This window comes from Aquarana catesbeiana, linkage group LG03 (assembly GCF_042186555.1).
Source record: "Aquarana catesbeiana isolate 2022-GZ linkage group LG03, ASM4218655v1, whole genome shotgun sequence".
Classification (NCBI taxonomy): Eukaryota; Metazoa; Chordata; class Amphibia; order Anura; family Ranidae; genus Aquarana; species Aquarana catesbeiana.
Window position 1 is genome coordinate 102,540,050 of NC_133326.1, and position 144,179 is coordinate 102,684,228.

General features: G+C 43.2%; 1 protein-coding gene across 4 annotated transcripts; it reads right to left on the reverse strand.

The window, feature by feature from the left end:
- Positions 1–7,368: 7,368 nt before the first annotated feature.
- On the reverse strand, positions 7,369–115,488 carry BNIP2 (BCL2 interacting protein 2). 4 transcript variants are annotated; one of them, XM_073618885.1, is made up of 12 exons: positions 115,205–115,488; positions 58,035–58,148; positions 53,928–53,995; positions 46,806–46,871; positions 43,005–43,187; positions 41,315–41,491; positions 35,337–35,439; positions 34,439–34,570; positions 21,870–21,956; positions 21,666–21,764; positions 16,211–16,246; positions 7,369–12,903 (listed from the first exon to the last, which is right to left on the reverse strand). In XM_073618885.1, exons 1-12 carry the CDS (start codon positions 115,258–115,260, stop codon positions 12,852–12,854), a joined length of 1,173 nt encoding a protein of 390 aa, XP_073474986.1. In that variant the 5' UTR covers positions 115,261–115,488; the 3' UTR covers positions 7,369–12,851. The 4 variants fall into 4 exon arrangements, with proteins under 4 accessions (XP_073474986.1, XP_073474987.1, XP_073474988.1 ...); XM_073618886.1 differs by lacking the exon at positions 16,211–16,246 and having other exon boundaries at positions 115,205–115,487; XM_073618887.1 differs by lacking the exon at positions 46,806–46,871 and having other exon boundaries at positions 115,205–115,485.
- Positions 115,489–144,179: the final 28,691 nt, after the last annotated feature.

A 144,179-nucleotide genomic window follows, 5' to 3' on the forward strand; every position in this document is an offset into this window, starting at 1 on the left:
ATTGGGGGTTGTTGGCAATATGCTGCTGGGCATATAAATTGGTCTGGTCGGGCAAAAATAAATGAAAACAATCAATTTCAGAAAAATTTTGGGTATTGGCCTGCTCACCTGGCTGTGCGGTGAAAGGGGGAATTCTTGCTGATCCTGAGTAGGAAGGCAGCCATGTTGGATTGGCAAGACCATTTGGGAGATATGTAGCGGACCTGGCTCTTGGGGGACGTGGCACTCCAGTGCTGGTAGTTGGGGGATTTGAAGTTCCTGTGCTGGCATCTGGGCGTGATGCTGCGGCAGTGCTGGTACTGGGCCTGGGCATTTCTTGTGGCCTTTCACTGGCGGGAGCTCTGGTACTGGGCCTTTGGTTTTGGGGTCTATTGCTGGCAGCAGCGCTCGTACTGGGCCTGGGAATTTGATCCTGGGGTATATTGCTGGTGGCTGCCTGGTTTCCAGAGCGCCGTGCTCTTTTAGGAGGGATCCATTCTTCCTCTGATTCATTTGCTGATCCACTACTATCGATCAGTTCAAATGTTGAATTTGATTCACAATCGGAATTGGCATTTGAATGAGAACTCCCGCTGCTCTCATCAGTCATGGAGAGGATCTGGAACGCCTCCTCACTTGTATAGAATCTTTTGGACATTTTTTCTGATGGGCTGTGCGATGGGTGACAAATAACGGGCACTGATGGGCGATAGTCACTGATGGGAGACAGGTGATGGTCACTGGTGGGTGACAGTCACTGATGGTGACTGGTGCACTTTATGGGACTGATAGGTGACAGATGAAGGTCACTGGTGATGGTCATTGATGGGTGACAGGTGCACCGCTGATGGCAGTCTGACGATTACAGGTGCACTTTGTGGGCACCGATGGGTGACAGGTGCACTTTGTGGGCACTGATGAGTGACAGGTGCACTTTTATAAGCACTGATGTGGTGACTGATGTGACAGCTGTAATGGGGGGGGGGGCGATGTGACAGGTTTACTTTGTGTTGGTGCAGTAAACTACTATACGCACATAGATCGGTAACTCACTGCTCCTGGCTCTTCTCTCCTCACACTGGAAACAGTGTGGGAGAGAAGAGCCGGTAACAGCTAGTAATCGGTCTGTGTTTCCATTTAGTGATCAGCTGTGAATGGATCACAGCCGATCACGTGGTAAACAGCCACCAGCCATTGGCTGTTTACCCTTGTCAGTGACGAGCAGTGTTCCTGGGAACACGCCGCAACCGACATGACTCCCGATCCCAATCGTGTGCATGCGCGGTCTAAAGCGGGTAATACCCATTTGTTATCGGCCGTGACGTAATCGCGGCTGATCACATGGTGAACAGCCATGCTCAATGGCTGTTCACCCGTCGGTGACGCGCGGTGTCTCAGGAACACGCCGCCGACAGTGCAGGGCTGCGCGCCTGCCCTGTGTGAATCAACCGCCGTCATAAGAGCCGCACCGCTCCGCCATCATATGACGGTGGGCGGGTGGCAACAGGTTAAAGTAGATGTAAACCAAAAAAGAAAAAAAAAAAATAATGAAGACTTCTACCTGGTACAGTAGAAGATGCCCAGTCTTGTTAATCCAGCTCTGAGCAATCCTCTTGCCTTTTTTTGCTAGACTAAATCCGACATACAGAGAAATGAGTGTCGCCACATCCTCCACTGCTGTGATTGACATACAATTTCTTTCTCTCATGCAACAGCATAAGAGCAGAGGGAGTGTGTCTGATTCCAGCTTCATATCGCTCCCAGGATTGGCTGCTCCACACCTCAGCATGATTGGGCATGCTGAAGTCATGTGGTGCCTTTCCTGATCTTTGACTGGATGGTACTCAGGGTGGGGGGGGGGGGGGGTGATCCATGAGATGAACAGTGGCAGAGGAATCCTAGTACGGAGTAGATGACATTCGCACATGGATGGGGCCCGTGAGCGCATTCTGCCTCTGACACTGATCTGCGCACACTTTTCTTTACCGAGGTGCAAGGTTTCTGCCTCGCTATGCTGCCTGGCTAGGGGGGAGTGTAGAGGTGGGTGGGGAGTGATGTGACGTCACCACTCTTACAGTTGAAAGGAGAGAGATTTTAAAAGGTAATGACAAATGCATGAGTTTTATACATATGGACACCTTAGCATTGTGCCTTCAGTTGATACAGGGGGATTGTGGGTTTACATCCACTTTAACCACTTCAATACTGGGCACTTATACACCTTCCTGCCCAGGCCAATTTTCAGCTTTCAGAGCTGTCGCCCTTTTAAAGACAATTGCGCGGTCATGCTACACTGTACCCAAACTAAATTTTTATCATTGTTCCCACAAATAGAGCTTTCTTTTGGTGGTATTTGATCACCTCTGGGATTTTTATTTTCTGCTAAATAAAAAAAAAAAAAAAAGAAAAGACAAAATTTTGAAAAAAAAATTTTTTTTTTGTTTCATTTACAAAACTTTGTAAATAAGTACGTTTTCTCCTTCACTGATTGGGCTGCACTGACGGGCACTGATGAGGTGGCATTGATAGGCACTGATGATGGGCACTAATATGCAGCACTGATAGGAGGCACGGATGGGCACTGATATGTATGGTACTAATGGATGCCAATCAGTGCCAAACAATGCTCATTGTGGGTACTGGTGGGCATCCCTGGTGGTCCAGTGTGGGCATCCTGGGGGGGGGGGCTGCGCTGATAATCGATCAGCACAGACCCCCCTTGTCAGAGAAGCAGCCGATCGGCTCTCCTCTACTCGAGTCTGACAGACATGAATGAGGAAAAGCCGATCACCGGCTCTTCCTCTTTACATCGTGATCAGCTGTGATTTGACACTGGAATCTTCCAGTGTGGTGGGGGTAATAGAGCTAAAAGAGCTCTGACATCACTCATCAAGGGGTGCCAGACTATGCCCACCCTTTTCACCCAGCTCTTCCATTCATAAAATTAGCGAATTACACCGCCACAGGATGGTACTGTGGGTGTATAAGCAGGGTGCCACAGCGTACTGTACATTATATACAGACCAGTCTGTACCCTGCTGATACTGTGCTGCATTGTATACAGACCAGTCTGTACCCTGCTGACACCATACTGTACATTATATACAGACTAGTCTGTATCCTGCTGATACTGTAACTGCACATTATATACAGACTAGTCTGTACCCTACCGATACTGTGCTGCATTGTATACAGACCAGTCTGTACCCTGCTGACACCATACTGTACATTATATACAGACTAGTCTGTATCCTGCTGATACTGTACTGCACATTATAAACAGACCAGTCTGTACCCTGCTGACACCATAACATACATTATGTACAGACCAGTGTGTGTGTGTATATATATATATATATATATATATATATATATATAAACAGTATGGTGTTGGGGTACAGACTGGTCTGTATATAATGTACAGTGCTAGTGTATAAGACCAGTCTGTACCCTGCTGACACTGTACTATACCCGAGTACCTGTCTCCAGCCCAGAGTACCCAAGTACCTGTCTCCAGCCCATTAGACTACCCATGCACCTATCTGCAGCCCGTCAGAGTACCCGAGTACATCTTTGCAGCCCATGCCTCATAGAATATACATTGGGGTATTTGCTTTCCAAAATGGGGTGATTTTGTGGGTGTTTCCATTGTCCTGGTGCTCCATGGCCTTCAAAAGTGTGATAGGTTGTCAGGAAATTATGTGTGTAATTTATGTCCCTAGAAAACCTGAAGGTGCTCCCTGCATGTTGGGCCTCTCGATGTGGCTAGGCTGTGTAAAAGTCTCACACGTGGTTTCGCCATACTCAGAAGTAGCAGAACGTGTTTTGAGGTGTGCTAAAATACCTTTTAATTTTCTTTCTACATTTTCCAAAAACTTAACATGTTTAAAAGCTTTCCAAAATAGGGTAATTTTGTGGGTAATTCCACTGCCCTGGTGCTCCAGGGCCTTCAAAAATGTCATAGGTAGTCAGGAAATTAGATGGGTAATTTATGCCGCTAGAATGCCTGACAGTGCTACTTGCATGTTCGACCTTTCTATGTGGCCAAATATTAAGTGAAAGAGGCAGCGCTAGCAACAAATGGACCAAGTAAATATTATCGCTGCTGTAAAAAGTGCTAAACTTGAGAATTGAAAATAATAACAATTACAGCGCTGATAAGCGTGACTTAAAAATAAAGTGCTGCGTACTGACAATGAATGCAAAAAATTATTGGTCATATATATAGTGTATCCTTTGATGACGCCCTGGGGGAGGGGCGAAATGCGTCAACGTCACATCCGACCTTTACACAACCAAGTGACGTTTTCCTTCGTGGCTCCGTGGAACGCACGCTATCAGCGGCGATCGTGGAAGCTATCTGACATGCCTGATTGCAATCAAGGATAGTGTGAGTAGCGGCTTGCAGCGCAAGTGATTCTTTAAACTCCGCAATACTTCACTATATGCCTTTTTTCTTTGTTTTTGGGTGTTCAACCGTAAGTCCATGGCTCTATTGATTTGAAACATCAGCCATTCCATCCACTTATCCATGTCAGAGGTATCTCTTGCTAAACCATATTGAGACAGACATTACAGGTTGAAAAGCTGCTGTGTCATTGCAAGGCTGTCTGTCCAAGATTCCTGTGACCAGTCCAGCTGTTAATTATTTTGGGACTGTTTGTTAGCAGTAATATCTCCACCCCGTGAGCAGATGTTATCTCAACTCCAATAGTCTAATTGTTATTAGGAAGCATTTATTTTATTGTTTTGTCAGTTTATTTTATTATTAGTTTTTCACCTTTCTAGTAATTGCATAGCACCTACGGTCTTTATATTTATTTTTATGCAACTTGCGTCTTATGTTTATGTCATTTTTGATAATCAGCAGTTTTTGTATTTCTATGTGGCCAGGCTGTGAAAAATTCTCAGGTGTGGGATCGCCCTACTCAGGAGGAGTAGCAGAATGTATTTTGGGGTGTAACTGCTAGTATGTATATGCTGTGTGTGAGAAATAACTGACACTTTTGTGTTAAAAAAAAAAAAATAATAATAATAATTTCTTTATTTTCCCCAAGAATCATGGGGAAAAAAAACTACAGCTTCAAAAAAAAAAAAAACTCACCATGCCTCTTACTAAATACCTTGGTCTACTTTCCAAAAAAAGGGGACATTTGGGGAATATTTGTACTGTCCTGACATTTCAGGGCCTCAAGAAATTAGATAGGCCATCAGTACAACAGGTGTGATCAATTTTTAATGACTGGCACCATAGCTTGCAGACTCTAATGGCCTGTGTAACGATATCACGTACTGGACATGAAAAGCTGTAGCTAGTGCCCATGTTTGAGAACATTAGGGTAGACATGACAGCTTGGCTAACCGTTTAACATTACAGTAAAAATCTGAACTCCCTCCCTCCTCCCTGGTGTTCAGGAATTCATAGAAAGCAGAACCGGGCTAGGTCTATAAAAACAGCTAATGTCAGCTTGGCAGGACTCCAGGCCCATCGTAAAACTGTCACTCTCTCAATTCAAGAACCAGCAGATACCGGTCGTAAATACCTGAGTGCACATAAAGCTTAAACAGTGGAATAAGTATGACATTTCAGCAGGTTTCATAACTTCCAAAGTAATAGCACAGACATAATATGGACATATTTAGTTTCCTCAGATAATTTGTAACATTTCAAATGCAGACGACCCTAGGTCAGATCATATGAGAATTATTCCTCCTAGGTAAACTAGACATTGGAGACATGGCATATTTATATCTGTTTTGAAGGAAATCTCACGCTGAACAATAATACGGATAGTTGCAGTCTGTAAGCAGTAGAGATGCAGAGATAGAAATATGTATCACACAGTGAACATGGTTCATGAGCGTAGACACCTCCCAGCAACCAACCCCTAAACAAGATGACAAGACGATTAGTCACTGGTTGCTGTGATGGACTACGCACTAGTGTCCGGTTGGGTCATAGAGGAGGATGGTTTAGTAAGCCAGTCCACCACCCCTCCCCTGCAGGCTGTGGCTGGATAGCATGGACAACATCACTAAACCAAACGCACCCTGGCTGAGGACAGACCACGTCCACCTTTGCCTGTGGACACAGACATTGCTGGCCCCCTCATAGTGGCATGGGAAAGTCTACCTCTACTCGTTGGCCTCCCAGACATGATGAGGAGGGCTTATTACCAAAAATTTATAGAAATTGGGAAATGTGTGATTGGATGCACTTGAGTGAAAAGTGATGATTGGTGCACTCTTAATTGAGGACTGCAGCTGACAAAAATGTAAACACTATATATCAATAAATGGAAAAAAAAAAAAAAAAAAGGGAGTATACAGTACTAAATGTTATGTAATGCTGTATTACACCCTGCACTATACATACAGGCGATGTTCAGGTCTAATTTTTGCTCAACCTGAACTGCTCGCCCAACTCTAAATCCTAGCTGTCCAAAGGTATTTTAGAGAATTATAGATTGGCTCCTTAGAGTGTATAGCTGCAAAAATAGGCTCAGTCAGAACCTAAGGATTGGTTCCATTTGACTTGGAGGGTAGAGCCAGAAGCTGTATGTGTAGGCTGCCATGGAGAATCTTCAGGGAAATTATGTTAGGTAGTTAATGAAATAAAATCTATTCAAATTTCAGATTGGATATTGAAAATATAATTATTTTTAATCAGGCTTCTTTTAGCCAGGTACAGCCTACAGTACACTATTGGTCCTTCTTAGTAAGGCATAGTAAGGTAATGCAGACACTTATGTAAAGACTAGCAATTAATGGTAACCAGATCTCACCTAAAGGATCACTAAACCCACATCATAAGACACAGGCTAAAGGGCCATGACACAGCCTGCGACTGGCAGAAATCCACCAACACCATGTTGCCAAAAAATAATGAAGATTTGATTTCAAATATATATTTGTATGACAATTTAAAACTGTTTATTGAAACTCTTACTCTATATTCCAAAGGCTATTTTGAACATGTGACCAGCAGCAGAGTACTAGTAGCTCCTCCTGTTTGTTTCCCTGCAGACAGGTTGGGAACGAGCTGGGTCATGTACTGTATATCGATTAAGAAAAAGGTGTTTAGATTCTTTTTTTAATTAAATTACAGTGACATCATACACATATTTAAATAGAAGGGACAATGTAAATTAAACAGTGTGTATTTAGTATCACTTTAAACTTAAACCACTAAATATCTACCACTTAGCTGCTATAGGTTGCTAAACTTTGCTTTTTTCCTTAAAGCCATAACTCTCTATAATCAATACTGTACATTCTAGCCAACACATTATGTATAAGCAACTAAAAAAGTTCCTTGCAAAAAATCATATTGATTATACTGCCCTCTAACAAATCAGATACTGAAAAATAAGCTAAGTTAAAACAATATCTGGATTTGATGTTTATTAAATAAAAATGAACCAGTCTTTTTGCACAGTTATACATATTTTACCTGCCCAGTACAAATGGATATTAGATGAGCTATTTCACAATTTACATATATATATGTGAGAACAGCAATACACCCGCCAACACCCTTACTCCAGCTATATCAAGTGTTCTTTACAGTCTATAAAAAGGTCCGAGCACTTGCCCGCTAAGGGGACAGGAGCACAATATAAAATATACTTCACAAAAATCCATAAAAATATATATTAGCTCTGTCCTTTTCTTTTTATGAATATAAATATGTAATTTAAGAACATGCATTCTCCAGATAAAAGTTGCAAGCGTGTTTGCTATATACATAAACGATGGGTTTTGTACATAAAATACATAAAACAATTCTAATAAAATATTAAAAAAGGTAGGTAATATGGTAAACAACTAAAAGACAGCATCAGTTTCCTTTGCTTCCAGCAGGCCTGTAACATTCACAAAGCTACTAACAAGTGTTACATTTTAATGAAACTATTTACTGTTACAATACTTTTGGGATCCAGGTTTCAAAGGGACTATTCCCTTATAGCCAGTCATTTCCCTGAAGAATATCAAGATATGCCAGAGGTGGCTAGCTTTGTCACAACAAAGTAAAAAAAAACACATCATAATTGGAGCAGTGAAGCTGCAGTAAAATGGTCAAGTCCAGTGGGCTCATATGATTGTTTATTATATCGCTTAGAGGGGGACCATTGGCAAGTTTTCCCTGCAAAACATGTAGGTCGATTTACTAAATACTGTGCACTTGCGCCAGAGCTTAGTAAATAAGGTAAAGCTTCATTTTGCAAATAACAAAATCACATGCAAGGGAAAAAAAAAAAGCATTTTTGCTTGCACTTGATTGGATTATACCAATCAGCAGAGCTTCCTCTTATTTACAGAGATCTAAAGCAAATGCACTTGTTGTGCACAGTATATTTGCCTTTAGTAAAATCAACCCTGTTGTCTGTTCCTAGCCACCTACAGAGGTAGACGTACTAAAGGCAAACCTACTGTGCACTGCAAGTACAATTGCTCTAGATCTGAGGGGAAGATCTGCTGATTTCTATCACCCAATCATTTGCAAGCAAAAATTTTTTTTTTTTACATTTTATTTTCCTTGGATGTGATTGGGTATTCTTTGCAAATTAAACTTTATCTAATTTACGAAGCTCTGGAGCAAGTGCCCTTGTAGTGCAGTTTCCTTTAGTAAAGCAACCACACTCTCTCCCATGAGGGTCAATCCTCCTGCTATAGCAAAGGTGTTCTCACTACTTCTGTTGCATTTTACACCATATAAAATACATTCAGGCAGGGGGAATGCATCTCCCTCAAAACTACAGCAGCAGCAGAGTAATCCCAAGAACTCTATGCACTGAGATCTCAACTCTATCAAATACTATAACTATAAGATCTGGATGGTTTAACCATTTAATGTAGGGATGCATCAACATTAAGCAGTTTACATCCTAGATTTGTTAAAAGCAGTACTTTACGCTCTTTTCATATCGTGCATGTATCACTTTAGATCAATGGTCTACGCAAATCCTATGCCTGTACACTTTCTGTTAAAGCCTGGATGCAACTTATGATGACCATGCAGCATCCAAGATGGGTCTGTTTACAAAAAAAAAAGTGAGCAAAACCACTCCAGTTTACAGATATCAATTTTTATGGCGATAGGTGTGCTGTCGTTCAATATTAAGTAAATACAACCACTTTGGGGTTGAGACAGACATCCATAGAAAAAAAAAAATACTGAACATGGTCTAGAATTAGAATGGAGGCACCACTTAGTACTTGTTTGTTTACACCTTTACATGCACTCCAGGTGCTCCAAATTTAGGGTTCTATAAAGAACAAATTTCAATTCTTTCTGGTAGTGTTCGGCTAGGAACACAATGGAGCAGTTGGGCCAGAGCTTAACACAACGAGGGAAGTGTCAAAACTTTCTTGCTACATCATCCTAGACCAGCCTCTCAACCTTTTCAACGTGGAGGAACCCTTGAAATAACTTTCCGGTCTCAGGGAACCCCTGCTAAAAATTCCTATATCTACAACTCATGATACATTGGTGTGATGGTCAGAGAAAAGAATGCTCCTTACACTTGTGATTAGAGATAGCTAAAAAGATCAATGGAATCAGTGGGAACTCATCCAAGAGGCAGAAATTGCTCAAGGAGCCCCTAGCAACCTTTGGAGGAACCCTGGTTGTCCTAGTATTTAAAGCATCCACAAAACTGAAAGCTACACAAAGAAATGTGCAGGAGCAGACTGGTGCCATTATTGTAGTTTTAAAGCCAAAACATCCTCCTTTGGAAACTCTAAATATGTAAAATGTATTGCTTAATTTATTCACTAAAACCTTCGATGCACTTATGTTTTAATTCTTTAACGCCATTCTCTTGACCTCAGTGTGGTCGCCATGTCCACTCCATTTCAAACAAAACTAGGAATTGGGGCACATGGGGAGATAAAGACTACATGTAAGAGCACCATTTGGTGCCTGCATTGGAGTAGGTTTATGAATACAGGTTAACTAAGCAGGTCTATGCCATCAATCGTCCTATACAGTGGTTTACACATATCAGTGTAACAGGTACCTTGTAAAGGTGGAATTTGTTGTGCATATTGAATTCCATCTCTGGAACAAAACGAGATTAAAAATTCCATCTTGCATTTTAATGACATTTTTATAAAACCATTAAACATTCTTTTCTTCCAAAGTACTAAAAGTCAGTTACAACATCAAATGCCTAAAATCAACAGCCAATAACAGGCAGGACATCACTTGCCATCAAAGGCATTTCTCTCAAATGTGTAGAACATATCCAAAGCCCATATAATGTTCACATTATATCTAAGCACTGCTTTAAAATTTCTGATACAACATATTTCTTCAATTTGGAAATGTTATTGAAAGTAAAGTTCTTTATACTCAAAGTGCAAATATAGACATACATGTGGATCTCATCCATATGTAGTCAATGAGATGCAGAGAACACATGGGTTTATTTAATATGAGTGCAGTAGCCAATCAGAATTAATCTTTTTTGCTGAAACGCTTTCCATGAACTAAAATTTGTATTGTTGCTATGTGCTGCAGCACATAATTATTGCTTTTTGCACTACATCATCTCATAAGCCCTAAATTGTAAACTTCTATAAAAAGGTGTGTGGGTACACTCTCACAATTTGTTGGTAGTGTACTTTATGCGAGGGCGCAGGGCTGGAAATACATTATACCACTTTCTTGTACAATTTTCTTAGATTTACCAAAACCATATAATATGATGCAAACCTAAATACGTTCAATTCGTATGCAATCAGGCAGGCCCTTGCACTACATAGTTGAAAGTAAATCTAAAGCAATTGAAATTGAATAAGACAATTGTATAATGTATGGGCATCTTAACGGCCAGTGTCAACAGGCTTTTGTTGATTTCTCCCCCCCCCCCCCCGTTTCCCCCCCCAATACAAGTCTATAAGAATGCAAAAGTAGCTTGAAGGTAGTCAAATGCAGGCCAGAAGTCAGTCCACTGCAGGTCACCTGTAAATAATTCTGATTCAACTCAGAAGCATCTCAAACTGATGTCAAAAGTTGCATTTGCCCACAAAAAGCCAGTGGAAACAGACCTATTTCACACTACCGTGTTGAAATTTTGCAAACTCCTGTTGCTGGGATGACAAGTGTGTGCAAAGAGCTGCTGCCGAGCCCATACAATGCAATGACAGCTCATGGTGGCCACAGCCATCTGTGACCTGTAGTTAAGAACAGGTAGATGATCATGGTTGGACACAGTCTGTCTGCTTTCAGCCATAATCATCTGTGTCTAACCACAGGCAATTGTTGGCTGTGTAAATAGTCCACATATAGCAGCTCTTTGCCCACACCTGTCATTGCAGCTTGAGGAAATGTGTGTGCTAATTGCACAGAGTGAATGAGGCCCAATAATTATTAAAATATACTCTGAATGTGCATAATTAAAAATGCAAAGTGAACCGATTATCAGGGAACATTTAGGTCTCATAACACTATACATAACCTGGACTGTGCATATAGATGGCAGACATTAAGGACACAGATTTGGTTTTTAAATGATGACTTGGGGGTTACATTTTAGAAAACATCACTAGGTATAAAGCGATTTCACGTCATAAACCTATGCATGATAACTGAATGGTTTTAAAAGGGCAATGTCACACATGCAATAGCTACAAACTGTTCTCATTTGGAATTCTGTTGAGAAAACGTGAAGTAGAGCTGACAGCAAAGTCAAAAGGCTTCTTAGCTGCTGTTATCCAATGTAGCTGATGATGAATATGTAACATCTGTGATTTATAGCTGCATGTACCACAGCCTGCTACAATTTGCTACATAAAATTATGAGAAATAAGTGGCTGCTACAAATTTCCTGTATAAAAGTGGCAGTGTGTCATAGCCCTTACTTAAAGGAATTTGCCTTAAGAAATCTACTGTGCTACCATTTAAAGAATTGACATAATGACTAATACAAATAGTTGAATGTGGAAAACAATAACAGCTGACAGCATTTTGTATGCTTCAGTCTAGCTATATGATATATGAAAAATAATCAGTCTTATAAAAATGCAGATGAGCCCCCTTAAAAAGAAACAATACATATTCAAGAGCTTCCACGTCTCCTTTATAATAGATTTGTGATATGCAGTAAGGATGTGGGCTAGGTTTACTAAAGTGCAAAAAGCCCACCAAAGGACAACCCATTAACTGCTCAAATACTGCTGTGACTAATAATTTACATCTTTTTGAAAACGGACACTGTCACATTCTATTCTAAAACCCCTATACACTATGTGACCCACACTGCAATATTACCTGTGATAGATCTTAGTATTTTCTACTACAACGATACTCAAAGCACTTATCACCTTCTCTAAACCAAAAGAACATACTGATAAATCACCTTACTGTTTCTAGGTGTTAGACACTAAGCAAATAAAATAATATGGCAAAAAGTGCATACAGGAGCTCAAGCAAGTCAATCCACCATACCCTTGTGTTGCCATATATGCAATGATTCAAAATCAATGACCAGTTTTGCAAACACTGTGCAGCATTTCGGCAGATGGAGCCCTAACTCCAAATTATAAGCAAGCAAGGTGGGTACTTCTGCCACTATCTTCTCATACATTGCTTGGAACCCAAAATCAGTTACACAAATGTTTAATATGTAGGGCACCAGCAACATTTTGTAAAAGTATATATTGCAACGTGTTGGATGCCCGTGTTGTCTTGTAACAGTCTGTTTCCATGGGGAGGTTTCAGTTCTTGAGGATAGATCCCACAGTCACTGCTGAAAAGGCACCTTTTGAAACACGAAAACTATACAACTAGATACTGCAAATAGAAGAAACAGACAATCTTCGACTACTTGTTGGACGGTCTTTAGTTTATTCAGACATCTACAGGATTATTGCTCAGTGACTTGGTCTTCACTCTTCTTGTTAAGATCCTTGTCAATCCTAGTAGAAGAATAAATACAGGAAAATTACACTTGGTGAATTTAAAATCTCATGTGACTATAAAATTCTTCCTTTTTTGCTTTCAGTGTCATCGGTGTTACACATATGGTGATCAATAACTATTTATCGGATAGTCATAAAAAAAATAGAAGGATCTCTGGTGATTCATCAAGTCTTAAAGCATTAAAACAAATTATTATGCGTGCCAAAAATGAGCATGCTTGAGGTTACCTTTTGATATTTTGTAGACTGCAATTACCAAATCACACAAGGTTAGACCAGTTTCTCTCATCAAGGACAAATTGCAAACAATATTTAGGACATGCATTATTCACACAATATAATAACATATCAATACCAAGTAACATTTCCAGATCTGAAAAGGTTGAACAGTAGCAAACTAACTTTGGAAAATGCAAAGGGTTCCACAAATATTTTCCACTTGGCCTCAATAGAAGCGCTTCACCTTAGCCTCAGAACCAAGGCTACAGAAACGTTCACAGTATTACAAATGGGCACTAAAGTGCTGCATATGTTATTTTCATTATGAAAATTAATGCACATCAGTATCTTATAAAGTCAGAAAGAGGTTCTTTGTCAAGTATTGTTCATGCGTTACTTGGGTCAACTTAAATCACATTTTTCTCAGTTTACTATGTAGGTTAAAAAAAATAAAAAAATAAAAAGAGCAATGTGATCCACTGTGAAAATAGGGAGCTATAAAGACCATGATAAACAGTATAGATTATGATGTCAATTTCATGACCATTAGAAGCCTGTTCAGATTTAGCTGCAATGGCACTTCATAGGATATTGAGCAATATGCCAAGACAGACATTTTTTAATGCATCAAGCTCCTGAGGGAGCAACACTAGTATAACAACAAGGAGCAACACTGTATAACACTAGATATCATCATACAAAAAAGGTAGGCAGGTGTGTTTCCTGGTTATATGTAAAGAGTACCAGTATCTTGCAATTAATGAGACTAGAGCTGTTCATTAAAAAAGCTAAACTATAATTAGTCTAGTCTAAATTTGGGGCCAAGCAACTATTCAACACCAGCAGGTACAGCTGTATCCTCAAAACAAGGCTCCAGCATGCCCCAAGTGCAATCCCAATTTCCTAAACAAATGGCACCTGTTGTGTAATTGGAACATAAGTGTGCAATTCACATATGCTATACACAAGAAGTTCATAGCCCATATTACAAGGCGCAGTGCCACTGCAAGCAATTAAATGGGTAGTGCACAGACTTGTGGGTGGTAGTATGGGCATGTCAAATCTTCGATTTTGAGAAAGTGAGATTTCATGTAAGCAATACATGGTGGTACTAAAGCATACTGAAGTTACATTTAATGGTGCAGTTTGTGTCTACTACATCATTAGGTATTATCACTTTATTAAACTTAACACAGGGTCACTTCCCAGAGGGTGTGACACGTATAGGGTGGTGGAGCCGAAGCCTGTGATCTCAAGCCGTGATCACCAGTGTCAGTTGAATGATTGAGTGAGCTGAATGATTTTACATGCTTGTTATCCTGCTACTTCTTGTGAGTGTTTTTAATCCAGTATATCTTCAATAAAATGTGGGAATACAAATAGCACTATGGTTTTTGTTTTTTATTTTGTGATGTGTTATGCTGAGGACTGAAGAGGTGGCATTTATACCCGTGCATTGGAAGATAAGGAGATCTTGCTACATTCCCCAGAGGAGGGATCTGTCTGACTCTCTGCTGGGATCAGAAAGTTGAGGTGAGCACTTCACCTTATAGTGGTGGGTCACCAGGAGCATCGTGATGATAGAAAAATTGTCACAGTAGTTCTTCACATTATAATTGGATATCAGGATTTCTTATATTTGTTATTCAAGGTGTTTTGTGCACACAATTGTGAGATATCAGAGACAAGTGGACATTTGAGAATTTATTTATTTTATTGCTATGTGGTACACTCCATTGCAAAATTGATTTGCATTTCACATGTGCGTTGATTTTCATTTCTATGCACTCAGTCTTTAGTTCAATTTACACTTTATTGCACTGTGAGTGTGTATATATATATATATATATATATATATATATATATATATATATATATATATATATAAAATATATAAAAACATACAGTGGTTGGAAGTGAACACACCTATAAAGTGCTAGTGGCCATTCAACCTGGGTAATAGGGTTTAATTATTAGCATTGTGTAAGGGAGGTTGCGCTGATTAGTTTCACTATATAAAATTGTCACTTTCAAGATAGCTTACCTTAAATTTGACTACCTATATGACATGATTATTTTATGTTGATTCTGAATGAGACCTGCAACTTCTAAGCAGCCTTTCTGCTGCTTTTAAGTATATTTCTGTCCAGCTTAATAACATTTGTAAAATACTGAAGGCTAACACACACACACACACACACACACACACACACGATTTCAGTATAAGTATACACACTTAATAGGATCCAATAGCTTCACATGCTACATATGCAGCAATGTCAATGTACAGCCTTGAAAATAAAAAGATTAAAATAAATCCATAAAGCAATATAACTAATGGAGTGTAAATTAAAAAAAAGTAATCGTCTTAAAAGCGACGGCAATGTGTAAGTGGGATAGTATGGGATATCTGAATTGATTTAGCCTTTCAATTAAGTGGTGCATTGTTGATGCCAAATTTTGGTTAATGAAATGTAGCTCATGCAAGCTGTGTGATTGTGGATATAGCATTTTAATTACAGGCAAAAGAAAACTGCAAGTTGGATATAAGTTAGATCACTGACAATCGGCTGCATGAAAGCTAATGCGATTGTGCGAAACTGGGAGCAGAAACATTCTCCATTGTGAGGTATTGGTTAGCTTGAACCCTTGTGCACAGCAAATACAAACATTACACTATACAAGCAATTTTTAAATGTATTTCCACTCACTAAAATATATAACATAACAAGAAAGGAAGAGTCATGCAGTATTAATTGTAAAACTGATTAAACACATGCTGAACATTCTCTTAGAACAAGGTGGAATGCATGTGCGCTGTATTAATATTCTGTCCAATGGTGCATTAAAAGATGCCATTCCAGGTGCACGAGTAATTTACAGCAAACTAAAAGGAAACTTGTTTTCATAGGCCGATAAATATATTTAAAGCAATAATGGTAACAGTGGAAGGCTATGTCTATGGTGCATGTTTAATATTTACTTATGCAATATGGTATTCTGTAAGCCAACCAATAGGGGAAGGGTTAGTTAGTGCAGAAGATGGACTTGTCTTTGTGCAGCCTATTAAAAGGTGTACAGATACCTTTTGTTTTTCTTTTTACATTTTCCTTCGTCATACCTTAGTAGGAAAGAGTTGGAATTCAGTAAATAGAAAATTAATAAACTGTTTAAGATAGAAAAGTTATACTAGTATCATAATTCACACATGTGTATATCAAGAACCACAACAGAGATATCTACATATATATATATACAGCAATACTTTGCTTTAAAGAACTTAAATTCCCCCCATCAAGGTATTAAATCAACATGCTTTTTTCATAATTTAAAGTGATTGTAAACCCTTACATATATGCCAGTGAATTGACTGGCCTCAGGTGATGTACAGAGAGGAAACACATCCCATATAAAAATTGTACCTGTTTATCTACAGCTGTCTTTCCACTACATCCATTTAAAGGGCAGCTCTAAAAAGCAGGGGATGGAGAGGGGAAGTTACATCAGTGAGGAGAGCTCTGAGAGTTGATTGGATTGGAGGGGAGGGAGACCTCCCCCACCCCTTCACACAAAACAGAGCTGAGACTGTCAGTCTGCTGGAGGTCCCTTCCCTGTCACCTTCTTGCTCTTGGTGTCAGGAAAACTCGTAAGAAGTGATTTATACTTCTAGCAGAGAAATGAGGCAGTGCTCAGTACACACTGTATAATGATATGCTTTGTTCAGATTTCATGTCTGAGGTTTACAACCACTTTAACCCCTTCCCGCCAAGCGTACGCAGATGTGCGGCCTCGGCTTTCGGGGGCTATACCGGGATGATGACCACAGCTGCAGGCATCATCCCGGTACTGTTTTTTTTTTTTTTTTTTTTTTTTTTTTTTTTAGAGCCGGCGATCGGCTTTCCAGGGATAACAACCGATGCGGCTAAAAGCCGCTCGGCTGTAATACCGGAGGAGCGGGAGGGGGGGGGGGACGTCCCCCCCTCCCGCCGCCCTCAACGGGCCTCCCGATCCACTGGGAGACCCGATCGACAAATCCGCCACCTCCGGCGGCTAGGGACAGACTGGCCCGAAGCCGGAAACGGCTTTGTGCCAGTCTCCTGATTGTAAACACAGAAGCGACGTCATGACGTCACTTCCCATTTACTCGGCCGCCAATGGCACTTGTTTTAAAAAAAATATACAGTAAACGGCAATCTGAATACTTTGAAGTGCAAAGGAGGGATCGGAGGTCTTTCAGACCCCCAATCTCTCCATAAAGAGTACCTGTCACCACCTATTACTGTCACAAGGGATGTTTACATTCCTTGTGACAGCAATAAGTGATCAATTTTTTTTTTTTTTTAAACACAATATAAAAATAAAATAAATAAGAACATTTTTTTTTTTTTTTTAAAGCGCCCCCCTCCCGCAGCAAAGAAAAAGCATACGGAAGTCGCGCCCACATATGTAAACGGTGTTCAAATCTACACATGTGAGGTATTGCCACGATCGTCAGAGTGGGAGCAATAATTCTAGCACTAGACCTCCTCTGTACCGCTAACCTGGTAACTGTAAAAAAAATTTAAAGCGTCACCTATGGAGATTTTTAGGTACTGTAGTTTGTCGCCATTCCATGAGTGCGTGCAATTATAAAAAAATTGGGCTAACTTTACGGTTTTGTTTTTTTAAAATTCATGAAAGTGTCTCTTTTCCCAAAAAGTTGCATTTAAAACACCGCTGCACAAATACCGTGTGACATAAAATATTGCAACAATCGCCATTTTATTCTCTAGATTCTTTGCTAAAAAAAATATATATAATGTTTGGGGGCTCTAAGTAATTTTCTAGCAAAAAATAGGGATTTTAACTTGTAAACACCAAATGTCAAAAATAGGCTTAGTCATGAAAGGGTTAAGTTAATTTTAATGGGCTGCTGTACTTGCAGGAAAAATGGGGGACAAAAAAGCCCCTGACCATTTTTTTTTTTAAAACCTCAGCTGCAGAGGACTGCATGATGTTATGGCACCATGCAATTTTGTGCCCCCAAAAACATGATGCGTTTCCTGATGCATGGGGTTACCATTAGGAATTTATGGCACCCACACACACATCTGCTAAAAAGTAGTGCACTTTGCCTGCGGGTTGGGTAATGCTTGTGGTTAGCACATGTTCCATGTGTGAACTTAGGCTACTTCCCAGAACTAGATGGACAGAAATACAAATCATTTGTCAGATAAAGCAACTAACTTCCATGTATTTGATCTATGTTTTAGAAGTTTGCCTGGAGTCAGCTTTTAAAGGCAAGCATGTTGAAGATTCATGTTTAAATGATCACCTTTATATGAACTGCAGTGTTAAATCTCCCAAAATAAGTGTGTGATGTCATCAGTGGCAGAAGTTACACATGGCCATTTCTATATTGTAGTAAACCCTTGTAACCACTGGAAAGTAGACAACCCCTGCAAAAAAATGTAGCTAAACCCATCCTTTTTTTTTTCTTTCAAGTGACACAAAAGAACCAGAGAACACAGTGAACAACTAGGTCCATTTCTTCCCTGCTCTCATTGTCTGAGCCAAGCTAGTGTAGAGAGCAGGGAAGCTGAATGTACAAAATACAAAAGCTTTAACCACTTCCTGACTGGCTCACGTACATATACTGCGGCAGGCTGGCAGCCCTGCATGAACCGCCATACAGGTAGGTTGGTTCCATTAAGAGCCTTAGCAGGCTTGCGCCCGCTGCAAGGCAGGGGACCCAATGCACGTGGCCGGCAGTCAAAATGCCCGCCGACCACCCACGATCCCTGGCACGGGAGCAAGAATGGGGATGTGTGTGTGTAAACACACAAATTCCAGTTCTGTCAGGGGAGGAGAGACATATCGTCTGCTCCTAAAGATCAGGAACAGAGATCTGTCTCCTTCAGTGAATAGTGAGTCTCATCCCCCCACAGTTAGAAACATCTAGCAGGGAACATATTTAACCCCTTGATCGCCCCTTAGTGTTAACCTCTTCCCTGCCAGTGAAATTTACACAGTAATCAGTGCATTTTTATAGCACTGATCGCTGTATAAATGTCAATGGTCAAAAAGTGTCAAAAGTGTCCAATTTGTCAGCCGCAATGACACAGTCCCGATAAAAATTGCTGAACGCTGACTGCTAGTAAAAAATAAATAAAAATACCATAGATCTATTCCTTATTTTGTAGACGCTATAACTTTTGTGCAAACCCATCAATATAAGCTTATTGCATTTATTTTTACCAAAAGTATGTAGAGGAATACATATTGGCGTAAACTGAGAAAAAATTTTTACTTTTTGGGGGGATATTTATTATAGCAAAAAGTAAAAAAAGTGGTTTTTTTTCCAAAATTGTCGTTCTTTGTTTATAGCGCAAAAAATAAAAACTGCAGAGGTGATCAAATACCACCAAAACTAACCTTTATTTGTGGGGGGAAAAAAAAAAGGACGTAAATTTTGTTTGGGTACAACATCGCACGACCGCACAATTGTCAGTTAAAGCGATGCGGTGCCGGATCGCAAAAAATGGCTTGGTCAGTAAGGGGGCAAATCCTTCTGAGGCTGAAGTGGGTAAATATGGACCAGTAACAACTCAAAAGGAAAAAAAAAAAAAATAGGATTTTTATACTTGCTAAGAAATCTATTTGCATGAAATCCATTGAGGACGGGGAATGTGGTAATTCTTGGATATATGGGTTATACTGCTGAATGTTTGGACACAAACAATAACCCTTTCAACCAGCCCCTACCCTCAACTGTCATGCATCGGGTTTGTTAGCTAGCAGCACATAAGGTCAATAACATAGAGATGAGGGAAATGTCCTTCCAAAAGACACAAAAAAAAAACAAAAAAACAATCCAACCAAGGGGTGTGTAACAGCCACTGAGAAACCCAACGGTGTGACAAGGCTCACATTTTAAAAGTGGTTTTTAGTTTAATGCCTGTGCCATTTGGACAATACTTCTCCTTTTCCAATTTTCTTCATTTCTCTATTTTGGCCAGCAAGGCTTCTTTAATAATTTCTTCCTACTTTACATCTTTCTCGTCACATGACATGCCTTGTTAAAACACCATTCCATGACCGTGTTTTAACATGTGCTGTTGCGTTTCTGATTGCATATGAATCAGATCTTCGGCTGGCGTGTGCAGCCGCCGCCATTCCTGGTAAGGAAAACCCCGGTAGTGAAGCCTGTCAGCTTCACAGCCGCTTCCCTACTGCACATGTGGGGGGGAAGCCGAACCTCTGAGAGACTGCGCCGCCTCCAGAAGTGGGAAATGGTGGGAAACCAGCTACCTGTTCTGCGCCCGCCCCCCCAAAAGTTGCCAAATTTTAGGGAGGGGGGATGGAGACAGATAAGCGAAAGTTCCACTTTTAAATGGAAAGGCGCTTTCAATAAACCTTTTGCAATTTTGTATTTATTCCTTATTTCTGAAAGAGAACCTTTACCTGATACAACAGCAGGTTGCTCATCTAGTCCTCAAGGTGCCCCAACAGGTCATGTTTTCAAGATTTCCCTCAGATGAAACGGCTGTGGTAATTACTAAGGCAGTGAAACTGATCAAATCACCTGTGCAAAATAATGGAAGGCCTGAAAACATGACCCTGTTGGGGCGCCTTGAGGTCTGGAGTTAGGAAACACTGCTCTAGATCAGTGGTGGTCAAACTGGTAAATACAAACGGCCTTAAGTGCCCTGACATGTCCTATACTCCACAGGGCTTGCTCAGCCCTGCCTCCATTGCCTGAGAGCCTTGTATTTTTTTTCAATAAATATCCTGAATTTGCTGATTGGACACGGTGGATATTGTGACCTCACTGCTCCGCAACTCCACCCCACCCAATCGGAGAAAGTATTTTATTTATACTTGGAGAAGTGTTGGGCTACATAAGAAAATAAACCTACAACCTTACCCATATGGCTGCAGCATTGGTGTGATGCTGCAGCTCTCCCCCGCCAGCTCACATGACCCTGATCAGTTCCCAGTCTTCACTGAGCAGAGAATGGTGACAGTCAGTCACCACTCTCTACTCTGTCCCTTCAGCGCTCACTGGAACCCCAGGCTGTGCAGGGGGTGGAAGCAGCTGGCTCAGGCTCTCAGCGGCATTCTAAGGGACTGAGTAAGCTGCCAGTCAGGTATGATCTGGGTTCAAGGTCAGGACCCTTTCAGAACCTGGGACCAGCTCTATGACGCCAGCTGATAGCAGCTGCCATCTGAATCAGGGCCACTGTAGTGTTGAAATAAGTACATTCCTGTGACCCAGAAGAGAAATATGGTCAAAACAGCTTTGGTCATACTTCTCTTTTAATGCTTTTTTTTTTTTATCTAACTCTCCTGAAGATAGCAGTATAACCCATATGTTCAAGAATTATTACATTACTGTATGCCTCAATGGGTGAAGAAGAAAAGGTACGGGTAAAGGATGTTATATATGTGTTACGTTGGGTGTGATCTCTGGAAGGATTAAAAGACCTAAGGGCTGAAAAGAGAAGAAAAACAAAAAAAAAAAAAACTAAGTACAGTAAATTATAAAGATTGTCACATACTGTTTTATGCACTCTGGTATGCCGACATACTCCATAGGAATAAGTTCTGCCAATTCTGCCAGGCTAAAAACATACTTAATTTTCTGGCTGAATTTTGAGCTAGATGGAAAAAAAAAAAAAAAAAAAAAGACAAAAAAAAAAAATTAACCATAATAATATACATAGACACAAACACAAAGTATATTAGCATAAAATCAATCTTACCTAATGAAAGGTCTAGTAATAGCTAAGAGAGTTCTGATGAACCAGGAAGGATGAACTATTATGAGAGACTTCAAATTTTTCCTCAACCTAAAAAACACAAAAACGTTATTGCCCTTCTATGTGTTCTTTTTGTTCAGATAATGAAAGATAGTCAAAGACCATGACATTAATGTAAATAACAAATAACCATTCTCTACAAATATCTCTTAATCATTCTCCAAGCTACTCCTGACCCTCCTATACTAGAAGAACAGCAGTCATAGTGCCATATGGTGGATTATACATTTTACAGCAGCATAATTTGCAGAGGCTTTCAAAAGGCCAGGTAAACTTTGTTGATTTTGACATCAAATTACTCTTGACTAAAATAGCGTTAATTTAGCCAACAAAATTAACACTGCAGGTAAAGTAAACAACATTACAAGGAGGTACAAAATAATTACAGGCCTACTACCAGCTTTAAATGCTGCCTCGCTTAAAGTGATTCTAAAGGCAGAGGGTTTTTAATCTTAAAACGTGGTTGTTAACCCACCAATGCATCTTTACATTTTTCTCTGTTTTTTAATGCAACAGCCCCCTGTAACTGTTTCATAAAAATAATGCTGTATATACAGCATTGACCCCCTGCTTAATCATGATATTAAAAAGAAAACAGTAAGTTGCGCAGCAGGAGCGTTAATTTAGCTGACAATTGCACGGTCGTGCGACGTTGTACACTAACAAAATTGGTGTCCTTTTTTTCACACAAATAGAGCTTTCTCCTGGTGGTATTTGATTACCTCCACGGTTTTTATTTTTTGCGCTATAAACAAAAAAAGACCGACAATAAAAAAAAAGAAAAAAAAGAAAAAAAAAAAAAAAAACCACAACGCAATAAGCATATATTGATTGGTTTGCGCAAAAAAGTTAAAGCGTCTACAAAATAGGGGAAAGATTTAGGGACCGTTTTTTATTTATTTATTTTTTTTTTACTAGTAATGGCGGCGATCTGCGATTTCTGACCCCAAGTGACACTTTTTGGTGACCAGTGCTTTAAAGTGGTTGTAAACTCTCCCCGACAAATTTGTCCCATGTAAATCAGCATAAAAATCCCTAATGAACACTGCTTGTAGATATCTCCTTACTTGCTTAGTATTGTTGTAATCCTTTTTGTTCTTTAGAATGACTTCACTGAGCATGCCCAGATCTCCCCTGATTTACGGCACACTCTGTGTACTTGTCTGTCTATTATCAGATCTTCCTACGGCACAACAATGATATCCCAGGAGACTGCATAATCACTCAGAGCTTCCTACTACACCCCATGTGACATCACATGGAGTGTAAACTTGGGCATCGGACAGCATTACTGCAGCCTTATCAGCTGAAGCTAAGACTGACACAGGCAAACACTAGATAATCGGCACAAGTAAATACTATGAAATAACACAAGTCAGCTATGAGCAGTGAAGCAGGGTTCCCACAGAAACATTGGATTGAGAAGGAGGCTTGGTTAACAGTACAGAAAGTGCTCAATGTAAGGGCGGAAATGCACTCTACTGTGGACTCAGAAAACAATACTTAAGATGGCGCTGCCTTACCCCTGGAAACAAGTTTTTTAAAGTTGCTTTAAAACAGTAAATATGCGATTTGGGCTGGATTACAGTGCTATAGTTTGATAATTACTTATTATAATGGACTAAATGAAAAGAAGCATCAGAGTGGGAGAGTTTACTTCCTCTTTAAAAATGCACTGATCACTGTATAAATGGCACTGGCAGGGAAGGGGTTAACACTAGTGATGATCAAAGGGTTAAGTGCTCCCTAGGGAGGTGCTCTCTAACCATCAGGGGGACGGATTGACAGTAGAGAGATCACTAGTAACAGCTGATCTCTCTCTCCTCCCGTCAGAAAGGGGATCTGCCTTGTTTACAAAGGCAGATCCCAGTTCTGCCTCTTTCCCACGATCGCGGGTGGCTGGAGTACAAGCCCCAAGAACAAGACTTTAATATCACTTTAACCTCTGCCAGACAGCGTGGGAGGTTTAAATTCTATAAAAAGTCATGTTTCCTGGTTAATTACTGGGTGTTCATTATACAAGTAACCCATGAGGTCAGTTTACTAAAGGCAAATAGACTGTGCACTTTGCAAGTGCAGTTGCACAAATTTTCCCTAGAGCTTAGTGAAAGTAGTGAAGCTCTGCTGATTTCCATCATCCTATCAAGTGCAAGAAAAAATGTCTTTTTTATTTTCCTTGCACCGATTAGGTATTCTTTATAAAGTGAAGCTTCACCACATTCACCAAGCTCTGGGGAAACCTAGTGCACAGTCTAATATATAAGGCTGCAATCACACATGAGTGTATTGTTTTCAGGCGGAATGTCACAAGATTTTGTACAGGTCAAAAAGGTCACCAATGTAAAAAGCAGAAAAACGCCTGTAAGCTGCCTAAAAAGAAGCTCATGTACTTATTTGAGCTTCAGATGACAGAACAGATGTGAACAAGTGCCATCGAAATTAATGGGATTTTGCTTGTTGGGGTGTTTTGGAACTTTTGAGATGAGCGTTTTACGAGCTGAAAACACTCAGGTGTGAATGCAGCCTTAAGGTAATGCTCCCGTGCTATCACTTTAAAAAGATGCATAAAAAACAATGCTGACTGCTGCTGGTGCCAGTTTGCTAATCTGTGGCTAATGGAGTGTGAGATCTGGTGTAGTGAAGGTGCTGCGCTGTCAGATGTCAATGCAGTAAGGTGGTGTGGTACAACATAAATAATAAAAAAAAAAAAAATGTATAGGTGCTTCTGAAATACGTAATGTCAAATATCACAAAAACACAAATTGTAAGTTGCCGCAATAGATAGTGCCAGGTATATCAATACGTGCTTATGCGTACAGTGGCAACAATTATAATTGCCAATGTCACACAAATACAGTGACTAGTGTTTAACCACTTCAGCCCCGGAAGATTTGGCTGCTCAATGACCAGAGCATTTTTTTGCAATACAGCACTGCGTCGCTTTAACTGACAATTGCGCGGTTGTGCGACGCTGTACCCAAACAAAATTGACGTCCTTTTTTCCCCCCCACAAATAGAGCTTTCTTTTGGTGGTATTTGCTCATCTCTACGTTTATTTTTTGCGCTATAAACAAAAAAAAAAAAAAAAAAAAAAAAAAAAGCGACAATTAAAAACAAAACAACAAAAAAAAAAAAAAAAAAAAAATTTTGTACTTTTTGCTATAATAAATTAGTTTTTTTAAAGAAAAATAGCAATTTTTTTTTCTCAGTTTAGGCCATGTATTCTTCTACATAATTTTGGCAATAAAAAAAAAAAAAAACGCAATAAAGCAAATATTGATTGGTTTGTGCAAAAGTTATAGCGGCTACAAAAATAGGGGATAGATCTATGGCATTTTAATATTTTTTTTTTTACTAGTAATGGTGGCGATCTGTGATTTTTATCATGACTGCGACATTATGGCGGACACATCGGACACTTGACACATTTTTGGGACGATTGACAATTATACAGCGATCAGTGCTATAAAAATGCACTGATTACTGTATAAATGTCGCTGGCAGGGAAGGGGTTAACACTAGGGGGGCACAAGGGGTTAACTGTGTTCCCTGACTGTGTGTTCTAACTGAAGGGGGAGGGGACTGACAAGAGGGGATGACAGATCGTGGTTCCTAGCTATTAGGAACTCACGATCTGTCTCTTCTCACTGAACAGAACAGGGATTTGTGCGTTTAAAGGAGCCAACGTATAGCTACGACGGCACGCGGGAACGTGCCGACCTGCCGCTGTATAATGACGGCGGCTGGTCGGCAAGCGATTAACCACTTCAATACTGGGCACTTACACCACCTTCCTGCCCAGACCAATTTTTAGCGATCTCACACTTTGAATGCCAATTACTCAGTCATGCAACACTGTACCCAACCAAAATTTTTATGATTTTTTTTCCACAAAAAAAGAGCTTTTCGTTTGGTGATATTTTATCACCACTGGGTTATTTTTTGCGATAAGTAAAAAAAAAAAAAAATTTTTTTTTTTTTACATAACGTGTCAATTCATACAATATTTCTAGCACATTGCATATGTAGAGCAAAAATGATACCTCAAAATATATTCTGCTACTCATCCCGAGCATGGAGATACACATATGGGAGACTTTTACAACGCCTGGCCACAGAGGCCCAACATGTAGGGAACACCATCAGGCTTTCTAGGAGCGTAAATTACACTAATTTAGTCTCATTTCCTGATGACCCATCACACCCTTGAAGGGCCTGGAGCACCAGGACAGTGGAATTACCCACAAAATGACCCAATTTTGGAAAGCAAAACACCCCAACGTACATTCTGAGGCATGGGCTGGCGACAGGTACTCTTTATGGGGGGGGGGGGGGGGGCAAACAGGCACTGTACTGTACGTTTTCACCAGGTCTCCTCACACACGAAGAATAGAACGTGGAAACTGCACTACAGCCATTTGTCATCATTTGTGACTGGCTGTGATTGGATACAGCCAATCATGTATTAAATAGCCAATTTCATTGGCTCTTTACCCTGATCGGAGCGAGGCCGTGTTCGAGGAACGCGGCTCATCCCCGATCTCCCAGATCAAGCACAGCTCATGTGACCGGATGTGATTGGACACAGCCAGTCACATGGTAAAGAGCCATTTTGATTGGCTCTTTACCCCAATCGGGGATGGGCTGTGTCCCGTGGGACATGCCTCATCACGCCCCCTGGGGCGCACAGGATTGGCGAGACCAGGCGGAAGTCACAGGACGTCCACCCGGAGGGACGGAGTGTTCCCGCCAACGTCATTTTTCAATGGCCTGGTATGGAACTGGTTAAAAAAAAAAGAACAAAACAAAACCAATTGAAAAAACTGGAGTTAGACTTACTGGTAACTCCTTTTCCAGTGGTCTTCCAGGACAGCCCTTGAGAGATGGAGTCCCTCCCATTGACCCAGGAAACACATTGCCAAAACAGTTCAAAAGGCGGTCCCTCAGGTCTCTGGCCAGTCATTTACCAAGAACCGAAGGATGGAACTGCAAAAGCATAACCATAACAGGTAATAATGTTAGTACATTAACACAATCAAAAAAGGGTGGGATCGTGCTGTCCTGGAAGACCACTGGAAAAGGAGTTACCAGTAAGTCTAACTCCAGTTTTCCCCAGTTGTCTTCCAGGACAGCCCTTGGGAGGATCCCCACGTACTCACCAGATTAGGGGGGGACCACGGCTTGGAGAACTTTTCTCCCAAAAGCCTGATCCTAACTGGACATTAAGACTAGTCGATAATGCCTTGTAAAGGTGGAAAAGCTTGACCACGTGGCTGCTTTACATATTTGCTCTGGGGTGGCACCAGCTCTTTCTGCCCAGGATGCTGATAATGCCCTGGTGGAGTGGACTTTAATACCCCCAGGAGGATTTTTGTTTACTGTCTTATAACCCTCTGCTATAGCTAGCCTAATCCACCTGGCTATGGTGACTTTAGAAGCTTTTTGCCCCTTGCGTTGTCCGGAAAAAAGAACAAAAAGTGAATCCGAGATTCTAAATGGATTGGTTATCCTAAGATACTCTAGGATACACCTCTTCACATCTAATAAATGAAAACGCTTTTCTTTCTCGTTTGAGGCCTTCTGACAGAAAGAAGGAAGGACAATATCTTGTGACCTATGGAAATTACATGCTACCTTTGGTAAGAACCCAGGGTCTGTTTTTAGGATGACTCTGTCTTCTAGAATATGGAGGAAAGGCTCTCTGACAGAGAGAGCTTGGATTTCACTAACTCTGCGTGCTGAAGTGATTGCCACAAGTAGTACTGTCTTGAAAGTGACCAGTCTTAGAGAGGCCTCCGAGATAGGTTCGAAAGGTGACCCCAAAAATGCCTTTAGAACGACTGATAGATCCCAGGATGGGGCTATGTTAACCCTAATTGGTTTGCATCTGGAGATCGCTTTACAGAACCTAGCAATGAAAGGATCTTGTTGCAACCTTTTCTCTAAGTATACACTTAAGGCCGCTATCTGGACCTTAATAGTACTAGAAGTTAGCCCTTTGTCTACCCCCTCCTGGAGAAACTGTAAGATATTTGCTGTATCCATGTTTACCTCACCTTGGCTGTTCAACCAGCTGTTAAATTTCCTCCAGACCTTCCTGTAAATGGCCTGAGTGACAGGTTTTCTACTCTGTAGCAGAATCTGAATCACTCCATCAGTCAGGCCCTTGCTCCTCAATATATCCTCCTCAGTAACCACGCTGAGAAGTTCAGCATGGATACTTGTGGATGAAAGAGGTCCCTGAGACAGAAGGTCTGGTCTGCAGGGAAGCCTCAGAGGAGGCTGGTCTGTCAACCATAGCAACATTGTGAACCATGGTCTCTTGGGCCAAAACGGTGCCACTAAGATTAAACACGTTTCCTCCACTAGAAACTTCACTAAAACCCTCGGAATGAGGTGAAGCAGAGGAAACGCATACGCTAAGCTGAAGGTCCATGGGGTCTGTAAGGCGTCTACTGCCCAGGGTTGATCTCCTGGGTATAGCGAGCAAAAATTTGGAACTTTTGAATTCTCCTTGTTTGCAAACAGGTCCACTACTGGTTTTCCCCAGTAAGCTGCTATGTAGTTGAACACTTCCGGGTGTAGAGACCATTCTTGATTCAACACTTGTTGTCAACTCAAGAAATCTGCAGTGTTGTTCAGCTCCCCTTTCAGGTGTATTGCAGAGATGGATGCTAGATTGGATTCTGCCCATTGAAATATGCGACTGGCCACCAACATTAGTCGAGGACTTCTGGTGCCTCCTTGCTTGTTTATATAAGCTACAGCTGTCATATTGTCTGAGCGGACCTGTAGATGATGACCTTGCATTGTATTCTGAAAGAATAGCAGTGCCCTGAGGACAGCTGTTAGCTCCTTCCAATTGGACGAGAGAATCTTCTACTCTGACATCCACCTGCCCTGTGCCCAGTCTGAGTTGATGTGGGCCCCCCAGCCCCAGCTGCTTGCGTCCGTAGTTAGTATGGATGTGACAGGAGAAATCCAGAGAACCCCTTTGTTTAAATTCTCTGTCTCCTTCCACCACCAGAGGGAACACTTTATTCTGGTGGGTATTGAAATCTCTTCTTCCAGATCCCTGTCTTTTAATTGTTCCAACAGAAACCTCTGAAGGTCTCTTTGTGGAACCTGGCCCATTGTACAGCTGGAATGGCTGCTGTCATAAGTCCTAAGACCGACATCACCTCCCTCACTGTACATTTGGTGCTGCTTTGAAGAAAAACATTCTCTGCCGCAGATTCAATATCTTTTCTTCCGACAGGACTATTCTCTGCTCTACTGACAGGATCTTGTACCCTAAGTACAAAATTTTCTGTGTTGGGGTAGTCTTGGACTTTTCCAGACTGATTATCCACCCCAACCGACTCAGGCTGAGCTGTGTCAACTCTAGGTCCCGACGAAGTTGTTTCCCCGAATGGGTCGTGAGGAGTAAGTCGTCTAGATATGGAATTATTGAGACTGACTGTAGTCTTAATGGAACTAAGGCCTCCCCGAGAACCTTGGTAAAGATTCTCGGGGAGGACGACAGTCCGAAGGGAAGTGCTCTGCACTGGAAATGATAAATTTTTGGTGTCTATCTGGATCGCCATCCGAAGAAATTTCTGGCATTCCTTCCTTATTGGGATATGCAGATAGGCGTCCCGTAAATCCAGGGTAGCCATGAACACTCTTTTTGGAGAAGATTCCTTATCAAGTAAATGGACTCCATCCGGAATTTTTTGTATCGGATGGAGCGGTTTCAGAGGTTCATGATTAGTTTGTGGGAGAAAATGCACTAACCTTCCTCCCACCGGAATCCTGATGTCACTGGGGTTTAGGGTTTGAATTGGGGCGATTAAAAAGTATGCCCCCTTTCCCTTTTTGTCCTGTCAAGTGCTTTTTGGGTTTGAACTCCTTCTCTGACTTAGAGGGTTCCTTTGAGGGACGAAAAAATTTTCTTTGAAAATTTTTCTTTTAATGGGAAAGGTTTTCTTTTATCCGCCGTTCTTTCCAAGGCGGTATCTAGTTCAGGCCCGAAGAATAAGTCTCCTGTAAAGGGGACACTGCACAGGTGTGTTTTAGACGCCATGTCTCCCCCCAAGTTTTCATCCATACTGACCTCCTGGCTGCGACAGAAAGCGATGCAGTTTTAGCCGTAAATTTTATGGCATCAGTGGAAGCGTCAGAGATGAAACTTGTCGCCTTAAAAAGCATAGGGAAGGTTTTTAAGAGCTCCCCCCTAGGCGTGCCTGCCTTTAGGTGTTCTTCTAGTTGGGATAACCAGAACTCCACATTCCTGGCAACACAAGAAGTGGCAAGAGCTGATTTTAAGCCTGCCATAGAAGCATCCCAGGCCCTCTTTAAGACTAGGTCTGTTTTCCTGTCCATTGGGTCCTTTAAATGACCCATATCCTCAAAAGCAAGGTCAGACTGTTTTGAGACTTTGGACAGAGGGGCGTCTAGTTTAGGATTTTTATTCCAGACCGCCTCTGGGCTCTCTTCAAAGGGGAATCCCCTTTTAAGGGAATTTGGAAAGAAGACTTTATCTGGCTCGGCCCACTCCTTGCGGACAAGGTCAGAAAGCACTTTATGTATAGGGAATACCTTAGCTTTCTTTTTCCCCAGAGCCTCATACATTTTATCATGTCTGGTCAATTGAGTTTCTTCCTCGTCAATTTCCAGCGTATCATAAATAGCACTCAACAGCTCATCTACTTCCTCAAGAGATAGCTTGTATTTTGCTGCTTTGTTAGCTACAACCTGATCCTACTCCTGATCTGAGTCTGCGTCAGAGGATTCAGGGCTAACCAACACGGGGCTATGCTCCTTGACTGCACAGGGCTCCCCAGAACTGGGTGTTGTAAGGCATGGTGAGGAGGGAATCGCAGCTGCTTTACTGGTGGAAGCAGACGTGCTTACATCTGCGATTAACTCGCGGAGAGATTTAAAGGTTGATGCCATCTCATCCTTAAAGGAGCCAAGGAATTTCGCCAAGGGAGAGTCTGCCTCTGTTTTAAGTAAGCCTGCAATACACTGCTTGCATAAGGCTTTGTTAGAGCCTGAGGACAACTTATTTCCACAATTAGGTCACTTTTTGCGGCCTGACTTGTCTTCCCTTGGGGCTTCCTTAGCCTGAAATAAAGAATAAACGATCTTTAGCATCAAAATCCTCTAACTTTCACTAGAAAACACCCGTGCTGCCACCACTGCTGCATAAACCCGGGACTGTGAGATAACCACCACCATGGGGTACTACCAATCCCAGCCTTACAACAAAAGCCCAGAAATAAGGGCTTGCCCAGCAGCCTACCTGTGTTTGGCTGGTGCCTGCATCCATCGGAGTGTCCTGGGGATTAGCCTCCATGGTCCCCCTCTCGAGCTCCGGATCCCGCCGCTAGTCCGGTATGGCTGGACGGTGGTCGGGATTTGTAGTCCCAGTGTGGGCTTTTCCCTTCCTCTTTGTGCCTCCAGAGACCCGGAACCGGAAGTCTCGGCACACAGCGATGACGCGGTTCCGCCGGAAATGACGCTCGGTGTCTGACCCCCACCGCCCTTACAGCACGGAGCCGAGATGGAAGAAACCATCTACACCGCTCCTGGGGGGGGGGGGGGGGGGGGGGGGGAAACATGCATCAACCTGCCACTGGCCACCTCGGCACTGGAAAGAGGGGGGTAACGGGTTTGCTCCTGCCAGCCGGACGGTACTCGAGCCCAGAAAAATGAGGTAGGACTAATCTGGAGACCGCTGGATAGGACCCGGTCCCCCTGTGCGGCTCCGCTCCCCTCAGGCAGCCCCTGAGAGATAGAGTCCTTCTGACCTGGTTCCTGGCAACATGTTCCTCCGAAGGAGGAAACACAAATGACTGGCCAGGGACCTGAGGGACCGCCTTTTGAACTGTTTTAGCAATGTGTTTCCTGGGTCGATGGAAGGGACTCCATCTCTCAAGGGCTGTCCTGGAAGACAACTGGGGAAAATATGTTATAAGTCAAAATGTAGACACTAATGGTCTGATATAATAAAGAGCGGTATAGTGATCAGTTCCACTCCATGTTTATAATAGTGAATAAGGTGACTGGTGCCTGATAACCTCCGTGATGATGGTGTAGAAGGAAGAAATCTCCAATAGTGCGATAACGTTTTTTCCAGATTTTATTTTTAAAAACAGCTGGTATTTTACTCACTTTTAACAGTGACTCTAGCAAACATACTCCACAAGCAGCAAGCTTGTACTCCCGTGTCACTTCTGGTATGCCTGTCGCCTAGTCTGACTACATCATGTTATCGGGGGGCTACAAGCCGGGCCAACCCTAGCAGGACCCCGAGAGGCGGGTGGAAACTCAAAGATCCTCAGAGAGCCATTCATCCAATGCGGCTACCTTACAGCAGTAAGGTGAGAGGCTTGAGCACTGAGGTGTCACAGCAACGGAAAGAAAAAGGCATCAGTCACCTTATTCACTATTCTAAATAGGAAAAGGCGCTGATCACTATACTGCACTTTATTATATCAGACCATTAGTGTCTACATTTGGACCTCTAACATATTTTTTCAATTGGTTTTTTAACCACTTGCCGACCAGCCGCTCTCATCATACGGTGGGAGGTCGGCTCGTTCCCATGAATCGCCGCACCTGTATGTCGACTCCTTTAAAGAGAGACATAGCAGGCGTGCGCTCAATGCCTGCCAGCCACCCACGACCGCTGGCACGAGAGCAGAACGGGGATCTGTGTATGTAAACACACAAATCCCCATTCTGACGGGGGTGGGGGGTGGGGGAGAGACAGATCTGCTGTACCTAGTAAAGGAAAACCTTGGATTGCGAGCATAATTCGTTCCTGAAACATGCTTGTAATCCAAAGCACTTGTATATTAAAGCAAATTTCCCCATAAGAAATAATGCAAACTCAAATGATTTGTTCCACAACCATTTATTCCCAAGTCCTTCAGTTTATAGTCCATATAAAATTATAGCAATGTGACCAGGTTGTGTAACCATAAAATGTCCATCCACAAATGGAAGCCTCCAAGGGGATTAGAAGCAAAATCCAGCAGGAGCTAGAGAGTATAAAAGAAGAGAGGCGCCCCTAAGTGTAGCAAAATGCTGCTAAATGTTGTGCCTTCATTAAATGTAACCATATTGCTACACTTAGAGGCGACTCTCTTCTCTTTTATACTTGGTTGTGACATGACGCTACTTGTATATCAAGTCAAAATTTATTTAAAAATTTAGCTGGTCTTGCAAAACGCTCTCAAACCAAGGTTTTACTGTAATTAGGAACAGCGATCCGTCTCCTCCTCCAGTCAGTTCCATCCACCCACAGTTAGAAACACAGTTAACCCCTTGATCGCCCCTAGTGTTAACCCCTTCCCTGCCAGTGACATTTACACAGTAATCAGTGCATTTTTATAGCACTGATCGCTGTATAAATGTCAATGTAGAGCTGCACGATTAAACGTTAAGAATCGTTATCGCAATTTTTTTTTCTGGTGACCAGTCATCTCTATGACCCTCGGAGGCCCGGGCGCGACATCACGTCCAGGGGCGGATATAAACAATGCCGGGGACTCGGCTGCAAAGGCTGAGACAGTTCGTTTTTCTCTTTGACCTTGGTCTTTCCAGCCTGGAGAGGACCTGTCGCGCACTATTCCTATTACAAGGGATGTTTACATTCCTTGTAATAGGAATAAAAGTTGCAACAATTGCCATTGTATTCTCTAGAGTCTCTGCAAAAAAAAAGTACAGTAATATGTTTGAGTAATTTTCTAGCAAAAAAACAAAAAAAATGATTTTTACATGTAGGAGAGGAGTGCCAGAATAGGGCCCGGTATGGAAGTGGTTAACTACAGATCTAGAAATAACCACTGATGCAGAACAGGTCAGAGATAGAAGGTCAAAATAATCCACTAGAGCTGCACAGGTAGGCGTATACAGTTGGTGCACATCACTGGGACTCTCCCATATGTCTCCTGCTCTTGAAACAAAGTGGAAGACTTCACTACACACAGGGGTCGATTTACTAAAGGCAAATCCACATTGCACTACAAGTACACTTGGAAGTGCAGTCACTGTAGATCTAAAGGGGAAGAACTGACATGAGGGAGAAGCTCTGCTGATTTTATCATCCAATCATTTACAAACAAAAACGCTGTTTACTTTCCTTGCATGTCCCCCTCAGATCTACAGTGACTGCACTTCCAAGTGCACTTGTAGTGCAAAGTGGATTTGCCTTTAGTAAATAAACCCCATTGTGCTGTAGTGCAAGATCAGCAGAATGTGAGGACATAAAAAAAAAAAAAAAAAAAAAAAAAAGGCTTGTTCACTCAATGTGTTTTGCTGCATGCCATATTTTTGGTGTGCTGACCTGTTTTGCCATTTGAGTCAATTGAATTAACAGTTAAGGCATGCCATGCATGTGAACTCATTTTGGTATAAACTTTGTACTTTGCCATTTGCACACATTTTTGACTGAGGTAATTTGTACAAATGAAAAATATTTCTAAGATTTCATAAAGCAGTACATCATATAAGTGGCTTACCTTCTATCAATCTGCTGATAGCATTTTCTAAGCCATCCAAGACTTGGCATTTTTCTTCGTGTTGTGGCTCCATTTAAGTAAACTATCATGTAGTTCTCTGCAACTAGCATTTCCAAAGTGCCAATAACATACCTGAAAAGGTTTCAACAAAAAGTCAGAATTAGTGGAAAACCTGACCACACAGTTTTCTCAATACTTTAAGTTCGTAAGAGGCAAGGAAAAAAAAACAGAACATTTTTATTTAAATTCTGCAATAAAAAAAAATTATAATATATATAAAAAATATATATATATATATATATATATATATATATATATATATATATATATATATATATATATATATATATATATATATATATTTAGTTTTAGACTCAATATCAGTGCAACCTTCATCCTGAAGATCTATCTATTGTGTCCTTCAATGAACGGAAGAGAAAAAAAACATTTACTCCAAGCTCCTGGTTGAGGACATATGGCCATGATTTGAAGTTAGAAGAAAGGAGGTTTAAACTTATATTGCAGAAAAGGATTATTTATTGCTACAGCAGTAACATATGGGACCCCCTCCCTTAGAAGGGGAGATGCTCCTAGCTGAGCATGTCGGCAAGGTCAAAAGACTTTTAGATGTCTTCTTCGGGAAACAAAATATGCATAGCTATGGGAATCGTTGGAGAATAAAAAATCACACACACACACACACACACACACACGTTGAACTGGAGGTCTTTTTTTCAACCTTATAAAATCATGTAACTATTTAAAAGTATTTGTCCTAACTTTTCTCCAGCTATAATGCAGTGAATATACATAGCAGGATGGGTCAGTATAAAATAAGACTCTGTATTTGGGTGCAAGGCCTCCTCTTATTAAAGTTAGATATACACTGGATGCTTACTTAAAAAGATTGTCCATCAGGTATCGGTAGTTAGGCTGATTGCTCTCAGGCATAAAACATACAGCAAACACAATAATGGCATTAAGGCCATCACCATAATAACCTAAAAAGAAAAGAAACGAAAAAAACACAAGCATGTTATTTTCACATCATGTGTACATGAGATATTCACAGCTTAATCCAATTACTTCTAGTGTGATTAAAATATTGACAACAAATCTATGATGATATCACCAACTACAGTACCAGTAAAATAAGTCTACAAATTATTGAAGCTGCATTTTACCTGTGTTCTAGAACAGCAAAATGCATGGAAATTGAGGCAGTGTGAATGAGCTCTATGGGCATTCATGCAGAGAGAGAAGCTGTTCACCCCAAAAGTTCCCAAAGAAACTGTCTCCACAGCTGTCAACTGTCAATCGGACAGCTTGGATAATTTTTGAACAACTTCCAGTTCTTTGCTAAGTAAGCAGAACTAAGTCAGTGTCATGCTCACCACCTACTGACAGTTTACCCAGCATGTACTAATCAGAAGAAAACTTTCAACTGAATCAAGGCAATTTTAGTCTGATCCCTAGAAACATGGTATTAGCAAAATGCCTTGAGTATGGATAAATGTAGGACAAATCAACTGGAGCAGTCTTGTTTACATACCCAGCAATTTAACTTACTACATACAATAGGATTCAGAAAATTTACATATCTAAACTAGGGCTGCGGAAATTAACGATTAATTCTCGATTAATCGTTAATTTTTTTTGATCGACCAAAATTCTTTTGATCGGTACTCGCCTCTCCACCGGTTTCCGGGTCTTCAGGGAGTTAAGTCGGTGATCCAGTGACGTCACAGTCATCGGCATCACCGGACCCCCCGCCCCCCCCCCCCCCCCTCCCCAAGTGCCTAGGTCTGTTAATGAAGGGAAGGGGGGGTAGTCCGGTGACATCGATGTCCGTGACATCACCAGACAGCCTGGACAGTGATGGTAAATATGGATGTGGCTAACTGGGATCATTCAGTGTGCTAAGTGTAGGCAAATTTCTTCTTAAAGTTTAATTAAAAAAAAAAAATACTTATGTCAGTGCTACAGTTTTAATTTAAAACGTATTTGTGTGAACTGTAAGTTAAGTCATGGATTGTGGAAACTAGTGTCGGATGATTGTATATAGTGTACACCACATTTACCACTGACTAATGCAGAGTTGCAATGCAAGGAGATCAGCTAAAAGTAGTTGGATCTGTATGTTCGTTATAATTAATCAAAATTAGTCGATTAATTGATTAAGAAAAAAAAAAAAAATCGATTAATCGAACACAAAAATTTTAATCAGTAACAGCCCTAATCTAAACTATGTACTGTATTAAATATTTTTACAGCTTATTTTACATACAGGGCATATACAATGTAATTTTAGCTTTTATTCTCTGAAAACACTATCTTCAAAGTTTCATAAACGATAAAACTCAGTGTGAATTAGCAACCATTTGGAATTCCCTTGATGAATGGTGGTCAGCCTGGGCTATGTTGACCCTTACTGGAATGTAAATAATTCAGTGTATTTTCAGGTCAAAAGAAAACAAATATAGCTCAGGGCTAGTGAAAAATTCACTAAGTAGAAGACCCCCACCATTCACATATGTTTATCTCAGCATAAAGGGACCCTTCCCTGTAGAACATGTACAGACTGGTAAGGATCCAGTGACACATCTTGTCAAATTAGGTCAGCAGCCCCCATTGTACAATGGCCTGTTTGGACTAGACGGATGAACATTTAGAACTGGCAGTCTGGTAAGGTAGGCCATTTTTTATTCTTTTTCTCTTTTTTTTGTTCAAACAGTGGGTTGTACGAAAAAAAAATGAACAGATTCCCAGATCCACACATTTGATTTGAATGGGGGTCTTATTCCTGTTAAGCTTCCTTTCTTGCAGGCAGAACACAATGATCACTGTTGCCGGCACAACCCAGAAATAAGAAAATATATAGAAAAAAAACACGACAGTCTGGTTCTATACAAATCAATTGATAGATCAACTTGTGTACAACCAGCTAACCTACACATGGCTCAAAATTCAGCTGGTCCCTGCTGAACTGGCCAAATTTCCATCCATATATGGCCAGCTTTAGACACAAAGCATTACTTCTGATGCTTCACAAACTACAGTTAAGAAAAATAAAATAAAATTAGGTGTACACAAGGAGATAAGTGCAAATAGGTGAAATTATGCCACCTGCTAGTGGTCTCCTTTTTATTTTACAATTAAGGCTTCTTTCACATGGAGCAGAGTCTGCTCTGATCAGCAAGAAATTCATGGGCAGATCCCCTGCTAAATTGGAGCTGAATGGAAACACTGACATATGTGCCCATTCAGTTTGGGTCAAAAAAAAAAAAGAAAAGAAAGAAAAAAGGACGCCATCTTTTTTTTCCAGTTCTGGACGGACTTGGATAACGGTGGTGTAAATGGACACAAGCCAGTCTGATCTACCTGAAAAGCAGACAAGCAAACCTGATCAGAAAGCCCATGTGAAAGAGTCTTTACGGTTTCATTGAATGCCGCTATACTTCCGATGTGCCAACACCCCAGCTACAGGTGTGCTCTACAGCAGTAATGCTGCTGTACTGTCTGGGCCAAAATCTAAAGCTTTCTGTGAATGGGCACGGGAGAGGGGGTGCTGCTTTGTAGGAGAATTGCATCTCTTCTCTCAGAGCAAAAGCTATACTATCAGTGATCGGTAAACCAGTAAATTGTAAAAAAAAAAAAAAAAAAAAAAAAAGAAGATTCAGAAGGTGGCATACACCTCCCTTGGAGGAAATGCAGTGGTTTAAAAAAAAAAAAAAAAGTCAGCAGTGAAATACTGTAGCTGCTGACTTAAGAAACAGACATTTACAAGCCAAGGAGTCTAGCACAGTTTTCACCTGGACCACTTTAGATCCCTGACACCGCTATCTTGGCTGTGGGAGTCAGTTGTGACACTCCCAACCATGCAAGTCGGTTCTCACAGCCTCTTGGGACATGTGACATGTCACGGGAGGATGCCAGCAAAGGGGAGAAAACTGCCCTAAATCTCACCCAGGCAAGAAGTGCATAAGTGGAAGCAGGTTCCTGTTAGAAAAAGGCATGTCCTGGAGTTCTTCTTTAGGCAAATATGATTATTTGCAGATGAGCAGAAGTATCTCATCTGCAAATATAATTATTTGCAGATGAGATACTTCTGCTCTTTCTTGATGCATTTACTAACCTAAACCCAAAAATTAAAAAAAAATATGCTACCTTTGAAATCCAAGTTTCCAATTTGGGAGTGCACATTTTTAGTTCCACCATAGATGTTTTAAGCCAGTGCTATTCAAGCATTTCAAATGAAATTAAACCCAACTCCCAAAGCCAATTTACATTTTTTGGCCAGGTTTTTATTCCGCAACTCAGAAGATTTTGCCTCGCTTCCTGTTCCAGTGAAACCTGTACAAAATATCTAGGCTCAGTTATCACTAATACAGGAAGGCAAAAAGATAAGTATACAAACACCATCAGAATTTATAACCCTACCCTGTAGAAAACCTCAGATAAATGTTAAAATAAAGGAAAGAATGTTGCACATAAAGCAGGGGGTAGTACAGCAATATAGTTTGCCGCACACTGGAGTTCTGCTTTACAGCATATCCCAACTCAAAAACAAAAAAACAAAAAAATCTTTATTTTCACTTGGTAATCCTACAAATAACACTTTCTGATCTAGGGTGGCTATGTTCACTCACTGCACTGTATCTATGGGAGCCGTGATTGTCACCCAGGCTGGACTTCTTATGTCTTCCTCTCCTGATCTCAATTACATGATGGTAGAAAGATTATCAGTTTACAGAAGGAAGCTCACAGAAAGTAACAAGGGCAATTTCTGCACTTACTAAAAATGTTTCAGCCTTAGAGAGGAAAGTCCATCTTTTGGACCATTTTGCATGTTACACCCATATTTTGGCATGTGCATGGTTTCTTTGCAAAAGGTAAAATATAGTGTTTACCAATGAACGCTAACATAGCCATTACACTAGGAGTCATAGCTTGCAATATACCACCACCTTTTTTTTGGCTTTAGATACGTTTTAAAACATGAATGCATCTGAGTGTGCTATGCCAGTTTTTTCTATTATTTATAGGTATAACCAACATTCTTAACTAGAGCATCCAATTCCGATTACACAAACTCTGTGGTGGTGGAGCTAGGCTTAAAGTGGATGTAAACCCAATGTCATCCTTTCTAAACTACTGCCATAGGGGTTATCTATAAGGATATACATGCCTCCTGCATGTATCTTTACCTGTCAAATATCTCTCCTCTGTCTGTTATTAGACCCGAAAAACTGCATATTCTGTGGGTGGGTCTGTTGTCTGGAGCTCGGTGGGTGGAGTCATGATGTCAGTAGTCTCCCCGCCCACCTCTACACTCCTTGTCAAAATGCATTTTCTCCTGTTTATTTCTAACACTGAACTTCTGCTGAACTTCTGCTATGATCTCTAACATCCAGTGAAAAGACAGGAAAGTAACCACATGACTTCAGCATGCCAAATCATGCTGAGATGTGGAACAGCCAATCCTCGCAGAGCTGCTGAAGAAAGGAGTGGGGGAGGGAATTAAAAAATAATGCATGTGTCTTAGGCTGTCACTCACAGCAAAGGGGAGTATTTGACAAAGTTTTCCTCAGTTTGTCAAGATTTTTCTCACTGAACAATAAAAGAGGATTGCTCAGAGATGGATTAACTCTGAGGCAAGACTGGGCTCAAATGATAGGAAATCTTATACTCTACAGTATAATAATAATAATTATAAAAAAAAAAAAAAAAAAAAAAAAAAAAAAATCGGGTTTACATCCACTTTAAACTTACGTTTGCCCCTTTTGGCCAATGCACATACAACTGAATGACTTTTATAATTACAAATGTAATCCTTGTTGTCAGTTTAACAGACATAAATAAGGCTCACTGTGAGCAGCTAAAATTAGCTACGGTAAACAGATTTTACATATGGTATCTCCTAAATTGGTTTCCTTACATTCTGCAGTGGTCTTACTTTGAAGCAAGATGGAAGTTATCTTGAGCAAAAACAGGACACAGAAGTGCCCTAAATCAAATGCTAGCCCCCATACTCTAAAGCTAGATATACACACACTATACAATTTTCTGTAGATTTCATTCAGATTTAAGAAAAAAAAAAATATTATAATAGGTCAAACCTTAAGAGTTTCAATTTGTATGCAATCAGGCAGGCCCTTGCACCACATGGTTTTGGTAAATAGAAAGGAAATCAGACAACAAAAGTTGTATAATGTGTATGGGCTCTTAAGCTCTCTAAAAAGGAACGGCTCTTTGCTAGTTTTAAAGTGCACAATTTAATTAGTATACCAAGAGAACATAGGCTCAGCTTTCTAAAAAAAAAAAAAAAAAAAAAAAAAAAAGAAAGGTGACCGGTCACAAAAAAAAAAAAAAAATGTAACACACAAAGCACCCTGTATAACAGAGATATGCAATTAGTGGACCTCCAGTTGTTGAAAACCACAAGTCCCATCATGCCTCTGTCAGTCTTGCTATGCCTCATGGGACTAGTTCTGCAACAGCTGGAGGTCCGCTAATTGCATATCCCTGCTGTATAATAACTGTATTACCTACACATTTTGCAGCTTGGGTTTGTGAGTTTGATTTTTTTTTTTGCAGAGCTACGTTCACCCGCAGCCACTTTAGCATCTCACAGTTCTGGGTGGGGATACTATGTCACTACAGTGTTCCAGGGATTTGAGTTATATAGGAGGTAAGATAGTAAGTATTGACACTCTTCTTTTACAGGGTGCTTTTTTTTGTCAGTTGTTTTATCTGAATTTCTGCCATCCCTTTAAAATTTTTACCCAACATCTGCTTAAGCCTATTTTCAAAGTAGGTGTACACATCCCAAAACATAAAATAGTTTCATTCTTGATGCCAGAGAATTTTTCTTACCTCCATGGCTGATAACTTTTTTGTAAGGTTCTATAGCAGACATGTCCACCCTGTGATCTTGTTCTCCAATCCTGAACATACGCCAGCGTCTGCTCTCCTCCTTCTCCTCTGCAGCAGTGTACTCTGGAATCGATCCTTTTGGAAGTACTTCAGTAGTTTTTGGTTTCGGGAGGTCATCTGTCAAAATGACATGATAAAGCTAAAAAACTTAATTTCTTATTCCACTCCATTAACTACTTTTGTCTTTGTGGGAACAGCATTTTCTTTTGCTCGGAACAGTATATTATATATTTAACACCGATCAGCTATAACATTATGACCACCTACCATAACCCATAAAGCCAAGGACTCCACTAAAACTCTGAAGATGTACTGTGGTACCTGGCAGCAAACCACAGTAGCAGATCTTTCAATACCTTTACGTTGCGAGGTGGGGCCTCCATGGATCGGACTTGCTTTTTAAGCAGATCCCACAGATGCTTGACTGGATTGAGATCTAGAGGCCAAGTCAACATATCACACTCATTGTGTGCCCATTCCTGAAGTCATCAGACCAGGCCACCTTCTTCCACTGCTCCATGGTCCAGTTATGATGCCTACGTGCTCATTGTAGGCGCTTTTGGCTTTGGACACAGGTCAGCATGGGCACCCTGCCTGCTCTTGGCTACACAGCCCTATACACAACAAGCTGTGATGCATTGTATGTTCTGACACCTTTCAATTGGTACAAGGATTAACCTTTTCAGCAATTTGAGCTACAGTAGCTCTATTGGATCGGGCTACAAAGGCCAGCCTTCACTTCCCATATGCTTCAATGAGCTCTGGCAACCCAAAACCCTGTTGTGGGTTTGCCAGTCTTCCATCCTTGAATTACTTTTGGTAGGTCCTGACCTTGCAGACTGAGAACATCCCACAAGAGCTGCTGTTTCAGAGTTGCTCTGACCCGGTTGTCTAGCCATTACAAGTTGGCCCTTGCCATAGTCGCTCAAATCCTTAAAAAAAATGGCTAGCAAAAGAGGTTAGAGACTTCTCAGCAAAGCAGAGAAAATATGTCCATTTAACTGGACTTTTGCATGCTGCGTAGGAAGGGTATACTGGGCCTGGCATACAACTTTTCTGTTTGGAAATGTGTCCAATCCCCCTAAAGTTGGTAGCATAACCTGTTTCTGAATTCCTGTGTCTTAATGGAGAAAGTAATCATGCAGTCTGAGAATACACTTTGGTGCCAGACCCTTTTACTTCTTCTTGCTTCAAAGGTAACCTGTCACCTTGGGGTAAGTGGAACCAGTGTATTCACATTTAAGAACGCCTTTCTTTGCCTCCCTGAATTGGTTGTTACAAAACACCGGCAATGAAGCTGCTATGGCCCTTTTCCATAGAAAAGGGATCATTTAGCTCCAAAAAGGGACCCATTATCTCCAAAAGAGACTTTTTAAAGTAATGGAAAATGTAATGAATCCTTCCCACACTAAGGTTATCCAAATGCAACAGACTTTGGCAACAAGCTATACTGCTAGTATGGAATAGCGTTATTCATACTGAATGTCATACTTTTTAGAACAGCTTATTACCAAAAGGCGACATGCATATTATTGCTAGAAACAATAGAAGCAGTGTTATAAGAAACATACTGTACAAGAGTAATTTATGGTCGTTGCTGCAATACAATCAGCAGGTCATTCATTTTTACCTTCCCATTCAAATTCATTGCTGTTCTCCGATGGAGTATCTAGATCATCTAAATCCAAGTCTCCACTTTCATCCAAATCCTCAGATAAGATGGAGCCATCACTGCGATCCAGTGTTAGACTTAAGTTGGGTGCTATAAGTTTTTTCTTTTTTTTACTGCCATTGATTTCAAGTGGACTGGGAACTGCGAAAGATAACAGAAAATAAATACAGTTGATATCACAAATCGGGCCTTATTTTTACAAAACAGTAAACTGTCTTGGAGACGCAAGCTCAGCACTCTGCACTTCTTCAGCAGCTAGATGTGATTTCCTATTCCACTGAGAGGTTGATTCATTGCCAAGGATGAACAGAGCCGTCATTCAGATTCAGTGCGATGAGCACCAGCAAAAATAATGAAATGTACAGGGAGGCACTCGGATGCATTTTCTAACTGTTGATGTGCATCTCTGTGCTCATTTATGCTGTGTTTGAACAACAATTCCATTTATCCACAGAGATAAACAGCCCATGTGCTCTCAAGAATGTGCAAAGAAGTGAGCTGCAGCTGCAAGATTCAGCTCCTAAACCATCTAAAATATGCCTTTAATCCTTTAAAATACATGAACGGTGACAGTTGTGTTAAAAGTGATGCAAAAGCTTCACACTATTCCATACCACAAAAGGCTTTCAAACCAATGTATAATTATAAAATAATTAATTTTTTGTAAATATGAACTAGCGTACAGATTGTTTGCAAAATGCAATGGTTAAGCTTGTGCATCACTTGCTCATTGTGAAATAACAAAACAGCGAGTGCAAAAAGAGTGAAAGTGTTGAACATGTGTTCAACACACAATAAAGTAAAAGCAAATGCCATAGTAGTGGTAATGTGCGACAAGGAAACGCTCTTGCATAGAAGCGGAATTTTTACTATCAGCCTCATAATGCTTCTTACAGGACCATAAAGAATACATGGTACTCCAAAGGAACAACTGCATAACCATTTGTCCAGAGGAATGTCAAGGGCCTATGTATACAGGAGTCTGTGGGAACTACAAGTCAGGATTTCCCATTAAATCAGTGCTGTTCAAGGATAGCAGCAAATACCACTAGCAAATATTAAATGGAAGAATCTTGGGCTTTGATTTACTAAAGGCTAATGGACGGTGTACTTTGCAAGTGCAGTTGTACTCGTTTTCCCCAAAGCTTAGTGTGGTGAAGCTTTGCATTGTAAAGAATACCCAACCAGGTGTAAGGATTTAAAAAAAAAAAACAAAAAAAACAAAAATAACACCCCAAAAAACACAATTTTTGCTTGCAGATGATAGGATTATGGAAATCAACAGAGCTTCACCACATTCACTAAGCTCTGGCGAAAAGGAGTACAACTGTACTTGCAAAGTGATTAGTCTATTTGCAAATATATATATAAATCAAGCCCTTAAGAGTCTACAGTGCACACAGGCAATTCTAATTGAATCTAATGAAAGTCAACAATTCAGTGTATTCACTGAATGCTGCTGAGACTTTAATTCAAGTGGTAGCATAGCATGTTTGAGAGGTTCTAAAATCATCAGAATTCTGATGGGGCTTGGTGAGCCCTAAAGAGAACCTATGTTGATCGGACTTAGTCTACAATGGCATGGGACTCTGGAAAGCGATGGACTCTTAACTGAATCAGGGTAAAACCTGTGGCGCACTACTGTGGCGTGCCTGCTTTATACTTTTTTCAGTTGCACATAGGATGCACCACTTCCAACAGAAACTGCATCATAACATAAATGATGTGAATTGCCAAGCAAAACAAAAAGGCATAGATGTACAAACCTCCAACTCAAATGTTGAAATGAAAAAAAAAAAAAAAAAAAAAAAAAAAATTATAACAGCCTCACTGTGGATGATGTGATTGCATTATACACTGATCTGTGGTTGGCAGGAAGCAAGGCAGAGTTAAAAACCATGTTGCAACCACTTAATACAGAAGCCATATCCACTCCTGATGATGAATAATGATGTGTCCAACCAAGTCACAAGATATCATATAGTATGTTCAAAGACAAGAGTTTTATTTTTATTTTTTAATCAAAGAATACAACAAATCAAAAGATGATTAATAAGGATCAGGGTAATTCTGTCAATCAAATCCCAAGCAATTCAATTCTAATACATATAATACTTAACTACATAAAATAGGTCTTGTGCACACTAGAGTTACTCCTACATCTGACCTTAAAACTTCATAAAATTCCAGTGAAGAGAGATGTTAAAACAGTACTTCCATAGAATTCCTGTCCACTTAGTTGCTGGGCTTAAATAGGAAGTAAAAAGATGACAAAAGGAGATGTGCCTTCACCAGTATGTGAAAAAAAGTCCTGTAACCCTATTTTTTTTTTTCATACTAGATAAAATAAGCCGCTATACAATATGTAGATTTTAGATCTAACTGACCAACCATTTCAGAGTATTTGTACTACTGTGCCTAGAAAAATCTCACTGGTTGTGACTGGCTAAAATGGCGATTTGTCTAAAGTGTGATTAAGGGGATAACACTCTGGTCTAGGAGCACCAAGATTCAGATTACGGTCTATAAAGGAGGTGATCTGTATTGTAAAGCGCTGCGTAAACTGTTGGCGCTATATAAATCCTGAATAATAATAATAATAATCTGCATAGAATTCAAATGCGTATTGTACTGTCTCCCTTTATATTGTAAAGTGCTGTGCAAACTGTTGGTGCTATACAAATCCTGAAAAATAATAATGTTTGCTCTGGTGTCGTCTGAACACTTTAGTTTCCCTTCCACAAGCAGAGATTTACAGATCAGTTAATCAGCTTCTACTTAAAGCTGAACTCTAGGTGCATTTTTTTATTGGAAAGTTACATTGGTCCAGCATGGACCACTGCTAGAATGCATATTCCGTGCCTATAGGACTGCAGTGAAAGCAGAAAATCAATGTAGTAGTTGGTGCTGCAAAATTGATCACCATGGTATTCGGGGTCCTGTCCTGCCAAGAGGCTTTCTCTGATTGGACAACAGGGAGATCATGACCTCTCAGTCGTGTCCAATCAGGGAACACCTTGTATTATTGAAAAAAAAAAAAAAAACAAAGCATTCTGCGAATAGCGTACTGGATGAAAAACCCCGCTGTACTATGCAGAAGGGTGGGCACTCAGCCCAGGAACCAGAAGACCTCAGCAATCAATGAAGATTCTCAGCTTCCACAGCAGTCCCACAGATATGGAATAGGTTTCCTTACATCGGTTCAACCTAAACTAATGTAATTGTGCAATAAAAACCATAGCTGGAGTGCAGCTTTAAAAAAGAGGGCTGCCATTCCAGATCTTCTGAAAATGCTAGTTGCCTGGCTGTCTATGGCTTTAATAGTTTTCAAATCATTGACCCAGAACATTCATATAACAAAGCATGCGAGTAAAAAGTACCAAAATACAGGGCATACTTGTTACACATAAATAGATCAGAAATCATTGATGCCAAAAGGGTCAACACAAAACACAAGCAAACAACTAGCATTTTCAGAAGTAGACATCAGCAATAGCAAACGCCAAGGTTTGCCATGATAATAGTTTAAGTTAATAAAACCATCACAGATATCTTTCAGTAAGATAGTTATAATGGCACTAATCTCCTGCGTTTTGCTAGGAGGCCAAATTGTACAAAATGTGATCTTATATTCTGTCCTGAAGACAAAAGAATCATAGGGGTGCAGACAAAAGGAGCAACCACAAAAAGGTTAAAATCAGCAGGCATAGACAAGCAGACCAAGTAACATGCAAATATAGCTAGGAGGTAGATACTTGCGTGAGTTACGGGATGCTGAATAAGGAATACAATAAACTGACTGATCCAGCACTGGAAAAGCCCAAGCTAAAGCAGACAGACACAGGGTCCACAAACATGGGTACACAAAACAAGAGACAGTTGAAAAGAATTAGAGGAAAAAATTAGGTATTATAAAAATCCAAACTCAGTAGCTACATTGCACTCACTGTACTTCCTAAACTAGACAGGCCTTGTGAAATGAACAATAGTCATCATTCATCTCTGTGTACCTCCGAATGCAAGATGGGCACTGGTATTCCCATGTATCAATGTCCATGTCAGAACTTACCGATAACACAGCTGAATTAGTTTCATTAATACATACTATATATGAAGGGGTTAATACATACTATACACTGGGGACGGAAAGTATTCAGACCCCCTTACATTTTTCACTCTGTTATATTGCAGCCATTAGCTAAAATCATTTAAGTTCATTTTTTTTCCTCATTAATGTACACACAGCACCCCATATTGACAGAAAAACAGGGAATTGTTGACATTTTTGCAGATTTATTAAAAAAGAAAAACTGAAATATCACATGGTCCTAAGTATTCAGACCCTTTGCTGTGACACTCATATTTAACTCAGGTAATGTCCATTTCTTCTGATCATCCTTGATATGGTTCTACACCTTCATTTGAGTCCAGCTGTGTTTGATTATAGTGATTGGACTTGATTAGGAAAGCCACACACCTGTCTATATAAGACCTTACAGCTCACAGTGCATGTCAGAGCAAATGAGAATCGTGAGGTCAAAGGAACTGCCTGAAGAGCTCAGAGACAGAATTGTAGCAAAGCACAGATCTGGCCAAGGTTACAAAAAAATTTCTGCTGCACTTAAGGTTTTTAAGAGCACAGTGGCCTCCATAATCCTTAAATGGAAGACTTTTGGGACGACCAGAACCCTTCCTAGAGCTGCCCATCCGGCCAAACTGAGCTATCGGGGGAGAAGAGCCTTGGTGAGAGAGGTAAAGAACAACCCAAAGATCACTGTGGCTGAGCTCCAGAGATGCAGTCAGGAGATGGGAGAAAGTTGTAGAAAATCAACCATCACTGCAGCTCTCCACCAGTCAGGGCTTTATGGCAGAGTGGCCCGACGGAAGCCTCTCCTCAGTGCAAGACATATGAAAGCCCGCATGGAGTTTGCTAAAAAGAAACACCTAAAGGACTCCAAGATGGTGAGAAATAAGATTCTCTGGTCTGATGAGAGCAAGATAGAACTTTTTGGTCTTAATTCTAAGCAGTATGTTTGGAGAAAACCAGGCACTGCTCATCACCTGTCCAATAGAGTCCCAACAGTGAAGCATGGTGGTGGCAGCATCATGCTGTGGGGGTGTTTTTCAGCTGCAGGGATAGGACAACTGGTTGCAATCAAGGGAAAGATGAATGCGGCCAAGTACAAGGATATCCTGGACGAAAACCTTCTCCAGAGTACTCAGGACCTCAGACTAAGCCGAAGGTTTACCTTCCAACAAGACAATGACCCTAAGCACACAGCTAAAATAACGAAGTGGCTTCACAACAACTCCGTGACTGTTCTTGAATGGCCCAGCCAGAGCCCTGACTTAAACCAAAGACCTAAAAATGGTTGTCCACCAACGTTTACCATCCAACTTGACAGAACTGGCGAGGATCTGCAAGGAGGAATGGCAGAGGATCCCCAAATCCAGGTGTGAAAAACTCGTTGCATCTTTCCCAAAAAGACTCAGGACTATGTGATATTTCAGTTTTTCTTTTTTAATAAATCTGCAAAAATGTCAACAATTCTGTGTTTTTCTGTCAATATGGGGTGCTGTGTGTACATTAACGAGGAAAAAAATGAACTTAAATGATTTTTGCAAATGGCTCTAATATAACAGAGTGAAAAATTTAAGGGGGTCTGAATACTTTCCCGTCCCCACTGTATATGAAGGAGACAGTCATTAGTGTGGCAAAGCCTCTTTACCTGCTCAGGAAGTTCAAAGCAGTGAGATGTGTCTGCAAGATGCAGCTCACCACTCTTCTGAATGCAACGTTACTGAAACATTCAAGATCAGAACAAATCTTCATACATCTAAAATGATTGCAAAGGCAATATTCCTGAAAAATACCACAATGGAACTATATTGAAATAGTTTTGAAATGTAGAGATTTTTCAGCTTTTGCCAATCTTACATCAATGGCATGCTTAGCCAGTCACCAAATGCCAAGTTGCAACTTAAAGAGGTATTTGGGACAAGTAAAATATGACTGTGACCATGTTGAGGGTGCCTATTCCATGCAGGGTGGCCTTTAGCTTCTTATCTTGGCAAGAGAGTCTTCAGTATTGTGAATTCTTCAACCAGGCATAACTGAAATGAACTGACCAAGCCTAGGTTCACATTTGTGCGAACATAGACCCCCCTCACCGATAACCTGTGTGAGTTCACAGTTCGCACTGTGATCCGATCTGGGGGTGTCATTAATAATGTATTGACACCCGCAGCGGTTCACAGAGGGCAGGGTGAACTGCCTGCGGGAGAGGAGCGATGCGGGAACCAGCGCGATTACAGTGTGAACCTAGGCTGAAAGTGAAATTGTAGCAAAGTCCTGCATCACAGGGTCATATAACTCACTATATATATATATATATATATATATATATATATATATATATATATATATGTCATTGGAACTTTCTGGTCAACAGTCCTTCTCAGCACAGTATAGGTTCCAGTCGTTGATCCTCAAGTCCTATTTAAAAAGAGTAACTACACTTTTGTTGGGGGGGGGGGCTCATTGGCACCAGATGCAGTGGGACTGTACTGAGTGGCTACTCCAGCACAATTTCACTGCATAAACAGGCAAAATGAATCGTTTCCTGTGTGCCTAGTGCACACCATTGTGTTGTGGTGGTGTGTGGGGAGTAAGGGGGAAAAAAAATGAATCACTGCAATCCACCGGCTCACACGGTGACAGCCACTTGATGAAATGTATGCATGACATTTCAATAAAGTTCCTTAATTGAACAGTGCGATGCGCTGATATTGGAGCATCCACTACATGGCAATCCCCTGTTCTTTTTAATATATTTCTCATGGAAACCAATTCTGAATGGAAGGAACTGGAATATTATAATTAGCTGGTGTATGCTCAGTCTAATTAGAACAGCTGCAGAGTCTCAGAGTCTGCATCCCTTTAGAAGTGTTTAACCATTTGGAGTATTTCACCAAAATAAAGTATAACTAAAAACTATCCAAAAACATTAGTTTATGATAGTGTGAAGAGGTATTAAAACCTGGGCCCCATCAGGGGGAATTAACATGGTTTGTTTTGTTCACCGTTATTGCAAGTGAAGGAAAATCCCAACATTGGAGATGTCACTAGAAAAGGAATAAAGGAGAAACCTTCCAATGGGTACACTAGTTTTGGTAACAACCAGAGAATGAAAGGAAATCTCCCCAAATAGGATACAATTGGCCAAAGAAAAAAAAAAAAAAAACTGACAAGTTATGACCCCAAGACTTAGGCCTCTTTCACACGGATGATCCGTATGTCCGTTTTTCATCCATCCGTTTTCGGATGAAAAACGGACATACAGTCATCCCTATGGAGCGTCGGATGTCAGCGGTGACATGTCCGCTGACATCCGACCCGCTCCGATCCGAAAAGTGTAACGGAGGAAAAACCTACTTTTTCCTCCGTTTTCGGATCGGATCGGATGACGACGGACACTACGGACCGTCATCATCCGATCCCCCCATAGGGGAGAGCGGCGCTCTGACAGGTCCGTCGCTGCACAGTGTGCAGCGATGCACCTGTCATCTTCCTGCTCAGCGGGGATCGGCGGAGCTATCCCCGCTGAGCAAGCGGATGTTCACGGGGCGGATCATGACTGATCTGCCCCGTGTGAAAGAGGCCTTACTCAATCCAAAATGAAAAAAAGTTTTGCCTTTAGTGCTACTTTAGGTTTATATAGCAGGAGGTGCCCAAAATGTGACTTCGATCTTAATGCAGACTTCTGAAAAATCAGTGCACCAATCACAAAGAGGAAACATTTCTGGGGGCAATTCTGTACATCAAATTGTGTACAAAACAACTTAAAGTGGTCATTGTGTCTTGAATTTTACAGAAAATTACAGTACATTACACTGCTGATTGAAAGGGAAAGGTAATTTTGTAACAACATTAAATTACAACAGATTCTGTAGCAATTATTTATGCTATATATTTGATTTGCTATAATTTTTTCCTATGAAGGTAGGGAAGTAGAGAAGTAAGAGTATTGCAGCCTGTATAGATCTGGTTATATTAGATTGCACAGCTGCTGAAGTTGTTCCTGATCCCCACTACTGATCTTTAACAAGACCCCTTTCACATTGAGCCTCAGCTGCGTTAATGCCATTGTTGCGGCGCTTCCGAAGAGCTTTCAGGCTCTCTGGAAGCACTGCCCGTTCATTTCAATGCTGCAAGCAGGACTTTTTCCAAAGTCCTGCAAGCGCACCGTCCCAGTGTGAAGAGTCACACCTAAATGAATGGTAGGCCATTTTTAGCGGAAAAAAAAAAAAGCCTCCGTGTGAAAATGGTCTTAGGAAGGCTGGAAGGCAGTCTGTGTCAGACTGGACACCATTCACAGCAAACCAAAATTTGAGAGGGGTCTTCTAGCTCCAAGCATCCTACTTATGCATAATCCCCTCCCCCCGCCCCTTCCCTGGTCAAAATGCCCAACCAGTGGCTGCATCTAATTGGATGCAGACGCTTTTCGACCAACAATCAATTCTCTACCTGGCTCTTTCGATTTTTCCATCAATGGATGTCAGGTAGGAAGGGGGCCAGCAGGACACTCAGTCAGCAAATGTTGGTCACTACATCAGGAACTGGACAAAATTCATACATTGTATTGCCAGCTTTATCCGCTTGCTGACCGCCTCACACAGATATACTGCGGCAGAAGGGCTCGTACAGGCAGATTCACGTACCTGTACGTTCCCCTTTAAGAGGCAGCCAGTGGGCGTGCGCGCTGTGAGTCGGGTCGTGGGTCCCGCGGACTCGATCGCCGCGGGGATACCCGCGATCGCCTCACGGGGAGGATGCTTGTTTACATTAGCATCTCCCCATTCTGCCTAGTGACAGTGTCACTGATCTCTGCTCCTTGTCATCAGAGCAGAGATAAGTGACGTGTCACACACAGCCATGCCCCTCACAGTTAGAAACACGCCCCTAGGACACATTTAACCTCTACACTGCCACCTAGTGGTTAACCCCTTCAATGCCAGTGTCATTTACACAGGAATCCGTGCATTTGTATAGCACTGATTGCTGCATAAATGACAATAGTCCCAGAAATGTGTCAAAAATGTCAGATGTGTCCGCCATAATGTCGCAGTCACAAAAATCGCTGATCGCCGCCATTTAAAAAAAAAAAAAATTATTAATAAAAATGCCATAAAACTATCCCCTATTTTGTAAACGCTATAACTTTTGCGCAAACCGATCAATAATCGCTTATTGTGATTTTTTTTTACCAAAAATATGTAGAAGAATACGTATCGGCCTAAACTGAGGAAAATTTATTATATAATATATATTTTTGGGAGATATTAATTATAGCAAAAAGTAAAAAATAATGCATTTTTCAAAAAATTGTCGCTCTTTTTTTATTTATAACGCAAAAAATAAAAACCGCAGAGGTGATCAAATACCACCAAAAGCTCTATTTGTGGGAAAAAAAAAGGACGTCAATTCTGTTTGGGAGCCTCGTCGCACGACCGTGCAATTGTCAGTTAAAGCGACGCACTGCCGAAAAGCAAAAACTGCTCTGGTCAGGAAGGGAGTAAATTCTTCCGGGGCTGAAGTGGTTATAGATACCGAATCTCTGCTTTACAAGTCATATCTACTGCCCACATACTGTTCATTGAACATGAGCAGCACATTGAGCTTGGCTCTCCCCGCCTATAAACATTTAGGGAAAGCACTTTGGGCCAAGGCCCCTTTCACACAGGAGGCAGTTTTCAGGCATTTTAGCGCTAGAAATAGCACCTGTAAAAGCACCTGAAAACCGCCTCCCATTCATGCAAGTATGACTTTTCACACTGGTGCGGTGCGCTTGCGAGACATTCCGAAAAGTCTTGCAAGCAGCATCTTTGGGGCAGTTTGGGAGCGCTTTATTTAGCGCTCCCAAAACACCCTGCCAATTGGAATGAATGGGAAGCGCTTCCAAAGCACCGCAACACAGGAGTTTTTAACCCCTTCTTTGGGATTAAAAGCGCCCCGCTAGTGGCCGAAAAGCACAGCTAAAACGAGCGGCACTTCAACAGATTAGCAAGTTGCAATCCTGACCCGTCTGGACAGTGCTGATTGGCCCTGTGCTAAACACATTCACCCTCCCAATAAAAAAAAAAAAAAAACACTAGCAATACACACCAATCTGAGCATGTGCAGAATACTCCCAATCTTCTGTACTGTCAGGAGATAGATTGGGAACAAGAAGGGGAGGATTAGAGAAAAACGGATCGAACAGCCTTTAAACAATGTGGAGGGTTAACCCCTTAGGTTCCACAGCAAGTATAACAAGCGTGCTTTACTGCATATACACACTGATTTTACTGTTGTGGGTTGAGTAACACTGACAGGACAGCTTACAATGGTCAGCCTTTATTTATGTAAAACCTTTATCCAAAAAGGAACTAAACTGTTTGCTGCAACTACTTATAAAGTATTAGCTGGAGTTTAGCGTCTAAATGTTACTGCCAATGCTGCTGTCTGCTGTGCCCCTTCATCCAGACTGGAGGCACTCCAATACAGAAGGAGTGTTACTGGCCAGATTACCATATGAAAACAGAGGGGCAAAAGCCTAAAGAAAGAAAAAAAACGGATGCAGTCACATCTAATGACTGGTGAGCTGCAAGATATTACATTTTTGGTTTGTGGTTTAACACCGCTTTTAATTTCAATAACTGAAAATTTACCAGAAATATTAGTCAAATATGAAAACAGATCTAACATACATATGGAAATAAACTTTATATCTTATTTATGACTCTCTTGATCAAGTCAATGGATTGATTTTAAATTTAATGATATTTAAACTATGAGCATACCGATGTTCTGTATAATTTATAAAGGTAAAGCACTCTTACCTGGTCTGCCCTCCCCGTCTGTTCCAGACAAGTAATCCCCTTCTATATGGTCGTCTTCTGGAAGTGGTCTGAATAATATAGGAAAACTTATCATAAAACCATACGCAGCAACCAACAATTTCAGCAGTTCTTACCATTATTTACATGATAACATAGGGAAAAAAAACAGCAAATACCAGTAGGACCCTGTGACTATGGGCTGAATACATACACGTCGCACAACACAACATCTAAAATATGTGCAAAGACCAGTAAGGCCCATTTCACACAAGCATCCCGATCAGGTCTGCCTTTAAGTTTTCAGGTGAACCTGATCGGAAGCTCCATACTAGGTCTTAGGCCCCTTTCACACTGGGGCGGTAGGGGGCGTCAGCGGTAAAACAGCGCTATTTTTAGCGCTGTTTTACCGCGGTATTCGGCTGCTAGTGGTGCGGTTTTAACCCCCCGCTGGCAGCTGAAAAAGGGTTAAAACCACTCGTACATCGCGGCTATAGCCGCGGTATAGCCGCGCTGTCCCACTGATTTCAATGGGCAGGAGCGGTGAATACACCGCTCCAAAGATGCGTCACGCAGGACTTTTTTTTACCGTCCTGCCAGCGCACCGCTTCAGTGTGAAAGCCCTCGGGCTTTCACACTGAACAAACAGCGGAGGCTGTTTAGGGGCGGTTTGCAGGCGGTATTTTTAGCGCAATAACGCCTGCAAACCGGCCCAGTGTGAAAGGGGCCTAAGGCTCCATGCACACTGTGCTAAAAAAAAAAAAAAAAAAAAAGTTTGTTCTCTTGGGAGTAAAAAAACGCTCATGTACAACGTCTAGACGAGTTTCAAAGAGTTTTACGTTTCTTCTGCTAGTGAGCTCCAATCAAAAAACGCAAACCAGATTTTTTTTTTCCTGCCTCTCAAAATATGCCTGTAAACGTCCTAATGTACATGGACACATAGGATAACATTACATTAACCTTTTAAGCCAGTGTGCATGGAGCCTGGTGGGCAGATAAAAAAGGACAAATACATCCAATTTACTTCAGAGTACATCCAGGTCAACCCCCCCCCCCCCCCCCCCCATTACATGCAGCCAGTGAAACCACTGGCGCATGCGCTCTGAACGAACGACCACCCGCGCTGTTCCTTCAGAACTCTGTGCCACGAATGAAGGCTCCAGTGCGCATGCACAGGAGTGACGTCATTGCGGCTCCAGTCACAGAGCCGAAGCCTGCCAACCCAGAAGCAAGACGGGTGAAAACAGGAGCCCCTGCAGCACTGACATTGCAGGACTGGAATAGCTTAGTTTTAAGGTAAGTTTCACACCATGTGCTAGCATGCGATGCATACTAGCACTTAGGGCTGTTGAATATGATTGGCGAATTGATGCATCTCGATGCAGCCGTTCCAGATTCAGCATTGATGCTGAGAACGGCTGCAATAGATTAGCAATTACGTCATCCTGCCGCGCCCTGCCTCTCTTAGGTAAAAGAACCAGCGGTGGCGATTGGTGGCTTGGAGCAGGAGCTGGATAAACAGCCCCCTCCTAGTTGGGCGCTGCCGCTGTGACCAAGGAGCCCTACCTCCCAGCCCTAACATCATCCCCAGCCTCCCGTGTTCAGCGGCACCATCTACCAGCCAGCCCTTAGAGCCAGCCATGGGAGCCCCAAGCGACACCGACTGGATACTGGACACCTGTCCTCCTCACTCAGCAACCATTATTTACTGTTATCAGCAGGTACCTAATAATGACTCGAGTAGTTCTCTCTATGGGGGTGATGTCTCTGATGATGGGGGTACAGTATGTCTGTGATGGGAGACTCTGCCTCTGGATAGAGGAGGCTGCCTGTGATGGGGGGTCTCTGTATTTCTGGGGGGGGTTGGCCCATGGCTGTGATGGAGATGTCTGCCGTTTCCCACCATCCCTCTGCCCCTGACCCCATCCAAAATCTACTGAGTAGCCCAGAACTAGTTTGTGAGAGTTAGTCTATTCCATATTTTCACAGCTCCTATGGCAAAGAAGCCTTAAAGTTTTAAAGAATGCCCATTTGTTCTCGCAGCCCTCTTTTGGGATGGTTATGAGAACCACCCTCGCCAGATAGGATATTGTGCTAAGAGCAAATAAAAAAAAAAAAAAGGAATAAAGAAGTTCTTCTGACTGCTTGAATCTTTGGATAAAAATCATGCAAAGTAATCGTGATGCATCGCGGAATCGAATCATGGACAGGATAATCATAATCGAATCATGAGACCAGTGAAGATGCATACCCCTAATAGCAGATTATGACTTGCAGGAGAGAAAAAAAAAAACAAAACAAAACGTCCAGCGGTATAAAACTACTTTAACCACTTGCTTACAGGGCACTTAAACCCCCCTCCTATCAAGACCAATTTTCAGCTATTAGCGCTGACGCACTTTGAATGACAATTGTGCGATCATACAACACTGTTCCCAAATGAAATTTTTATTGTATTTTCCCCACAAATAGAGCTTTCTTTTGGTGGTATTTGATCACCTCTGCGGTTTTTATTTTTTGTTAAAAAAATTTAAAAATACAGAATTAAAAAAAAAAAAAAATTTTTTTTTTTTTTTTTTTTTTTTTTTTATAGTTTGTTATAAAATTTTAAAAAGGGTAATTTTTCTCCTTCATTGATGTACGCTGATGAGGCGGCACTGATAGGTGGCAGTGATGGGCACTGATGGGTGGCAATAATGGGCACTGATCTGGTACATTGATAGGCAACACTGCTAGGTGGCACTGATTGGCACCACTGGTGGGCATTGATAGGTGGCACTTGTGGGCATTGATACGTGGCACTCATGGGCACTGTCAGGTGGCAATGTCAGGTGGCACTGGCGGCACAATTGAGGCATTATTGCCTTCTCCTCTTCGGGACCGATGTCCCTTGCTAATGAGCCGGTGATCGGCTTTTTTTTCTCCTCGCACTGTCAGCGCGAGGAGAAAAAAAAAAAACGATCACAGAGCTTTTGTTTTGATCATGTGATCAGCTGTCATTGGCTGACAGCTGATCACATGGTAAGGGACCGGGACAGGCCCCTTACTTGGATCGGTGATCACCAGAGTCTCAGTGACTCGGTGATTAGGGCGCGCGCGGGGCGCGTTACAGGGGAGGAATTAAGGTCCGCGCTGTAGCCGTCAATCTGCTATAGCGTGGATATCAAGTGGTTAAAAGGATAAGTTCACCTTTGGGAACATGCTACATGTTTTACCCATTTTTAGGGTGGAACATGTAACATGTTCCCGCTCCTGCAGTGGTTCGGCGATCTGTGCTCTGTGTGACAGCAGTATGGGGAGAAGTCCCATCCTATACCAGCTGTCACTTTTTGAAGACAGTGCGGCCCCGTGTCATTCACAGAGTTCTGTGAATGGAAAACAAGGTCTGGCAGCCTTTGCGGCTGTTGGCTTAGGCCTCATGTACACTGCTGCTGGTAAACGGACGTTCAGAGGCAGTTGGCTGCTTTTTTCAGCTGCCCCTGAACTCATCCAATGTTATCCTATGTGTACATGTACAGAGGTTTGCTTAATGTAGTTTTTAGGCAGTTGCCTTTAGAGGCTTTTCTTTGAAGGCAAAAAAATGAGTTCAGACGTTTGACGTTTTAGATGCTAAACGTGGTACCAGCATTTAGCTGCGTTTCGTTTACAGCCGTTTTTCATTTTTTGCCATTTAAAAAAAACAAAAAAAAAAATTGTTTTTCAAACGCTTCTAACCGCAAACGCGGCACGTAAACGCGCCAAAATGGAAGTTTTAAATGCGGGTTTTTATCTATCAAGTTAAATCATTCAGGAGAGGTTGTAAAAACGTCCCTTATACATTAAGCCTTATAGTTCTCAATGTACTACGATGGCACTCGAGCACGCTGGTAGTTCAGCGATGTCCTGTCAGTGTGAAATGCTGACCTGGCTCATCTGCCCATTCTTGCAATGAAATGAAGATAAAATTAAACAATACATCATTTTTGAACAATGTGAGGAAAAAGAGAAAAACTTATCATCAAGTAACAGTTAAAAACACAAAGTATTTCCACTAAAGATATTACAATAAAAATACCCCTACATATACAAACAATAGATAGAGTTTTTAGTATAAAAATTATATACAATTACCTTGGAAAGTCTTCATCCTGCCATTCTTCCTTAAACTCTACTCCTTCCATCCTCAGCCTTGCTTCTGTTGTACTCACAGACTCCGGTCTTTCGAAGGATCCAGACTTGCCTTTGCTACAAAACAAGACAAAATAAATATAACCCTACATACATACATACAGAGGGGAATATATCTAAACTAGAGCAGCCAGAAGCTTGAGCAACTGTGCATGGCAACCAATCTGCTTCTATCTTTCATTTTCAAAGCTTAACAGAGCAAGCTAAAGATAGAAGCCGATTCGTTGCCATGCACTGTTGGTCCAGACTCTGTCTGCTCCAGTTTGATAAATTCAGTCAGTCATATACAGCCATACAGTTTGCCACAAGCACAGCCTGCCACTGCATATTTACTCAAAAATGAACTACAAATAAGCTCAAAATTAGATCTCAGATAAGCCGTATCCAAATAGATTTGTTACAGTGTATTTACAAAAATTGCATCAAAAAAAGTCAGGAGGCTTTAGTGTCCCCTGCACTTGCAAATGACATGCCAGCATTTGATCTTGGCCCAATAAAACTTGTGCTAGCAGTTTTAGGCTTTGCTTCCACGGGCTTCAGTGTGTATAACAGCACACAAGATTTCACAGTGCAACTGTAAAGATTTTTATGAGCTTCATTTAGGAGGTGCTGTTAGGGGAGGGGTCAATAAAATGCACGTTTGAGCACCACCCAACCCCCCTCCCCCTCTTATGATGCATTCGGGTGTGTTACATGGCGCAGCAGCAATGCTTTGCTCCCACAGCAAAAACTATGCAACATGTAGGGACTGTCGAGCAGCAAGTCCGTGGAACGTGACCCATTTTGGTGAATAGGGAAGCGACACAAAAGCCTCAATTGTGTGCAGTACAGGTGTTTGTGGCATGCACGTTGGCATGCATGGCATCGAAGAGGCGTCACATTGGCACCTCACTGCCTGTCAATCGCGTTTGAAAAGTGGTCTGCACGCAGATTGCTCTCCAGAGAATCTGTATTTTTAAAGGAGAAGTTCACCTTTTGTATCACGTTACCCCTGTATTTAGGGTGGAACATGTCATATGTTCCAGCGACTGCAGACTCTTCCCCCCTCTGTGACAGCGAGGATCTTCTCCAAGCGCCTACTGTCACTTTTTGAAAGCCATGAGAGACGCCAACCGCATCATTCATTCACATTCTGTGAATGGGAAACTACAAGTACTGAAAGCCTTTACGGCTGTTGGCTTGTAGTTCTCAATGAACTGCTATGGTGCTGTTGAGCACTCTGGTAATCACTGTCTCTTCCTGCAAGTATAAGCAGACAGATATACTGACACGTCTGTAGGAGTCCTGATCATGGGTGCAATGCTTTACAGGCTGCAAGTAAAAAAATATAAATAAAATGCACTTTTGTTTTTACCAACATTTTTTTTTTTTTTAAAAAGGTGAACTTCTCCTTTAAAACACTTGTCTAAATCTACCTTAACACAGATCCTAATGGTAGTGCTGACTGTCAGCATGGCTCAGCAGGTTTTGAAAAAGGATTTAAAGTGGACCTTTCCCCCACAACAGTAAAAATATAAGGGGCATGCACCTCCCCATGCAGCCTCCAAAACAAAATGCTAGTCATCAAGGGTCCTTTCAGGCAAGCGGCATCCCTTTCAATCAGCAGGGTATCTCTGAGCAGATCTCATGCTGAATCGGAGCAGAACTTAATATCGTTTGTGACATCCGTATTTGTTCGGTTTTTATCTCCATCTTGTTGGGTTAATCGGCAGGTCAGCGTAAATGGACCGTTTACATTTGTCACGTTCAGGTCTGAACAAACAGAAAGGCTCGATTCACACAGGGGCAACACGACTTCAACGCGACTTTGCAACGCGACTTTAACCCGACTTCAACACGACTTGTGGATCCGACTTTCAATGAACGGGGATCCGACTTGGATCCCCGCCACTGTGTTTGGTATGAATCTTTAGGGGGAACTCCGCGCCAAATTTTAAATAAAAATCCGGCATGGGTTCCCCCCCCCCCAGGGGCATAACAGGCCCTTGGGTCCGGTATGGATCTTGAGGGGAACCTCCCTACGCCGAAAGGACGGCGTGGGGGGTCCCCCCAATCCATACCAGACCCTTATCCGAGCACGCAGCCCGGCCGGACAGGAATGGGGGTGGGGACGAGCGAGCGCCCCCCCCCCCTCCTGAGCCGTACCAGGCCGCATGCCCTCAACATGGGGGGGGTTGGTGCCTTGGGGGAGGGGGGCGCGCTGCGGCCCCCCACCCCAAAGCACCTTGTCCCCATGTTGATGAGGACAAGGGCCTCTTCCCGACAACCCTGGCCGTTGGTTGTCGGGGTCTGCGGGCGGGGGGCTTATCGGAATCTGGGAGCCCCCTTTAATAAGGGGGCCCCCAGATCCCGGCCCCCCACCCTATGTGAATGAGTATGGGGTACATGGTACCCCTACCCATTCACCTAGGGGAAAAAAGCGTCAATAAAACAAACAGTACACTGGTTTTTTAAAATAATTTATTAGGCAGCTCCGGGATCTTCTTCCGACTTCGGGGGTCCTCTTCCGACTTCGGGGGTCTCTCCGCCGTCTCCTCCCGGTGTCCGCATCTTCTGCCGGCTCCTCCGCTATCTTCTGCAGCTCAATTGCTAGCGGTGGTCCGGACTTCTGCCTTCTTCTTTTCTTCCAAAGATGTTGACACGACGCTCTCTCCAGCTGGAATGGTCTCTGAACGCTCCGCAACGGACTTATATAGGCGGTGACCCCGCCCCCTTATGAGGTCACTGTCCCAGGGCATGCTGGGGCTGTGCCGTCATAAGGGGGCGTGGTCATCACCCGGTGACCACGCCTCCTAAAACGTCACAGACCCAGCATGCCCAGGGACTGTGACGGCATAAGGGGGCGGGGTCACGGCCTATATAAGTCCCTTGCAGAGCGCACAGAAACCATTCTGGCTGGGGAGAGCGTCGTGTCAACATCTCTGGAAGAGAAGAGGGAAGAAGATGATCCAGAGGTCCGGACCACCGCTGGCAAAAGAGCGCCAGAAGATAGCGGTGGAGCCGGCAGAAGATGCGGACACCGGGAGAAGACGCCGGAGAGACCCCCGGAGTCGGAAGAAGATCCCGGAGCTGCCTAATAAATTATTTTAAATACCTGTGTACTGTGTTTTTTATTGACGCTTTTTTCCCTAGGTGAATGGGTAGGGGTACCATGTACCCCATACCTATTCACATAGGGTGGGGGGCCGGGATCTGGGGGCCCCCTTATTAAAGGGGGCTCCCAGATTCCGATAAGCCCCCCGCCCGCAGACCCCGACAACCAACGGCCAGGGTTGTCGGGAAGAGGCCCTTGTCCTCATCAACATGGGGACAAGGTGCTTTGGGGTGGGGGGGGCCGCAGCGCGCCCCCCTCCCCCAAGGCACCAAACCCCCCATGTTGAGGGCATGCGGCCTGGTACGGTTCAGGAGGGGGGGGGGCGCTCGCTCGTCCCCACCCCCATTCCTGTCCGGCCGGGCTGCGTGCTCGGATAAGGGTCTGGTATGGATTGGGGGGGACCCCCCACGCCGTTTTTTTCGGCGTAGGGGGTTCTCCTCAAGGTCCATACCAGACCCAAGGGCCTGGTATGCCCCTGGAGGGGGAACCCATGCCGGATTTTTATTTAAAATTTGGCGCGGAGTTCCCCTCAAGATCATTTGAGCACAAGTCGCATGCCGAAGTCGGATCATGCGAGACGGCGATCCGACTTCAATGATAGTCAATAGGCTGAAGTCGGATCAAAGTCGGATCCAAGTAGTACAGGGAGTACGCTCTGAAGTCGGAGCGACTTCAGTAGTGTCTATTAAGACGCTCCCATGCACTGTAATGTGAATCTCTTTCTGGGGCGACTTGGGGCGACTTGAGGGCTTACAAGTCGGATCCCAAGTCGCGGTAGTGTGAACCGAGCCAAAGGATGCACACCTAATCAGTTTTTTCTTTTTGGACCTCGACAGACCACAAGCTAGCTGGATGTAAATAGATACCTGTATGTATTTATGGTCTGCTTTATAAAAATAGTTTTAGGTCACATGTACACAGGGCAGTTGAAAACCTCTTCTGTACGCTGGAAACTGACAGTTAATAACAGATGATGAAAAACGTCTATTTTACTGCTTTTATATACTGAGTTTATGAGAGTTCTGAGCATTTGAGGTTAGAAGTGTTTTTTTTAACCACTTGCCGACCGCCAAACGCAGATATACTCAGATATATATCCTCACTTTGAAGCCGGATATCGCTGTTATGGCAGCAGCTAGCTGCCATAACCCCTGTATCCCTGTGTTTGTCTGGCTACAAGATAAAAGTGGTCTCTGCGGCAGATTCGTCGCAAGATCACTTTTCAATTTAGCAGCTGTACTGTACATGAGGCCTAACTTGTAAACCTTTAAAATCTGAGAGGTTTGATTTAATATTAACAAACAAAACTGTACACTTTGAACTGGGCATATAATAAAAAAATTGTTTCACCAACTTAAAGCGAAGTTCCACCCAAAAGTGGAACTTCCGCTCATCTGATCCCCCCCCCCCCCCCTCCGGTGCCACAATTGGCACCTTTCAGGGGGGAGGGGGGTACAGGTACCTGTCTATTACACGCCCCTTCCTGCACCCCCCCCCCCCCCCCGTCTCCTAGGAAACACAGGTCCCAAGAGATAGCGGGGACCCCTTAGGAAGCACAGCGCGACTCGCGCATGCGCAGTAGGGAACCGGAAAGTGAAGCCACAACACTTCACTTCCTGATTCACTCACAGAGAATGGCAGCGGCAGCAGCCGAGTGCTGAGCGAATGCTCGGCTTCAGCTACCAACATCGCTGGACTTCAGGACAGGTAAGTGTCCATTTATTAAAAGTCAGCAGCTGCAGTATTTGTAGCTGCTGGCTTTTAATATTTTTTTTTTTTTAGGTGGACTCCCTCTTTAATATTTAATAAAAGCTGCATGTCAAAATGCTCAGGTGACTGTGATATATAGGCAGCTGAAGTTGTATGCAATTCTTGGTTTTTTCCTGTCAAGCTGAATTCTATAATCCTGCCCCCTTCTGGTCAGTAAGGCTACTCTTTACATTAAAGTGGTTGTACACCACTTGTACCTACAGGTACTGAAAATATCTCCTAAACCTGCACGGTTTAGGAGATATTTGCCATATACGCTTACACCGACGTCATCGGCACATGTGCACTGAAGAAACAACTCGATCGTGCCGTTTCTTCAGCAGCTGTGCCGCAACCAGCGGCTCCCACGCGCGGGAGTGAAGTCATCGCGGCTCTGGCCAACCACAGCGCCGGAGTGCACAAACCCGGAAATAACTACGGGAGACATGTTGCCGGTCACAGCGGTGTGTGGGGACCGCTGCAACAGCGTCGATCTAAGGTGCGCTTAGCAGCTTCTAGTAGTGTCAAGCGTTTTTTCTGCCCAAACTCTGCTGCTCCTGGATGCACTGGTGGTGGGTTTTTCTTCCTGTCTCTAAACGCTGCTAAAAGCATGTGTGCGCATGTATAAATAGGATAACATGGAGGGGCATTTAGGCCCCTTTCACACTGAGGCGCTCCTAAGCTGCCAGTAAAAGACTGAGCGCTTTTGAAGAGCTTTCCATTTATTTCAATGGAGAGGGGCATTTTTTCACCACCCTGCCAGCGCACTGTGTGAAAGCATTCGTTGATTTTTATTGAAATAGTCTCTCGTGAGCTTTTCAGACGCTTTTTTTAGCGTGAAAGCGCCTCAGTGTGAAAGGGGTCTTAGAGTAGATCTGCACGATTCTGGAGAAAAATTAGAATCAAATTTTTTTGCTTAGAACAAAGATCTAGACAAAAAAAAAAAATGGGCTAACTTTACTGTTTAGTTTTTTTTTTTTTAATTAACTGAAGGGTATTTCCCCCCCCCCCCCCCCCAAAAAAAAAAAAAAAGACAGCTGCGCAAATACAGTGTGAAATATTGCAACCACCCCCATTTGATTCTCTAGATCAGGGGTAGCAACCTTTTGAGCACAGTGTGCTGAAAAACTTTTTCAAAGAAATTGAGCATGCCGATTTTATTACAAAAAAATGTCAACTTCTCACGCTCAATCATGAAAAGGATTTTTTTAAAAAGTAAATGCTTTAAACTACTAAAATAGTGAGGAATTTACATTCCTGCATCCTCACACCTCTGATGAGCCCCAATCACCTGCTCATCTGCCCCACCACTGTACTACCCCCTGCACATCTGCCCCACCAATGCACTTCCTTTCACATCTGCCCCACTGCTGTACCCCGCCTTACTCTTCTGTCACACCGCTGAACCCCCTTCTCATCTGCCCCAACAGTGAACCCCTCCTACTTTTCTTTCCCACCACTGTAACCCTCTGCTTTTCTGCCCCATTCCTATACCCCCCTGATTTGCTGTCCCACCGCTGAACCCCCTTTCTAATCCCTCCCACCACTGTAACCACCCTTCTCATCTGCCCCATTAATGTACCCCTTTTCTCATCTACCCCACCACTGTACCTCCCTGCACATCTGCTCCACTGCCATATACCCATGCTCTTCTGTCTCACTACTGAATCACCTTCTCATCTGTCCTAACACTGTAACCTGCTTTTTCATCTGCCACACCAATGTACCTTCTGCACATCTGTCTCACCTCTGTTCCCCCTGCTCTCCTGCCCTACCACGGTAACCCCCTGCTCATCTGTCTCACCAATACACCTCCTTTCACATCTGCCCCACCCCTAAACCCCCATCTCATCACTGTACCTTCCTGCACATCTGCCACCTCTGAAACCCCCCTGCTCATTTTCCCCACCGCTGTATCCTCCTGCTCATCTGCTCCACCGCTGTACCCTCCTCTAATCTATGATATGCAGAGTGGTGAAAGGAAGCAGAGATGAGACGCATCTACCTGTCCTGGCACACTCATCCTGCTGATCCACCTTTTGCATCCAGCCCACTTGCTTGTATGTGATGTCACATACAAGCATCTGGAATGGATGCGCAATGATGAGCTCAGGTCAGGGGCGTTTTCTGAAAGCAGTGGGCCTGTGTGCAGGATCATAAGTTGGACCCCCCGCAGCTGAGGAAAAGTGTGGCGCAAAGCGCTGCAGCAAAAGTTGGGTGCGATTTTCATTGCGCTGAATACTGGCTGTGGATTAAAGGGACACAGTGCAGGGGTTCAGTAGCAAGTGATGCAAAGGTTCAGGGATAATTTCATCAAAGTTCCCAGAAGCTCAACAGTAATCCCAAACTGTCACCCCTGTGGTTCTCAATCACAGTGAAATCCCTTCTTTCTTTTCTTCCTCCAGATGGTGGACGAGGCTAGCAGGACTGATTGGTTTAGCAGTGGCCAATGACAGTCCTCCTGGAAACAGGGACCGCAGAGTTTTTTTTTTTTTTTTTTGACAGCTCGGCTCTGCACCGTTTACACTGTTTACAGAGTTGATTAGGATCGTGAGGGGGATTGAATCGAGATCGTGTTTTTTTGTTTTTTTTTTTAACGATCATCGTGCAGCTCTAGTTTAGAGGCAGGGAAAAAAAAATATTTCAGATGCCCCTAGGAGCTGCTGTAAAAATGTCCAGTGTGCATGAGGCAAAAAAGTTGACAGGAAAACTCATGCAGCATGAAGAGGTGGGGCTAAATTTAAGGCCCAAAAAAGGTTAAATATCAGTAGTAGTCCAATAATAATCCAAAGTAGCGCAGAAAATAAACACAACAAAAAATAAAAAAATAAGTACTGTAACAAATGTCAGTCCATAAAAGTGTCAAAGTAGTGCTTCACTTCTCAGTGAAGATGACACACCAAATATCCATCACCAAAGTGAATGTGCAGGACTCTCTCCCTTCAGAAGATCATTCACCAAACCCCATTGATACTCATTCTCAGGACTGGCAATAGCGCTTAAATGGTGGTACAAACTCCACCTTGGAAATTCAAATTCTGATTGGAAAAATTTAAGTTGACATTTGTACTAACATCAACTGCCTATGTTATAACCTACTGCTTGTTTGGTGACCCAGTAAACACAATTGTTGTTTTAAATGTGCTGAAGATAAAACGTCTGCTGCTAATAGAAACTAAGCCAGTTCACACACATCAGGACCATTCTGTAAAATATTGGTGGGATGGCCAGAGGCATTTAGCCTCATAAGACACCAGACATTAGTCTTCAATGGTTTTAGTTTTTTCCTGTTGAGAATTATCACTATAATACATCGAGAGAGATAGTCACCAAGCAGTGTTTAGAACTCTAAACCTGTACCTTGATTGTTTTTACTACATTTTGTTTAACTGGAGATATGAATCTTTGTTATGGGGGCGGCCGGGGTAACGTGCCATTGCTATGACAAAATCATAGCGATCACATTATTACATGTAAACGAAACAGTCATGAATGGCCTACATTCATGACTGCTCGCTTACCATTGTGATGCTGTGATTGGCCCATAGCTATTACATGGTATGTGGCACCATGTCCTTAAAATCTGGCCTGTTAGTGGGTCCTGAGGACAGGAGTTGAGAACCACCGCCATAGACGGAGCAAAATTTCCTTCCCACAACCATGGGTTGACATTGTTGACAGGGGAACACAGACTGTCGACAAGGGGAATCCCTCCTACGAAGCCATTGTGTTCTCCAGGTAGGGGGTTAGGGTGGGGTAGCCATCCTCCCCGGGAGAACACAGCGATTGCTAGCAGCTATAAAAGCAGCTGGCAAAAATTGCATGCAAAAACTAGCAGACTGGTTGTTTGTTCAACTTGGGTACAATCAGCCTGCCCACAATGCTTCCAATCTCCGCCGGTTCCTGATGAACCGGTTGAGATTTGAACGGTGTATGACCGGCTTAAAAGAATATAAACCCAACAGCCCAGTTGTATATAAAAAGTCTGTGATTGCAGCAATATACATTTATACAAAATCAATAACAACCTTTCATGAAAGTACAAGCTTTTGGCCAAAATCTGCCCTTTCTTGGGTCTGCAACACTGAACAAGTAACATTTTACAGTGTATATAGCTACACAGGAAGCAGAAACTTTGTATCAGTTTGTAATTACAAAACACATACGTCTAGGAAACCTCTTCTCTGGATAGTTCACCAAAGAACAGAAGGGAAGGCAACAGAGAATGGATATCGAAGAAACCAGAGAATTATTGGATTGAGGTGTCTGTATATGAAGCAGTGAACATCAGTGATCCCGAGGATCACCATTGATCACAGTCCATAAAACGGGTTTATGAAATAGAGATAATCAGGGGAGAACGTGTTTGAACATGTTCTCTCGCCGATGATCTCCACACACTAAGAATCCTCAGTGTGCGGTATATGAAGCTGCGATCTCAGCCAGAATTCACCTACCCGATTCACCAGCTCAGAGGTGGAGAATGGGGGAGTGAAGAGAGAATCCCGGGGGATCTGAGGGGGAAGGAGGAAGATCATCAACTTCCTTCTACCTCGATCAGACCCCCCAAGACAGTAACCATGCCCCCCTGTCTATATATATTTTTATTATGTAGGGGGACTCTTTATTTTATTAGCAATAACCACGCCGTCTGTCCGTGTACTGAGCAGTGATAATTTATCACTGCTTAACCACTTCAGCCCTGCCCGGACCATTTGGCTGGCAAAAGACCAGAGCTTTTTTTTGCGATTCGGCACTGTGACGCTTTAACTGACAATTGCACGGTCGTGCGACGTGGCTCCCAAACAAAATAGAGCTTTCTTTTGGTGGTATTTGATCACCTCAGCGGTTTTTATTTTTTGCACTATAAACATAAAAAATAGCGACAATTTTGAAAAAAAAAAAAAAAAACCCACACACGCTTTACTATAATATCCCCCAAAAATATATATAAAAAAACATTTTTTTTTAACTCAGTTTAGGCCGATACATATTCATCTACAGATATTTGGTAAAGGAAAAAAAAAACAAAAACCGCAATAAGCGTTTATTGGTTTGCGCAAAAGTTATAGCGTCTACAAAATAGGGGATAGTTTTATGGCATTTTTAATTATTTTTTTTTTTTTTTTACTAGTACTGGCGGCGATCAGCGATTTTTATCATGACTGCGACATTATGGAGGACAGATCGGACACTTTTGGTGCTATTTTGGGACCATTCACATTTATACAGCGATCAGTGCGTTTAAAAATGCATTGATTACTGTGTAAATGTGACTGGCAGTGTAGGGGTTAACCACTAGGGGGCATTGTAGGGGTTAAGTGTGTCCTAGGGAGTGATTCTAACTGTGGGGGGCTGTGTGTGACACGACACTGATCACTGCTCCCGATTACAGGGAGCTGTGATCAGTGTCACTAGGAAGAATGGGGAAAAGCTTATTTACATCAGCATTTCCCTGTTCTTCCTCTCCGTTTCAGCTGCGGATCAGTGAGCAGGGGTAGGGGGAGGGAGAGGTGTAGTGAGGAGAAGGAGAAAATCCTTGTTCAGAGCGCAATGCATCTGCGAATCAGATGCGTTCCCATAGGAGATAATAGGCTTGTAGTTCGCACCGCAATGCCCAAAAAACGCACACGTTTTTTGTGCAATGCGCAGTGCGAATGCAACGCACATATGTGAACCGGATACATTCAAATGAATGCATTTTAAAATGTCCTGCGAATTGGATGCGGTGTAAGCCGCATCTAATTCGCAGAGGTGTGAACGGGGGCTGAAGGGCAACGTACAGGTACGTTAATATGCCTGTATGTGCCCTTCTGCCGACGTATATCGGCGCGAGCCGGTCGGCAAGAGGTTAATAATCTGACACCTCGAGTGTTTCAGTAAATTTCTGGTACTGTAATCTCATAAAGTCTCCCCAGATTCCATTATCAGGGGCCATTCACCACTGTTTCAAGGGTTTGTAGATCTCTTCACTCCTCCAAAGGAGAAGCGATCTACAAAACTTCTAAGAATCCCGGAGAATGAAGCAGTGAAATTTTTTCACTGCTTCATAAACGGACATCTGAGTGTTTGAACACTTTCCAACCTTGTGGTTAAAATTTTGAACATTTGTTACCTTAAACAGGGTAGTTGGATAGGATGGATTTGGTTTGAAATACTGTATATTAAATCTCAAGACTTTTACATTTTCTAGGTTGCTTTGGAACAATTTTATTGAGTGGTGTTGAATGATAGATTAAAGTATACAATATTTTTTTTTCCACTGGCATGAACTATACATAGAAGAGGTTTCCTAAATTCATGTGTTTTCTATAACTACAGTGGCTTGCGAAAGTATTCGGCCCCCTTGAACTTTTCAACCTTTTGCCACATTTCAGGCTTCAAACAAAGATATAAAATTTTAATTTTTTGTGAAGAATCACCAACAAGTGGGACACAATTGTGAAGTGGAACGAAATCTATTGGATATTTTAATCTTTTTTAGCAATTAAAAAACTAAAAAGTGGTGCGTGCAAAATTATTCGGCCCCTTTACTTTCAGTGCAGCAAACTCACTCCAGAAGTTCAGCGAGGATCTCTGAATGATCCAATGTTGTCCTAAATGACTGATGGTGATAAATAGAATCCACCTGTGTGTAATCAAGTCTCTGTATAAATGCACCTGCTCTGTGATAGTCTCAGGGTTCTGTTGAAAGAGCAGAGAGCATCATGAAGACCAAGGAACACACCAGGCAGGTCCGTAATACTGTTGTGGAGAAGTTTAAAGTGGAGTTCCACCCATTTTTACAACTCCTCAGCATCCCTCACTAAACTGTGCACTGTAAACGAATTGGATATTTTTACATTTTTTTTCTCAGCACCTACTGTATATCTGCTGTATTCATTTTTCACTTCCTCCTCCCTGGCCGTGGCCCATCGCATCATTTCCTGTTTGCAATGCCTTCTGGGAAGGGGCGACAACTTCCTCTGACACTGCCGTTGCTATGGAAACCTGACCTGAAACCTATTACACTGCTTGTGCTGCACTGAGCATGTGCGAGATCTGCAAGGATGAGATCCAGGAAGAAATACAGTCTGGCTTCAGATTCCCAGACTTAAGATGGCCACGGCCTGCTGTAAGTTTATACAATAACAAATTACTGCTATAAACTAACAAAACAGACCTTAGTTTACAGACTAACTTTACTAGAATACATTAAGCTTGTGTATTATAGGGATATTTTTATTTAAAAAGTATAATTTCGGCCGGAACACCACTTTAAAGCCGGATTTGGATACGAAAAGATTTCCCAAGCTTTAAACATCCCAAGGAGCACTGTGCAAGCAATCATTTTGAAATGGAAGGAGTATCAGACCACTGCAAATCTACCAAGACCTGGCTGTCCCTCTAAACTTTCAGCTCAGACAAGGAGAAGACTGATCAGAGATGCAGCCAAGAGGCCCATGATCACTCTGGATGAACTGCAGAGAACTACAGCTGAGGTGGGAGAGTCTGTCCATAGGACATGAATCAGTCGTACACTGCACAAATCTGGACTTTATGGAAGAGTGGCAAGAAGAAAGCCATTTCTCAAAGATATCCATAAAAAGTCTCGTCTAAAGTTTGCCACAAGCCACCTGGGAGACACACCAAACATGTGGAAGAAGGTGCTCTGGTCCGATGAAACCAAAATCGAACTTTTTGGCCACAATGCAAAACGATATGTTTGGCGTAAAAGCAACACAGCTCATCACACTCAACACACCATCACCACTGTCAAACATGGTGGTGGCAGCATCATGGTTTGGGCCTGATTTTCTTCAGCAGGGACAGGGAAGATGGTTAAAATTGAGGGGAAGATGGATGCAGCCAAATACAGGACCATTCTGAATGAAAACCTGTTGGAGACTGCAAAAGACCTGAAACTGGGACGGAGATTTATCTTCCATCAAGACAATGATCCCAAACATACAGCAAAATCTACAAAGGAATGGTTCACAAATAAACGTATCCAGGTGTTAGGTGTATCCAGGCCAAGTCAAAGTCCAGACCTGAATCCAATTGAGAATCTGTGGAAAGAGCTGAAAACTGCTGTTCATAAACGCTCTCCATCCAACCTCACTGAGCTCGAGTTGCTTTGCAAGGAAGAATGGGCAAGAATTTCAGTCTCTCGATGTGCAAAACTGATAGAGACATACCCCAAGCGACTTGCAGCTGTAATCGCAGCAAAAGGTGGCTCTACAAAGTATTAACGCAAGGGGGCCGAATAATTTTGCACGCCCCACTTTTCATTTTTTTATTAGTTAAAAAAGTTTCAAAAATCCAAAAGATTTCGTTCCACTTCACAATTGTGTCCCACTGGTTGGTGATTCTTCACAAAAAATAAAAATTTTATATCTTTATGTTTGAAGCCTGAAATGTGGCAAAAGTTTGAAAAGTTCAAGGGGGCCAAATACTTTCGCAAGCCACGGTATGTGAATACAAATTGATAACAAGTATCTCATTCCTTTGTTCATATACACTGTAAAAGGTTACTTGCTTCAGAGTTTCTGCCCTGAGAAAGGGAAGATTTTTTTTTACACCGTTCTGCTATAAGAAATGAAAGTGTGTTTAGACTGGAGTTTTTTTTTTTTTTTTTTTTACAAGGTGGTGAACAGACTGATGAATAATGAAAAATATCACAACACACAGATATTTTGACTACCATTGTGACATGTATACCTTGTAATACAATATACAGTATATATGTGGATTATAGTGGGATGGCCCAATTTAAAAAATATTATGTTTTTGAGATTGCAATTGCTAGAAAATGCCAGCCAGTAAAAAAATGCAGATACCGATTTTTTTTTTTTACATTTTTTAAAAATTTAATCAATATATTTTTACATTTTTATAACTTTTTTTTTGGTGGAGAAGTGGGAAGAGGGGTTATTGTTTTGGGCGGAAGGGGGTTATTTGGGAACCTAATCACTGCACTACAAACACCCAGCAGACCTGCCCTCCCCCCTCCAAGAAGTTCTGCAGCAGCAAAGCCTGGATCAGTGCAGGACACACTACTCACCAGGCAGGCAGACCTGCCCCCCCCAGCCGCCCGCAGAGGACCCCGAGGAGGAGAAACACATTGCCGGAGGACACAAAAAATGGAGCCGGTGTTCTATCAATTTGTCCCTGCGCAGAATGGAAGGGCACTCCAGCTGATTTGCCGATCAGCTGGAGTGACGTCACCATAGCACATATCGTAGGAGGGTTTTTTCGACAGGCGAAACCATTTCACAGGCACAATTGAAAGCTATGCAAAGAGCAGAGGAACAATGTAGATGTCAGCCTCGCTGTAAAAGCGAGGCACAATATGACAAATACGGTGTCCCTCCGCTGTTTGCATAGCATTAAATTGTGCCGAGAAAATAGTATCTCCCATCGAAAAAAGTCTCCTACGATGTGCGCATGTGCTATGGGACATCGCTCCATCTGTTCGGCAACTCAGCTGGAGTGCCCTTCCATTCTGCGCATGCGCAGGCACTTTTCGACATAACATCAGCGCGGGAGGGGGCAGAGCCACTGCGGGGAAGGGAAATCCCCACTGACAGCTGAAACATCATTGGTTGTTAAGGATGCAGGGGCCCCACTCCTTACCTAATGACTGCCTGCGTTCTTTTAATACATTTCATCGGTCAGCAGGGGAATTGCGCTGGCAGATGAAAGAGCCAAACCTGAAGGTATCGGATAGGGTTGTCCCGATACCACTTTTTAGGACCGAGTACAAGTACCGATATTTTTTTTCCCAAGTACTCGCTGATACCGATACTTTTTTAAAATGTCACGTGACAGTGTTTTTTTTTTTTGCACTGAAAATGAATGGAGAGAAGACAGCGGCTCCTCTCCATTCATAAAATGAGACATCGTAATCATAGGAGGTTACAATGTTTCAGTTATGTGAATGGACAGAGTCAGCTGATTCTGTCCATTCAGAAACGAGGAGAGAGAGAGAAAATAAACGGAGGGGGACAGCGGAAGAGAGAGGGGGGACAGCGGAAGAGAGAGGGGGGACAGCGGAAGAGAGAGGGGGGACAGCGGAAGAGAGAGGGGGGACAGCGGAAGAGAGAGGGGGGACAGCGGAAGAGAGAGGGGGGACAGCGGAACGAAGGGGGACAGCGGAAGAGAGAGGGGGGACAGCGGAACGAAGGGGGACAGCGGAACGAAGGGGGACAGCGGAACGAAGGGGGACAGCGGAACGAAGGGGGACAGCGGAACGAAGGGGGACAGCGGAACGGGCATGGAAGATGCGGTTAATGTCACTAAGCAGCTGAAAGCCGCGGGGGGAGAAGCTTGTAACTCCCCCACGCGCCGATCACTGCTGACAGTTTAGGTATCGGAGGAAGCATCGGGAGCATTTGCCCGAGCACAAGTACTTGGGCAAATGCTCGGTATCGGTGGCGATACCGATACTAGTATCGGTACAACCCTAGTATCGGATTCAAGTATCGGCGCATTTGCATGAGTACCGATACTCGTGCAAATGCTTAGTATCAGCACCGATACCAGTATCGGTGCAACCCTACTAGTGATGGGCTCGGGCGTGTTAGGAAGAAACCTGCCAGGAAGTCACCACTGCACACCACCGATCATAGGCAGTGAGGCATTTCCCATACAGCAGCTGCACATACACGCGCCGTCTATGATTGGCAGTGTGCAGTGTCGGCTTCCTGGCGGGTTCGATCCGAACATGCACAAGCTCATTCTTACTTACGACTAGAGCTGTACGATTCTGGGAAAAACGAGAATCACAGCTTAGAATAAAGATCATGATTTTCACAGCGTAACATAATAATCTTTCACATTATACAAAAAAATTGGGCCAACTTTACAGTTTAAAGCGGAACTTCAGTCACTTTTTTCATCTTTCCATCTAGTACATTTTCTGCCCTTGTTGTTTTAACTTTGGATAGTAAAACTTTTTTCGGCCAGCAAATACCTTATACAGCCCACTTTGTCTGGAAAAAGCCTAGGCTTATGATATCATGTACAGCTCGCTCTCACTCACGTGAGAGTTTGCCGGGGGGGGGGGGGGAATCAGTCATAAGAGGGCCAATGACAGCTGCAGAGCTAGAGGTGTGACTCTGTGTAAATCCAGGAGGTTAACAGGCAGCAGCTTCAGCTGTTTTAAAAAAAAAAAATCGTATTTCTTCATAAATTTAGGCCAATATGTATTCTGTTACATATTCTTGGTGAAAAAAAAAAAAATCCCAACAAGCGTATATTGATTGGTCTGCGCAAAAGTTAAAGTGTCCACAAACAATGAGATATATACTGACATTTATATTTGTTTTTTTAATAAAGTAATGGCGGCGACGATCAGTGGGACGGTGATATTGTGGTGGACATTCTGACAGACACCTTTGACACTTTGCGGGAACCAGTGACACTAATACAGTGCTAAAAATATGCACGGTCACTGTACGAATGACACTGGCTGGGGAGGCGTTAAACATCTAGGGTGATCACAGGGTTAACTGTGCCTAACCAGTGTTTTTGTGACATTTGTGTGCTGCTTTTTTAAAGTAGAAGTCTGGTCAAAAGCCCTACTTCCACCTCCATTCTAAGCCCTGTGCCAACTACTCTGTAAAGGAAAGCAGTCTATACTTACCTAGTCTAAGGGTGCTCCAGTCTGGGGGCGAGATCAAGTTCCAGTGCCAGCTTCAGTGTAGAGGAGGGACAGCAAATGCCTCATCGTAAGTCTATGGGTGACATTACTGCCCAGGCTCTGCAGCCATTATGGTCACTCTCTCCTCTCCCCTAAAGCCGGCCACTGGGGAGATCACGTGACCGGAGTGGAGCGTCCTTTGATTAGGCAAGTATACACCTCTTGTTTATAGGGTTGTTAGCATAGGGCCTAGAATGGGGGTGGGGGAGGGAGGAGCCTGTTAATGGCGCCGGATGAGGGAGCGCCGTAAGATCCCAGGTCTCCAACCCTGCGAGTCCTCGCCGATGCAAACGCTGCTGTTTTGCAGCCAGCCCAGCAGATCGACATCGACCCCTCCCCCCGATGCTGGACTTACGTGGGAGGTAAAGTAGGAGGCTCTCCTGTGGTGTCGGAGGTGGGGAGTGGAGTGGGTGATTGAAGCTGAGACCCAGAGATTCACTGGCGGATCCCGGCAGCGACGTGAGCGGCCAGTACAGCTTCACCTTCCCCCACCCTCCTCCAGAGTTTTTGGAAAGGACGCTGTGACATCACGTTCGGGTCCAGCCGGGAGGTGTAGGACGAGAGGCGGTGTGAGGGGGTGAAAGTTGGATCGGAGCATCGAGAGCGCTGTGAGGTCCCTCGCTTTCTTTCCTCTCCTGCACCTGTCCCCTGGCCGCACCGCTGAGTGGGATGTCTCCAGCATAGAGTGTGTGCTGACCCAGGGATTTAGCTGGGAGATCACTCAAAAATACAATAGAAGAAAAAAAAAAAAAAAAAAGAGAGAAAACTGCTCTGGAAAAGGAGGACGATCCTAGCCCCCCCCCTCAAGATAAGTGAACTACAGCATTCATTTGATAAAAGTTTATTTTTTTCTAGACGGATATGTACGGGACAATGTGAGAATTAGATGTTGTGAAGGGGGACTCTGGTGTTCCCCCCTTATTGATTGCAGCCCTAGATGCTTATAATTAAAACAGAAACGCATTACCATCCACCCCCAGACAAGTAATAAGTAATAAGCTGTGAATAGCATTTGATTGTACATATATCTGCTAATAAGAAAAGAAATAGAGACCACTGACTTTCGGTACGTGATAAGTTTTAAGATGGTTGCTAATAAGGATATGATCGCCAACAAAGATATGAATGAGTAAACAGCTGCCACTTAAGTAAAGTACTGTATTGAAAGCTGGGACTTTTCTATATCCTACAATATTCTACAACAAAGCAATAAAGGGTACTGTTTTAGGTAAAGAAACTGGTAGGGAAAATTGTCTGAAGTTTAAATCCCTGTTGCGTATTTTTCCTTTTTTTCCCCATTCTCATGAGGGGCAAAAGTGGAAGGGGTGGAAGCATGGTGGCAAAATCCCCACGCCCCAGTACAAGTCCCACTTCTGGCCCAATGCATAGATATGTAACGCAGGGGGGAGAGGAGGAAGGGGCAGCTATGGCTGGGGAAAGGCAGCAAAATATTAAAGGAAGACTAGTGGAAACTAAGACAAAAAGAGTCAGATAAAAACAATCATGGACAACAGTATAACTCCAGATAACAGAACAGAGCAAGAAACTGAAGCGGAGACCCTCCCCAGAACAACAGGCGATCAGAAAACGGTCCAATTACCAACAATGACAGACATTGAAAGGATGTTTGCAGTGCTGGAAAATTCACTAAAATCAGAAATGACAAAACTCCATAAAGATATGGGACACATGCTTGCTAGAGTTGAGGAGGTAGAAAAAAAAGCGGACACACACATACAAGAAGAATAAAAGAGTTAAAAGGAGAAATTACATTTTTAAAACAAGAACAGGAACAGGCGTATAGATTTGAGGACCAGGAAAATAAGGAGAGGAGGAAAAATCTAAGAATCCGTGGATTCCCGGAATCGCCCCAAACAGAAAATCTAATAGAAGTAATTGGGCAAGTTCTCAACCCAACAAGCACTAACGAAACAATAAATCAATTAAAGATCAAAAGGAGCTCACAGAACAAGAAGGCCACGGGTCTCCCGAATGAGACCACGAGAGACATTGTAGTCCATTTCTGTAGCTTGGAAGGAAAGAATCAAGTATGGAAAAGTTTAAAAGGGGAAACCACCAATTGTATACAAGGGAAAAGAAATTCAGATTTTTCAGGATCTATCCCAAGATACTCTGAGAAGGAGGAGGACACTTAAACAGTTATTAAAAACATTGCAAGAAAATGGCCTTCAATATAACTGGGGCTTCCCAGCATGCTTAATTGTTAAGAAAAAAAAAAATGGAAGAACTACAAAACTGAGATTCCCGGAAGAAATCCCAGACTTTCTGTAAGATCTTGGAAATTCCCCTACCAAAAAACTTGGATGAAACAACTAAAAAATTTAGACAGGCAGACTGGGGATGAAGCACATTGGCAGCTAGTTCACAGGAAATAGGTTAAGAGGTAAAGGAAGAGGGGGTGAAGGGCCGGGGGAGGGTTAAAATATAAAAGAAGGAAAGAGGCATGGGGGGGGTGCAGGGAGGGGACCTGGAGGAAAGGGCGCTTTTTACTGATACCATCCTAGCCTGTAGGGAGAGGGTGGTTCAAGGGGCCAAACAGATTTCCACCTCAGGTAAAGGAGTAGGGATAAGAAACCCTTAAATCATATGGTACCTACTCATGACCTTGCGGTCAAACGTGCAAGGGTTCAGGGCGGAGGGGGGGGGGGGGGGGGATGGGAGGGGTGGATAGGGGGAAAGGAATTAGGAAACTGAATGGGAGAGAGGGAGGATTGGGGAGGGTTTAGGACTGTCTTACCAAGAAAATTGTGTTGCCCGACCGATCGTTTGGACGGTGGGGCTTGCCCGTGTGTTGGCCCTTGTAGAGGGGCCTCCCCCCCCCCCTCCCATATCCCTTATTGGGGCACGGGGGGGGGGGGCCCTCCTTTGGGGAGGGCGAAGCGGGTAACCAGAGCCATAGATGTAAGAAATAAATAAAGTCAAAATTCTGACATACAATGTCAAAGGGCTGAACTCACCCCAAAAAAGGCGTGTAATCCTGCGGGAATTGGAACGACTTAAGGCTGATATAATTTTCCTACAGGAGACGCATATAATGCAGGACTCAAAAGTTAAAATATACTCAAAAAAAATCCCAATCAGGTACTATGGAGATTCACCAAGCAGAGGATCAAAAGGTGTCGCAATCGGGTTCGGAAAAAATAGTGGATTTGTTATCGAAAAGATGAAAGCTGACCCAGGACGACGTTTTCTCTCTTTCTCACAGGAACAATACAGGACACAAAATATACATTAGCAAATATTTATTGCCCCAATAAAAACCCTCAAAAAGTTCTAGCAGAGAAACTGACAGATCTATGTGAATTCAAACAGGGCAAATTAATAGTAGCGGGTGACTTCAATTTCATCATGGATCACAATCTAGACTCTACATCTACCGTACCAGACAGAGAAAAAAAAACAACTAAGGAGGATTAAAAAAAAATTACATGAATTGCAATTAGTGGATGTTTGGCGAATAAAGCATCCAGATATAAAAGATTACACATATTTTTCAACAGTACACAAAATCCATACTAGACTGGACTACATAATGTTGGAACATAGACTACTGGAGGAAGTACTCGAGACAGAAATTGAAACATCAGTATTCTCAGACCACTCCCCAGTTTCTATGCAGATAAACCTTCGGGGAGAGTCTATGGGAAGAGGTACATGGCAAATTAATGAAGAAGAATTACTGGAAGACAGAGATGCTGTAAAAATTATAAAAGACGAGATTGAAAAATATTTTCGGGAAAACGACACCCCTGACCTATCAAGAGCAACCCTATGGGAGGCACATAAATCTGTTATTAGGGGAAAATTAATATCTATAGGAACAAGAAAGAAGAAGGAAAAGGGAAGGAATATGCTGAAACTCCAAAACGAAATCCATAATCTGGAACAAAGACATAAAAAGGAAGTTAAAAAGGAAATATCAGTCCCTGATCCTAAAAAGAGAACAACTAAAAGAACTGCTGGAAAAAGAAGACAAAGGAAATTAATAGGGTAGTAAGTGAGAGATTTAGGATGGGTAATAAAGTAGGAAAATATCTCGTGAACATCCTAAGAAAAAAAGAAGAAGACTTTAAACTATATAGAGAAGATAAAAAATTAAAAAAAGGAGAAATAAACAAAACTACGGATATAGCACAAGCTTTTGCACAATATTACAGCTATTTGTACACAATAAAAAAAAGCAAGAAACAAGTCAACAGAAAGAAAGCAGAAGATGATCCAAATCTATTTAGAAAAAGCTAACCTACCAAAAATTAAATCCGACCTTTTAACGGACCTAGAAAAAGGGATAAAAACAAGAAGAGATCAAGACGGCACTAAAAGAAACCTCTACTGGTAAAAGTCCCAGGCCAGACGGATTTACGATTAGATACTATAAAAAATTTCAAGATTAATTGATTCCAAAGTTTTGCGAATATCTAAACAAAATAGGAGAAGAGGAAGACATCAGAAAAGAGCACTTTTGGCACACATTACCATATTACCTAAAGAAGGAAAAGATAAAGTCAACTGCTCAAGCTATAGGCCCATCGCTTTATTGAATACGGATACGAAGCTCTATGCCAAAATATTAGCCACCAGAATAAAAAGTTTGATGCCACTCTGGATAAACACGGACCAGACCGGGTTCGTTCCGGGTAGAAAAGGAAGGGAAAACAGCATAAAAACAATCTTGATGCTGAGAAGAAAAAACATCAACATTTCCCCAGATCTACTCCTGTCAATCGATGCAAAAAAAGCATTTGACGGTAGACTGGGGATTTATGATGACTACGTTACAACAGCTTGGATTGGGGCCTAAAATAATGAAGTGGATAAACAATATAATGGGCATACGGCAAAAGTAAGGGTAAATGGTAAGATGTCGCCAGAGTTCGAAATGTTCAATGGAACGCGGCAAGGATGCCCGCTCTCGCCTCTTCTACATGTATTGTCATTGGAGCCTTTCCTGGCGACCAGGCAAAACAACCCTGGGATAGAGGGGGTGAGAGTAGAGGAAAAATCAAGTTAGACTTACCGGTAACTTGTTTTCCAAGAGTCTTTCAGGACAGCACCTTGAGAGCGTGGCTCCACCCACTTGACAGGAAACACACCTCCACCAAACTTTAAAAGGAGGCTCCTTCCCACTTATCATCAGTAGTAGTAGTAGAGAACCTCCAGCCCAAGCTGGAACACATAATCAGAATATGGTTAGTCACAGCATAGTAATTTAATACAATAAGGGCGGGTTGCTGGGGTCCTGAAAGACTCTTGGAAAACAAGTTACCGGTAAGTCTAACTTGATTTTTCCCTTAACGTCTTTCAGGACAGCACCTTGAGAGGATAATAGAGACTTACCCACTTAGGGAGGGACCACAGCCTGCAAGACCTTTCTGCCAAAAGTTTGTTCACTTGCTGACAGAAGATCCAGCCTGTAATGATGGACAAACGTAAGGTAACTTGACCACGTAGCTGCCTTACAAATCTGATCTGGGGTGGCACCAGCTATTTATGCCCATGTAGTGGCCTCAGCCCTGGTAGAATGTGCTTTAATACCCATTGGGGGAGATAGCCCTGATTGAGAGTAGGCTGCTAGAATAGCTGATTTAAGCCATCTAGCTATAGACCCCTTAGAAGCTTGCTGGCCCTTCTTCTTACCAGAAAAAAGAATAAATAGAGAGTCCGAGGACCGAAAGTTACTTGTTACCTCCAGATGATGTAATAAAGTCCTTCTTACATCCAAATTATGGAATTTGCCTTCTTTTTCCCCCGAAGGGTTAGAGCAAAAGGTTGGCAGGATGATCTCCTGCGACCTATTGTGTGCTGACGCCACTTTTGGCAAAAAACCCGGATCGGTTTTAAGTATAATCCTAACTGTGTAGATAGTTAAAAAGGGTCTCTTAACAGATCGGTTCACCAATTCTCCTTGCTGACGTTATTGCCACTAAGAACAAAGTCTTAAGAGTAAGGTTCCTTAGAGAGATTTCTTGTAGTGGTTCAAAAGGTTCCCTTGTGAGGGCTTGCAGGACCACTGATAGATCCCAATTGGGAAAGTGCTTAGCTGGAGCTGGTCTAGATCTGGTAAGCACCTTGAAAAATCTTATAACCAAGGGCTCAGAAGAGATTGGTCGTTCTAGAAATACTCCCAAAGCAGCTATATGCACTTTAAGGGTGCTGACTGACAAGCCTTTGTCTGCCCCCTTTTGAAGGAATTCCAAAATTGACACTAAATTTCTTACTTTTCTCTTAGTCGAAAGACAAAAAGAATTAAAGACCTTCCAATATTTAGCATAGATTTTTCTGGTCACTATTTTCCTACTAGAAAGTAAGGTAGTTACCAAGGGCTGTGACAGACCCTTGTTTCTTAACAACTGCTCCTCAGAAACCAGGTCGTGAGGCTTAGACTGGCCACTCCCGGATGCTGTATTGGACCCTGTAGGAGCAGGTCTTGCCGGAGAGGCAGCCGCCAAAATGGTTTGACTGCCATCTGTAGAATGGTGGAAAACCATGCCCTCTTTGGCCAAAATGGAGTAATTAGGATTACTGCCACCTTCTCCCTCTGTATCTTTCTTAACACCAACGGGATAAGTTGGAAAGGAGGAAATGCATAACCCAGATGGAAGTTCCAGGGCTGAATTAACGCATTCCGTCACCTGGGCCTTGTCGTTTCTGTGACTAGAGAAAAATACTGGGAGTTGTGTATTTTCCTCTGACGCAAATAGGTCTATTTTTGGTTAACCCCAGGCCCTGGTAATCATTGCAAAGATTTCCGGATTCAGGCTCCATTCTGACTCCTGAATCCGCCTACTGCTTAGATAATCTGCCACTACATTTAAGGTGCCTTTGAGGTGGACTGCTGATAAGGACCGAACATGCTTTTCCGCCCAAACCAGGATCTTTGAAGCTAGCAACTGAAGTGTTTTGCTTCTTGTACCCCCCTGTTTGTTTAGGTAGGCTATGGTAGTGGCGTTGTCTGAGAGGACCCGGACATGGGAACCTTGAAGGATAGGAGAGAAAGCATCTAAAGCTAAGGTGACTGCCTTTAGCTCCCTCCAATTTGAGGACCTCTTTGCTTCTGTCCAAGACCACATTCCTTGCGTGAAGTCTTGGTCTAAGTGAGCTCCCCAACCCCATACACTGGCATCTGTCGTTACCACCTTTTCTATTGGAAATGACCAGGGCAGGCCTTCTGACAGATTCTCCTGTCTTCACCACCACCAAAGTGATCTTTTGACTTTGGTGGGTATCTTTACCTTTGCTTCCAGAGATTCTGACCTGTGATTCCATATTCTCAGGAGAAAGCTCTGGAGAGGCCTGAAATGTAACCTTGCCCATTGAATGGCTGGTATGGTTGCGGTTAGGGTTCCTAGGGATGACATCACTTGTCGGACTGATAATTCCTGGCTTGCCTGTAAGGATGCTACCACCTTCTGGACCTTCACCTTTTTCTCTTCTGGGAGAAAAATCTTTTGTTCCCTTGAACAGATCTGATACCCCAGAAATAGTATTTTCTGGGCTGGATTGAAATTTGACTTCTGCATATTTATGATCCAACCCAGGGTTTCTAGATGACCTCGGGTTTTTCCGAGGTCATCTAGCAGTCTTTCCCTGGAGGGGGAAAAAAAGGAGTAGGTCGTCCAAGTACGGAATTACCGCAATCCCCTGCATGCGAAGAGGTGCAAGCGCTTCTGCCATTATCTTTGTAAATATTCGTGGGGCAGAAGACAGGCCAAAGGGGAGGGCCCTGAATTGCAAGTGCAGAACCTCTTTTCCCAAATTTATCGCCAATCTTAGGAATCTTTGGGACTGCAGGGCTATAGGGATATGCAGATAGGCATCTCGAAGGTCTATTGATGCCATAAAACATTCCCTTGTCAATAGATTTTTGACCGTGAAGATGGAGTCCATACGAAACCTTTTGTATTGGACTGATCTGTTCAGCGGTTTCAGGTTTAGGATTAAACGAAAACTTCCGGATGGTTTCTTTATCAGGAATATACGGGGATAAAATCCCTGATAAAGCTCCCCCTGTGGGACGTAAGTCATAACCCCCTGATCTATCAGATCCTTTAATAGGCTCTTCATTGCTAGGGATTTTGTTACATCTCTTGGAATATTTGTCATCAAGTACCTTTCTGAGGGGAGATCTGAAAACTCTATATTGTAACCCTGGGCTAGCATATTCAGAATGTACTGGTTTTCTGTTATGCTTGCCCAATAGGGGAGAAAGCCTTGTAGTCTTCCCCCTACCTGTAACCGGCTGTCATTGCGTCTTGCTGGTTGACGCAGGAGGATGGAAAAGGACATTTCCTTTGCCTTTTCCCCTCTGCCCTGACCAGTTATTCTTTTTCTCTTGAGGCTTGTTTTGTTCCTGAGCCCTTTGAGGACGAAAAAAACGTTTGACTGGTTGTTTCTTCTTTTTGACAGGAAAAGATTTCTTTTTATCTGCAGTCCTGTCCAGAACTGAATCCAAATCAGGGCCGAACAATAAGTCTCCTAGAAAAGGGACCCCGCATAATTTGTTTTTAGATGCTGCATCCCCCTGCCAAGTCTTTAGATATAAAGCCCGTCTAACAGAATTAGCAAGGGCTGCCGCCTTAGCTGTCATCCTGATAGGCTACGGCTGCTGAGAGGGTAGAAAAAGAGTCAAGGGTTTCTTGCTTAGGGGAATCTGCTATTATATGAGCTTTAAGCTGATTTACCCAATACTCCAAGTTCCTGGAGATGCAAGTAGTTGCCATTGCTGGCTTAAGGTTGCCCATAATGGATTGCCAAGTCCGCTTGAGCTGTTGATCCATTTTTTTATCCATGGGGTCTTTTAAGATCCCCATGTCCTCAAATGCTAGATCAGTGATCTTGACACTTGAGAAAAGGCTGCATCAAGTTTTGGAACCTTATTCCAAAGAGCCGCTGGGTCTTCATCAAAAGGGAACCTTCCCTTATGAGCCCTAGAGAAAAATGGTTTCCTATCAGAGTCAGCCCATTCCTTTCTGATTGTTTCAGAAATCACTGCGTGGACTGGAAAGGTACGGGACTTAGACTCGCTAAGCCCTGCATACATCTGGTCGTGTAAAGACATTTCCTTATGCTCTTCCTCGAGGCCTAGAGTAGCATAAATAGCCCTTAAAAGGCCGTCCACCTGATCCAAAGATAATTTATATTTGGAAGACATATTTTCCAGCTCATCACCATCCTCATTCGATTCATTAGAATGGGATGGGGAAAGCCCTTCCTGGTTCAGAGGACCCATTTCTGCCTCCACTGCCGGGACTAACAGTGAGCCTTGAGAGGACTGTGAGGTAGTGGGCTGACTTGCAGATGGATAGGTGAGTGAGGATCTGAAGGATTGAATGGTAGCATCCAATTCCTTTTTAGCAGATGCGATTAGATCACTGCATGCAGAAGTGGTTTCTTCCCTCACCAAGGAGTCAATACATGCTTGACATAAAGCCTTTTTCCAGCCTTCATTTAACTTAATTTTGCATGAAGGACATTTCTTTCTAATCCCAGGGTCAGAGCTCTTGGCCTGCCATGATAAGGGAAAGAGAGAGAGAGAAAAAAAGACAAACCATCTTTTAGAGTCAGCTTGATTACTCAAGGTTGCTCACCACAGGTGCACAGTGAGAAAAGCTATCAGACTCATGTGCCCTGACAGGCCCCTCCGCCACCAGGGGGGAAAAAATACCCTCAAACTTCACTAACATTTAGAGAGAAGAGGGCTAGAGAGAGACCCCACAGTAAAGCTGAGCAGAAACTACAGTCTGCTCCTTACCTGGGCCTTGCTGGTGCCTGTGCCTGTTCCACTAGCTGCGGTCCCTGAATCCATGCTGAGGCAGCAGCGTGATGCCTGTGGCGAAAACGCCGGTTCCGGACTCCAATAGCACCTGTGCACCAGACCAGAACAGGAAATAAATAGGCACCAGACCTATTCCTCCCTCCTCCCTCCTCCCCCTGCGCTTCCGGCGGAAATGACGCCTGGCGCCTGCTCCCTGGATGCGGCCCCACTTCCGGATACCTCACATCCGGCGGATGCAGTTCTCCGACTGCCCTTCCCAAGATGGCGGCGGTGTCAGGGAAAAAACATGTGCTGGCAGCAAAACAAAAAAGCCTGACATGCCCGACGCCCCCGCCTGGGAGCAGCGATACCTGGAGCAGTTCTGGCTCTCCCCGAGCACTGACGAGGGAGAAGGAGCCCATCCACCCGGCACCTGTAAGCCTGTGGAAAATGGGAGGAATTGGCTCTCCTGAGGTAGGTAAAAAATAGTGGAGTAGGAAGCCTGTTCTCTCAGGACAGAACCTTGAGAGCTCCAAACTCCCACATGTGTTCCTACCGGAGGAAACACATAAACTGATGATAAGTGGGAAGGAGCCTCCTTTTAAAGTTTGGTGGAGGTGTGTTTCCTGTCAAGTGGGTGGAGCCACGCTCTCAAGGTGCTGTCCTGAAAGACGTTAAGGGAAAAAGAACATAAAATTGCGGCTTACGCCAACGATATCCTTGTGTACGTGACTAAGCCTAGAGAAACTCTGTTAAATATCCTGACGGAAGTGGATAAGTACGGGGAACTTTCAAAATTTCAAAATAAACCCCATAAAAACAGAAATATTGAACCTCAGAGTAGGAAAAAAAAAAAAAAAAAAAAAAAAAGATATCCTGGCCCTTCAAAAAGAATTCCCATTTACGTGGGTAAAAGAGGAGCTATCCTATCTTGGGGTTAAACTAACATCATCACTTGAGAAAATCTATCCTGCAAATTACATTCCATTATTAAACGAGATCAGGGCAGAAGTTAAGAAGATAAACATACAATCAATATCTTGGATTGGAAGAGTCAACACGCTTAAAATGGTAATATTACCAAAAATATTGTACAAATTCCACATGTTACCAATAGGGATCCCACAGAGCTTCTTCAAAACTATACAAAAAATATTAACAAAATTTATCTGGCAAAATAAAAAAACAAGACTAAAATTTGCATCAATTTCCAGGAAAAGACAGCACGGGGGTTTAGCAGCACCTGATATTTTTAGGTATTACAAAGCAGTAATCCTAGCACGTATGATTGAGTGGACGAAAGAAAACAAAGACAACAAATGAATAGAGATAGAAAACACTCTAAGCAAAACCACGCTTCACAAAAATATATGGATTTTAAATAAGTATAGAACATTAGATTCTAACTCACATGATTTGACAAAAAATGTATTTAGAATTTGGGATGCACTATATCAGAAGCAAAAATGGGTATACAATTCACTGTTAATCGCCCTTACGGGAACACATTTTTTTTACACCGGGTGAGGATATATTCCGAAGACTTAGAATAAAGAATCCACAAATAAAGCTATCACTAGGAAAGGGAAGATGGAATGTGCACAAGAAGAGATTAAATTTGGCGGCAAATTGCGTGAATGGGAATATTTTCAATTAAACCACTTAGTTACTAGATCACCACACCCGTTTAGAGATGGAGAAGATTTAAACTGGTTGGAAAAGCTCTGTACGACACCAATGCCATTGAAGGGAGGGATCTCGAAAGTTTACGAGATTCTATCGGATCTTGAAGGTCAAAAGAGGCCTTCCTTCATAGAAAAGTGGGAAAAAGAATTAGAAACAAATTTGGAAGAGCAACAAATTGAGAAAATGATTGCAGGAGGATACAACCAAGCTTGGTGTTTACATCCCATTGAGATGAACTATAAATTCCTGGTTAGGTGGTATATGACCCCGGAGAGACTCCATAGAATTAACCAAGAAAAAGCACCATTATGTTGGAGAAATTGTGGAAAAAAAAAGCCACGATGATACACATATGCTGGGATTGCCCGAAAATTAGCGTATTCTGGCAGGAAGTAATTACATGTGTAAAGGAGATTACGGGAGAGAAGATAGAAAACAATAGACTGACTTGTCTGTTCCACGACGCCAAACTTCCCAAAAACCAATATATGAAAAAAGTAACATCAAATTACTAAATGCTGCAAAGGGACTGATCCCAAAAAATTGGTTAAAGAGTGAAAGCCCAGATTTAAGAGAATGGTTCAATCAAGCGGAGCACTATCATAAAATGGAATTACTTTGTTGTAAAGATAAAGGGCAACTAGATAAATGTATCTCCGTCTGGAATGGGTGGGAAAGATATAAAACCTCGGACAGCTATTGGCAGAAGATGTTGGAAGGTATAAGATCTTAAGGAGAAATAACATCTGGGAAAGGAAGGAAAAGGTCAACGGTGTGGGGGGGGGGGGGGGGTAAGAGATTAGAGAGGGAGGGACGTAGGGGAATGGCGTAGATTGGGAAAAAATGTTTACGTTTTTGGTATAAATAACAGAAAGGAATTTTTTTTTTTTTTTTTTTCGTTTTTGTGTTTTTCCCTTCCCTATGTGTTTTTTTTTCTTTTTTCCTAAGTATAATGTTACCACAATGATGTGAACTCAATAAGGGACAGGTTTTGAACATTAAGTTGAAATACCGTAAGTCTCTCAAAAGATAAACACTGAAAGAAAAGAAAAAAAAAGGAGAAGGGGGGTGGGGAGTAGCATAAAAAAGTTTAGTTGGCTTTCGACTGAATATCCACTTTAAGTAACCTGTACCTTCAGTCACAATGACACAGGGGAATGGATAGGAACAAATACTTCTATAGTTTGAAAACTGACACTCTCAAAAGGATCAGCTTCTCTATTGCGAGGAAGAGAAGAATGTGGTGGTTATATTTACACACAAATTTGAGAAAATCTCACTATAGGTTTGTTATGTGTTTCTATTCATACAACATACCTTTAAAAAAAAGAAATAACAATTTCTCAGAGGGTGTCATGGCTTTTTTTTTCTCTAAACAATTTAAAAGCTGGGTACATACTGAGAAAGCCAGAAGAAAAATTCTGTACGAGACACAATTGTTTGATTTTCGTATAGAGTGTTTACAACTTGTGACATCTGATTCAGACATGCCAAACCAAAAATCTCCAAAAGGGACAAGCTCCAAAATGTTTCTCTTACGTGAACAGAGCAAACAATTTTCATCTAATATGTACCGTTTTCACACAAACAAAAAAAATTGATAGATATATATATATATATACACACACACACACACACACCTTCGGTTGAACAAATGTTGCCAAACTGAATGGTCGGTTAGAGTCAAATGCTGCAAAATCAAATGCATTGAATATGTAGATGTCAACATTGGTTCATCTGCAACCAGAAAATTAATGAGTTTATCAAAAGTGTCAGTCTGTCTGACCAAAACTGATTTTGCATTTTTTATAGGTGGGAAAAAAAAAAAAAAAAAAAAAAAAAAAAAAACTTAGTTCCTTGCGTGCGTGGAATGTTTGATGTAATAAAGGGTTAAGTCATACTGTTCTGTAATGTCGCATTCTGCTTTAAGACATCCCCAAAGCACTCTATTTAAAGGATTTATGGATTTTCAATGTCTCCTGCTTAGCTGCATGTAAAGACTCTCTGTCCACTGTATGGTATTCTTTCAATTGTCTAAAGTGTGCCTCCGCTTTTATAACCATCAGACATCTTTCCAGCAAGAACATGTGAGGAGATTGCAGTAATAGGCATACACCTCCACCTGTCATTTAAAGTGGTTCTAAAGGCTGCAGGTTTTTTACTTTCATGCATTCAACACCCCCCCCCCCCCCCCCCAATAATTACCCAAGCCCAATCTGGCAATGTGCACAAGAGCCAAGGCTTTCCTGGGTATCCCCATCATTAGCTGCTGTCAATCACAGCCAGTGAGGAGTGAGCAGGGGGCTGGGCTGAGCCACACTCTTTGTGGCTTATGGACATAGAAAGCGGGGCTCGGGAGTAAGAACGCAAGAGTGCTTGAGGGGTAGATGAGCCCAGAACAGGATCAGGGCTCAAAAAACACTGCACAGAGCAGGTAAGTATAACACGTTTGTTATTTTAAAAAAAGAATTGGCTTTACAAACACTAACTTGACAACAGAATCATGCAACTAATCCAAAGGCCAAGGTGGTTCAGTTAAAAGTAACACATTTGGCTAATTTGGTAACATCACAGCTAAATCATGGAGACACCTAACCTACAGCGATAACAGTCTTCATTACCATTGTGCATCCACAGACTAAGAAAAATCTTCATTGCAACGCAAGGAATATCATGACTTTGGTAAAGGAAATGGTTCATTTGGACCAATCAATGCAGCGGCTGTCAGTGCTGCATAAACTGTATTTAGCCTCAGCTCAGTTACATACAGTATACAGAGCTGGGTTCCAGCGGCTGCGTAAGGGCTTCTCATCCTCTGGTAAAAACAAAATCAGGTTGGGGTGATTGCTGAGGCTTCCTTCTTTACGAGTGGCCGAGATGAAGAGGCGGGTGGATGACATCAAAATCTCCACCTCAGTCAATCAGGAAGCCTTGTGTTCATTCATAAAAAAATGGGAGTCTTCCTGTGAATGGCTGAACAACACTCATTCTACAGTAACAACACACAATCTGACAAACATGTTACTATATGACTGCAAAAGACCAGTTACGTTTGCCTGCAGATAAAAAAAATAAAATAGAAAAAAAAAAAAATCGGATCGAACAGATTTTGCACGCAAAATAAATAAATAATAAAAAAAGTCACATATATTTTGTTCAAATGTTACAATATTTACACGCTGAATACATTTTAAATAGGATCCCAAAGCTGGCCATAGACTAAGTTTTTTGGTGGATGAAGGAATGAGAATGGCGGATGTGAATGCTGCCCGTCTACTGAAAATCTTTCCACAACTTCCTGGACTCCCTGCATGCTTTGTAGCTTCTCCTCTGCTGTTTACGTAAAATTTCTAAGGACTACATATCCCATGGCACCTTTGTGCCTACAAGTAGTGATTCCTATACTGACTCTGCACCTCCGTGGTTCAGTATAAGTAAATGTGTAGGGATTACAAACTTCAAGATGAGATTAACGCAACAATAAGACGTTAAAGATAAAATACCGTATTTATCGGCGTATAACACGTACTTTTTTCCCCTTAAAATGAGGGAAAAATTGCGGGTGCGCGTTATACGCCGATCCCCACTGATTGTGATTAGAGGAGCGAGCGGAGCCGACATACACAAAGCCGAGTGTACTTCGGCTGGACTCGGCTCCTCCCGCAGTCCCGTCCATCTCCTCTGATTGCGAGAGGAGAGAAGCGAGCAGACTTCTGACTGTGAGCAGAGCAGAGTCTAGCCGAAGTACACTCGGCTTTGTGTATGTCGGCGGCGCTCGCTTCTCTCCTCTCGCAATCAGTGGAGATGGGCGGGACTGCGAGAGGAGCCAAGTCTAGCCGAAGTACACTCGCTTTGTGCATCTTAGCGCCGCTCATTCCGCCTCCGGCAGCGCCAATTTTAAATGACATGGGGAAGTCTGCAAAGACACTGGGGAAGGCTGCATTGATGGGCATTTAAATGTAAGTTTTTTTCCTTAAAATTCCCTCCTAAACTTGGGGTGCATGTTATACGCCGATAAATACGGTAGTTAGATCTAGGCCAACAGATCAGCACGTTTTGGGTAGTATGAAATATTAAAATATATATATATATATATATATATATATATATATATATATATATATATATATATACACATACATATATATACACACACACACACACACACACACACATATACATATACATACATACATATTTACACACATACACACAAATACACACATTTTTATGATCACTTACCATCAAATGAAGGTCCAATTTATCCTTAAAAGAACAAGGTGTAATTTATATTGCCAATGTGTACAGTTTGGGATATGTACAGTTTTACTAATCCATGCCAGTGTTGCGAAACCAGATTCAGGAGTTAAGATTTGCTTTCAGACATTAAGCAGTTAAAGCGGAGTTCTGACGATTTTTTTTTTTTTTTAAGTCAGCAGCTACAAATACTGCAGCTGCTGACTTTTAAAATATGGACACTTACCTGTCCAGGGCGCCCGCGATGTCGGCACCCGAAGCCGATCTGTCCCTCGGCTCTCGGGTGCTGCCGCCATCTTCGGTAAGGGAAAGAGGAAGTGAAGCCTTGCAGCTTCACTTCCTGGTTCCCTACTGCGCCTCCCAGAAGACGGAAAGGGGGGGGGGGGGGGGGACACGAAGGACGGGAAGTGGTGGACACATAACAAAGGAAGGTGGGACTTTAAATTGAAGTGGTTGAAATGCTGGGGTGATGGTATATATATGAAGTTTTATTAGTATCAAATTATTACATTTCATTTATTTACATATATGCACAAGATATGGACACAATAATACAGAGGTATAAAACACATAACTGAATAAGATAAATTCAAGACAATCAAGTAGATAGTATGCGATATCAAAACGGCCCAAACACGCCAAACACAGCATGCCCGGCATCTATGTAGATGATCACATGATAGAGATCTAAAATAGCTGGGTTCATATAGGCAACATCATGGACCATAGCAAATGTGTCTATAGCATCATGTAGCTCTACGCGTTTCGTGGGTTCGTTTCCACTCGTCAGGAGCGGATGCGACAGATCCCTGTAAATATAATAATTAAGGAGGTGAAAAATATTAATTTAAAAAGGTTTTACCCAGTACACTCACCAACCCCGGTAGTAAGTGCAGTATGGGGCTTGCTTGTTCATGGTGTTTGGGGGGCTCCTTTCCACATTCGCAGGAGCTGCGATGCACCTCGTGGGTCCTCCCCTTTCTCCCTGCACAGTTGTTTCCTGAGGATCGGGTGGACGCCCCTTCGCGCATCGGCGCCACGGTCCTCACGTCCAGCGTTTGGCGTCGTTATGACGTCATCACGCTGCAGCTGAGAGCACCAACTGCTAAAATAAATCATTTTAACCACTTCAATACAGGGCACTTTCACCCCCTTCCCGCCCAGGCCAATTTTCAGGTTTCAGTGCTGTCGCATTTTGAACAATTGCGCAGTCACGCAACACTGTACTCAAACAAATTTTTTATCTTTTTTCCCCCACAAATAGAGCTTTCTTTTGGTGGTATGGTATTTGATCACCACTATTTTTTGCGTTACAAATAAAAAAACAAGGTTTTTCTTCGTTGGTTATAAAACTTTGTAAATAAGTACGTTTTCGCCTGCACTAATGAGGCACCACTGATGACGTGGCACCTATTGGCAATTAAAAAAAAAAAAAAAAAAAAATCATCTTGTGGCAGAGGAAGACCAGAAAGCAAACCGGCTTTGTCTTGCTCTTCAGAAGAGATCAACACCAAATTCCTAGGCCTTCAGATATATTTTGCCAGTTAAAAGGAGCCTAGAGCAATACTACTCCAGTAAAGGCAATAATCAATAGAGAATGAAATATCAACATTTTGAAAGGCATAATGTTCTTTTGCTTCTTACAATATGTTTAAATACTAGTGAGCCAGTAAAGAAATGATAACTACAACTAAAGAAAACCTTGTACGCATGCATGCTGCTTTGTGTATCACATCACACTAACATTTTATTCATTATCCGGCAGAGGAAGGTAAGATGGAAAAGGTCTGAAAAGCCACACAGCCTCCCAGAAGGAAAACAGAACAGCCAGTGGGGAAAGCACAAAACAATGAACCTCGGCTTCAAACGAACTTATCAGTTGTACAGCTGTAAGACCGGAAACCACTTTAGGAAAACAGTCATGCAGGTTTGGTTTGCTTACAAGGAAGCAGGAAGGCCACTTTGCTATTCAGCTACACTGTGAACTCTACATTTCTACACAAACCTAAAGTGTTAACAGTTTTTTCCTTCTAGAATGCAGCAGACATAAAACGGCTATAATGTGCAAATATTACACAGGCCAAGTTATATTAAAAAACTGCAAGTAAAAACGCACAGTAAATTTTAACCACTTCAATACGGGGCACTTATACACCTTCCTGCCCAGACCAATTTTCAGCTTTCAGCGCTGTCGCAGTTTGAATGACAATTGCGCGGTCATCCAACACTGTACCCAAACTAAATTTTTATAATTTTGTTCCCACAAATAGAGCTTTCTTTTGGTGGTATTTGATCACCTCTGCGGTTTTTATTTTTTGCTAAACAAAAAAAAAAAAAGACAGAAAATTTTGAAAAAAAATAAGTTTTGCTTTTGTTTCTGTTAAAAATTTTTTGTAAATAAGTAAGTTTTCTCTTTCACTGATGGGCACTGATAAGGCGCACAGATGAGGTGGCACCAATGAGCGGGCACTGATGGGATCTGATAGGCACTCATGGGTGGCACTGGTAGGCGATACTGATGGGCACTGATAGGCTGCAAAGATGGGTTCTTATGGGTGGCACTGATGGGCATCCCTGGTGGCACTGACAGTCGTAGGCATTGTGAGTGGGCATTGATTGGCAGCTGCCTGGGCACAGGTAAGTATTTCCCTGGGGTCTAGAGGGCTTCCCTGGTGGTCCTGGGTGGGATCCGAAGGGGGCTGTGCTTATAAACAATCAGCACAGACCCCCCCTGTCAGGAGAGCAACCGATTGGCTCTCCTCTACTCGCGTCTGTCAGACGTGAGTGAGGAAAAGGCGATCACCTGCTCTTCCTATTTACATCGTGATCAGCCATGATTGGACACGGCTGATCACGTGGTAAAGAGTCTCCGTCAGAGACTACCTAGATCGGTGTTGCGGTGTGTCAGACTGACATACTGCAACAAAGATCGCCTCGATGCGCAGGCTCAATATCCTGCGGACATCGAAACCACTTTGCCGCCGTCATTCTGCTATATGGCGGGTGGCAAGTGGTTAAATGCTTCACTGCGTTGCGTTTTTTCATTAAAAAGGCAATGCGTCTTTGAACTTACTAGAACATTTGACTAATCCAGGAGAATTTCCTAATTCCCTCCCTCCTAGTCTAGTCTAGTCACCAACAGACGTTCCTCTGGTGGCACACTCTTCTTCATGTTCGTGTCCATGCGTGTCAGACTGGGCCAAACTTTTTCAAGGAGAAGGTCAAAGGTGGCAATTGACATGCAAGTAAAATTAAAAAATGTATCAGGGAAACTACGCAGCTGTACATACATGTTGGAAAAATATCCTACAGACATGCTCTGCGCAATCAACGGATGAGTCCAGTAGCGACGAACTCTGGTCCTCGCATGCAATTTCCGACATCCTTCCAGCCTCTTCAACAACGTCAGGAGCATTTCCTCACTTATTCTCATTATGGGATCCAAAGTAAAAGCACCGAAATTGAGGTAGATACAAGTACACTGCTGCTACTCACTCTGGTCTCACAGAATGGCTGAAATACCGTATTTATCGGCGTATAACACGCACTTTTTTCCCCTTAAAATCAGGGGAAAGTCGTGGGTGCGTGTTATACGCCGATCCCCGCTATCGCTATGTGAATGTCGGCGATCGCCGCCGACATTTACATAGCGAGTAGTTTCAAATATGGCGCCGCGGACTTCGGAAGGACTCGGCGGTGCTGAACGAGCGCCGCGATACACATAGTCGGGTGTATTCGGCTCTTTCCGGCGCCGCTCACTGTCACGCCCAGTCCCGCCATTGGACCTGTGTTATGTCCATCATAGGGCGGGACTGGGCGGGACTGTGAGCGGCGCCGGAAAGAGCCGAGAACCCTCGGCTATGTGTATCTCGGCGGCGTTCGTTCACTTCCGCCGGCGCCGAGTCTCTCCGAACTCCGCGGCGCCATATTTAAAACTACTTCTATGTGTATGGCGGCGGCAGCGGCAGGAGGCATGGGGACAAGGCTGCACTGGGGACAAGGCTGCACTGGGGGCAAGGCTGCACTGGGGGCAAGGCTGCACTGGGGGCAAGGCTGCACTGGGGGCAAGGCTGCACTGGGGGCAAGGCTGCACTGGGGGCAAGGCTGCACTGGGGGCAAGGCTGCACTGGGGGCAAGGCTGCACTGGGGGCAAGGCTGCACTGGGGACAAGGCTGCACTGGGGGCAAAGCTGCACTGGGGGCAAAGCTGCACTGGGGGCAAAGCTGCACTGGGGGCAAAGCTGCACTGGGGGCAAGGCTGCACTGGGGACAAGGCTGCACTGGGGGCAAAGCTGCACTGGGGGAAAAGCTGCACTGACAAGGCTGCACTGGGGGCAAAGCTGCACTGACAAGGCTGCACTGGGGGCAAAGCTGCACTGACAAGGCTGCACTGGGGGCAAAGCTGCACTGACAAGGCTGCACTGGGGGCAAAGCTGCACTGACAAGGCTGCACTGGGGCAAAGCTGCACTGACAAGGCTGCACTGGGGCAAAGCTGCACTGACAAGGCTGCACTGGGGCAAAGCTGCACTGACAAGGCTGCACTGGGGCAAAGCTGCACTGACAAGGCTGCACTGGGGCAAAGCTGCACTGACAAGGCTGCACTGGGGCAAAGCTGCACTGACAAGGCTGCACTGGGGCAAAGCTGCACTGACAAGGCTGCACTGGGGCAAAGCTGCACTGACAAGGCTGCACTGGGGCAAAGCTGCACTGACAAGGCTGCAATGACACTGAAAAGGCTGCAGATGAACACTGATGAGGCTGCATTGATGGGCATTTTAATGTAAGTTTCTTTTCCTTAAACTTCCCTCCTAAAAGTTTTTTTCCTTAAAATTCTCTCCTAAACTTGGGGTGCGTGTTATACGCCGGCGCGTGTTATACGCCGATAAATACGGTAGTTAAATACTACTGTTTTTTGTGCTTTGGGAGGGTCTTATGATGTTACCTTAAATAAACGCTCCTAAACGTGGCTAAACAGGAGTTTTTTTAAACGTCGGTTTCAAGCTGTCAAAATTGCATCAATGAGTCTTAGATTTGCCCAGAGTTCAGCTTTAGGCTAGGTTCACACTTGTGCGATGTCAGACATCCAATGTGATTCACATCGCAATGCTGTGCAGATCACGTGCGATGTCTGTGCGACGCAAATTCAGCCTTACAAACTGTACATTTGTGCTCATAAGTTTACATACCCTGGCAGAATTTATGATTTCCTGGCCATTTTTCAGAGAATATGAATGATAGCACAAAAACATTTTTCATTCATAGTTAGCGTTTGGCTGAAGCCATTTATTATCAATCAACTGTTTACTCATTTTAAAATCATAATGGCAACAGAAACTACCCAAACGACACTGATCAAAAGTTTACATACCCTGGTGATTTTGGTCTGATAACATGCACACAAGTTGACACAAAGAGGTTTGAATGACTATTAAAAGGTAACCCATCCTCACCTGTGATCTGTTTGCTTGGGGGGTGTGTGTGTGTGCTCGTTACTGAACTCCTAACAGACCCTTGCATCTTTCATCCAGTGCTGCACTGATGATTCTGAGTCACGGGGAAAGCAAAAGAATTGTCAAAGGATTTGCGGGAAAAGGTAGTTGAACTATATAAAACAGGAAAGGGATATAAAAAGATATCCAAGGAATTCAGGATGCCAATCAGCAGTGTTCAAACTCTAATCAAGAATTGGAAAATGAGGGGTTCTGTTGAAATCAAACCGCGGTCAGGTAGACCAACTAAAATTCCAGCCACAACTGCCAGGAACATTGTTCGGGATGCAAAGAAAAACCCACAAATAACCTCAGATGAAATACAGGACTCTCTGAAAACATGTGGTGTGGCTGTTTCAAGATGCACAATAAGGAGGCACTAGAAGAAAGATGGGCTGCATGGTCAAGTCGCCAGAAGAAAGCCATTACTACACAAATGCCACAAAGTATCCCATTTACAATATGCCAAACAGCACAGAGACAAGCCTCAAACCTTCTGGCACAAAGTCATTTGGAGTGATGAGACGAAAATGAGCTTTTTTTGGCCACAACCATAAACGCTACGTTTGGAGAGAAGTCAACAAGGCCTATGATGAAAGGTACGGGGGTGGATTACTGATGTTTTGGGAATGTGCGAGCTACAAGGCACAGGAAATTTGGTCAAAATTGATGGCAAGATGAATGCAGTATGTTATCAAAAGATACTGGAGGAACATTTGCATTCATCAGCCAGGAAGCTGTTCATGGGACGTACTTGGACATTCCAACATGACAACGATCCAAAAACACAAGGGCAAGTCGACCGGTCATTGGCTACAGCAGAATAAAATGAGGGTTCTGGAGTAGCCATCTCAGTCTCCTGACCTCATATATTAGGGATGGAAGCAGTTGACAGTCATACAGAATTCCCTGCAACACAATTGCTGCTGAAACTCTGGGAATTACAGACACATTCCTGCATAGGTTATGTGGGGTCTGGTTTCCGGGCTATGTTTTGTTTCAAACCCGGAGCTGCGATGCGCTCTGCGCGCCCTCCCCTCCCCCTTTGGGGACCGGGCGGCAGCTCACAGCGCATCGGCGTCACGTCTCGCTCCTCCACACGACGCCACTAGTTGGCGTTGCGGTGGAGGTACGCGTCCTCTCCATCTGTCCGACCCAGCCGGATATGGCGACGTCAGTCTGGGGCGGGTCCCCACCACCTAGGCTGTGGTCCCGCCTCACGCATTGTCGGCTCCCACGTGACGTTGGCGGCCACTGCCGACGCAGGCGGCATGCATATTTAGGCACCAGTTTTTCTCCCACGGACGCAGCCTTCACTCCCGCACACGTGCAGACGCCATAGCTTTGGAAAGCTCTTGTCTCAAGCACATTTAGGTAACACTTAGTGGTTCCTTTTTAAAGTACTCTACTTCTTATACTCCTTCTGTCAACAACAATGGCTTATCTCAATGGACTTTTTATCCATTTCAGATACAAATTTATGATGACTTTGATTTGTTTTCATTGGAAGTGATGGTCTGCGTTCTGGGGATGATGCCTGTGTATGCCTGTCCTGCGTTGGGTCCTTGGCCGCCTCAGCTCCGGGGGAGAACAAACCCTTGTAGCCCGGTACCCACCCTACGATACACCTTAGTTAGGTACATAGTGTAAGTATCCAGAAATCGACTTATTGTCCTTTCTGGTTGCTCTTAGCTCATTGGTTGATGTTTTCATATTTTATTTACAGATACCCCACTGCATCTTCCCCTGAAGAAGTGTTAATCACAGAAACGCGTCAAGCAATACGGATGCAGCTACTCTTGTTTTAATAGGATCTCATCCAGATCAATGTTTTTAGGAACCTATATATTTATACGTACCTTTTACATCATGCTGGCATGTACCTCCCAGTTCTGTATATATACTCCCTCTATGAAATCTGTTAATCTTGATTTGTTGCTCAGATGTCATGTTATTCTCTGTTTAAGCACATATTCATGCAGGTTTTGTTAGCGTGTATGTGCATACAACCCTTTATTACCATACTGTGTGATGTATTTTTGGATGCCCATGCAATAAATTGACCTTTTTGATTTCAACTCCATCCTGCCAACTGCCTCATTTAAAGTCCCAATGTCTTCCCTGTTTATTTTCTGAACCCGGGATGGAGGTACTATCCTGTCCTCATTCAAAGTCCCACATTCTCTTTTTTCTCAATATCATTGAGCCACTCTAGGGAGATCTCAAATGTGCAGTTCATGCAAGACAGCCCAAGAATTTACAGGAACTGGAGGCATTTTGCCAAGAGGAATGGGCAGCTTTACCATCTAAGATAAAGAGCCTCATCCACAAATATCACAAAAGACTTCAAGATGTCATTGATGTTAAAGGGGGCAATACACAGTATTAAGAACTGAGGTATGTAAACTTTTGATCAGGGTCATTTGGGTAGTTTCTGTTGCCATTACAATTTTAAAAAGAGTAAACACAGTTAATAAATTGAGTTGATAATAAATGGCTTCAGCCAGACACTAACCAGGAGTGAAAAAGGTTTGTGTTATCATTCGGATTCTCTGAAAAATGGCCAAGAAATCATAAATTCTGCAGGGTATGTAAACTTATGAGCACAACTGTATGGCTGAAATCACACTGCGTTCGCACCAATATGGACCCTTTTTTGGTCCGCACTGGAATCAGAATGTATGGGTGTTCACACCTATGCAATCTGATTCCTGCACCATTTGACAGTTTGCACTGCGATCTGATTCGGGGATGTCATTAACTTAACATTGACACCCCCAGCTATTGGCAGATCTCAGTGTGAACCAGTGTGCGATTCAGATGAGATGCGGGAACCGGCACTGAATCACAGTGTTTCCTGCATCATTTGTGAACCAGGACTTAAATGCTTATCTTTAAGGAAAAAACAAACAAAAAAAAAAAAACACACACACACACAATTCTACTGCTAAGGTATAGAACATGTTGGCGTAAACTCACAACATTCATTTTTGGTGAACTGAGCCTCTTAGAAACTCCTCGAGGGCTGGATAACCACCTCTGCTGCTGGATAGGAGCCTCACTGACAATGGTTTGATATAAAAAAAAGTTAGTTTTAAAAGCATATAGATTACATATTAGATGGATAAAAGTATTTCATCTAATGCTGTGTGCCATTACTGCTTGCCAAATACTGTCTGGCAAAGTCTGAGAGAACTTTGGAGCAGTTTCAACATCGCTTGAATTCATGCTTTCCAATGACACAGATATACAGAATTGCTGTGCAAACACTGCAAAGCACAGAGTTGAACATCAAGGGGCATTTTGACTTTTTAGGAATTGGTACATCTAAATAATGACACTTGTTAACAAAGGCTGACCGTAATTAACCAGATCCTGCCGGAATACGATGCTCTAAATGGACGATTGAGCAAGGCATTTAAAGTGGTTCTAAAGGTTGAAGGTTTTTCATCTTCATGCATTCTAGGCATGAAGTTAAAAAACCTTCAGTATGACGCTCCCCCCACAGCCCCTCCAATACTTACCCGAGCCCAATCGTAATCCAAAAAATGTGCACCAGAGCAGCTACTATCTTGGGTGTCTGCCTCTGTCATTGTCTTCTGGACACACAGAGGCAGATCTGGAGCGAGCACACGAGTGCCCCCATAGGAAGTGGCTTGTTATGGGGGTACTCAGAGAAAAGGATGAGCCAGGGAGGGCCAGCGGGAGACCCTAGAAGAGGAGGAGCAGGGCTGCCCTATGCAAAGCTACTACACACGGAAGGCATATATATATATATATATATATATATATATATATATATATATATATATATATATATATATATATATATATATATATATATATATATATATATATATATATATATATATATATATATATATATATATATATATATATATCTATCTATCTATCTTAGCCTTTAATATCACTTTAAGGGTTGTATATATACCGTATTTATCGGCGTATAACACGCACTTTTTTTCCCCCTTAAAATCAAGGGAAAGTCGCAGGTGCGTGTTATACGCCGATCCCCGCCGATCCCGAACTGTCACATTTTCAAAATCGCGGACCGCGATTTGAAAATGGAAAATGGCGCCGCCGGAGCCGAAGTACACAGAGCCGGTCCTCGGCTCTTTCCGGCGGCTCTCGTTTACTTTCGGCTCCACTCGTAGTCCCGAGCGGAGCTATCCGAACCTACTCGCGATCGCGGGACCGCGCGGACCGCGATTTTGAAGCCCTGGAAGCAGGGACAGGGGATTCCAGGCTGCACTGGGGGAAGGCTGCACTGGGGGAAGGCTGCACTGACGGGTATTTAAATGTAAGTTTTTTTCCCTTCAACTTCCCTCCTAAAAGTTTTTTTTCCTTAAAATTCCCTCCTAAATTGGGGTGCGTGTTATACGCCGGTGCGTGTTATACGCCGATAAATACGGTATATAGAACAATGAAAGCTTCCAAAACAGAGTGTGCTTTTAACCACTAGGCGTCCGCGCTATAGCCGAAAGATGGCTACAGTGCGGAGCTCAATTGCCGGGAGGGCGTCCCTGGAGTCCTCTTGTTTACCTCCTCCCTGCGCGCCGCCGCAGGCGCACATCGGGGGAAATCGGTGTTGGCTGTGTCCTTTGGACACAGCCAATCACAGCGGCCATTTAGCACTCGATCGGAGTGTTCAATGAGGGATGACCTCATATGTAAACATATGAGATCATCTCTCATTGCCGGCTCTCCCTCCTCACACAGAGACCGCGTGTGAGGAGGGAGAGCTTCCGCGCTGCAGCGTGAGTGAAAAGAAAAATCATAAATTACAGTGTCACACTAACACAACACAGTGCCCACAGTACCTATCAGTGCCACGTGTCCCCAGTGCCACCTGACAGATGGCACTAATACGCAGCACTGATGATAATGTCATCTGCCATCTGTCATCAGTGCCACATCAGCGTCACGTGTCATTGTCCTGGTGCTCCAGGGCCTTCAAAAGTGTAGCGCCAGTTCACACCAAATGCAGTTCCGTGCGCTTTTTTTGTAAACTAGAGCTATTGGAATACATGGAAAACGCTGTGCATGCATTTTTAGTGCAGAAAAAAAGCGCACGGAACTGCATCTGGTGTGAACTGGCCCTAATAGGTAGCCAACAAGTGTGTATGTGTAATTTATGCTCCTAGAACACCTGATGGTGCTCCCTGCATGTTGGGCCTCTCTATGTGGTTAGGCTGTGAAAAAGTCTCACACATATGGTATTGTAATACTTACAATGACAATTTTGTGCATAAAAAAAAAAAAAATTTGCAAAGAATTGTGGAAAAAAATGCCATCAAAAACCTCACCATGCATCTTAGTAAATACCTTGGAATGAAAGGGGTCATTTGGGGGGTATTTGTACTTTCCTGGCTTGTTAGTGTCGCAAGAAATGATAGGCCATCAGTACATCAGGTGTGATCAATTTTTTTATAATTTGCACGACAGCTTGTAGACTCTCTAACTTTCACAAAGACCAAATATCCACTAATTTGGGTTATTACCAAATATATGTAGTAGTATAAATTGTGGCCAAAATTTATGAAGAAAAATTAATCTGCAAAATTTTATCACAGAAACTAAGAAAAATGTGTTTTTTTTTTTTTTCCAAAATTTTCGGTCTTTTTTCATTTATAGCGCAAAAAATAAAAAACCCAGGAGGTGATCAAATACCACCAAAAGAAAGCTCTATTTGTATGAGAAAAAAAAATGGACAAAAATTCATTTGGGTACAGTATTACATGACTGAGTAATTGTCAAAGTGTGAGAGCACCGAAAGCTGAAAATTGGTCTGGTCAGGAGGGGGGTTTAAGTGCCCAGTAGGCAAGTGGTTAAGCACTAGTGGAGATTTTCCAACACCTCTTTATACAAATTGGAAACCACTCCAAAAAAAAAAAAAAAAAAAAAAAGTTGCATTTATGCTTAAAAAGAGCCTGTTGCTAGACCCAATTTCAATTTATAGTTCACTAGTGACCACCCAGGACTAAAGATAGAAGCTTAATCTATTGGGCCAATTGCTACCACTACTATCACAGCCAGTGAGCCAATGAGGAGAGAGTGTGGGGAAGGGGCCAAGACACGCTGTGTGAATAAACACACAGAGCAGCGGCACCGTCATAGCAAGCTGCTTACTATGGTGGCACTAGGTAAGAGGGAGGGACCTGGAGCACTGGCAAGGGAGAGGAGGATCAGGGATGCTCTGTTCAAAACCACTGCACAGAGCAGGTAAGTATGACATCTGTAAGAAAAAAAAACAAAACACAAAAACACACCCGATCATCACTTTAAGCCTGGTACACACAGTTTTTTTTTTTTCATTCAACCCAGTAGGCTGAACGAAAAAAAAAAAAAAAACTGACAGATCACTGTACTAACAAGCTATGTTAGTACAGCAATCTCCCCTGCTGTGCTTTTGTGTTCTGACAGGGAAACTGCTCCTCGCCATAACACTGATTAGTGCTGGCTGCCAGCACTGATTGGATGCCAATCGCATGCTGGTTTTCCAGCATGCCGTTCAACAGAAACCATTCACGAGACCAGCTTCTGATAGACCGGGAGCTGTACATGGGCTGAAAGTTGTCTGGTTCCTGCCGAACCGGACGTTTAACTGATTCTTGGCCTGTGTGCACCCGGCATCACACTGACCACAGACTTACCTGTACTCTTAGGCTTCATGTACACTGCTGCTGGTAAACTGATCTTTAGGAGCAGTTGGGAGTTTTTTCAGCTGTCCCTGAACACTCCTCTATGTTATCTTATCAGTACATGTACAAAAAAAAAAAAAAAAAAAAAAAAAAAAAAAAAAAAAAAAAAAAAGGGGACGGTCAGGACGAATGTTCAGAGGCATTTGAAATGTCAAATGCCTGTAACAGCTTGTAAACGCGGTAACTCGCGTTTAGCCACATATTTTTTGACTATTACAAAAAAAAAAAAAAAACAACCCACGCGCTTCTTAAACGCAAATGCAGCAAAAAACGGACGCTTTTAAAGGTCGGTTACTATCTGTCAAGTTAAATCATTCAGGAGAGGTTTCAAAACCTAAGCCTAAGTGATATTAAATGATTTGGGGAGGGGTAAAAAAAAAAAAAAGAACACATCCATTTCTTGCCTCGTGCTCGTCACCCTTCCCTGGACCCATGCTTTTCAATCACATTTTACCACTAAAAGTGGTGTTCCACCCAAAAGTGGGTACCTTCTTTTTAGTGGGACTTTCTGTCCCCCTTCCTTCTCTTCTCTGGGCGACTCCTCCTCTCGCCCTAGGTGGCCCCTCCCTGCCAGCAATCTTGTGGGACACTTATTATTATTAAAAGTCAGCAGCTACACTTTTGTAATAGAAAAAAAGGCATGACAGGGCCTAAAAAAAAAAAAAAAAAAAAAAAAAAAAAAAAAAAAAAAGGACCTCAGATCTCACATTTACACTTAAAAGCAGTAAAAAAAAAAAAAAAATTGTCCCTTTAAAGCCGGAAGTGACGTTTGACGTCACTCCGGTCCTCCAAGGGCATAGAGCTGAGTGGGGGGCCATCTTGCCCGCACTCGACTTCCTGCCCATCCATCCCAGGGATCGTATAGTTTCCACCTCTTTCAACGGCTCCGGTAAGTGGCAGAGATGCCCGGGAGGCAGCAGGTGGGGTACCTATCCCGCCGCCCATAAAAATGAATCCGCGGCCAAGACCACTTATGTGAAAGAGGATCGCCGGTCGTGTATCAACGGTATTTAACGTCAACGTAGCAGCGTATATCCACGGTGGGCAGTCTGAGAGTGGTTAATAAATTTGCTTGAAGTGGGTTTTGTCTTCATAGGTTGCTCCACAACGCTGGCTACTGCAGAGCTGCTGATTTCAAAATGTAGCCATTCTCTAAGAAATACAGCCCTGCCAAATGGGGAGGCAATTCCCCCAAAACACGTTGGATCTATTGGTTTGCTTTTATCTCCAATAAATTACTATAAAATTCATCAAGCGAGACCCTCTTTTTGGAAATCAGGCACTCCTCTCCAATCACGCAAGTGTTCACTGCAGTAACACCTTCATTGTTATCAGAAAGGTAGCAGCCCTAGACCCCAATGAAGTCTATCACTTACCACCTACAATTGGGATACAACCTACTGGAAGCAATTCCTTCCACACAGTAACTTGCTGCTAGGCAGCCTCGTGTGGCACCAGTCCAGCGCTTTATATATATTCTACAGTCATGTAAACCTCCTTGCCTGCACACAAATTATGTCAATTTCACTATTTGTGTGACTTTGGAAAATTAAATGGCTGCATTAGAGATAATTTAGGTGTCTCATTTTAAACGGTAAATACTTAAGAAATCGGTTACTTTGTGTTTTTGCATGTTTTACACTTTGTTTTTACTAATCAAGAGAGAGACAAAGTCAAAGAACAAACTTATATCCTCTTTACATTTTATTAGAGCATAACATCAAAATTACAAATTCAAAGGACAGAATTTTTATAGGAACTGTATATCTGCAGTGGACAAATTACCTTATATACAGGGGACGCAACTTTGGCCCCTGACATCTTTAAAGGGCTGGACATGATATTCAGTGACTAAAATCCTATCTGGCACTGAAGACATGCACTAGATGACCAAGGAAAGGATAATTAGTGCCCCTGGTTGGTCTGAATTAACATGTTCCAGTTTGGTAAGGTGCCCCTCTGGCGGATCGCTGCCAATGAATTCAGAATTTAGATCAGGGTACAATCTGGTCCTTGCAGCTTAAAGCTTTTATTGACCAATCACAATGTACTTTAGGAAATTGTGCCAATCTCTGATGCATTTCACTGGCCTGAGTAAATATCAAAACAACTGTCTGTAGAGGGCCCAAGGGCCCCATATAAAGTGGCAAAGTGTTGCCTGTGCTCCCCGTGCTACAGGTTGGGCATAAGGACTGTATATGCCTAATGCCCCAATTATTAGTCTGAATCAGACAAATAAAATTTCAGGTGTATCAAAAGCAAAATGCTTAGTTTGTTCTCTTTAAAAAGGAGCCACAAAGACTAGAAAAATCTGACCTCTGCCAGCATGCTACAGAGAAAACCTTGCTTTCTGGAATCAGTGGTCTCTCTCTGCAGACATGCAACATTCCCCCATACGGAGTCAAAGCTACAGCTTACCAACCAATAGAGAGCATGAGCTTTACTGATTGAGGAGCTCCAGTTCTCACTTAGGCAGGGTGTGTGTCAGAGCTCTGTAAAGCGACCACTTCTTTCACAGAGAGCAAGGGTACTTTCTCAGCAGCATGCTGGCAGAGGACAGACTTACTCACACAATGACTGCTTTCTAAAGAAAAAACTGTTGGGGCTTATTGATACCAATGTGCCTCGGCAATGCATGCAATGTGTGTTGCTGTCATAGACTGTTAATGGCAGCCACGCACCTACATTGCAGTGCACTGCATGTTAACATACACTAGTGTGTTGTGGTGCACTGCAATACAAAAACTGCTGCAGATCTGATTTTTTGTCCTTTGCGATACATCAAGGGGTAATAACTGGCAAGCATTAAACAAACCCAAAAGGACCACTCTGGTGTAAATGAGCCCCCAGGCTCATTCCTTTTGTTTTGATGCGCCTGGAAACAGCATTGAAGCATATTTAAACTGAAAGTACAGTTAGCCTTTAACCTAAATATTTCTACAGTTTGTAGGAGAGAACTATTTTGTTTAAAAAATACTATTGAAAGTATTTGGAAGAACACAGAAGAAAAAACATGAGCGGTAAAGCACAGTGAATGAGGAAGTAGCTTTCCGAGAATTCTGTTTAATAAATAAAAATAAACCCACACAACACAACAAAAAAACCCAGGTAGAATACTTTGACAATTTTCTTCCTGTTGTCATTAGTTGGTTAAATGTTACAGGTAACCATAAATGTCACAGTGTACATCATTGCATTACCAGACTTGCACAACAAACGAGCAAGCCATTTTTAACCACAGTCGTAGACCGCTCACTCTTTAAAAGCAAGATATATACCTGTTATTCATTTTGGGAATGAATTTACCTCCACGCTTCCCTGTCTTTCCTAAGCTAAGTGTCAAATTAAGCCAGCCTTTTACTAACCAGGGTGCCTTCTGGGTTCCCCGGCGTTGCCTTAGCAAAGTGCCTAAATTGTCCAAAACGTGTACAAGCCAAGGAGTGGATCAAATCTGACTTTTTGTTACACTAATATGTAGAACTTCATTGTGCAGCATTACAGCCCTGGGCAGCGTGCAGGAATGTCACTGGCATCTTAAAGGGGTTGTAAAGGCAGAAGGTTTTTTATCTTAATGTATTCTATGCACTGCAATAAAAAGCCTTCTGTGTGCAGCGGCCCCCTAATACATACTGAGTCCATCTCTGTCAAGCAATGTCTACAGGTGTCTCGGCCGTCTAAACTCCCTCCTGATTGGCTGAGACACAGCATCGGCGCCATTGACTCCCGCTGCTGTCAAAGTCAGCTAGCCAATCAGGAGAGAGAGGGGATGAGGCCAGTCAGCGGCTCTGTGTCTGAATGGACACAGGGAGCAGTGACTCAGTTTGGGTGCCCCCATAGTAAGCTGCTTGCTGTAGGGGGCAATTGACAGGAGGGAGGGGCCAGGAGCATCGAAGAGGCACCTGGAAAGAGTAGGATACGGGCTGCTCTGTGCAAATCCACTACACAGAGTAGGCAAGTATAACATGATAGTTATTTTTTAAAAACCAATGATTTAATTGGCTGATAAGGAGGACATCAGGTGCCTGCACAGCCTCCTGGTTTGTCCCTCTCCATCAGCACTGGGGTCATGTTAGCGACCGATGGAGAGAAACTGAGGAAGAGGAGAAATGCTGGAACATTAGTCAGTACCAGTGTGCAAAGGTAGATTACTTTGTACTAAATCAGCTCTATTGTTGGGTGTGCTATGTGTGAATGTTGCTGCATTATGTAAAACTATTTGTTTAGTTCGTTACAATTTAAATTGGAGTGCCTCAAGACAAGTGCATTATATTAAAGGGTGCTTTAGCTGCTGTGCCATCTGTGAGGATACTCAATAAAACTGTACGTAAATTCCAGCGCACCTATTGTTCTCAAACAAAATATTTGTAAAATGTATCTAAGGCCTCTTGCACACGTTACTGATGTTTGAGAATTAGCAATTCAAGACGTAATTTTAGGTTCTTTTGCTGTGCATATTTGTGAATTTGCACATATAATACATTCCTTAGGCAAAATTGACTATAAAAAACATTTATGTTAATATTGCACATATTTGCGTGCATTTGCAAGTACCAGCACAAAATACTGACCTGGAAAGCAGATTTTTTTTTTTCTTTACTCATGAATACGCAGCACTTGTTTATGTGTGTGTACAAGTATATTTTAAACAAAGAAAAAAACCACAACAAAAAAAACCTGTACTGAGCTTTTTCAAGCTGCAGTGTGCAAGAGGCTTAACAAGGTTTTGGCAGAAAATAAAATGGTTGTACGATTAAAAAGACAACAATTCATCATCTTCAAGTGTCCTTGGAAATAAAGTGCTGTCTTTGTGGGGGGAGGGGGGGTGCTTAATCACTTGCCGACCAGCCACCGCAGTTGTACTGTGGCAGGGTGGGCTCTATTACGTGAATCGCCGTACCGGTACTTCGCTTAGTGTAATTTGTACAGTGGGCATGCCATGTGCGTAGTCGGCAGCTGCCATGTGTGCCGGCCACCCGTGATCGCTCCACAGAGGAGGCAGAACAGGTATCTGCCAGTGTAAACAAAGAAGATCCCCTTTCTGTCAGGGAAGTACAGTGTAATCGTCTGTTCCTAGTGATTAGGAACAGTGATCTCTCTGTACTACCAGTCAGTCCCATCCCTCCCCACAGTTAGAAACACCTCCCTCCCTAGGACACGCTTAACCCCTTGATCACACCCTAGTGTTACCCCTTCCCTGCCAGTGTCATTTATACAGTAATCTCTGGTCCCAAAAAAGTGTCAAATGTGTCCAATCCGTCCGCCGCCCCGCAAAAAATTGCTGATCACCGCCATTACTAGTTAAAAAAAAAAAAAAAAAAAAAAAAAAGAGAAGAAGATCGGCCTAATATATCCGCTCAAAAAAAAAAAAAAAAAAAAAAATCGGCATCTTATATCGGCCACTGCGATTTCTAGATATCAGCATCGGCCAGAGAAAAACCCATATCGGTTGACCTCTATTTAATATAGCAAAAAAGTAAAGAATAGGGAGAAAAGGGACATCAATTTTGTTTGGGTACAGCGAACGACCATGCAATTGTCAGTTAAAGCGTCGCAGTGCCGTATCGCAAAAAATGGCCTGGTCATTAAGGGGGTAAATCCTTCCGGAGCTGAAGTGGTTAAAGTGCTTCTAAAGTCAAAAGGTATTTTTACCTTTTTATCCCTCCTAAACACTTGCCTATGCCCTCCTTTGATCCAGTGCTGTGCTCTGCTGCAGCTCTTCTCTCTCTCCACTCTCATAAGTTAAACAGTAGCATGAGCATTTGGCTCCTGCTGTGGTCAATCAAATTCTATGAGGGAGAGAGGGCGGGCCAAGCCTTGTTGTCTGTGTCTATAGGCGCAGGCAGCGCAGCTTGGGAACGAGCCCACAGGTGTACCACGGGTATTGGAAAGTTTTTTTTTTTTTTACCCTAGTGAAGAGAATTTAAAGGTAAAAACCTTTTGAGTTTAAAGCCACTTTAATATCTACAGTCTGGAGGAAAGAAGGGAAAGGTAAGACATGTATAAAACCTTTAAATATGTCAAGAGGGTGAATGAGGTTTAGGAAGCAGTATTTTCAATATGAAAAACACAGGGGACATGACCTCAAACTAGCAGGAGGAAAAACTAAAGAAAGAGTAGTTGATGTTTTGAATAGACTTCCATCAGGAGGTAAAGCGTCAGTTTATTATTCATCTATGTAGTAGGCTCAACTGCCTGTTTTCACTGCCACCGACTGCAAGTGGAAACAAGCCCTAAGGGATAATTCAGCAGATGATTTAACACTTATCTATGATGGTCAAAACTTGCATTTTACCTGGATCCACTCAAGTTACCCGTCATTTACATGCAGGCTCTCCTTGGCTTTCAGCAGCAAAATTGCTGCAAATGCATCTAAACGCTAGAAGAGTTTAGGCACACTTGAAAATGAACGCATTCCAATGGCCAGAATATTCCAATGGAACCCAATAATGATCAAACCACATGCCGAAACATGTGTGCAATATGCGGCTTTTCTTCTGCCTGGAGTTTTGGGATCGAAAAGCAAATGCCCAAAGTGCATGAGCCCTAAAGCCAAGTACACACAAAGTTCTTTTTTTTTTTTGTTCAACCCAGCGGGGTGAACGAAAAAAAAACAAAACAAACCAACCAGCCGAGGAGCCGCTGTACTAACATTGATCTCCCGACTGAGCCGTTGTGTTCTGACAGCAGGGCGGTCCCCTGCCCAGAACACACCTGTCATCGCTCTCAGCCATTGGCTGCCAGCACTGATCACGTGCCGATCGGCTGCTGTATTTCCAGCATGCCCATTCAACAGAAGCTGGACATTAGGCCAGCTTCTGTCAAACAGGCTGAAGTACACACAGGCTGAAATTCGGCTGGTTTCTATTGAATAGGCCGATACTTGGCCTATGTGTACCAGGCTTTAAGGAGTTTACTATGGCAATTAATGAAATTGATGGAAGACCCAGAGGAGTAACTGTAAGCACATTCTGCATTGAGGACATTATATCCAAGCACATGCTTTTGGGAGTAGCTTAAAGTGGAGTTCCACCCACTTTTACAACTCTTCAGCATCCCTCACTAAACTGTGCACTGTAAACGAATTGGATATTTTAAAAAAAATTCTCAGCACCTACTGTATATCTGCTGTATTCATTTTTCACTTCCTCCTCCCTGGCCGTGGCCCATCACATCATTTCCTATTTGCAATGCCTTCTGGGAAGGGGCGGCAACTTCCTCTGACACTGCCGTTGCTATGGAAACCTGACCTGAAAACAATTACACTGCTTGTGCTGCACTGAGCATGTGCGAGATCTGCAAGGATGAGATCCAGGAAGAAATACAGTCTGGCTTCAGATGCCCACACCTAAGATGGCCACGGCCTGCTGTAAGTTTATAAAATAACAAACTGCTGCTATAAACTAACAAAACAGACCTTAGTTTACAGACTAACTTTACTAGAATACATTAGGCTTGTGTATTATAGGGGTATTTTTATTTAAAAAGTATAATTTCGGCCGGAACACCACTTTAATTGTTAGGACACTATTTTTTTTAATTTAAACATGCACACTTTTATTTGTGCTTTTATATAGGTTACAGCAGATAACGATTGGTACAATTTCAATATATCATTTGTGATAATGGTTGGAAGATTTAGATACTTTTTCACACTTAGTCTGAGAACAAAAGGCGAGCTGCATTATATACCTGGTACCAAGTACAGGTGGTTTATCAAGGATCATGCACGTTAATCTAAAAAGCATACAAGCTTTTCCTGCCCTAGAAATGTCCTAGAGATACATATTTATATCACTGGCCCACTGACGTCACAGCAGCACACCTGTTATTCTACAGTGTTCACAAAGCTCCAATATATTTTAGCAATGTCAGGAAGTTGGAGACATCACATTAATAAAACTTAAAATGATTGTTTTCACGAATGGCTCCTTTCATACCTATTGCCAGCGGTACAACTTCCATCCGCCACATGGAGAACGCACCACGCAGATAATGCCCATGAATTTTTAAAGAGGTTGTTTATACTGCAAAGCTGCATTGCACACCTTGTTCTTGCTTCAAAACATAAACATGCTTTCAGGTACACAATGGATGAATTGTAATACCCAAAACTACATGAAGTTTGCCAATTTTTATAGGAAAGGAAAGGGGTCTAAAGTCTGAATTCAGGAGAAGCCGTATCCGCCAGGAGAACACAGCGATTATTGCTAGTGGCTATAGCAGCTAACGATAATCGCATGCAAAATCCAGCAGGCTGGTTGTACCCAAACTGATCGATCAATTGGTACGTTAAGCCTGCCCATACATGGTTTAAATCTTGGCAGGTTCATTCAAACTGTCTATGGCCAGCCTTAGTGGCAGCACTGGGGTGCTTGGCTCAAATCTCAACCAGCAGACTCTCTGCATTAAGTTTGCATCAGTTTTCTCCCACACTGTAAAGACAAGCTGAAAGGTAAATGACCTTAGTATGTGCATACAAACTGGCTATGCACATAGGTGATCACATTCTGCATGTTGTTCCCAAGAGCAAGCAGTTGGGGGGAGGTTGACAAAAGACCTGGTGAAATACCTAGTAAAAATATTGCCACCAAAATTCTATGGAAATTCAAGCAAATCAGATATAGTGCCCATAGAATCAGAGTTGGATACAACTGTACCGATGAGTATAGCAAAAAGGTGAACATTGATGTATAAAACAAGCTGTGCAGTCCTTTACTAAAGTCCTATACCATCAGACTTTTAACCACTTCCCGACCACCTCACGCAGATATACTGCGGCAGAAGGGCACGTACAGGCAGATTAACGTACCTGTACGTGGCCCTTTAAGAGGCGGCTTGTGGACGCGCACCGCTGGTGCAAGCCACAGGAGCTCCGTGATCGCGGGTCCCGTGGACTCAATGTCCGTGGGGATACCCGTGATCATCTCATGGTGAGGAAGAACAGGGAGATACTAATGTAAACAAACATCTCCCCGTTCTGCCTAATGACACCGTCACTGATCACAGCTCCCTGTAATCGGGAGCGGTGATCAGTGACGTGTTACACACAGCCCCTCCCCCCCACAGTTAGAATCACTCCCTAGGACACACTTAACCCCTACAGTGCCACCTAGTGGTTAACCCCTTCACTGTCAGTGACATTTTTACAGTAATCAATGCAATTTTTTAGCATTGATCGCTGTATTAATGCCAATGGTCCCAAAAATGTGTCAGTTATCCGATGTGTCCGCCATAATGTCGCAGTCATGATAAAAATCGCTGATCACCGCCATTACTAAAATTATCAATAAAAATGCCATAAAACTATCCCCTATTTTGTAGACGCTATGACCTTTGCCCAAACCAATCAATGAACACTTATTGCGATTTTTTTACCAAAAATATGTAGAAGAATACGTATCGGCCTAAACTGAGGAAAAAAAAAATTTTTTTATATATTTTTGGGGGATATTTATTATAGCAAAAAGTAAAAAATAATGTATTTTTTTCAAAATCGACGCTCTTTTTTTGTTTATAGTGTAAAAAATAAAAACCGCAGAGGTGATCAAATACCACCAAAAGAAAGCTCTATTTGTGGGAAAAAAAGGACATCAACTTTGTTTGGGAGCCACGTCGCACGACCGCGAAATTGTAAGTTAAAGCGATGCAGTGCCGAATTGCAAAAAGTCCTCTGGTCTTTGGCCAGCCAAATGGTCCGGGGCTGAAGTGGTTAAAGATAGGTCAGTGTATTGTAAGCAAACTGGAAAATAAAATGCTGGTGAATATCCTAACAAGAGGAAACATGAGCTCCCTCATCTAACAGATCTCATGAATACATGTCTTGAGGGCATTTTTAAATCCAGTGCCCCACCTTGTTGTGTTATAGCATGTCATCAGCATTATGAACTTCCAAATACAAGGCTATAAAGTCAGGTGATTCAGAGAACAGTATTCTGCCATAGAATTCTGAAACTGAAGAAAACTGTAACCCGACAATGAAGGAGGAAGTAGTTGTAGGGAAGATCTCAGTACAAAACACCTAGGATTGGCCATAGAAAAGGGAAGGTTCTGTCAATGTATGGAGACCTTCTCACGTCATGTGTGACCTCCTACAATTCGGTGTCAAGAACAAGTGATCACGAGTCCAACATAACCTACATACAATATTATGTGTGCAATTCTCAGTTCAACATAACTTTACACTTTACATCTTTAATAGTCCTATATTGGTCATTTAGGAAGGTCAACAAGGCTGTAAAGGAACCTGCATATTACTGTAGATCCAAATTGTACCTACAATTAATCACAAAACAAAATATGTTAGAGGCGATTCCTGATACATCTCATTAAACATCGCTGTAGCCCAGAGGGCAGCGGTTCATTTCCTTTTCTAACTGATTTGCTGGAATGCAATTGCCAAACTAGCACCCGGGCATTTCTCAGAAGAGCCTATGATGAGCCAATCAGAACACATTATTGATCAGTGCGCTCAAGGCAAAAGGATGAAAAGTTTCTCTCGAATTAATGAATTTACCAGACCCCATTAAGACCCCTTTCCCACTTGTGCGACTTGGGACTGCAAACTTGCATGACAAGTTGTACCCCATGATTACCTTTCATATCTGTGCGACTTCAAAGTAGTACCTGCACTACTTTGGTCCAACTTTGATGTGACTTGAGGTCCATGGACCTCAAGATTACACAGGCATTGCTTTAAGTCATGTCAAAGTCACGTCAAAATAGTGGAAGTGTAAAAGGGACCTAATACTTGCTAATGAGGCTGTTAGTGATTACATGCAGGAGATCCAGTGGAGGTTCTTGACGATTTGCTGCGGGCCGCAGTACCACTGAAAGCAATGGTTGGCTGACAGCTCCCGCAGATAACTGCAGCCGCTGGCATGTAATAGCTCATAGATTGATACATGCAAATGACCTGCCCTGGACACAGACGGTCTGTGGGGCTGCTGCCCGCAGCTGGTTGCCGGGAACCCAATAGGTCTCCCACATGTAACCACCAATGGTCCCAATTTCCAAATATTACAGCAATTGTGGTTTTCATTTAGTAAAGTCCATTTGTTTCAAAATCAAATGTTAAAACGAAACTGTTTTGAAATACTTTCAACCAACATTATAACGTTATCTTATGTACTGAGAATTTTTGGCAGGGATGTGTGTATGAACTTTTGATCAAAAATCTACTACTAGCACACGGCCAGCTTTAGGGTGGTGGGGGGAGGGGAGTCAGTTGCTGTGGTGACAGCAGGACATGTAGGTGCAGTAATGGTGGAGGAATGGGTGCTGTGGTGAAAGGAGTGGGGGTTCGGTGCAGTGGTGAAGACAGCAGGGGAATGTGCAGGTGCAATGGTGAGAAGGGGACAGGTAGGTACAGTACGGTGGAGGGTGTTGGGGGAGTGAAGAGGGTCCAGTGTGGTGGTGACAGCAGGGGGGCATGCAAGTGTAGTGATAGAGGGATGGGAGTGAGGTGCTGTGGTAAGAAAGGTAGGTGATGGGGGTCCAGCGCAGTGGTAACAAGTGAGGGGTGTGTGCAGGTGCAATGGTGAGGGAGGGATGGGGGTAACTGCTGTGGTGACAGGACATGCAAGTACAGTGGTAGAAGTAGGGAGCTCTGGTATCGTGGTGATAGTAGAGGAGCGTCCAGGTGCAGTGTTGGTGGAGGGATGGGGGTCAGGTGCTAACGTGGGAGGAGAATATGTAGGTGCATTGATGGGTGTGGGGGAGTGATGTGTTGGAAACGAGGGAGCAGTCTGGTAGGGAGTGGGGGACATGTAAATACAATAATGGGGGGTCTGGTGGTGACAGGAAGGGAGTGTGCAGGTGTTGTGGTAGTGGAGTGGTCAGGTACTATGGTGAAATAACGACATATAGGTGACTGGGGTCCAGTGCAGTGAGGAAGGTTGCAGGAATGGAGGTCAGGAGCTATGGTGAGAGATGGACATGCATTTGCAATGATGGGTGATGAGGGACCAGCTCAGTGGTGGCAGTGGAGGAGCGTGCAGGCACAGTGGTGGTTGTGCAGGAATGGGGGACCCCCTACGCGCAGGAACGGGGGACACGTAGGTGCTTTGGCACACTAGGGATAAGGATGGTGTGAAAGGGGGGATTGGGGACCATGGAGCCCCGGGAGTAAGAGGGAGATGGCGCAGTCCTGAAGGGGGGGGGGGGGATATATATGCACATGGTAAGACCCCAGGGGTTGGGGGGGGGGGTAGTGGTGACATTTTCAGTCACAAATAACCCAGACCTTCCTTCCCTGGTGTGTGTAAAAAAAAAAAAAAAAAAAAATTTATATATAAAATTTTACATGAGGGAGGAATATTAATAATATATTTTTTATCATCATTTATATGTCTCCCTCATGTAAAAAAAAAAAAAATTATATATATATATATATATATATATATATATATATATATATATATATATACACACACACACACACACACACACACACACACACACACACACACACACACACACACACACACACACACACACACACACACACACACACACACACACACACACACACGGTATGTGGTTGCGTATGATTGGCCTCAGTGCTCCCCGCTCCATTCTCTCACACTGACACCGCAGAGCTGACACTCTAGACGCACACAGTTATAACAGAGAAGCCCCGTCCCCCTCCCCGGTCACTCACTCGGCATCGTGTATCTCCGGCTCGTCCATGTCTGCGGGCCCATCCCCATGAATCATGTCATCAGGTAGCGGGCCCCGGGAGGTAGCCGCATACACAGCACAACAAGGAGTGGCCGGCCCGGCTCCCCCAGGGATCCGTCTCTGCTCTCGGCCTCCCGCAGCTCTACAATCTTCAGGGAAAGTAGGCGGCGCGCTGCATGGCGGGAAGTGTAGTCCTGTCTCCGGAGGATCGCCGTTATTTCTCACACCGCAACTACAACTCCCAGAAGCCCATGCGACACGCACGACGTAAACGTGGCGGAAGCGCCCTCTAGAGTTGACGTACGGTAAGGCGACTGATTGCTCTTAGTTGGGAAGTGGCTGGGGAAGGTGGTCATGTTATTTGCAGAGTGGAGGTCGGGGAAGGGGGTCAGGTTTGTCTTATATGGGAGTGTTTGTATAGCCCAGCTCGAGGAAAAACTTTTCTTTTTAGTTTTGGATAAAATGGAGACGGATTAGAAACTGCATCGAGTTTTTATTGCTGTCTGTATCACCACTGAGGAAATTAAGGTATAACTATAGGAAAAACGTTTGTTTTAGTTTTGGATAGGATGGAGATGGATTAGATCTCCTGTCAGGTTCTTATTGCTGTCTGTGATTGGACACAGCAGGAGCCAATCAGCAGACCCGGAAGGCTCGCCGTCCCCTAGGACCCGACAATCGTTGTGGACACAAACAGAACGACAGTCTGCCTATATAAAGTCAGGTTGTCGTTCTGTCAGAGGGGAAGGTACTGATCCTGTGTTTCTGCTAGGCAGGAACACGGATCTCTGCCTTTCCCTAGTACAAGCATCTCCCCCACACAACCTAGCCAAAGCACAACCACTTCAATACCCGCCTATAGTAAAATGACGTCCTCTAGTTTTAGGGGGGATATCTAAATAATGCCTGCAGCTATATGCATCATTCAGATATCATTCTTTTCAGCCGGCGATTCTGTGCATGATAAGAATGATCATAGCGGCAGTTCCGCCGCTTGATCGTTCTTATAGGCGATGGGAGAGGACGACCCCCCCTCCCGACGCCATCCGGTGCTTCTCCGGGCTCTCCCGTGCCATCGGGAGCCCGGAGATCGAATCGGCCGGCGCCGGATGTTGACGATAGAGATGACTGGTGACCAAATGGTCACCAGTCATCTCTATGACCGTCGGAGGCCCGGGCGCGACGTTATGACGTCACGCCCGGGATCCCGGAAATAAACGAAGCCGCGATCGCGGCTGTCAGCATGAGATTGGTGAATTTTTTTTTCCCGATCTCATGCTTTCCAGCCTAGAGGAGAGATGTGGGGTCTTAAAAAATACTACGAGAAACCCCTTAACGGGGCTTTAAAGCAGTCAATGAAAAAGACTATAGATAGTCAAAAAGTTAATTTTATTAATACAGAAAATAGTATAAAACATATGAGTTCTGACCTTTGAGTCAGGACACGAACTGGAGTACAATATAAAAATCACAGCGGACAATGCCCGTAATTGGGAACAATGTACAGTACAGTATATTGGACACAGCAAGATCATGGAAAAATGGAATCCTGACGCGTTTCGACCCTCACTGGGTCATCTTCAGAGGATAAATGTCAGCTGTTGGGGTGGAAGCATGTGTCAGGCATGGCGTAAATAATCAACAGTGGCAAACTCATGTACATACAGCACAGCATATATGCATGATTTGTATAGTTACCCGTCACAGAGTTCCCAATGTTTCAGAATGTTCCCAGTGATGCAATCCCTCCTATGCCGTCCGTCTCCCCAATGACAGACCCGCTCCCCGGAGAGCGGTCAATCGACCAGGTATGCCTTGCAAGGAATCACGCATATATAACCCCCCTCAGGGGGGGGAGAAAAGGGGGAAAAAACACACAGGCAGCGAACGGTATGCACTACACCCAAAATGGGGTAACGGTAATGCTGAAAACAAAAGTAAGAAGGAGGGATCAGTTAATTCCCAAAGGGACTTTTAAAAAAAAAAAAAAGGCAATTTAATTATAGTAGAGCGTGGATTCATGGTTGAGCAGGGAAAGAAAAGGTGCAGTGAAACACTTTTATAAGACCGAGTACAAGTACCGATACTTTTTTCAAGTACTCAACGATACCGATACCTTTTTTAATGTCAAGTGACAGATTTCAAAGAACATTACAGACTAAAGATATCTACATTATAATTATGAAGACTGAAGGGCACTGATTTGCAGCACTGATAGGTGCCACTGATTTGGGGCACTGATGGCTGGCACTTATGGGCACTGATAGGTGGCACCGATATTTGGCACTTACTGATGGGCACTGATAGGTGGCGCTGACTGATGGCCACTGATTTGCAGCAATGATGGGTGGCACTGATAGCTGGCACTTATGGGAACTGGTATGTGACACTGACTGATGGGCACTGATTTGCAGCACTGATAGGTGGCACTTATGGGCACTAATAGGTGTCACTTATGGGTAATGATAGGTCGAACTGATTGGTAGGCAGTGGCACTGAAATGCAGCACTGATAATTGCTGGCAGCCTGGCATGATAAAATTAAATTAATAAAGAGTAGCGTATGCAAGAGCCCATATTGATACACCCTGCTCTCGGCCTAGTAAGCCTAGTCAGAATGCAGTAGCGGACATCTTGTTACACCCAGCCCATATAGGTAGTGAACTTTGAATACACGATTATTATCATCACTTTCTACTTTTTTGCTATCACTTTGCAGGATTGAGGAAATGTAGTTTCTTATCGTAAATCAGGGGACACAGAGCCATAGTAGTTACTATGTGGGTTATAGGCCACCTTCAGGTGATGGACACTGGCACACCCTAAGACAGGAAGTCCACTCCCTATATAAGCCCTCTCACTACTGGGATTACCACAGTTTTTTCGCCAGTGTCTAAGGTGTTTGTCACGAGTAAAGATGTGCTGTGCTGAGCTCCACTGGAGCAATCCTTGCTGGGGCTAGCTATGCAGCCGGATCCATTCAAAGTGTCTTTTCAGGCCGTATTGAATGGTACCCAGGCCTCGTGGGGGAAGAAACGAGGTTTTGCCTGTAACGCTTCTCTTTTTGGAGAGCTGGACCCCGGGATCCAGAGCTTTGTTTTTTTCAGCCATAAAGTTTTTTCTGGCGGGGTGTTTTACAGGTCCAGGAGTGTGGGCTCCTCCAGGGTCCCCGGTTCCTGAAGGTTTTGAGGATGACTGCACTTTGGGGGATGACACTGGCTCGAATCGCTGTATGAACTGATCTACTCTATGCCCTCTATCAAACACACATCCATAAGCGTCATCTGTTGAGCCACCTCCAGGAGTTGCCTCTCGGCCTCAGTGGAGCCTCAAGTGTTTACTTTACACCCTTTTTGGGCTTCCTCTTCTTTTTGAAGAGAATACTATGCACACATCTTTGTGAAAAAATTCAATTTTTACCTATATAAGGATATACACCATCTCTAATATGTAGATAACTGTTTGTGTCAGAATCAAGAGCATTTTGGGTAGACAGACCATGTCATTGTCGCTGTTTTTAACTAAAAGTTTTACAGAATGCCAAGTCAACTAATACAGTGTGAATAACTTTGTCTAATGTACACCATCCCTGAGGAAGGAGTGTAATTTACTCCGAAACACATCGGGTGCAAGAGTACCGCCTCAAACACTGTATATACATGATTGTATTATTATCTGATTCGCCTTCCAAATAATAGATGCTATAATTCTGTTATATTTTTACTGTTTAAATCTAATAAATTATATTTGTACCATGTATGCTCTTCTACGGTTTCTTATATGTGCCTAAAAAGTCCACCAACAGGGGACCTTTTTCTTTGCTGCTCTTTTGAAAGGAGAGGGGGAGGGCCGCGATGTGATGGAAGGGGCGGGGCTTAGCACAGCATTGGCGTCCTCCAACGTCCAGCGCGGGAGTATGTTTAAAAGCTCCATTTTTTGCTGACTGCAGATGTCGGAAGGACACAATAGCAAAAAGGGGCATATAAGAGGTTGGTGACACAAGCATTCCCTGACACATTTACTAAAAGCATCAGGCTGAGTGTTAATAGCAGCGGCAGTGGCTGGACTATTGCTCAAGCAGTGTAGCGATTTCTTCTGATAGTACCTCTGCTTTTGTGCATTGGGCTAAGGTCAGAAGGGGGGGTTGAAACACCCCCAAAAAAGGGCTAAAAGGGTCTCCCTCAAGCTCTGGAAAGCCTACTCATCTCTACAATGGCATCCTCCCCTGAGAGGGGGTGGCTGGTCAGAGTAAGCATCGGGGCCATGAAATGTTTGCAACTGTTTTCAACAGTGCAGCCCCTGTTTATGTTACTAAAAAGGTCTTATTTCCTCAGCCATGATAGGTTTGGTAAAAAAAAGGTTAGCGGCTTTAATCGCATTTCAGTGTGGGACAAAATGCGAATGGTTCTCTTCCATTACACAGGACCCTCAAACTGAGGTACTGGGGGCGGGAGACGATGAATTCCCTCAGGGGACCGTGGTGAGGCTGATAACTCCTCTTCTGAGGTGTCAAATGCGGGGGGATCAGCTTTCATAATCTGTAAGATTGATGGTGCAATTTCTTGCTGAATGGTCCGCCCCACATTTATGTACCCCTAACTGAGTGTTTGGGTTCGCTAAAGCCTCAAGTTGTGCATGCCTTTCCTGTCCATTTATTGCTGGAAAAGCTTTTTGTATCTGAGTGGTTCACCCAGATAAGCATTTTTTCCCTCCTAATGTTTTTTTTCACACTTTATCCTATGGAGGAAAAAATTCACTAAAAGCGGGGTATACCAGCAATTAACACTGCTATATCCTCTGTGAATAAGAGTTTGACTTGTTCGGCAGACAACACTCAAATGCTTAGGGATCCAACGGATAAAAAGTTGGAATTCCTATTCAAAAGTAATTGGTTAATCGTTGAGAAACCAGGTTTAAACAGGTGCTCAAGGTTATCCTGTTCAGCAGGCCCAGGATCTGGCAAGCTACTAGCAGCTTTATGTTTGCAATAGTTGCTATGAGAGCTTCTATCCTTCAGGCCTTGCGCCCTTTGCTAAGCGCCATGCAAGAAGCTCCTGGCTAGTCTTCCTTTTTGCAGTGAAATGGCTATTTGGGGATGATTTGGGTAATACATCCAAAGAAATTACAGTGGAAAATACCCTTTTGCCATTTAAGAAAAGGAGTAAACGTATTTCATTTTAACAAGCTCCTTCTCCTGTGCCAGGGGCATCAGCCTCCAGGCAGTCACGACGGCCTCCGCCGTCAAGTTCAAAAGGTAATCCTCAGGGTCAACCCCAGGGACAAAAGAGGTCTTGGGGGAGGAAACCTACAAAATACTAAAGCCTCCTTATGTGGAGGCGTCCCCGCTCGTTCGAGTAGGGGGAATACTTCTGCAGTTCTCAAGGATCTGGCAGGAAGAGTGTCGAGACAGATGGGGGACTTCCTCAATAGCTCCAGGGTACAAACTGGAGTTCCAAAAATTCCCGTCTCCTCGTTTTTTCAGATCAAACGTTCCTACGGATCCAGAGAAAAAGAAGTCTTTCTTTCAAGCATTTGGACCATCTTTTGGCAAAAAGTGATCATGGTGGTCCCCATGTAAGAGCAGGGGTTGGGGTTTGGTTCAAACCTTTTTTCACGGTTCCAAAACTGAATGGATAATCTGGATCTAATCTAATCTAATTCCATTCCTGAATATAAACGCTCTTTTTTCGCATGGAGTCAATCCAATAAGTTGTCTCCATCCTACAAGGAGGAGAACTTATGGAGTCAATCAACATCAAAGATACATACCTCGGGGGGCGTGGCCTGACGAGGCATGTGAGCAGACCTGCTGCACGGAGCTCCCGCTGAGAATCCTGCCTAATATCCTTTCCTCACCACCGAAACCGCCCGTTTTTGCCCCAAAGAGCCACCCGGTACCTCCTGGAGACACCCGGTGCTAACAGGTGATCGATTGGAGCTGATGATGACCCGGGGGAACCGAATGGAGACCGAGGCCTGGGAGTCTCAAGCTGACCAAGATGGCGCCGGCCGGTCTCAGCCTCCTAAAGCACAGCGCGGCCTGGAAAAGAAATCCGAACAGGGGGGTAAGTCCAGCAAACTCCCTAAAGGCAAGGAACAACCCAGGGACATGCTTTATTATACTCAAAAGCTGGCCGGACATTCTAATTCCCCTCTGCCTGACTCCCCCCAGCCTAACAGGGAAGATACAAGCATGCTAGATGACACAGTGCCATTAGATCTGCAGCAGGATCTCATGTCTGATCCATCTGACTCCCCCTCAGAAGACAGTGTACAGCCTTCTTTGAGTGAAATCCTGCATGCTGTGCATAAATGCACTGCCTCAGTTGATGATTTGAAGGAGAAATTTGGGGGCCTGAAAGAAACAGTATCCCTTATGCGCCAAGATCTGCAAAAAATCAGGGAAAGAACCACAGCAGTGGAGGGCCGGGTAAGTGACGTGGAGGACCAGTTGCCCCCCCTTCACAGAGATGTCAGGATGGCCACACAAAACGCCTTTCAAGCCCTTAACAAAACTGACGAAATCGAGAACCGTCTGCGACGCAATAATGTGCGCATAGTGGGACTCCCTGAAAAAGTGGAAGGACGTGACCCCACTACTTTGAGGAATGGCTGCAGGAAGTCTTTGGCAAAGAAGCTTTCTCTCCCATCTACACAGTGGAAAGGGCCCATAGAGTACCCCCACGCCCTCTTCCCCCTGGGAACCCCCCAAGATCAATGCTGGCCAGGCTCCTGAATTACAAGGACCGTGAGGTGATACTGAGACTGGCCAGGGAAAAAGGCAGCATTAAACACAATGGCACTAAAGTCTCCTTTTACCCAGATTTCTCCGCCGAGGTACAACGCAGGAGGTCAAAATTTATGGAAGTGAAAAAGAGGCTACAAAGGCTGCAGCTATCCTACGCAATGATGTTCCCGGCTAGGTTGAGAGTAACGGCAAACGGACAGAACCACTTTTTTGAAAATGCGCAAGATGCAACATCATGGTTAGACCAGAATGAGCAAGATATACGCCACCAGGGTCGTGAAGAAAGAGCCGGATAAACCAGAGAGGACAGAAGAAATGCGAGAGAAAGCAGGGCGTCCATTTTCCTGTTTATGTTTTTCAATCAGAAGAGGAACTTTACCAATTGCTTACGCAGCGAGTGACTACCACTGGAAATATTGTTATATTTTTTTCATCCAGTTATTTCCACTTGAAGCACAGACCCTCACAGGGGACATCACCGTGCAGAACAAGTAGAAGATGCTTGAAGCCATGGGATACATGGCCAATGTTTTATTGCTCTGTTGGCATCCACAATCAGGACAGACCACGTAGCGCGCAGTTTCGGGACGGTTCTGGAGGTATGCGCCACAGCGTAGCGGGACCCAGGGCCCTCAACACAGTCTGTTCCTACTTTTGTTTTGTTCTTTTTCACTGTTTTGCCGCGCAGTTGCGCGAGAATATCCACCCTTCCAGAACACCTAGCTTCCATTGGGACAACCTTTTATTGAAAAAATGTTTTTTGATGCAACACATTCTAATGCTCATGGGTAACCATATATCCAGATCAGCTCTGACTTCCAAAAGAATCTCCTTTAAATGTATTTTTGAATATGTGAAATGGTATCCACGCCCATAGTATCATGGAATGTGCGCGGAGTGAATGACCCTTTAAAAAGGATCATGATCTCCTCTGGTTTGCGCAAATTCCATTCGGCTATTATTGCCCTTCAGGAGACACATCTCCTGGGGGATAATGTGGGCTGCCTGCAGTATGCCTGGGTGGGCAAATCCTATCACTCCACTCACACCGCCTACTCTCGTGGGGTGAGTGTATTGATACACAAAGCTCTGGCATACCAGGAACTGGACTCGCTAGTGGATAGTGCTGGCAGATATGTTTTCATTTACTGTAAAGTGTATACCTTAACACTGATTATAGCCTTTATATATATCCCACCCCCGTTTTCACGGGAGGTACTACAGCTTTTGCTGATGTACCTGGCGGGCAAACCTGATGTCCCACTGTTAATCATGGGAGACCTTAACTGCTACCTTGACCCAAAATTGGATAGGCACCCCCCAGTCCATTCTCCTGGGGGTGGGGGGGGCACGGCACTCAGCCGCTTAGTTACGGAACTGGGCTGGACAGATTTTTGGCGCACTCGTAACCCTAATATAAAGCAGTTTTCATGCTTCTCCAGAACTCACGGATCCCTGTCCCGTATAGACCTTAGTATAGGCACTCCTAATTTGCTAGAATACATCTCTAAGATAGAATACTTCCCTCGGGGAGTATCTGACCATTCACCTGTGGCTGTATGGCTGAGTGCCCAACCTCATACCTCACTACCCAAGGCGCCATGGAAACTCAACGCCTTCTGGCTGAAACTATTTAACTCCCCAGATCGAATTTCTAATCAAATAGAATTATTTTCCAACTCCCATAAACACTTACCAGATACAATTCAAACCTGGGAAGCCTTTAAGGCAGGGCTTGACAAATTTGCTTGGAATCTAGGAGCCAGCTAAAAAAGTTAGGAGCCAGGTTTTTTTTTTTTTTTTTTAAAACGACCGACAAAGCTTTATTTTCAATATAAAAATTAACCAATCTTAAATTTACACAGAGACGACTAGAACTAATGTGACTGCTTTTATTTCCTGCCATGCAGGTACACAAGACCACCATATTCTCGCTAAGGATCCAATCAGGTCCGCCTGAAAAACTGACATGCGAACCTGATCAGACAGCCCCTGTGAAAGGGGCCAAGCAGGGAGATGACAAATAATAAATTCATTTTAATTAACCACTTCCTTCCCGCAGGACGACTATATACGTCCTGTCTTTGAAGAGAAATACCGTTGTTATGGTAGCAGCTAGCTACCATAACCCCGGTATCTTCTTCAAGAGCCGGCGGTTCTCTTTCAGATAAAAGTGGTCTCTGCAGCAGATTAGCAGCGAGATCACTTTTATCGGCGGCAGGAGAGGGCCCCCCTACCGCCGCTCTCCGGTGCCCTTCACCGCTTATCGTGGCCGTCGGTAACGGCGGAGGCGATCCGGATCTGTCCCTGGCCTGACATGGAGACGAGTGAGAGGAAGATGGCCCCCCGCCCATCTCCAAGTCATTGCAGGGCGAAAGCGACGTCAAATCGTCACTTCCACCCATAGCTCTTAAAGGGACATTTTTTTTTTTTTTTTTCAAATGACAATTTTTTTTTTAATGCATTTTAGTGTAAATATGAGATCTGAGGTCTTTTTGACCCCAGATGTCATATTTAAGAGGACCTGTCATGCTTTTTTTCTATTACAAGGGATTTTTACATTCCTTCTAATAGGAATAAAAGTGACTTTTTTTTTTTTTTTTTAAAAGAACAGTGAAAAAATAAAAGTTAAAATAAATAAGAAAAAAAAAATTTAAATGTGCCCCATCCCTTGTAATAGAAATAAAAGTGACACAATTTTTATTTTTTTTAAAAACAGTGTAAAAATAAAAAATAAAATATATAAGAAAAAAATAATAATTTTTTTAAATGCGCCCCGTCCCGCCGAGCTCGCTTGCAGAAGCAAACGCATATGTGAGTAGCACCCGCATATGAAAGCGGTGTTCAAACCACACGTGAGGTATCGCCACGATCGTTAGAGTGAGAGCAATAATTCTAGTCCTAGACCTCCTCTGTAACTCAAAACATGCAACCTGTAGAATTTTTTAAACGACACCTATGGAGATTTTAAAGGGTAAAAGTTTGTCGCCATTCCACGAGCGGATGAAATTTTGAAGCGTGACATGTTGGGAATCAATTTACTCGGCGTAACATCATCTTTCAAAATATAAAAAAAATTGGGCTAACTTTACTGTTTTCTTATTTTTTAATTAAAAAAAGTATTTTTTCCCAAAAAAGTGCGCTTGTAAGTCCGCTGCGCAAATACGGTGTGACAGAAAGTATTGCAATGACCGCCATTTTATTCTCTAGGGTGTTAGAATAAAAAATATATATAATGTTTGGGGGTTCTAAGTAAAGGGAAGGAGATGAGCAGGCAGTGAAAACAGGTAGGGAAAGCTGCTCCATTAGCATTGGTGGATGTCTTGTCATACCAACGGCCACCACCAGAGGGCGCCCGATTGCAGAAGGAACCAGGAACCATAGGACTGCAGTAGGCCGCAAAGCCGGGGCCTCAATTACCGGCGCGGCCCAGCGCGATCGCGGCGGGGGGGGGGGGGGGAGGCGAACGGACACAGGATACCAAAGCTGTGCCGCCCCAGGCGCCAGGTCGCTAATTCTAGTCGCAAATGCGACCTGGCGCCCGGGGTTTGTCGAGCCCTGCTTTAAGGCATACCTCAGGGGAATATTTATTGCTGAAATAGCCATGGTCAAGAGAAATTCCTCGGCACTACTGGAACAGGTTGGAGATCAGGTGCGCCAGTTGGAGCTTGCCTATGTTACTGACCCTACAGAGTCTGCGAGGGAGGCGTGGATTTCGGCCCAGGATTCACTGGACCGCTTGAGATCCTCCGCCGCAGAACGTAAAAGGTTCTTTAGCAAACAGGCATTTTATGAAGAAGGGGAAAAAACGGGACGCCTATTGGCAAAAATAGCCAGGTCCCAGCAGCTGTCTCCAGCGGTCGGGGCGATTCGCACGACCAGTGGAAAGGTAGTTAATGGCCTGGATCAGGTTCTATCAGAGCTAGCATCCTTCTACAAGGATCTTTATGGAGCGAGAGATGACTACACAGATGGTGAGCTAGAGGCATACCTTTCAGGAATTGATCTGCCCTCTCTATCTGAAGAGGCTAGGCAATCACTGGAAGCACCCCTGACGTTGGAAGAGCTACAACATGCGGCATGTTCCTTCGCTACATGCAAGGCTCCTGGGGAGGACGGTATCCCCATGGAGGTTTTCACCCAATATGGTGAGTGGATAATGCCGCAGCTACTAGAAGTGTTTAACCACTTGCCGACCGCCTCACGCATATATACGTGAGCAGAGCGGCACGGGCAGGCAAAATCACGTACCTGGTACGTGATTGCCTTCCCGCGGGCGGGGGGTCCGATCGGACCCCCCCCCCGGTGCCATCGGCGGTCGGCGTTTGGCTGGGAGAGTTGAGAGACGAGGGGGAGACCATCCGATCGTGGCCCCCCCCTCGCGATCGCTCCCAGCCAATGAGAAACATCCCCTGCCTCTGTATAGTACACAGAGGCAGAGGATGTGATGTCATCTCTCCTCGGCTGGCCAGTTTCCGTTCCAGCACCGAGGAGAGAAGACATGTAAGTGCACCAACACTCACACACAACACAGTAGAACATGCCAGGCACACTAAACACCCCCGATCCCCCCCCGATCGCCCCCCGATCCCCCCCCAATCACCCCCCCCCCCCCCTGTCACAAACTGACAGCAAGCAGGTTTTTTTGTTTTGTTTTGTTTTTTTCCTGATTACTGCATGGTGTCAGTTTGTGACAGTTAGCAGTGGTAGGACAGTTAGTATTAGCCCCCTGTAGGTCTAGGGTACCCCCCTAACCCCCCCTAATAAAGTTTTAACCCCTTGATCACCCCCTGTCACCAGTGTCGCTAAGCGATCATTTTTCTGATCGCTGTATTAGTGTCGCTGGTGACGCTAGTTAGGAACGTAAATATTTAGGTTCGCTGTCAGCGTTTTATAGCGACAGGGACCCTCATATACTACCTAATAAATGTTTTAACCCCTTGATTGCCCCCTAGTTAACCCTTTCACCACTGATCACCGTATAACTGTTACGGGTGACGCTGGTTAGTTCGTTTATTTTTTTTAGTGTCAGGGCACCCGCCGTTTATTACCGAATAAAGGTTTAGCCCCCTGATCGCCCGGCGGTGATATGCGTCGCCCCAGGCAGCGTCAGATTAGCGCCAGTACCGCGAACACCTACGCACGCACCGTACACCTCCCTTAGTGGTATAGTATCTGAACACATCAATATCTGATCCGATCAGATCTATACTAGCGTCCCCAGCAGTTTAGGGTTCCCAAAAACGCAGTGTTAGCGGGATCAGCCCAGATACCTGCTAGCACCTGCGTTTTGCCCCTCCGCCCAGCCCACCCAAGTGCAGTATCGATCGATCACTGTCACTTACAAAACACTAAACGCATAACTGCAGCGTTCGCAGAGTCAGGCCTGATCCCTGCGATCGCTAACAGTTTTTTTGGTAGCATTTTGGTGAACTGGCAAGCACCAGCCCCAAGCAGCGTCAGATTAGCGCCAGTACCACTAACACCCACGCACGCACCGTACACCTCCCTTAGTGGTATAGTATCTGATCGGATCAATATCTGATCCGATCAGATCTATACTAGCGTCCCCAGCAGTTTAGTGTTCCCAAAAACGCAGTGTTAGTGGGATCAGCCCAGATACCTGCTAGCACCTGCGTTTTGCCCCTCCGCCCGGCCCAGCCCAGCCCACCCAAGTGCAGTATCGATCGATCACTGACACTTTTTTTTGTAGCGTTTTGGTGAACTGGCAAGCGCCAGCGGCCTAGTACACCCCAGTCGTAGTCATACCAGCACTGCAGTAACACTTGGTGACGTGGCGAGTCCCATAAGTGCAGTTCAAGCTGGTGAGGTGGCAAGCACAAGTAGTGTCCCGCTGCCACCAAAAAGACAAACACAGGCCCGTCGTGCCCATAATGCCCTTCCTGCTGCATTCGCCAATCCTAATTGGGAACCCACCACTTCTGCAGCGCCCGTACTTCCCCCATTCACATCCCCAACCAAGTGCAGTCGGCTGCATGAGAGGCATTTATATGTCCTCCCGAGTACCCCTACCCAACGAACCCCCCCAAAAAAGATGTGTCTGCAGCAAGCGCGTATATAGACGTGACACCCGCTATTATTGTCCCTCCTGTCCTGATAATCCTGGTCTTTGCATTGGTGAATGTTTTGAACGCTACCATTCACTAGTTGAGTATTAGCGTAGGGTACAGCATTGCACAGACTAGGACACACTTTCACAGGGTCTCCCAAGATGCCATCGCATTTTGAGAGACCCGAACCTGGAACCGGTTACAGTTATAAAAGTTACAGTTACAAAAAAAAAGTGTAAAAAAAAAAAAAAAACACAAACAAAAATAAAAAAAAATAGTTGTCGTTTTATTGTTCTCTCTCTCTCTATTCTCTCTTTGGTGTTCTGCTCTTTTTTACTGTATTCTATTCTGCAATGTTTTATTGTTATTATGTTTTATCATGTTTGCTTTTCAGGTATGCAATTTTTTATACTTTACCGTTTACTGTGCTTTATTGTTAACCATTTTTTTGTCTTCAGGTACGCCATTCACGACTTTGAGTGGTTATACCAGAATGATGCCTGCAGGTTTAGGTATCATCTTGGTATCATTCTTTTCAGCCAGCGGTCGGCTTTCATGTAAAAGCAATCCTAGTGGCTAATTAGCCTCTAGACTGCTTTTACAAGCAGTGGGAGGGAATGCCCCCCCCCCCCCCCCCACCGTCTTCCGTGTTTTTCTCTGGCTCTCCTGTCTCAACAGGGAACCTGAGAATGCAGCCGGTGATTCAGCCAGCTGACCATAGAGCTGATCAGAGACCAGAGTGGCTCCAAACATCTCTATGGCCTAAGAAACCGGAAGCTACGAGCATTTTAGGACTTAGATTTCGCCGGATGTAAACAGCGCCATTGGGAAATTGGGAAAGCATTTTATCACACCGATCTTGGTGTGGTCAGATGCTTTGAGGGCAGAGGAGAAATCTAGGGTCTAATAGACCCCAATTTTTTCAAAAAAGAGTACCTGTCACTACCTATTGCTATCATAGGGGATATTTACATTCCCTGAGATAACAATAAAAATGATTTAAAAAAAAATATGAAAGGAACAGTTTAAAAATAAGATAAAAAAGCAAAAAAATAATAAAGAAAAAAAAAAAAAAAAAAAAAAAAAAAAAGCACCCCTGTCCCCCCTGCTCTCGCGCTAAGGCGAACGCAAGCGTCGGTCTGGCGTCAAATGTAAACAGCAATTGCACCATGCATGTGAGGTATCACCGCGAAGGTCAGATCGAGGGCAGTAATTTTAGCAGTAGACCTCCTCTGTAAATCTAAAGTGGTAACCTGTAAAGGCTTTTAAAGGCTTTTAAAAATGTATTAATTTTGTTGCCACTGCACGTTTGTGCGCAATTGTAAAGCATGTCATGTTTGGTATCCATGTACTCGGCCTAAGATCATCTTTTTTATTTCATCAAACATTTGGGCAATATAGTGTGTTTTAGTGCATTAAAATTTAAAAAAGTGTGTTTTTTCCACAAAAAATGCGTTTGAAAAATCGCTGCGCAATTACTGTGTGAAAAAAAAAAATGAAACACCCACCATTTTAATCTGTAGGGCATTTGCTTTAAAATAATATATAATGTTTGGGGGTTCAAAGTAATTTTCTTGCAAAAAAAAAAAATTTTTTCATGTAATCAAAAAGTGTCAGAAAGGGCTTTGTCTTCAAGTGGTTAGAAGAGTGGGTGATGTGTGACGTAAGCTTCTAAATGTTGTGCATAAAATGCCAGGACAGTTCAAACCCCCCCAAATGACCCCATTTTGGAAAGTAGACACCCCAAGCTATTTGCTGAGAGTCATGTCGAGTCCATGGAATATTTTATATTGTGACACAAGTTGCGGGAAAGAGACAAATTTTTTTTTTTTTTTTTTGCACAAAGTTGTCACTAAATGATATATTGCTCAAACACGCCATGGGGATTTGTGAAATTACACCCCAAAATAAATTCTGTTGCTTCTCCTGAGTACGGGGATACCACATGTGTGGGACTTTTTGGGAGCCTAGCCGCGTACGGGACCCCGAAAACCAAGAACCGCCTTCAGGCTTTCTAAGGCCGTAAATTTTTGATTTCACTCTTCACTGCCTATCACAGTTTCAGAGGCCATGGAAAGCCCAGGTGGCACAAAACCCCCCCAAATTACCCCATTTTGGAAAGTAGACACCCCAAGCTATTTGCTGAGAGGTATAGTGAGTATTTTGCAGACCTCACTTTTTGTCACAAGGTTTTGAAAATTGAAAAAAGAAAAAAAAAAAATTTTTTTTCTGGTCTTTCTTCATTTTCAAAAACAAATGAGAGCTGCAAAATACTCACCATGCCTCTCAGCAAATAGCTTGGGGTGTCTACTTTCCAAAATGGGGTCATTTGGGGGGGGGTTGTGCCATCTTGGCATTTTATGGCCTTCAAAACTGTGATAGGTAGTGAGGAGTGAAATCAAAAATGTATGCCCTTAGAAATCCTGAAGGTGGTGCTGGGTTTTCGGGGCCCCGTACGCGGCTAGGCTCCCAAAAAGTGCCACACATGTGGTATCCCTGTACTCAGGAGAAGCAGCTGAATGTATTTTGGGGTGCAATTCCACATATGCCCATGGCCTATGTGAGCAATATATCATTTAGTGACAACTTTTTGTAAATTTTTTTTTTTTTTTTGTCATTATTCAATCACTTGGGACAAAAAAAATAAATATTCAATGGGTTCAACATGCCTCTCAGCAATTTCCTTGGGGTGTCTACTTTCCAAAATGGGGTCATTTGGGGGGGGTTTGTACTGCCCTGCCATTTTAGCACCTCAAGAAATGACATAGGCAGTCATAAACTAAAAGCTGTGTAAATTCCAGAAAATGTACCCTAGTTTGTAGACGCTATAACTTTTGCGCAAACCAATAAATATACGCTTATTGACATTTTTTTTACCAAAGACATGTGGCCGAATACATTTTGGCCTAAATGTATGACTAAAATTTAGTTTATTGGATTTTTTTTATAACAAAAAGTAGAAAATATCATTTTTTTTCAAAATTTTCAGTCTTTTTCCGTTTATAGCGCAAAAAATAAAAACGGCAGAGGTGATCAAATACCATCAAAAGAAAGCTCTATTTGTGGGAAGAAAAGGACGCAAATTTCGTTTGGGTAGAGCATTGCATGACCGCGCAATTAGCAGTTAAAGCGACGCAGTGCCGAATTGTAAAAAGTGCTCTGGTCAGGAAGGGGGTAAATCCTTCCGGGGCTGAAGTGGTTAATGACTCGCTTAAAAAAGGCAGCTTGCCGACCTCCATGACTAGAGCCAATATAATTTTATTGTTGAAACCTGGTAAGGATCCGGTTGACCCGGGCTCATACAGGCCTATTTCGCTACTGCAAAGTGATGTTAAAATCCTGGCTAAGGCCCTGGCGCTTAGGGTCAACCGGTTCATTGACTCCATAATACACCCCGACCAGGCTGGATTTATGCCGCAAAAGTCCACTGCCACCAACCTCAGACGCCTATTTTTAAATATGCAGCTGCAGCCAGATAATGAAGGAAGCAGGGCTCTGCTCTCCCTGGACGCCAATAAGGCGTTTGACAGTGTAGGTTGGAGATACCTATGGGCGGTACTATCAAAGCTTGGGTTTGGAAGTCGCTTTATAGCATGGGTCAAACTGTTATATGCTTCCCCAAAGGCGACTATCAGGATGTCAGGTAGGATGTCACATGCGTTTGCTCTGGGCAGGGGCACAAGGCAGGGATGCCCCCTGTCTCCCCTGCTCTTTGCCATCGCCATCGAGCCGTTGGCGGCTGCGGTAAGAGCTAGTCAGCAGATTACGGGCTTTAAATATGGGAACCTCCACGAAAAGATTATGCTGTATGCTGACGACATGATGCTTTTCCTGGGGGATACCACAGCGTCCTTAGCGGAGGTGACAAGAATCATCACTGGGTTCGGTTATTTTTCTGGCCTGACAATTAATTGGTCTAAGTCAGCTCTGATGCTGCTAGACGAGGGGGGTGAGGTGAATCTACCGGACTCCTGCTCGGTTCCGGTAACGTCATCATTTAAATACCTAGGCATACAAATTTCGCCTAAAATAGCGGAATACTGCCCCCTAAATATACACCCCTTGCTATCCAGATTTAGAGACAAAATCAACACATGGAACAGGCTCAAACTGTCACTAGCGGGCAAAGCAAATTTAATAAAAATGATTTTAATGCCGCAATTACTTTACTTTTTACACAACTCCCCAATAGTAATACACTTAAAGATTTTTAGGGTGGTTAACACTCTCTTCCGCAAATTGTTGTGGAATTCCGGCACACCAAGAATTAAGCTGGAACAGCTACAAAACCCTAAGGACAGCGGAGGGCTGGCAGTACCCAACCCTTGGCTGTACTACATAGCAGCTCAGTTGCAGCAATTGGTGGGCTCCATGAACCGGGACCCTCCTAGCTCATCGGCGCAGTTAATGCTGATTGGGACAGGAGCGGAAACAATCCCGCTAGGCCTTGAGGCCCAATTGTTTCACAAATCCAATAAACTAACGCCCACTCTTACTTTAATACAGAAAGTCTGGAACAAGGGAAGGCAGCTGCAGGAGGTAACAGGCTTCACAGAATACAGCCCAATATGGGGGAATCTTTCATATGTAGAGCTAGCAAAGCTGCAACAGGGTCCCAGATGGCGATCATTTGGTATTATCCTTTTATCCCACATATTTAGCAATGGCAAGCTGCTGACGTTCTCAGAGCTACAAAATAAATACAACCTCCCAAATACCATGTATTATTCATATATCCAACTCAAACACGCGGTGGACACACAAGGAAGTGCTGCTCCCTGGACATTGTCCACCACCCCTATCTTTCATCTGATACAGTCAGCACAGAAACTAAAGGTTTTATTTCATACTGTTATCAAATGCTACTGATGCAACTTTTGAAAACACACCCGCCCAGGGCACCGTCCCTATGGGAGCAGGACGTAGGCCCAATTACGGGAGATCAATGGGAAGAAATTTTACAATCTGTTAATATATGCTCTCTCAACGTGGCCCAAAAGGTATCCCAACTGTATATAATACTTAGAGTGCATTACACCCCACTTAAACTATACAATATGGGCAGGAGGACTGATCCTTTTTGTAGCAGATGTGAGCGGCATCAGGGGGACCTCATTCACCTACTGTGGAGATGCCCAAAACTCCATAGGTATTGGAGTGAGGTTATGGAAACACTTAACCGAGTGTTCCAGACCACCATTCCCCTTGACCCAATTCACTGCATCCTAGGAGTCCTAGAGGATATTGTCCCGGAAGAGATGACTAGAATAGCACTCACTAGGGCACTGTTTCAGGCACGCAAACTTATACTGCTTGGCTGGAAATCGACCTCGCCACCATCAGTGAAATCATGGATTACTCATATGGGCAACACCTTAATTATGGAAAAACACATTTACCAACACAGAGGCAGCTCCAATAGATTCGAAAGGATCTGGGCACCATGGTTAGACACCCCTGGACTGAGTCCTAGGGAGCTGGTAATGTCCAGACTATTGCAATGTCTCGGGGGGGGCCCATGAGGTTTTATTGATGGTTAGAGACCATAAAGTAATAAAGCATTGAAATATTTCAGGATTTTTTTGGTGATAAATGATGATTGGAATGTAATAGTAAATAATGGTATGTTGTTGCATGAAGTATGTACAATGGAAGCTATGTATGGAAATTTGTTCAATAAACACCTTTTTGATTTAAAAAAAAAAAAAGATACATACCTCCATGTGCCTATTTCCTCGCTCACCAGTAATATCTACTTTTCAAGGTAAAAAATCTTCATTTTCAGTGTGTAGCTCTGCTTTTCGGTCTAGCTACTGCACCTTGAGTGTTTACAAAGGTTCTGGCCCCTCCTCTAGCCAGATTAAGGGCTCAAGGTATAACGATTATAGTTTACCTAGATGATCTGTTCTTGATAGACCGGTCGGTAGCCCGCTTAGACCAAAGTATGGCCACCACATTCAACTACCTGGAAGAAATCTTCCTTAAAACCATGAAGAAGGCTAAAATACTTGGGTCTGATCATAGATACACCAAGAGAATTCTTGCACCAGGCAAAGATCAGCGCCATAAAGGAACTGATTCAGGTGGTCGAAGCAAGATGAATTCTTCTATTCAGCTTTGCCTGAGGTTGTTGGGAAAGATGGTGGCTTCATTCGAGGCCGTTCCTTATGCTTAGTTTCATTCGAGACTGCTGCAAAACAGTATTCTATCAGCTTGGAACAAAAGGGTTCAAGCTCTAGATTTCCCAATGTGTCTGACTGCAAAGGTGCGCCGGAACCTCAGTTTATGATTAATAACCAAAAATCTGCAAAGGGGAAAATCCTTCCTTCAGTTACCTGGGAAGTGGTAACAACATATGCCAACCTTTTTTGGGTTGGGGAGCAGTCCTGGAAGAATCAACTGTCCAAGAGAAGTGGCCCAGATCAGAAATGGCCTTGCCTATTAACATTCTAGAAATTCAGGCAGAGCACTTGGTCCTGAAGGCCTGAACGTTCAGTTTACGGAATTTTCCTGCCAGGATTCAATCAGACAATGCCACAGCAATGGCCTATAATAATCACCAAGGGGGCACAAGAAGTTGTGTGGCCCAGAGAGGTGAATCATATCCTATCTTGGGCAGAAGACAATGTACTTTGCCTATCGGAAGTCTTCATTCTAGGTATGGAAAATTGGCAGGCAGACTACTTGAGTCACCAGTAGTTGTTGCCGGGAGAATGGTTCTTTCATCCTGATATCTTCCTGTCAATATGTCAAAGATGGGGGATCTCAGACGTAGATCTGTTTGCGTCCAGGTTCAACAAAGAAATCGACAACTTTGTGTCAAGAACAAAGGATCTGCTAGCATGCGAAACAGATGCCTTGCTATTGGGTTCTCACTGATTTATGCATTCCCTCCTATTCTGCCTGCGTACACGACTTCTTCGCAGGATCAAGCAGGAAGGGAAGTCGTTGATTCTTGTGGCCCCCAGCATGACCCAGGAGATCTTGGTATGCAGAGATCGTAAAGATGGCAGTAGGGGACCCATGGACCCTACCGCCACAGCCAGACCTCTCGCAAGGTCCGGTATTCCATCCTACTTTACAAATGCTAAATTTAACCACTTACCGACCGCCGCACGACGATGTACGTCCAAACTTTGGTGGCGGATATCATTGTTATGGCAGCATCTAGCTGCCATAACCCCGGTATCCCCGTTTTCGTGCGGTGGCCGGCTTTCAGATAAAAGTGGTACCTGCGGCGGATTCGCCGCGAGATCACTTTTATCGGTGGCGGGAGAGGGGCCCCCCCTCCTGCCGCGATCCGGTGCCCTCCGCCGCTTACCGGAGCCGTCGGTAGCGGCGGAGGCGATCGCATCCATCTCCGTCCTGTGTCTGGAGACGAGTGAGGCTAAGATGGCGCCCACTCATCTCCATGACACTGCTGGGCGGAAGCGACATCAAAACGTCACTTCCGTCGACGCCTCTTGAAGGCACATTTTTTCAAATGTCATTTTTTTAAATGGCTTTTTTTTTTTTTTTTTTTATTGCATTTTAGTGTAAATATGAGATCTGAGGTCTTTTTGACCCCAGATCTCATATTTAAGAGGTCCTCCCATGCTTTTTTCTATTACAAGGGATGTTTACATTCCTTTTAATAGGAATAAAAGTGACACCATTTTTTTTTAAACAGTGTAAAAATAAATAAAATATTGTAAAATAAATAATAAAAATTAAAAAAAAATGTTTAAAACCCCCCCCGTCCCGACGAGCTCGCGCGCAGAAGCGAACGCATACGCGAGTAGTGCCCGCATATGAAAACGGTGGTCAAACCACACATGTGATGTATCGCAGCGACCAGTAGAGCGAGAGCAATAATTCTAGCCCTAGAGCTCCTCTGTACCGCAAAATATGCAACCTGTAGAAATTTTTAAACGTCGCCTATGGAGATTTTTGAGGGTAAAAGTTTGACGCCATTCCACGAGCGGGTGCAATTTTCAAGCGTGACATGTTGGGTATCAATTTACTTGGCGTAACATTATATTTCACAATATAAAAAAAAAAAATTGGGCTATCTTTACTGTTGTCTTATTTTTTTATTCAAAAAAGTGAATTTTTTCCAAAAAAAGTGCGCTTTTAAGACCGCTGCGCAAATATGGTGCAAAAAAAGTATTGCAACGGCCGCCATTTTATTCTCTAGGGTGTTAGAAGAAAAACCAAATATAATGTTTGGGGGTTCTAAGTAATTTTCTAGCAAAAAAAACCTGTTTTAAACATGTAAACACCTAAAATCCAAAACGAGGCTGGTCCTTAAGTGGTTAATGGTTTGGCTATTGAGACCAACATTCTGAAGAAGCGTGGGCTGTCAGGTTCAGTGATGTCTACTCTGGTTAATGCAAGGAACCCGGCCTCCAGAGTCATATATTATAGAGTCTGGAAGGCATATGTCTCTTGGTGTGAATCCAGAGGTTGGTACCCCCAAGAAGTATGTCATAGGTAGAATCCTTGACTTTCTACAGATGGGATTAGAAATAAAGCTGGTCTTGAGTACTATCAGGGGCCAGGTTTCGACCTTATCGGTATTATTTCAGCGACCACTTGCTTCACACTCTTTGGTTCATAGTTTTATTCAGGGGGTATTGCGGCTTAATCCTCTGGTTAGGTCACCCCTGAACCCTTGGGACTTGCATTTAGTCCTGTTGGCATTACAGAAACAGCCTTTTGAGCCGATACGACATATTCCCTTGGTCCTTTTGACAAGGAAACTAGTTTTTCTGGTAGCCATATCTTCTACAAGAAGGGTATCAGAGTTGGCTGCTCTTTCTTGTAAAGAGCCATATTTAATTATTCACAAGGATGAGGTTACATTGCGTCCTCATCCTAATTTTCTACCGAAGGTAGTGTCAGGTTTTCATTTAAACCAGGCTATTGTTCTACCTTCATTTTTCCCAGAACCCCGTTCTGCGGAAGAAAAATCACTACATTCTCTTGATGTGGTGAGAGCAGTCAAAATCTATTTAAAGGCGACTGCTCAGATTTGAAAAACTGATGTTTTGTTTGTGTTGACTGAAGGTCCTTAAAGTGGATGTAAACCCGAAATTTTTTTTTCTTTATTTTATGTCATATTTTAGAGCATAAGATTTCCTATCATTTGAGCCCAGTCTTGTCACACAGAGTTAATCCATCTCTGAGCAATCGTCTTTTATTGTTCAGTGAGATAATTCTTGACAAACTGATAAAAACTTTGGCAAATACGCCCCCTTGCTGTGAGTGACAGGTGATTTACATATCTCGTGCACTAGCCTAAGTAAGACACATGCATTATTTTTTAATTCCCTCCCTCACTCCTTTCTTCTGCTGCTCTGCCAGGATTGGCTGTTCCACATAATCTCAGCCCTGGCTGCAGACACTCCACTAGTCTGATGGGGGGGGGGGTTTGCTGCTGGACACAGCTATATTACATATATATAATAGCTGTGTCCAGCAGCACTCCACCCCCCCCCCCCATAAATCATAAATGACATGTATAGCGTTTCCGTCCTTTTCTCCGCTCTCCATCCTGACAGAGCCCGCAGGAATGGAGGGGAGTCGGCTGCGGGGATGAGGGGGGTGGAGGAGGAAGACACAGCGGGCGGATAAGGACAGGAGGGGGGCCAGAGAAGAAGGGGAAGTGGTGGTGGTGGGGGAGAACAGGTCAGGCGCTGGAGGAGGAGGACACAAGGAACAGTCGGGGGTGATCGGTGCAGTGGAGGGACAGCCGTGAGCACCGATCTTCCTGCATGGCGTTTGATCAGCTGCTTCTCCTTCTCTGCCTTCAGCGGAAAAGCCATTCAGGGGGATCTGTGCTCACAGCTGTCGCCCACCGCACCGATCATCTCCAACTGTCACTGGAAGGTGACACATGAAGTGACAGGAGCCATGAGCGCGCTCCCCTTCTCCTGTGCACGCACTTTTCACTCCGGCCAGGCGCGAGTGTAGAGATGGGCGGGGAGTCTGGTGATGTCATGACTCCGCCCACCGAGCGCCGTACAACGGACCCGCCCACTGAATCCGGCGTTTTAGGGAGTTCCAAACAGCTAAAGGGGAGACATTTGAAAGGCAAAGGATACATGCAGGAGGCATGTATATCCTTATAGATCACCCCTATGGCAGTACTTTAAAAAAGATGGGAGTGGGTTTACATCCACTTTAAAGCGGACAGGCAGCATCGAAATCTGCTATTTCTAAATGGATTCGACAAGTGATTGTTCAAGCTTATGGTTTAAAGAGGAAAATTCCACCTTTTCTTATTAAAGCGTACTCCACCAGAGCTGTTAGTACTTCCTGGGCAGTGCTTCACCAAGCCTCCATGGCTCAAATCTGCAAGGCCGCAACTTGGTCTTCAGTCCATACATTTACCAGATTCTATCAAGTAGATGTAAAAGGTCATGAGGATATCGCCTTTGGGCGCAGTGTGCTGCAGGCAGCAGTATAAGTCCTCTGGTCTCATGGTGCCCTACTTTTGTTGTGTCTCCCTTCAGTTGGTATTGCTGTGGGACATCCCACATAGTAACTACTATGACTCTGTGTCCCGTGATGTATGATAAGAAAATAGGATTTTTATAACAGCTTACCTGTAAAATCCTTTTCTTTGAAGTACATCACGGGACACAGAGGTCCCTCCCTTCTTTCTAGTATACACATGTATTGCTTTGCTACAAAAACTGAGGTACTCCCAGTAGTGGGAGGGGTTATATAGGGAGTGTATCTCCTGTCTTAGGGTGTGCCAGTGTCCATCACCTGAAGGTGGCCTATAACCCACATAGTAACTACTATGGCTCTGTGTCCCATGATGTACTTCAAAGAAAAAGATTTTACACATAAGCTGTTATAAAAATCCTATTTTTATGCAACAATTGTTTGATGTATCACATATAATATTTGTTCACGTGCTTTGTGGTAAGATATATATTTAATATTTTTGAGATCAGCGCAGTTACACTTCTCACTGTAGTACAAAATATGTATTGGCATTCTGGGAGGCTCTGGATGGGGCTGGGTGTCACTGTGGGGGGATGGAGGTTCTGGAGGGGTTAGGGGACTTTACAGCAGACTTGGTGGCCCTGTTGTGTTTGAGGTTTCTAAAAGCAGCTGGGGGCAACTGTGAGGGATGGTGTCTCTGCAGGGGGCTCAGGGTTTTGCAGCAGCAATTTTGGAGACTAGGGGGCACTGTTGGAACTGAGGGCTCCTAGGGGGCAGACACTACTGTGAGAAGTTGAGAGGTACTGCTGGCCACTATGGAAGGTTTGGTGGTACTATAGGAGCTGGGAGTCACTGTGGGAGGTTGGAAGGGGATCTGCAGATAACTGGAGGCCTGGGAGGAGGGACGCTATGGCCTGGCCATGGACTGGTGATTGAAAACCCCCTCCCCTAGGGTTGTTAAGCTAATGTCCGTGGAGGAGTGATGGTCCACTCTTTCATTAGTGGCAACTGTTTGGACTAAACAAAGCAGTGTCTCTTCCAATGAAGTTTACCCCCTCATCTATGGATCCTATTGTTAGCCATTGGTATTCTTATCCTGTTCCTTGTATTCATTGTCAATGGCCATATATGGTTAGATGTTCCTCCAATTTTAGCTGTGCTGACAACAGTCCCTTTTTTATTTTCATGGTTTATTTATTTATTTTTTTCTTTAAAGCTGTTGCAATCCTTGTCTGTCACATTTGCAGGGCAGCTTGATTGTGTATAAAATATACATAAAGAAGTAGAATAAAATCAAATAATTTAATGAATAGTATAGTTTTAAAGCTGAACTCCAGGAAGTCCAACGAGGGGCATGCCACCTCCTGCACTTATTTATTTTATTTATATCTGACAGCTTTATGGTAACTTCAGAGCACACAATCCTGGGGCTCTGAGAGGAGAGATACTGTCTTCTTTACACAGCAGCTATGCCAGCCCCACCCCTCTGTGCCCATTCACAGAAGGCTTTGTATTCTGTGAATGTCCTTCACTGTGAATGTATTCTGTGAATGTCACTTTATGTCCTCCAACTTTTTTTTTCTTTCATTGGGCAGGAGGTGGGGATAACATAGTAGCTGCAAGCGAGTCTGCAGCTACAGGAGCTGGGACCAGAACGTGTTGGAGCTCTGGTAGTATGATAGCTTTACTACCGGCGCTTCATAAAACTGTCATTTGTAAATAAGAGGTGAGTCACCTTGTTAGATTTAAATAATAGAATGGCAACACATATTACAAAGTGTCTGAATTAGTGGAATTCAGCTTTAAAGTGCAACTTCACCCTAAAGGGGAAGTTGCACTTTATGTCCTCCAACTTTTTTTCTTTTTTGGGGGGGGTGTACCTAGTTTTGGTAGGTACCCACTCCCACGTCTGCTCTGGGCCATTTCAATGAAAGTTCAGTTCCCCCCCCACACCTGCAACCTCTTGGGACACATCACGGGTTCCATGAGGCTGCAAGACCATTCATACAGCACAGCGTGGCTCGCACATGCACAGTGGGAAGCTGGCTGTGAAGCCACAAGGAGTGACAGCTGGCTTCCCACACTAAACATGCCAGGGCTGGGGACCCAAAGACCAGCGAAGAACTGGCCAGGGTGGGGACAGCACAAGTTCCCTGGACAGGTAAGTGTCCTTTTTTTTAAAGTCAGCAGTTAAAGTATTTGTAACTGTCAACTTTTATTTTTGTTTTCAAACAGGCTGAAGATCCTCTAACTACATGACTGTTTCCTATGTCACCTGGGGAGTTCTCTGTGCTTGAGTTTCCATAATGTATATAATGAAGAATGTAACCAGTTTCTGGAACACATAAAGAAGCTTACACCGGTGTGAGGGATGTGTTTGCCCACACAGGATGCACAGGTGTTTATGCATCTGCATGCAGGCAGTCCCATTTATGTCAGTTTGCAGGTTGTGTCAGTGCAGTTGCTGCATGCTAGTTGACATAAATGGGACTGCTTGCACACAGATACACAGGAACACCTGTGCAGCCAAACATGACCCTCACATGGGTGTACGCTTAAGTATGCTCGTGTGAATGAAGCTTAAAAGTAGTATTATATGCACCCTTTTTTTTTTTGTTATCACATTCTAAACTTAGTATAAAACCTAAAAGCAAAAATGTATTATATTGCAGCTTATCAGTCCTGAGATGTAGTGGCTGGATTCGTGTTATTTTTAGGCTTTTTTCCCTTTATTTTTACCTGCTTATCCGGGCCTTAGGTCTGTTTTTTTTCTAATTCCTTTAACATACCAAGCTGTCTAGCAAAAGTGGCAGTTGAAGGGTTGAGTAAACCATTTTTCACTGACAGGGATGCCTACAATGGTCAGCTTTTATTTATTAATGTAAAACCTTTATCCCTAAGGCTGGGTTCACACTTATGAGAATTGGATGCGGGTTTTCCAGTTTGCATGACAGGAGACTGTGACCGGGTCTCAATGGAGAGGGAGAGCCAGGAGCACCAGCGGGGGACCCCAGAAGTGGAGGTTCGGGCCACTCTATGCAATGCAATTGCACAGAGCAAGAGATAGAACATGTTTATTGACAGGGGCGTGGACATTTTTTAGAAAATTACTTGTCCAAGGGACTAAATCGGTGCCCCAGTCTACTTGTTCCTCATGACGATCTACTTTTCCTGATTAAAAAAAAAATCACATACAGTCACTTTCTCATACATTCACACATTTAACCATACATGCACACAGTCACCTTTGAGGAAATCATGCATTAGGGACAAGATTAACCACTTCAGATATCCTGCAGCAAGGGCAGCCCTCCCGCACAAAATTGTGTACGGGTGACCCGCTCCCAGGTCGCCTGTACATGATTTTTTATGTTTAATTAAATTATATTTAGTTTATCATTTTAATAACAATGAGACAGTTTTATCACTAGGGGTTTTCAATGGACAGATTTCCTTTTAAATCTTGAAATAGCTTTGCCAGGATAGAAAATATGAAGGGTTGGTGTTTTTTATTAGGCAGAGGTACTTTTAGGAATGTCTGGTGCTTTTAAAAATGAAAGGAGCTTTATGGCGACTTAAACTTTTAGCCTAGGTTCACACTGACTACAGATTTCAAACCGGCATTGCAGTCCAACTTCGGGGGCGATTTGACAGACATCTGTGCGGGTTCATGCACAGATGTCTATTCAAATCGCCCCCGAAGTTGCCAAAAGTAGTGTGGGATTCAGACAGTGTCATTGATGGCAATAGCCACTGATGTGGACATGGGCTTAATGTTTTTAACATTAAGCCCATGTTTATTGTCTATTGACCTCCCTGCCTGTCTCTAGCACCGCACCTGGGGACTAGCGGGGAAGGGAGAGACCTTGCAGTGTGACAGGCACCAATTGGGTGGCCGTCAGGAAAGGGGAGTGTTGGGCTCTCTTAACACTCAGCAGAACTGCATCTGCTGAGCGAGCAAATGAGGTGAGAAGAAAAAAAAAGTATTAATTCAGATTACATGGAAGCACTTGGGTGCTCAGTACAAGCGCATGGTGAACAGCCAAATCAAGCCCTGGGGTCCACTCCGTTAAGGGGCAAAGAAAAAAGGAAAACCCTGCTTCTTGCCCGCAGCAGGGCTAAATGTAAGAAAAAAAAAAAAAAAAAACCCACCTGCCCAGTGCCTGAAGCTGCATCCTGGCGCATTGGCGTCCACCTGCTCAGTGGGGGATCTGTTGCTGTGACAGGAATGGAGGTGCTGGGATATTTCCAGGGACTCTAATAGATTAACATAAACATTACCAGTGTTAAATGTGGGTTTTAAATACACTCAAGGCATTTTTTTTTTACCCTTCTATTCTTCAATTCTTCAATATTCTTCAATGAAAGGGAATTATTTTGCTAGTAACAATGCTGAAGAGCGGGCACCATAATGTTCCTATGTCCTTGTGGAGCCCCCTTAGAACCTAGACACAGGCTGTAAATAGATATTATATTTCTGTCCAAATCAATCTTAATCGGTGTCCTCTCCTTCCCTGCTTTTTTTATTTTCTTCCCATCCTTTTGCCATCCTTTTTTCATTTTCTTCCCTTCATTTCTATGCCATCCAACCTTAAAGTGGTTATTAAAGTAAGCTTTGTGATTTTTATAATAAAGCTTATCTGTAGGTAAAATTAATATCCCGTGCCATTCCTTCCGAGTGCTGCACCATGTTGTGACGTCCTCGCGGTTTGGCCATTCAAGCTGCCGCAGCCCACAAGCCCGGGAGACAGAACACATGAAGATGGAACCCCTGTCAGTGGTGACAGCACACCGCTGAAGTGCTTCACTCTAAGGTAAGTATTTCATAATGTACTAGTATATGATGTATACTAGCACATTATGCCATTGCCTTGCAGGGATTATTATTTTTTTTTCATAAATGCCGCAGTTTACTACTGCTTTAATTCCCTCCTTTCTGTTTCTACTTTTTTTTAAATTATTTCACTTCTCACATTTTTCTCTGTTTCTTTTTATCCCCTTTCTCCCTTCTCTCCCTTTTCTGCCTTCCTACCTTCCTTTCTTTTTCAATTCCTTCCCTTAAAGTGGACGTAAACCCTCTCCTATACCCAGTGAAGTGAATAGCCTCAGATGAAACAAATCTCCCTACATAAGTTTTACTTGTATATATGTTGTTCACTTTCTACACTTTTTGGAAAGTGCAGATTGTGTTAAAAATCTTTCTTCCTCATTCAGCAGTGGGTGTGGAGTCTGAGCTTACACTGTGTGAGAGCTGATTGGAGGAAAAGCACATACCCCCACTCTACAAGGGCAGAGGAAGGAAGGAACATGCAGAGCTGTATTATGAATAGAGCAGCTCTCTGCTTATCTACCTCTAAGCTCCCTCCCCGACACAAATTTTCAGCTTCTGTTATCGCATGTGTCGAAGAACTTGTCAGAAGTAACTCTGCTGATAACAGAGGACTGGAGCAGCAGAAAGAAACCACACTTAGAGCTTTGGAGAGAGATAAATAAACACTACAGATATACAGTATCTCAGAAAAGTGACTACACCCCTCATATTTTTGTAAATATTTTATTATATCTTTTGATGTGACAACACTGAAGAAATTACACTTTGCTACAAGGTAAAGTAGTGAGTGTACAGCTTGTATAACAGTGTAAATTTGCTGTCCCCTCAAAATAACTCAACACACAGTCATTAATGTCTAAACCGCTGGC

Excerpts from the sequence above, each read along its gene's own strand:
- BNIP2 (XM_073618885.1), bottom strand. The coding sequence starts at position 115,260 with ATGATTCATGGGGATGGGCCCGCAGACATGGACGAGCCGGAGATACAC. Across the intron at positions 46,872-53,927 it reads AGACGGGGAGGGCAGACCAG|CTTGGGCTTTTCCAGTGCTG; the intron begins GTAAGAGTGCTT and ends TGTCTGCTTTAG. Across the intron at positions 35,440-41,314 it reads AAAAGTTATCAGCCATGGAG|GTTATTATGGTGATGGCCTT; the intron begins GTAAGAAAAATT and ends TTTTCTTTTTAG.